The sequence below is a fragment of the Rana temporaria genome, chromosome 13 (genome assembly GCF_905171775.1).
Source record: "Rana temporaria chromosome 13, aRanTem1.1, whole genome shotgun sequence".
Lineage (NCBI taxonomy): Eukaryota > Metazoa > Chordata > Amphibia > Anura > Ranidae > Rana > Rana temporaria.
In genome coordinates, this window is record NC_053501.1 from 97,295,181 (window position 1) to 97,427,786 (window position 132,606).

At 44.0% G+C, this 132,606-nt stretch overlaps 2 protein-coding genes across 2 annotated transcripts; both read right to left on the reverse strand.

Annotated features, from left to right (window-relative positions):
- Positions 1 to 7,154: 7,154 nt before the first annotated feature.
- On the reverse strand, positions 7,155 to 82,142 carry LOC120920577 (embryonic protein UVS.2-like). Its single transcript, XM_040332728.1, has 19 exons — positions 82,031 to 82,142; positions 81,377 to 81,552; positions 81,215 to 81,296; positions 80,989 to 81,116; positions 79,537 to 79,652; positions 78,373 to 78,598; positions 76,093 to 76,211; positions 73,575 to 73,785; positions 20,766 to 20,831; positions 14,827 to 14,961; positions 14,622 to 14,739; positions 13,904 to 14,079; positions 13,742 to 13,823; positions 13,516 to 13,643; positions 12,017 to 12,132; positions 11,150 to 11,375; positions 10,027 to 10,145; positions 7,547 to 7,757; positions 7,155 to 7,361 (listed from the first exon to the last, which is right to left on the reverse strand). The coding sequence occupies exons 1-19, from the start codon at positions 82,114 to 82,116 to the stop codon at positions 7,354 to 7,356; spliced, it is 2,529 nt and encodes an 842-aa protein (XP_040188662.1). The 5' UTR covers positions 82,117 to 82,142; the 3' UTR covers positions 7,155 to 7,353.
- On the reverse strand, positions 82,139 to 86,979 carry LOC120920087 (astacin-like metalloendopeptidase). The gene is made up of 5 exons (XM_040332000.1): positions 86,825 to 86,979; positions 86,331 to 86,358; positions 83,433 to 83,498; positions 82,232 to 82,370; positions 82,139 to 82,148 (listed from the first exon to the last, which is right to left on the reverse strand). Exons 1-5 carry the CDS (start codon positions 86,903 to 86,905, stop codon positions 82,139 to 82,141), a joined length of 324 nt encoding a protein of 107 aa, XP_040187934.1. The 5' UTR covers positions 86,906 to 86,979.
- Between the last annotated feature and the right edge of the window lie 45,627 nt (positions 86,980 to 132,606).

The following is a 132,606-nucleotide window of genomic DNA, read 5'->3' on the forward strand; positions in this document are numbered from 1 at the left end:
GTAGGGGGTCCCCCTACAATCCATACCAGACCCGTATCCAAAGCACGCTACCCGGCCAGCCAGGAAGGGAGTGGGGACGAGCTAGCACCCCCCCCCCCCCCTCCTGAGCCGTACCAGGCTGCATGCCCTCAACATGGGGGGGTTGGGTGCTCTGGGGCAGGGGGGCGCACTGCGGCCCCCCACCTCAGAGCACCCTGTCCCCATGTTGATGAGGACAGGGCCCCTTCCCGACAACCCTGGCCGTTGGTTGTCGGGGTATGCGGGCGGGAGGCTTATCGGAATCTGGGAGCCCCCTTTAATAAGGGGGCCCCCAGATACCGGCCCCCCACCCTAAGTGAATGAGTATGGGGTACATCGTACCCCTACCCATTCACCTGCAAGAAAAGTGGTAAAAACACAAATAAACCACACAGTGTATTAAAATATTTTATTTTTCTGCTCCAGAGGCCGCCCCCTGTCTTCTTTATTAGCTCTTTTACCAGGGGGGGCTTCTTCTTTGACGTCTTCGGGTGGGTGGGGGCCGCCGTCTGGTTCTCTTCCACCGCCGGGGGGGGGTGGCTTTTAAAAAAGCCCCCACCCCCCCGGCGGGTTTCCTCCGGCGTCTTCGGCGGGGCTCTTCTTCTTCCGCTATCCCGACGGGTCTTCTCCGCTATCCGGGGGGTCTTCTCCGCTATCCGGGGTTCTCCTTCTGTCTTCGCCGCTCTCCGTTGTTGACTCGGCGCACCCCGGTTCTTCGTCTCGCTGTCCGGTGTCTTCTTCCGTGCTGTACGTCTTCTTCTCCTTCCGTGCTGTGATGAGTTCTTCTTCCGCGCTGTGACGTCATGTTCTTCACGTCTCTCCTTCTCCCGATGTTGACACGTCGCCTTTCCTCTCTGCAATGACGGGTGCGCGGGTGCATCGGACCTATATAGGCCTCACAGTCCCATCATGCTCTGTACCTACCCATGTGATACCTACCCACGTAGAATTGGCGGGAATCCAAGTCGGATCTCCCGTCGCTTCTATGACGGCTCTGTCTCCATCGCGGCAAGCCAGCTCGGCGCTGGCTCCCGCGATGGGGCTCGTAGGTGCTCAATCTCGCCGAGAAAGAGAGCGAGATTGACACAAAATCGGGTTCACCTACTGTATTTGGGTGTGGCCTCTCATTGTGAGTAGGGGGAGCAAAGGAAACCATTATGTCACCACGTGCACCGTTATGGGAACTAGGCCCATAACTGTTACCTGATTGTGAGGGAGAAGAATCTGCGTGAAAGGAATTATCATGTGACCCATCACCGTGACGGCTGCATTTTTGATGCTTGCGTCCTTTAGGCTGTGTGGAAGGAAACTGTGAAGGAGGAGAAAGACATGGATGAACATATCGATGGTTCAAGGACATTCAAATATTTATTCACATTATAGGTATTAATTGAGTTACGATTACTGCTCATGCCATGCCATTTTAGGCCTTGCCTTCTTGAAAGTTTTTTATTTTTTCACATTGAAATGTTTTATCTTTGAAAATATGGCATGCGTCTTCAGAGAAGTCATCTGGCTCTGTATTTTCAAAATGTTTGTGTCTAAATCAGTTATACGTTTACGTTATTCCAAAATTGAACACAAAGTCCAAAAGTGTTAATCCCATCTTTGAGGTAGTCTTCGAAAAGATCTAACATGCCAAAACAACGAAGATTTTTTTCTCTAAGTTGTGGGATAAATTGGAAAAAAACTAAAGAAATCTCAGAATTCCTTTGACTGGAAATCCTGATGTAATTGGGACATAAATGTGTCGCATTCGTTTTCTTGATAGGTCGCTATCGCGGAGGAGGGGAAGGATAAAAAAAATGGATATTATGTAGGTTTGACTAATTAGTGCCAACAGCTGAGGCACTTTAAGTCACGACACCTGCTGCACTTTTGTGCATCATACATAAAGCAGGATCGGTTGGAGGAGTTCTGTCTCCCCTTTCTGCTGCAGACAGCTGAGACAAGATAAGGGTGAAGGTGAAGGGTGTGATGCAGCTGCGGGAGAGGTGTGGTGGACACACAAAATTGCCTGGTTGGACACATGTGATTTAGGGAGTCATCGATACATGTGGGACATTATCTGGGATTTTCCTGGCTGTTTTTGAGCTGATTGGTGAAATATTGTTCTGCTGTGGTAACGCTTGGCAATGAACAGCAGAACTAATGAATTTTTGCTTTTTTTAACATATGTTCTGTGTTTTATACTTTCTCTGAAAACTTAGAAGACATCACAAGTGAGCCGATTTACCTTGGATAGGTTTTTGGTATATTTTTAGAAGAAGCTGTCCCTGTCTCTGGCAATCATGTTTTTCTTATGCTGGCTTCAAAAAGAAACACATGTGACCCTTGTGGCCAAAGACTCAAGTCATGAAGCTACATGACCAACAGAAGAAGTGGGAAGAGCAAGGCAAGAGCACTCTTCTAGAAGAAATCCTGTGTGCTTGCCTGTGTGACAAACTGCTGTGTTTTGAAGACTCATACCATTGTGGTAAGCTTTCAACCACCTCCCTAGAGCAAATGAATGAAATGAAGGTAAACACACTTGTGGCCTGGTTGTGAATGGCTGTGGAACCTTTACTGATACTGGATTCCAGATGCAACCACAATTAAGTCTGGCCAAGTGTACCCTGGGTGGGGATGAGTTGTTGGAAAATGCATGTGGAAAGAGTGGGGAGATTTTGGAGTTGGTGCAATCATTGTTTTGACTTTCTCCTTACAATGCTACAGACCAATTTGACACCCAGCATAATGAAAGTCAACTGGACAGATGGAAACTTTACAGAAGAGCTATTGTTGTTGAAAATAATTTTAATTTAATGACAAGTTTAGAGGTTATCTGAATATCATGTATGCTTAAAGCGGGGGTTCACCCTATCAACGAAAAAAAAAAAAAAAACATTTTTTCTTTTACCATAAAATCAGGCATTGTAGCGCGAGCTACAGTATGCCTGTCCCAATTTTTTTACCCCCGTACTCACCTTGTACGCTTAGATCGAAGATACCGGGGAATGGGTGTGCCTATGGAGACGGAGGATGATTGACGGCCGGCTCTGGCGCGTCACGCTTCTCCGGAAATAGCCGAAATAGGCTTGGCTCTTCACGACGCGTGCGCATAGCCTGTGCGCAGGCGCCGTGAAGAGCCGAGACCTACTCCGGCTGTCTTCGGGGAGAGTGACGTGCCACGGCCGGCCGTCAATCATCCTCCCTCTCCATAGGCACGCCCATTCCCCGCGGGAGCCGAAATCTACGATGTCCGATTACAAGGTGAGTCCGGGGTTAAAAAAATCGGGACAGGCATACTGTAGCTCGCGCTACAATGCCTGTCTCGATGGTAAAATCGTGTCGGGGGGGGTGAACTACCGCTTTAAAGGAGAACTATAGTGGATTTTGAGAAAAAAGGAAAGGGTTATGGGACTTTAAATGAGGCAAGGATGTGTGTCTGAAAGGAAAACTAGAATAACAAAAAAATTGATTAAATGTCACAATCCTAACAGGAAAATCTCTGTTGCCATGAGAGACTACTATGTAATCAATCCAATAAATTAAATACCAATAATGAATATGAAATTATATAGTATGTATCATATTAAATGGTACACGGATCATGCAAACAATGGCCCCGGATGAGCTGTCTCCCCCGAGGTAGAGGCGGTGGTTAGGACCCCCACAAAAAAGGGCTCTCAAAGCTGACAAAAGGGAGTCCGAGAATCACTCACTTCTTTCTCTCCTTCCAACAGAACCTGATTTGTGTTCCCTGTTTGTCCACCTCCCAGTCTGGCAATGCAGTGTGGCTGTTGGTGTTCCTGCTGGGCTGATGTTTCCCGCCACCCTTTCTCGGACTCCCATCAGCCTATTCCCAACTATGGGACCATTTTGGGCTTTGCCACTGGTAATGTATACAATCCCCTACTCTGCTCTCCTATTGAAAGCATGATTTAACCCATTTGAGACTTTAGTTACCTAATTGTCCATGTATTTACAATTCTAGTTGACATTTACGCACCCCACTCCTGATGACTGGCTTTAAACACAAAGAAAAGCGTCGAGTCCATGCTCAAGGATGCCAAGTCAAGTTTGTCCAACAATGAATTTTTATCAACTTTACTGTGTATATATTTCTATAGGATAATCATGTTTACTATATCTGTATGTCTATTGTATTGTATGTATATTTATTGATTGTGATTGCTTTACTAATCATGTATATCTAAAATGAAAATTAAATATGTCAATGTTATTATTACGATTTGAATTATGCCTTTGTTTGCATGATCTGTGTACCATTTAATATGATGCACACTATATAATTTCATAATCATTATTGGTATTTCATTTATTGGATTGATTACACAGCAGTCTCTCATGGCAACAGAGATTTTCCTGTTAGGATTGTGACATTTAATACATTTTTTTGTTATCCTAGATTTTTTCAGACACACATCCGTGCCTCATTTAAAGTCCCATGACCCCTTTCCTTTTTTCTCCGTATCCAGGGATGGAGGCTTGGTTTGTGTTATTTGAGGGTTCCATTGGGTCATTTGCTTTTTATAGTTGATTTTGGTCTATGGTATTCCAATTACTTTTATATCAATATTTTTTTCATTTGTATGAAATCTTTGGTCTTGGGTAATTTCTCAGAAATAGGGGACACAAAAACCTATGCTGATCCTGTATAACATTAATTACAGTGACCCTGCATTTTACCCACATTTGGAAAAGTAAGAAATATAGCAGACATGGAATGCATCATGTATTCACCTCTCCAGTACTCTCCACTGCATGATCCTATACCAGTGTCAATAAAAGACTCCTCCAGGCATGATGTAACAAGTTGCAATCACCCTGTCTCACCTAATAGGTTATTCAGAACCTGAAGGACCAGTGAACTAGTAAAATGCAATGTCAGCTTATCAAGTCTGGGGAGGACCCCCTCTTCCTGTAAAAAACACTGGTTCTTCATGAATGTATGTTTGTAGGCAGGTTTACTCTCTCCTCTGTAGGTGGTGCTGCAATGCTGATCGCTGTACAGAGGGAATGGAGGATGAGAGGAACTTTGTTCCTCTGAGCCTCCTTAGATATCACCAAGGGAGCAGTGCTCTAATTGCAACACAAGAGCACTGCAACACTAGGTGACCTCTGTGGCAATCTTTGGTGAGGACAGTGCTAAAAAATTGCACTTCCCCTCTGTAGTTGGCATGTTTTTGCAAAATGGATAGGCAAGTGACAGGATCCATGTTGGCTAGGGACAGAGCATCTAGTCCTAGAGAAAGGTTCTTTAGAAGGAGAGACAGAATATTGATACCTTCGCTGGCTTTTCTGGCTCTGGACTTTAGAGCTGGTGATAAGGATCGGCCATTGGTTTGCTCAGTGCAGCTTATACCGCACCCTGCCAAACAGCCAACCCTCTTCAACCCGAAGCTGTTCTGGTAATGTAAACCTCATCGAGGTGACACTATATGCACTGGGATTATTCCTCTGTGCCAATAACATGGCTGAGAGTTGTTGTACCTGTGACGCCTTTGTCAGTGAGATACTGTTACCAACTTGCTTGAGACTGTTAGGCAAATACATTGCCACTGTTCTGACGCCACCTGTTATTTTTTACTTCCACTAAACCAAATAATAACTGTGCCATTCTCTAAATAATAAAGGTAGATTGCTTTCCCCATCCCTGTGTTCCACTTTGCATAGTGTGACATCCCTATCCTTCTTGTGAGATTGCTGGGGAGTGATAAGTACCCTAGATCTTGCAAGAAGACACTCCATTCCAGTGCAGGAACATCTTCTTGCAATATTTTGGCTGCTCTGCATTCCCCAGGATCTTGGTAGGAGGAATATGACACCACCCTTGTCTAGGTAAAGTAATTACATCATCTGCCTTTTTTTCTTTATAGGTCCATTTTTGAACTAATATTAGGCAGTGCCGCCAGAAGTGTAACTAGAAATTTCAAGGCACCGGTGCAAGAAATCATGAAGGGGCCCTTCCCTCTGATCCTGTGGCCCTTTACTCCAATTGTGGGACCATTTATTATGGTCCCACAGCTCGCCACCTCCTTGCTGTCTTGGGGTCTCCCCCCCAGTGGTCGAACACCTTGAGATCAGTCGCAAGTATAACCTTTGTGACCCTGGTAGTTCCACCACTGGTGCCATTAGTCTTATTTTTTTTTTTTTTACCATTTTACTTTCATATTTTTTAGGACCCCCATTGGAGGGCTTTGGTCAAATATCTCACTTTTGAGAAATGGACTGAGGACAAATTCATCAACCCCTTTCTCCGAATCCTCAGCTGCACAGAATGAACAGGAATAGCTTGTACAGAGTTTGCCATTCATTCATAAACTGAGGCATAGTAAACACAGTTTACTATGGCTCAGCTATGAATGAAGAATAAAAACAAAAAAGCATGAGTGAGTGATCGATATCTATACATTAAGTCAAGACTCCATCCTGGCGGATCCCTGGCAGCGCTGCAGGAAGGGGGGGGGGGCAATGGGGTCAAGGAGAGAGCACACAGGAGCCAATGGCAGCTGGACAGCAATATGGAGATGGTAGGAGTAGCATGTGGAGGAACAAATGTCCTCCATTTCCCTTCTGCAGCTGCTGAATGTATGCTGGAGGGAGAGGAGGAGTAGCAGGAATCCATTAGCTACATGGAGGAATAGCTCCATTTTATGCCACCGGCCCGCTGCTCTCTTATCCAGGCATACAGGGAGGCAATGTGGACCCCTTGGGATTCCCATGGAAAAGGGTCACCATGGCTACCTCTGCAACCCCTGTAGGTACGCCCCTGGGCAGTGCATTTTACAGGGGAAGGTGATGAAACGAATAAATGGACTTAATTTTACTGCAATGCTCACTTTAAGTCACATTGAGGAATAAGGAACTACGTCACTCGAAAATAATAACAGAGATGGATTAATGCTTTAATAAATTGTATTTTTAAAAAGGAAAACATCAGATCAGACTGTCATATATAGCACAAAAGAAATTGACAACCAACCCCTCAAAATAATAAGTAGGGAAAGGGAAAGATAAAGAAATAAGAATTATCACTATAGAATAAATGTAAACCACCATGAAACCAGAGGACGCCAAAATTAGCTCCCTTATTCCTAACCAAGCCAATCAAAATACCAATCAAATGGGAAAACAATTATGCATTGTTATTTTGTATTTTTAAATGTAATTGCAAACACTAGCATGATCCAATGTACATTTAATCATTATATATGTGTTTACAAATGTGTAAACTTTTCTAAACGTGTTCCATCAAATTCCCATTGTGTCCTGTAGTGATGTCGGCTTCCTTCCAGAACCGGTAGATGTTTTTTGACATCTGTTGCTTATCTATTGAACTGTAAGCAGAGAGAAGTAAATGTCCGTAAATATTAAAACCATATTTAAATAATACCTAGACCTTATTCTTTCATACTTTCTCATTAATGACTGCTTTTGCTTTACAGAAAAATATGTGACCTCTATTATCTTATAACGTCCATTGCTGATATTAGATATAAGCAGATAGAACTGAGCTACTTACAGAAGGTGTAAGAGACTTGGAAGCCCTTTGCCTGGGTAGACTTGTCACTGTGGAATACGAGAACCATAGAGTTGCCTTTGGAGTAATACACAGGGATGGTGCGATCCCCACAGAATGGACCCATTTGTGTACCATCCATGAAGAGTGTCAGATAGTCGTACATACACATAATGGCAGACTCTAAATGGAAGTCACTTATGGTCAGAGCAATCTGAAAAAGAAATACAATTATCACTAACATGACAATGTTGTGTTCATACAACAAACAAATCATTTTTTATAGAATAAAAGCGAGTATTTTGTTTCTTACAATTCATTGATGTTACAGTCTACCTGAAATAATATTTGACATTAAAGCCACATTAAACCCAAGAGCAAACATTTATTATGTTGCAGTTTACCAATTTGTACATGTAATGGCTGCTTTTGTTTTCTTTTTTAGGCTTTCTTCAATGTTCATTTAGTTATCCAGCCAGCAAGTCTGTTGTTTTTCAAAAGCACAAGCTATCCAGCAGAATGTATCATTTTACATGGATAGGCCAAATCATTCAACACTGGCAGGGGAGCTTAAAATGACCAACTTTATTTATTCACGTAAAACCTTTATCCCAAAAGGAAAAAAAACTGCTGTATTTAAATCTTAATACATTTAATACATTTAACGCCCCCCCAAAACAAAAATGCCAGATCACCAAGTGAAAACAGGGAAAAGCCAAGAAAACGGATGCAGCCACTGCATCTAATGATTGCTAATGTGAAAAAAACGTTTTTTTGTTTTGAGAGATTTATGTCGCTTTAGGGGTGATACTGCACATAAAAGGCAGTGCTTAGGAATCTCGTTGGAAAAAGGAAGTATTTTCTATTCCTGCGGTGTAATGGTCATCAAAAAAAATTAATTACGGACAAGGAAGGAAATTTCCGGACAAGGAAGGAAAAATCCAGAGCTGGGAGATTTTCTGTGCTCCTCCTACATTACTGGCTGATTTCTTTGTCATTCACCGGTCTACAATAGACTCAAGAAACTGATCAGCCCCCTTCCTCTCCCCTGTGCTCCTGTTAGGCCTCATACACACGACCGTTTTCCGTGACAGAATCCATCAAGAAACATGGTGGCAGAGCTTTTTTTGCCGAGGAAAACGGTCGTGAGTATGTTTTTCATTGAGAAAACTGTAGAGGAACTCGACGAGAAAAAAAGAGAGTTCTCTTTTTCCTGGACGGGAGTCTCAATTTCCTTGTCGTGTTCCTCGTCGGGCTGGTTTTAGACGAGAAACACGTTCGTGTGTATGCTAAGAAACCAGCGCATGCTCAGAATAAAGTATGAGACGGGAGCGCACCTTCGGTAAAAGTAGCGTTTGTAATGGAGATAGCACATTTTTCACGCTGTAACAGTCTGAAAAGTGCAAATCGTCTCTTACCAAACTTTTACTTAACACGCAGTAACATGATTATCAAAAGCAGCCCCAAGGGCTGTGCCAGTGGAATCGAACTTCCCCATGCCGTTGTATGTGTTGTACGTCACCGCGTTTGAGAACAAGGAGATTTGGTCTTGACAGTGTGTATGCAAAGCAAGCTTGTCAAGTTTCTTGACAAGCCTAACAAGGAACTCGTCGAGGAAAACGATGTGTCTTTTCCGACGAGTTCCTTGGTCGTGTGTACGAGGCCTTACTCTCAATCAGGATGGTAGAAATGAGTCCAGTGCTGCAAAGTCAAGTAAATCTTTATAAACCACTTACAAATGTCACACCACCAGTTCTCAGCCAGCTTCACAAATTACCACCAACACTTCCTGTCATCACTGGGAAAAGAGCCAGAACGTCTTGGTGGTAGATAGTCTTATGCCGCGTACACACGATCGGTTTGTCTGATGAAAACGGTCTGATGGACCGTTTTCATCAGACTAACCGATCGTGAGTGGGCCCCATCGGTTATTTATCCATTGGTTAAAAAACTAGGAACTTGTTTTAAAATTATCTGATGGTTAACTAACCGATAGAAAAAACGATCGTCTGTGGGTACATCCATCGGTTAAAAATCCACGCATGCTCAGAATCAAGTCGACGCATGCTCGGAAGCATTGAACTTAATTTTTTTCAGCACGTCGTTGTGTTTTACGTCACCGCGTTCTGACACGATCGTTTTTTTAACCGATGGTGTGTAGGCACGACTGATGAAAGTCAGCTTCATCGGATATCTGATGAAAAAATCCATCAGACAGTTTTCATCGGATTAACCGATCGTGTGTACAGGGCATTAGAGAAATCTACATTAGATTTGCCATCAGCCATGTATTGTAATGCCCTAAACAATACATTCAGTTTCTATTTAATCAGGTAGGCCCTGGTGAACACTGGTAAATTCAAAGGGGGTTGTACATTCAGATTGTAATGTGTCTGTCCAACATTATATTTTATTTGTGTGATAATTTTAGAGAATGAGGAAGTCAAGTAATTAGGGAGAATTATGAAGGCATCTTGTTTTACCTTATTTCCAACAGGAGCTGTGATGGTGAAGTTACAATTCATGTTTGGACTGTAGTTCCCTGGGTATCCCGGAGATGTGAAGCTGCCTTGAGAGTTAAAGAAGGTTCCTCCACACTGAACTGTAAGAATATCGATATAATCAATATAGTAAGGAGATTTATAATAGTATATGACATCATTTTATGTTTATGTGTATACTGTATATACATAGTTCATCTTCCCTTTTCAGAGTTTCAAGTTCCTCTTAGGCTAGGACCCCACTCTCCAACCCTCAATGAAAAGCTCAGATGTAGAGATGGCCTACACAGGCACCAAATGCTGCTTCAGGGCAGGAATGGGAGAGAGTCACACGTTCTGCCTTACCCAGAAGTGTTTCACAGAGCACTGGTGAGAAAACAGGAGTGTCCTATGAAAATAAATAACTGTAGTGGAGGTGGGTGGGCTACCATACAAACCTATTATTTTGTCCTAAATGGGATAAGTACAGATGCTGTAAAATCTATCCATCTTGTTCCCCCACTGTACTGCTTGGGTTACAAGCATCTTTAGTCTAGAAGGGAATAAATAAGTTGAAATGCTTATCTTATTTATCCCTCCCACAGGCTTCCTCCATGCTGTACTACTGGCCAATGAAGCTGCTTTTTTTTGCCGTTCTCCTGGCTGTAGAATCTCAGATGTCATCAAAATTAACACAGAATCAGCAGTCATGCATTGTACATGACTGGAGAATTTTGAATGACATTGTCAACAGCAAAAAAGTCCATAGGAATTTAACAACCTCTTAGTTTCGCAGAAGGGCAGACAGCAGTGATATACCACAAGAAAGAAGAATTTATACAGTATCTGATCCAAAATAAGCCATAGAGGTAATTGTTATCACTCTTAAAGTTGACCAACATACACATTGAACATTATATCAACAATTGTATAGTGTGAGGTCCTGACTGACTGGTAATTTTAATTGTATATACTAAAAAACTTCATGGATTACCTCAAAGGTTACAAACAGAGGTTAGAGGACATCAAACTGTTGTGCCAATAGTCCCTCATTGGGAGGGATCTCCTCTGTATCTATGATTCTTTCTCTAATCACTTTCTTTACCAATAAAATAAATCAGCATACCTGAGCTATATGAAGCTTGGAAGCCGTCCCCAGCAACAGCCCCGTCACTGACAAACTGGACCAACATCTGGCTTGTGGAAGCGATGATTGGAGGGATAGTTTGACTTCCGCATATTTTATCCAACAACACAGGAGAGTTCTTAGAGGGACCGTCATAGATCCTCATGTAGTCTGAGTCACAGTTAGGAGTGGATTGGATATTAAAGTTACTGAACTTCAATGTAGCCTTAAAAGTGACACAAGGAAAATGTATTATCTACAGTAAACCCCAAGCGTCCCATACTTGTAACTGCAAACTGGGTTAATTTGTAATTGCAATATGATGCAATCGATTACTATATTAATGCTTGAAAATTCCTTCAGAAAAAAAACAAAAAACACACAAGAATATGTAGGATTCTAATTTCTGTTAAAAGCTCTTGCAGCTATAGACAATTCTAGCTAAGATGTCTCTTGAAACATGTGTTGCCAAAATAGGCTTCCAGCAATGAAGTGGTAATGATAGTCTGAAGACTATAAAGTGGCCATAATGAAGGGAAGTATTATTCCAACATATGGAGCAATTGGTGGTTGAAGCAGAGTATGAGGTTCAGAGACATTTATATCTTAAATGACCTTCTCTATACCTTTGTTTCAGGCAAAAAGTCAAGCCACCGCAATGGCTTCACTTCAATGTACAAAAGTGTGATGTTCAGGTAGGGAGTATTTGGACCTATTGCGTGGCTCTAAACTAGTCGAGTCTCTTTTTTTATGAATGTAAAATGTAGATGGTGTACAAAACAATGTTCAGATGGCAGTTCATTTTCACAGCCAGGTTGCTAGACATTTAGGGTCACATTTTGCATGTCTACATTTCTGTCTCCTCACCTTCCCTGATGGAACTCTGATCAACCAAACGCAGTCACCATTATTAGGATAAGCAGAGGGATAGTTGTCGGAAGTGAAAATTCCTGTCTTATTATTAAGCAAAGTCGCACAGACACCTGAGAAGGGAGAAATAGACGTATAAATTGTATATCATTACTATGACCCACCAAAGAAAAATAACCCAAAATGAATTTGAGATGCATGGGGATGCCACATATGTGTACATTATTTATTGTGTACATCCATAGAAGGGCCCAGAGAAAAAAGTGCACATTTAGTTTTTTTGTTAAACGGTAAAAATTCACTTAACCACTTTGGGGACCGCCCAGTGTATATATACGTCGGGACTTTAAAGATGTATATCTCTGTTATGGCAGAAGCTGTTGCCATAACCCAGGTATCCATTTCTTCAGTGAGCAGTCCGGTTTACGATAATGGTGGTCTCTGCGGCAGATTTGCCACAAGATCACCATTATCAGTGGTGAGAAAGGGGCCCCCCTCCCTCCGCTCTCCCGTGCCCTCTACCTCTTACCAAGGCCGTCGGTAGCGGTGGAGGCAACCGGATTTTCCCACGCTAGTGGTATGGAGATGAGTGAGGGGAAGATGACCCCCAGTCATCTCCATACCATAGCAGGGCGGAAGCAACGTCAAAACGTCCCTTCCGCCCAGAGCTCTTAAAGGGAAATTTTTCAAATAACAATTTTTTTTTATTGCATTTTAGTGTAAATATGAGATCTGAGGTCTTTTTGACACCAGATTTCATATTTAAGGACCTGTCATGTTTTTTACTATTACAAGGGATGTTACCTTGTAATTAGATTAAAAGTGACCCAAATTATTATTTTTTTTTAAATAAGATTTTTTTTAAAGCGCCCCGTCCCGCCAAGCTCGCGCACAGCAGCGAACGCATACGCGAGCAGCGCCCACATATAACAACGGTGTTCAAACCTCACATGTGAGGTATCGATGCGATCGTTAGAGCGAGAGCAATAATTCTCACCCTAAACCTTATCTGTAACTCGAAACATGCAACCTGTAGAATTTTTTAAACGTCCCCTATGGAGATTTTTAAGGGCAAAAGTTTGTCACCATTCCACGAACAAGCGCAATTTTGAAGCATGACATGTTGGATATCAATTTACTCTGCTTAACATTATCTTTCACAATAAAAAAAGAAAATTGGGCTAACTTTACAGTTGTCTTATGTTTTTATTTAAAAAAGTGTATTTTTTCCCTAAAACGTGCGCTTGTGAGACCGCTGTGCAAAAACGGTGTGATATAAAGTATTGCAGTGACCACCGTTTTATTCTCTAAGGTGTTAGTAAAAATGTATAATGTTTGGGGGCTCTAAGTAATTTTCTAGCAAAAAAACATGTTTTTAACTTGTAAACACTGACTCTGAAAAAAAAGCTTGGTCCTTAAGTGGTTAAAATGCAATAGAAAAAACGTATAATTTCAAATTTTTCAAACCCATGAAACTGGAATGTACAGAAACTTACTGCATTGATAAAGTCGGTTAATTTTAGTGACATCCAAGACGCTCAGTCCAACTGTCTGCCCAATAGGCACATTGGGGTCAGGCTTGGGGACAATTGTGGGTTTGTTTGAAGTGTTGGTGAATGCATAGCTGGAAAATGTTCAATGGATATAAGATTGATATATTACCTTAAAAATATTTTATAATTGATCAGTGATTTACCAGCTAACACAAAAGTCATGACTTACCCATCATAATGCATCACTGAACCGTAATCATATGGACTGCCCAGGTTATTGGTGTCCGCTTTAGCAAAATTACCCAATTTTCCTGTAACAAGAAAAAAGCAGTGGTAATGTCTCTTCTTTGAAAACATGACTGAATTTGCTTTGTGTAAATGTCTGCAGTACCTTTAGGGATATACTGGAAATTGATGTCAACATAATTGTCACGATCACTTCTTACATGCTCATGGTAGAAGCCCAGGGCATGTTCTAGTTCATGTTGTATAATCCCCCTGTAGATGCAGCCTCCACCCAATGAAACTGTCTGGCTTCCACCAGTTCTTCCAAGATATGAGTAACAGCTAGAAATTGTAAATATATAGATCAAAATAGTTTTTTTAGCTTTAGCCATTTGGGAGCCTAAGACAATAGTTTTAATAAAAACAATGATTGAATCTGAGCTACAATAAGAAAACAATTAATATGTTAAGCTTTTGAACTTTCTAACTCATATCAGCAGTGCCCAGTTCTAATAAGAGGTATGGCGTTTGGGACCATTGTGCTGGCTCCAAGCATTGGATCACTGCTCACTTTTGGACAGACGTATGTTGACACAAAGCCCTATACTATATACTAAATGTTAGCAGCGCCGGGATAAATATCTTATGTCCCTGTGCTATTTCTACTAGGTGCACAAAAAAAGGAGACAACCAAGAAGCACCTCGCTGTTGGCTTGTGACTTTCACATGTATTAGCAAATGTACAGAGGAGTTTGATAGTTTTCTTTTGGAGGAAATTAAAAAGAGCATCCATCATGCACAAATAGGTGCTGTAAAGTCTAAGGTGTTTATGTTTTAGATGCTCCCTACTGTGAAAAACTATGATAGACAATAGACAACCTTACCCGTCACCAGGAGTGATGTTGATGTAATCATCTTCTGTTGTAAGAGGCACAAACCTCACACAAGTCAATGTCTCAAACTCGGCCATGGCGAGCACAATACTGTTCAGGTCACTGGCACCTGGAAACAGAAAAAGAAGGTTGGGTTTATACAAATAACAAATAGCAATGAATATTTAAATGCAAGAGAAAAAAAGAGGGAACTCACTGTAGCGGGAATCTATGGTGTAGGGAACAGGAACACTACCACTATCACTTTTAGGCCAAAGGCAAGAAGGACAGTTCATGGCACTGCGCTCATTCCGTACCAGCACATCTCCTCCATACATGGGTGTTTTGCTATCTGAAAATACAGAAAATGGTTACAGTTAATACACTAAAATTCATTATATTTAACCCCCCTGACGGTAAACCCGAGCGTGACTCGGGGTTGGTTTTACATGTTAGGATCGGCAAACCCGAGTCACGCTCGGGCTGGACGGGCTTACCTTTCGCTGGATCCACAGGCTTGGTTTACTCACCTTGTCCCTGGATCCAGCCATGCCACCCGCTGTGTGAGCGAGCGGGACCTCCTCGCTCGATTCACAGTCCCCGTGTGACGCCGATCTCCGTTCCCTGCGACGTTACGACGCACGGGGACGGAGAACGGCGCCAAATTCAAAAAAGTAAACAAACACATTACATACAGTATACTGTAATCTTATAGATTACAGTACTGTATGTAAAAAATACACACCCCCCTTGTCCCTAGTGGTCTGTCCAGTGTCCTACATGTACTTTTATATAATAAAAAATGTCATTTCTGCCTAAAAACTGTAGATTGTCCAAAAGTGTCCCTTTATGTCAAAAATGGTTTTAGATCAGCTAGAAAACAGCGATAATAAATTATAATCACTTGCAGAAATGTGCGATAGCGATTTGCGGGGAAATTCGTCATAAAAAAAATAAAATAATGACAGCGACAATTCTGCAACTGCAAATTTCAGTGATTTTGAGTTGATTACATTATTGAATAATTTTTATTATAATTATATTATTATTTGTTATAATTATTTATAATTATTTATTATATTATAATTTATAATTTTGTTTTAAAAAAAAAAATCATACCCGGGATGCCTACAAGACTCTTGCTTGGTCAGATTTAAGTGAGTTATTTCTAAAAATTACAGGCCTACAGTATAAAACGCCAATTTCCTTGCAAAATAAATGTACCGCTTTTGGTACGTAATTCCAGACAGAATCATACCGCCAGGGAGGTTAAGCTGCCCATACACAGTGAACTGGCTGAAGTTTACTATGTGGGTGGCTCTGTCAGTCCCTTCTCACCTGACATGCTCTGATTGAAAAATGGACGGGTCCAAAGAGAACATTTTAGAACCAACAACGGTTGCATCTAATCAGATGCAATACAGTACAGTGTTGGGGTATAAAACAGAATAGAATAGGCACAGTGGGAATCTGTGCATCTGGAGGAACCTGTTAGATAGTTTCATGCAGTCCAAAGGCCCAGCTTTACTCAGTTCCGTGACACAGCACAAACCTGTTTGGCAGGGAAGGAGACCTGATTTTGCTATACTGCAGTGAAGTTGGCCTCTTGAATCTTCCCATGCAGGACCCCAGCACAAAGCATTCCCCCCCATGTAGAGCCTTCCCACTATGGAGGGCAGAACTAAGGTCGGGTACACACGAGAGGATTTATCCGCGGAAACGGTCCGGGGGATATCCTCTGGCGGATTTTGATCTCATGGTTGTACTAACCATGAGATCATGACGCGGCGACGTGCGCGACGCTGTCATATAAGGAATTCCACGCATGCGTCGAATCATTACGACGCATGCGGGGGATGGATTCCGACGGATTGATCCGGTGAGTCTGTACAGACCAGCATGGAATGGATTCCAGCGGATCGATTTCTTAGCATGTCAAGAAATTTTGATCCGCTGGAAATCCATCCCCGGGGACAAAAATCCACGGAAACAGATCCGCTGGAGAGTGTGATGAGGCTGAAGCATTATGGGTGGAACTGCATACAGATGTGCGTAGTTCAAAATTAATCATTGGAGTTTGTTATAAACCACCCAATGTTAATGAGGAGGTGGAGACTCAGCTCCTTGCACAGATGGAAAGGGCTGCAAGGTCTGGGACGGTGATAATAATGGGGGATTTTAACTACCCAGAAATTGACTGGATTAATGGCACTTCTGGGACAGTTAAAGGACAAAAATTTAAAAACCTATTGCAGGACAATTTTATGGTGCAGTTTATTGAGGCCCCAACTAGGAATGATGCCCTGTTGGACCTGATAATTTCAAACCATGCAGAGCTTATTACTAATGTTCAGATAAAGGAACACCTGGGTAGCAGTGATCATAACATGATTTCATTTAATGTTAACTATAAGCAAGAAATACATACAGGAAATATTAAAACACTAAATTTTAAGAGAGCAAATTTTCCAAGGATGAGGGCTGCTCTCCAGGACTTGGACTGGGAGGGACTATTGGCACAGATGAACACAGAACAGAAATGGGAATTCTTCAAAAAGACTGTGTGGAACCTCACTGCAAAGTATGTTCCCATGGGCAATAAGTTTAAAAGGCTAAAAATAAAACCTATGTGGCTCACGGTCAAAGTTAAAAAAGCTATAAACAATAAGAAAGTAGCTTTTAAAAAATATAAAAATGAAGGAACACTAGTGTTGTTTAAATGTTACAAAGAATATAACAGGATATGCAAAAAGGAAATCAAGGATGCAAAAATTCAAAACGAACGACAGATTGCAAAAGATAGTAGGACAAACCCCAAAAAATTCTTTAAATATATTAATAGTAAAAAGGTGAATTCTGAGCATGTAGGCCCCTTACAAAATAATCTAGAGTGGGTGACTGGGGACAAAGAGAAGGCAAATTTACTAAATGTTTTCTTCAGCTCTGTGTATACAATGGAGCATGGGGGAGCTCATGTCCAAAATGGGGGTGGGAGTGACACAGCCCCAAATCCACAATGGCTCAAAAGTGATATGGTCCAGAAATATTTAGACAGAATAAAGGTGGATAAAGCACCTGGACCTGATGGCATCCATCCACGGATCCTAGGTGAGTTGAGCTCTGTCATTTCAAAGCCACTGTATCTAATATTTAGGGACTCATTAAAGACAGGAATAGTACCACTGGATTGGCGCAGGGCCAATGTGGTGCCCATATTTAAAAAGGGAACAAAGTCTTTACCAAGTAACTATAGACCTGTTAGTTTAACTTCTATAGTTGGGAAGATACTGGAACGTTTAATAAAAGACCACATGGATGAGTTCTTGCTGGAAAAAAACTATTTAAGCAGCAGACAACATGGATTCATGAAAGACAGAAGTTGTCAGACAAACCTGATTTCCTTTTATGAAGAGGTAAGTAAAACCCTGGACAGAGGCGTGGCTGTGGACGTGATATATTTGGATTTTGCAAAAGCGTTCGATACAGTTCCGCACACACAGCTCATGTGTAAGGTAAGGTCTACAGGATTGAATATATCAGTTTGTAAATGGATAGAAAACTGGCTGAAAGACAGAATTCAGAGAGTCGTGGTTAATGATTCTTACTCTGAATGGTCCAATGTTATCAGTGGTGTACCCCAAGGTTCAGTGCTGGGACCCTTACTTTTCAATATATTTATAAATGATATTGGGTCTGAGATCAAAAGTAACATTTCTGTCTTTGCAGATGACACCAAGCTATGCAGTGGAATAACGTCCTTACAGGATGTCTCCAATTTACAAGCCGACCTCAATGCTCTGTCTGATTGGGCGACTAAGTGGCAGATGAGGTTTAATGTAGATAAATGTAAAGTTATGCACTTGGGGGCTAAGAATATGCATGCATCATACATACTAGGGGGAGTACAACTGGGGGGGTCTGTAGTGGAGAAGGATCTGGGGGTTTTAGTTGATCATAAGCTCAATAATGGCATGCAATGCCAAGCTGCGGTTTCCAAAGCGAGCAAAGTCCTTTCTTGTATTAAGAGAGGTATGGACTCCAGAGACAGAGATATAATTTTGCCCCTGTACAAATCATTAGTAAGACCTCATCTGGAATATGCAGTTCAGTTTTGGGCACCAGTTCTCAAAAAGGATATAGGAGAACTGGAGAAAGTGCAGAGAAGAGCAACCAAACTGATAAGAGGCATGGAGGAGCTCAGCTATGAGGAAAGATTAGAGGAACTAAATTTATTCACTCTTGAGAAGAGGAGAATAAGGGGGGATATGATCAACATGTACAAATATATAAGAGGTCCATACAGTGAACTTGGTGTTGAGTTATTCACTTTACGGTCATCACTGAGGACAAGGGGGCACTCTTTACGTCTAGAGGAAAAGAGATTTCACCTCCAAATACGGAAAGGTTTTTTCACAGTAAGAGCTGTGAAAATGTGGAACAGACTCCCTCCAGAGGTGGTTCTGGCCAGCTCAGTAGATTGCTTTAAGAAAGGTCTGGATTCTTTCCTAAATGTACAGAATATAACTGAGTACTAAGATTTGTAGGTATAGTTGATCCAGGGTAAATCCGATTGCCTCTCGGGGGATCAGGAAGGAATTTTTTCCCCTGCTGTAGCAAATTGGATCATGCTCCGCTGGGGTTTTTTGCCTTCCTCTGGATCAACTGTGGGTATGGAGTTGGGTGTATAGGATTTTACTGTGTTTTTTTATTTTGTTTTTTTGTGGTTGAACTGGATGGACTTGTGTCTTTTTTCAACCTGACTAACTATGTAACTATGTAACTATGTAACTATGTACACACCAGGGAATCTATCCGCTGGAGCCGGTCCGCGGATCAATTCCAGCGGATCGATCCTCTCGTGTGTATGGGGCCTTAGAAATGCCTGAGAAGATGCTAAGCCTAACCCTTTCCCACCTGGGCAACTAAAACAAACAAACTAGCTAATCTGTAAGCACCTGATTACACACAGACCTGTTTGGCAGGGAGGAGACCTGATTTTGCTCTGCTGCAGTGAAGTAACACTGAGGCCTCGTACAAACGACCGAACATGTCCGCTGACACTGGTCCGCGGACATGTCTGACCGTGTGTACGGCCTAGCGGACTGGATTCCTGGGCTAGCGGACAGGTTTCCAGCGGACAAAAGTTTCTTAGCATGCTAAGAAACTTTTTCGCTGGAACCATGTCCGTGGGACATGTCCGATGGTCAGTATGACTCATCGGACATGTCCGCTGGTTATGATGTATAACCAGCGTCCCGAAATCCCGCGCATGCGTCGAATTGATTCGACGCATGTGTGGAAGCATTGACCTTCCGTGTCAGAGAACATCCGTGTCGTCTACGTCACCGCGTTCTCTGTCCGCGTGGATTTTGGTCTGATGGTGTGTACACACATCAGACCAAAACCTCCCAGCAGACATGTCCGATGAAAACGGTCCGCGGACCGTTTTCATCGGACATGTCTGCTCGTCTGTACAAGGCCTTACAAGTCTGATAATCTCATGTCTCTGTCACTCTGCTCTCTCCTCCTTTCACAATGGAGCATTTACTACAATACAGCCAACATACTCCTTGTGCTACTCCTCCCACCTCTACTATGAGCTTTACAATGAAGGTACTTAAATCACTTGTATTTAAAAGAGTACAATTAAGATGTAGTAAGAAATACAGAGCTGCATTCATTGATGATTTTTTTTATCTACCTGGACTTCAGCTTTAAGTGTGGATTTAGAAATATAAATAGCAGCATAAGAATATACAGTCTTACCATAGATATTGATGCTGATTCTCTACTAAATTCACATTCAAAGTGCAATTTCTAAAGTTTGAAAGAAAACCGTCTATTTGTCTTTAATTAATCAACCTCTTTATCTCACAAGTTTCACTGCAATGGTAGACGTGAATAGGAATAACCCATCAGTCTTTTTTAGAAATGGAATAGTGATGTTAAAAACTTATTCAGCAATGACAACGAGATTGTAATCTAAAACAATAGTGCCATATTTCTCCTCGCACACTATTGGCTAGTCCATCAGTGCATCATTTTAAGGATCTTGAAACTCATAACTTTATGCATTATAATTGGTTATTATTTGTTCCCTTGCCTGGATTTAGCACCATCATAATGCAGTAAAATCCTGTGGATTAGAATAAATACCTTTATTAGCTTTCAAAATCTTGCTGAAGATCCCTTGTGGCACTTCGGAGTCTTCACTCTTTGGGGCTGTGTATACAAAATACACATTAGGCATATCTAGAGAAATAATCACAGCTAAAAATTCAAGTGACTTAATTTTGTGTATATATCGAACCCGTTTTTATAAATGTAATTATTAATTCATGTGAATATAGGGTAGCTCTACAAAGCTGTCCCTGATCTGTGAAACTTCTGGTTAGGAAATTATTTAAGACTTTAAAACATACTCTGTTGCCAGGGTCCTAAAATACATGCAGACGGATATTTGTGCATTTAACATATTTTAGGAATGTCATTAAATGTAAAAAAATTCCCTTGTGAAAATAGCCAAAGGCTTGAAACTGCTGCCTGGATGTGATGTCATCAGCCCCAGCAGACTCAGAGCTTTCGCTCAAGTGACACTTTATAGTATTTCTCTTCACTCCTCCCCAGCAGATAAATCAAAGTTCATGTGGGGAGGTGAGGGGAGGGGCGGAGATGCTGGGCCAGCACAGACGGTAATTGGAGGGCTAAGAGAAACAATGAGGGAGGGGGCCGTGCTAGGGAAGTGACTCTCAGAGTAGTCAACATGTTGTTGCAAGTTCAAAGCCACATTGCAGGTGAATAATAATTTATGGAAAAGAAAATACTGCAAACAAGTGTTTAAAATAATTTATTTTTCTAATTATTTTTAATAATTTTATTTTTCTGCAATGTTTTAAATTGGTGAACGGGTCTCTTTAAAGTAAGGCATGTTTAGCATAAAAGCTATACAAATGTGCAATGGTCTTTCTTAGAGGCTTGTTCTAGATGGAGAAGGAAAATAATTTTATAGATTATCTGGCCAGGCTGATTAGGGCCAATGGAGCAGTGCAAACTATTTTTGATTTAGGAATTAGGATTTAGGATTAGGAATGTTATTAAAAAAAGTCTAATGAACTGGGGGAAAAAGCAGAACAAAGAAAACAGCTGAGAGAGAACAGAAAGAAAGCATTTATTATTTCTTAAATAAGAATGTTAAAAAGCTTACCATCTTTGTTCACTTCAAGTAGATTGTACTGAAAAGTAAATGTTTTGTATCAATATCTTATTTCAGATGAAATACAATAATAAGAGATAACAAGTCTTGGCCCCAACTCCTCTACACCCGGCAGAGTCCTCCTCAGCCCTACTGGGAATCTCTCAAAAGTGAGGTAAAATCCTTTCTTAGACAGATGTTACCACAACAGTCATCATTGGAAGATTTTACCGTATTCCCTGTTCTGTTCACATTTATAACATTTTGGATTTCCTCTCACTTTCTGTCCTAGTGGCAATGGCCTGTACAAAAGTCAAATCTCCCTACAGTGGATCCAAACAGTAATAAGAAAGTGTTAAACTCTAAGAAGATTCCTAACCCCCCACCACTTCATCCAAATCTAAGAGGAAACAGTTTTTGCTAGAGTTACACTTCACTACTAACTAATATTGGTAACTTATTGGATGTTATACTTTCCTAAATATGGTTTTGACCTGTCCCCTGTACTGTTCATGTCAGCTCATCATCTCACCTGTATTTGTGCAGATAGAGGTAGACTGGTCACCAGCCCTGTCACACAGCCCAGAAGCAGGAGGAAGACTTTTTCATTCATCTTGTTCAGAATTCTCCTTCACTGTAATGTGAAATATCTTCTCTCTGAAGCTTGGTGTGACACTCATCTTCTCTATCACCTTTTATACAGGTACCAGAGAAGATCTGACCAATCATGAGACAGGAAACCAAATTTCAAGAATGACCTAAGTGGACGTGTATGGGAATTAGAACCATATAATTATTTCATGTGTGACACTATGGTCATTATTATCTTATTATTATCTTGGTGTTCAGCTGCCCAGCTTGTAACTGATTGTCATGGTCTCCTGAATATTGTCTATAATTACCGTACATAAAAAGTCCTTCAACATCACCTGATTTTTACAGCTAAAATCTAAATAAATTGGGACTGGCAATGTAATTTTTTATTTATTTTTGTATTCAAGGTTTTACCCATTCTGAGAATAATTATCACTACAGTGCCATGAGCAATGATGTTTTGTAAAATGCAAAAACCCATATAGCCGGATTCAGGTATAGTTACGACGGCGTATCAGTAGATACACCGTCGTAACTCTGAATCCGCGCCGTCGTAACATTAAGCGTATGCTCAAACTGAGATATGCTTAAATGTTGCTAAGATACGACCTCCTACGCCGTTGTATCTTAGCTGCCTATTTACACTGGCCGCTAGGGGCGTGTATGCTGATTTACGACTAGAATATGTAAATCAGCGAGATACGCCTATTCACGAACGTACGCCCGGCTGTCGCAGTAAAGATACGCCATTTACGTAAGGAGTTTTCAGGCGTAAAGATAAACCACCAAAAAGATGGCGCAGCCAATGTTAAGTATGGACGTCGGGACCGCGTAACATTTTTCACGTTTTACGTCGTTTGCGTAAGTCGTCCGTGAATGGGGCTGGACCTAAGTTACGTTCACTGCGAAACCAATGAGTCTTTGCGGCGTAATTTGGAGCATGCGCACTGGGATACGTCCACGGACGGCGCATGCGCCGTTAGTAAAAAACGTCATTTACGTGGGGTCACAATGAATTTACATACAACATACATACACATTTGAATTAGGCGGGCTTACGCCGGCCCAGTTACACTACGCCGCCGTAAGTTAGAGCACAACTTATTTGTGAATACAGGACCTGCTGCTCTGACTTACGGCGGCGTAGTGTATCTGAGATAGTCTACGCCCGTCTAAATCTATCTGAATCTAGCTAATAGTATACTAACAGAGATAATTTATCTTTTAATTTAAAATTTGATTGTATTAAATTAAAATTTGATTGATTAAAGTGATATTAAAATCAATTTTTTTTCATAAAAAATAAATAAACATAGTTACATAGTAGGTGAGGTTGAAAAAAAGACAGAAGTCTATTAAGTCCAACCTATTTGTGTGATCATATGTCAGTATTACATTGTATATCCCTTTAAGTTGCAGTCATTCAGGTGCTTATCTAATAGTTTTTTGAAACTATCGATGCCCCCTGCAGAAACCCACCGCCTGTGGAAGGGAATTCCACATTCTTGCTGCTCTTACAGTAAAGAACCCTTTAAGGTTTAAGGTTAAACCACTTTTCTTCTAATTGAGTGTCCACGTGTCTTATTAAACTCCCTTCTGCAAAAAGGTTTTATCCCTATTTTGGGGTCACCAGTACGGTATTTGTAAATTGAAATCATATTCCCTCTCAAGCGTCTCTTCTCCAGAGAGAATATGTTCAGTGCTTGTAACCTTTCTTCATAACTAATATCCTCCAGACCCTTTATAAGTTGTGTTGCCCTTCTTTGTACTCACTTCATTTCCAGTACATCCTTCCAGAAGACTGGTGCTCAGAAATCAACAGCATACTCCAGGTGAGGCCCGACCAGAGTCTTGTAGAATGTGACAATTATTGCTTTAATCAAGTTAATCCCCTTTTTAATGCATGCCAATATTCTGTTTGTTAGTTTCCATCCTAGATTCCCCCAGAGTTTCACCCCCTTGTGAGTAGCTTTCATATTCATATTTTTGCCACCCAAATGCATTATTTTACATTTTTCTACATTAAACCTCATTTGCCATGTAGCTGCCCACCCCATTAATTTGCTCAGATCTTTTTGCAAGGTTCCCACATCCTGCGGAGAAGTTATTGCCCTGCTTAACTTAGCGTTGTCCGCAAATACAGAGATCCTCCAGGTCGTTTATGAACAAACTAAAAAGGATTGGTCCCAGCACAGAACCCTGGGGGACCCCATTTATCACCACCCTCTGAACTTTCTATCAGGAATCAAGTACTCACCGAGACCGAACTGCCGAGGGTGGTTCACCTTTACGACCAAGCGCGCCCGCCCACTGAGTTTTGGAACAGGTGGCGGAAGCACGAGGCGGTACCGGTGCCAGTGGAGAAGCGTTGACCGGTGACGGTTGTAGATGACAGGTGCTTCTGGGTGACTGCAGACGGAAACAGGAACAAACGATACTGAAGCCGGATAACCGGTACTGAAAGAGTCCAAGAAACAAACTGGAAAGTCCGGGGTGCAAGCCAAGGTTCGGGGAGCAGAGAAGACAGCAGATCCGGGTCACAAGCCAAGAGGTTCAAGGGCAGGAGAAACAACAACAGAGTCCAGGTCACAAGCCGAGGTCAGGGTCAGAAGAGTTCAATAGAGTGGTGAAGCAATCCGAAGTCAGGTTCCAGGTGAGAGGTGAGTCGGACGGAATTCCAACAGGAAATGGTTTCCAGAGACACAGGTTCAGGAAGTAGCTGACGATAAACCAGCAATCTGTCTACTGACAGGAGCTGGTTTAAATAGGGCAGTCACACTGGTGATTGGCCCCGAGAGGTCACATGCGTATGCGCACACGCCTAAAGTGCCCAGTTAGCCGCCGGGAAGCCAATCTACTACGCTGGTGTGTTAAAGGAGGAAGTACAGCGCTTTGGCCCTGACAGTGCCCCCCCCCAAGGGGCGAACTCCGGACGCCTAAACTGGCCATCAACTCCGGATGCTCCTGGTGAAAAACACGAATTAGCCGAGGGGCATGCACATTTCTTGAAGGTTCCCATGAGTTGTCTTCTGGAGGGTAGCCCCTCCATTTGATCAGGTATTGGAGTTGTCTCCCCTTTTTTCTACAGCTCAAAATGGCCTCGACCTCAAACTCCTCTTCTCCATCAATCTCCACTGGTGGTGCAGGAAGAGCTGCCCTTCCCTGAAAAGGGTCGGGGATGGTAGGTTTTAGGAGGGAGGCATGAAAAACCGGGTGGATTCTATAAGAGTTGGGTAATGAAAGTTCAAAAGCTACTTCGTTGATCTTGCGTTTGATTCTAAACGGGCCAATGAATCTCGGACCTAGCTTCCGGGCAGGAACTGGCAACTTCAAATTAGCCGCGGAGAGCCAGACCTCTTCCCCAATTTCAAAAGAGGGACAGTCCTTCCTTCCCTTATCATAGAATTTCTTATAATCCTCTTGGGCTTGCTGCATTACATCCCTGAGTTTCCGAAAGTTAGACTGTAAGGTGGTTATACGTTCCTGGGCAGCTGGGACAGGTATCTCCGGGAGAGGGTCTGGCAGGAAGGCCGGGTGAAAACCGCAATTAGCCCAAAAGGGTGTTTGGTTGGTGGTAGTGTGAACAGAATTATTGTAGGCAAACTCCGCGGTGGGCAATAGAGATGACCAATCATCTTGGGAGGCAGAACAAAAACATCTGAGGTATTGTTCAAGAGTTTGGTTCGTCCTTTCCGTTTGCCCGTTGCTTTGCGGGTGGTAGGCCGATGACAAACATGTTTTGACTTCCAGGGATCTGAAAAGCTCTCTCCAAAATTTAGAGGTAAATTGGACCCCTCTGTCTGAGACAATGGTTTTGGGGACCCCGTGAAGCCTAACGATTTCTTTGAAGAAAATTTTCGCCGTTTCGGCAGCAGAAGGGGTTCCAACCATGGGTAGAAAATGTGCCATTTTAGACAGGCGATCCACGACTACCAGGATTGTCGTGAAGCCCTCCGATGGAGGTAAATCTACGATGAAATCTAGAGCAATATCAGCCCACGGACGTTCTGGAACTGGCAGAGGCTTAAGTAACCCCCAGGTCTTGGTTTTAGGACCCTTGTTGCGTTGACAGATTGCACATGAAGAAATGTAAGTTTTACAGTCTTGTTTCCATTTTGGCCACCAAAAATAACGGGAAAGTAGTTCAGAGGTCTTCCTTGCCCCAAAATGACCGGCTAACTTACGGTCGTGGAAGGTGCTCAGAACTGATTGCCTGATCTCGGTGGGAACGTAGATCCTGTCTTGAAGCCAAAATAAGCCATCGCGCTCCTTTAGTGACAATGATACTGGGTCCGAGATTTGTCTGGATGCAATTTTGATGGAATTTAACAGATCAGTTTCAGAAACCAAGAGAAAATTCCGGGAAGGCAGGATGGTACTTGGTTCCGCTGTGCAAGGAGTCTCTGGGAACATCCTGGAAAGTGCGTCCGCCTTTCCATTTTTCGAACCAGGCCTATAAGTAATATGGAAATTAAATCGTAAAAAAAAAAGAGCCCATCGAGCTTGTCTAGGTCTCAAACGTTTTGCGGAGCGCAAGTACTCGAGATTTTTATGGTCCGTAAAAATTATAATCGGGTGAATTGCTCCTTCTAACAAGTACCTCCACTCCTCGAGGGCAAATTTGATAGCTAGGAGTTCTCTGTCCCCTACATCATAATTCTTCTCTGGAGTTGTTAGTTTCCTGGAGGCAAAGGCCACGGGATGGAGTAGGGACTTTAACCCTTGCCTTTGTGAAAGAATGGCTCCTAGGGCTGTCTCAGAGGCATCCACTTCCAAAGTAAAGGGCAACTTTGGATCAGGGTGCCGTAAGACAGGTGCTGAAGAAAAAATCTTTTTTAGTTTCTCAAAAGCTTCCTGAGCCTCCTGCGACCAGTGAAAATGGCTGCCTTGGTGGGTAAGTTTGGTGATAGGAATCACGATGGCAGAAAACCCGACGATAAATCGCCGGTAGAAATTGGCGAAGCCAATAAACCGCTGCACTGCCTTCTTATCCACTGGTGTCGGCCAGTCTAAGATGGCTTTGATCTTCTGGGGATCCATGGCGACCCCGCCGGTGGAGATGACAAAACCTAGAAACTGTATCGTCGTTCTTTCAAATTCACATTTTTCGGCTTTCAAAAATAATTTGTGTTTCCTGAGGATAGTAAGAACTTTCTTGACGTGGTGCCTATGAAGCTCAAGAGAAGGGGAAAAAATGAGAATGTCGTCCAGGTATACAACTAAAAAATCGTCCAAATACTCACGAAAGATATCATTGACCAGATGTTGAAAGGTGGCCGGGGCATTGCAGAGCCCGAATGGCATGACGAGATATTCAAAATGACCGAACCGTGACCTGAAGGCGGTCTTCCATTCATCCCCGACTCGGATTCTAACAAGATTGTAGGCACCCCTCAGATCCAATTTGGAAAACACCTGGGCATCTCGAAATCTCTGAAAAAGCTCTGGTATGAGAGGCAACGGGTACCTATTTTTGATGGTGATCCGGTTAAGTTCTCTGTAGTCGATACAGGGTCGTAACGAGCCGTCTTTCTTTTGAACGAAAAAGATACCTGCCCCCGCTGGAGAAGAAGAAGGTCGGATAAAGTTCTTTTGTAAGTTTTCGTCGATGTATTCCTTAAGAGCCGCAAGCTCGGTTTCAGATAACGGGAAGATGCGGCCGAAAGGTATTTCAGAGCCAGGTAAGAGATCAATCGGGCAATCATAAGGCCGATGGGGAGGGAGAGAGTCAGCCTGCTGTTTATCAAAAACGTCTTTAAATTCATGGTAAACAGAGGGGACGTGAGGTGGAAGTTCAGGTGAGGTTACCACAGTTGAACAGGTGGCTACCGTGGGTGCGCAGCAGTTTTGGGCACAAAAGGAAGATGTAAAGTTGACCTCTTTCTTCAGCCAATCGATGCAAGGTTGATGTGTTTGCAACCAGGGAAGTCCTAAAATAATAGGAAAAAGCGGTGAAGGAATGAGATCTAGTCGTAGAAATTCCTGATGACCTGAATCGGTAATGGCTAGAAGAGGCACAGTTTCCTGTGAGACTAGTCCCGATTTAGGAAGAGAGCCATCGGCCAAATGTATTTGCATGCGTTGATCCTTATTGCGAAGGGGTATATGGAGTTTAAGGGCTAAATTGGAGTCCAGAAAATTACTGCATGCACCTGAATCAAGGATGGCCGGGAGGCGGATGGTCTTTTCCGGTAGCTGTAAAGAGACGAAGAGTACAAGATGAGTTTGAGAACTATTTGAGACATGAAGGTTGAAAACGGGTTGAATCGGGAACTTACTCGGTCTTATGGGGCAGGTGCGAAGAAAATGACCGGTGGCACCGCAATACAGACACAAGTTATTCTGGCGTCTACGCAGTCTTTCCTCACTGGTGAGAGGAGTTCGAACCAGTCCGAGTTGCATGGGTTCCGGGTCTGGAAGACTGCCGTGTTGAGGAGCCACAGGAGGGGATGCAGCTGGAACTACCCTGGGTGGAACCCAAGCAGGGCGTGAAGTCTGGAAGCGCTCAGTGCGTCGTTCTCGTAAACGTCGGTCCAGCTGGGTGGCGGACTGGATCAAGGCCTCTAACGAAGCGGGAGCCTCGGTTCTTGCCAACTCATCCTTGAGAGTTTCTGAGAGTCCCTGGCGGAATTGGTATTTTAGTGCTGCGTCATTCCAGCCGGTGTCAGCTGACCATTTGCGGAATTCCGCGGTATAATCCTCTACCGGACGCCTCCCCTGGGTTAGATTATGGAGGACGGTCTCAGCAGAAGCCATACGCTGCGGGTCATCATATAACTGAGCCATATGATCAAAGAAAGAGTCCAGTGAATCTAGGATCGGACTTCGTTTTTCCATTAGGCTGTGCGCCCAAGCCTGGGGTTCTTCGGACAAGAGGGAAATAACAAATCCAACTTTCACGGCCTCGGAGAAAAAAGTTCTAGGCTGGAGGTCTAAGTATAAAGTACACGCGTTTTTGAACGCCCGGTATTTTCGGCGTTCGCCAGAAAAACGCTCCGGAGGAGGGACCCGAGGTTCCGGGTGGATCAATCCGACAGCTGAACTGGGAATGGACTGTGATGAGGAAGTCCCGACAGCAGATGCAGCAGGTGGGGGTGCTACCCCAGGAGACCCAGTTAACAGTTGTAGACGGCCATCGACTTGGACATATCCCTCCTGAAGTTTCTGCACCGCCTCGGTAAGCGCGGACACCTGCTGGCAAAGTGTCTCGAAAGGTGAACGCACCCTGTCGGTCTCGGACATTTTTTTGTTTCCGGCTGGTTTATACTATCAGGAATCAAGTACTCACCGAGACCGAACTGCCGAGGGTGGTTCACCTTTACGACCAAGCGCGCCCGCCCACTGAGTTTTGGAACAGGTGGCGGAAGCACGAGGCGGTACCGGTGCCAGTGGAGAAGCGTTGACCGGTGACGGTTGTAGATGACAGGTGCTTCTGGGTGACTGCAGACGGAAACAGGAACAAACGATACTGAAGCCGGATAACCGGTACTGAAAGAGTCCAAGAAACAAACTGGAAAGTCCGGGGTGCAAGCCAAGGTTCGGGGAGCAGAGAAGACAGCAGATCCGGGTCACAAGCCAAGAGGTTCAAGGGCAGGAGAAACAACAACAGAGTCCAGGTCACAAGCCGAGGTCGGGGTCAGAAGAGTTCAATAGAGTGGTGAAGCAATCCGAAGTCAGGTTCCAGGTGAGAGGTGAGTCGGACGGAATTCCAACAGGAAATGGTTTCCAGAGACACAGGTTCAGGAAGTAGCTGACGATAAACCAGCAATCTGTCTACTGACAGGAGCTGGTTTAAATAGGGCAGTCACACTGGTGATTGGCCCCGAGAGGTCACATGCGTATGCGCACACGCCTAAAGTGCCCAGTTAGCCGCCGGGAAGCCAATCTACTACGCTGGTGTGTTAAAGGAGGAAGTACAGCGCTTTGGCCCTGACACTTTCCCTTTTACCCATTTTTCAATCCTTTTACTCACTCTATGGTCCATTACTTCGTAGAGTAAACATTTATGGGGAACAGTGTCAAATGCTTTTGCAAAATCCAGATGCACCACATCTACGGGCCTTCCTTTACCTAGATGGCAGCTCACCTCCTCATAGAAGGTTAATAGATTGGTTTAGCAAGAATGATTCTTCATGAATCCATGCTGATTACTGCTTAGCAAGAATGATTCTTCATGAATCCATGCTGATTACTGCTAATGATACTGTTTTCATTACTAAAATCTTGTATATAGTCCCTTATCATCCCCTCCAAGAACTTGCATACTATTGATGTCAGGCTAACTTGTCTATAATTCCCAGGGATTTATTTTGACCCTTTTTTAAATAATGGTGCTATATTGGCTTTTCTCCAATCAGCTGGTACCATTCCAGTCAGTAGACTGTCAGACATGTCATACTTACCTGCTCTGTGCAGTGGTTTTGCACAGAGGAGCCCAAATCATCCTACAGGTAGAGAGGAGACCCAAACAGCCTCATATTGTAGTAATACATTTTTCAGTAAAGCAATCTTAAAACCAATGAATATTGCATTATCAAGCGAAGAAGGAGAATGGGCATATAGCCAAGCAGAGAAAGTCCCAGAACTAGTGGATCCAAGCCAATGGCTCCTGTTGCTGCTAATAAAGCAATAATGATGCTCGACATTTCATTTTAGTTTTGTAGATATATTAAATTAAATTCCAAATATAGCTATATTTTTTTCATTTATGTATTAATTTTTTTTATTCTTATCCACATTTAAATAAGAAAAAAGGTTTAATGGCATTAAACGACAACATAAAAGTCCAAAACAAGACAATACAAAAAAGCTTACATCCACATAGATATCCAAAGGCAGTAATTACAGAAACATTTACACAGATAGATATCCGTGTCCACATACTCATATCAAATACAATGCTGGTGTAGCGCCCCCTTACTTTCAGTATGGGCACTACACTAAAATTAGTGGGGGAATGGGAGAGTTATTTTGCTCCCATTCATAATTTGTTAAATTTTGGGCTGCTGTCATTCCAGAACTGTCCTGTAGGTCAGCCTGCGCTCCAGGGATGCGATCCCATCCCTGGGCGACAGTTGGCGCTACAGGGGTTCTGGCAAAGCCACTTTTCCCCAGCAGCCAATTAGAGGAGTTTTCCCTCTCGGAGCATGCTGGGGGAGAGTATATCTGTGGCGCACATCGCGGGACCCACCACTATGGCCTACCTGGCCTGGGGTCACGCGCTACGCAGAGTTCCAGACTCTGGGCCCGCCTGGAGTGACTGATGCTACTAAGGGGCCCCAGTGACTTACTAGGTCCCCCTTCTACTGAGGAGATCCCAGGCTGTGTGCCGCGCGGTGGGGGATCGGCTTGAGGAGAACCCGGAGGCAGGTTATCCAAGAGGGCTTGAACGAACCATCGGGGATCTGGTGACCGGAGCATTGACAGGTACACTTTCACTGTCAACCGGTGACCCTGACATAATCTACTGGGAGGATTTGCTCGATCCATTTAGCTCATCTAAGTACTAGGCCTGTGGCAGAGGTCCCTAGAGCCAGGTCTGTGGCAGAGACCTGTTCCTCCCAGCAACCTAAAGTGACACTTCGGCTGCCAGACTCGTGGCAGGAGTCTATGCGGGGGCACTTCACCCACTCTGGCTAGAGTGGCGACGAACTGTATCTACTACTACTGAGAGCAGGATTGCTCTTGTCCATATCCAGGCCTGATACTGCAAAGTTATCTTGCTTCATCAACCTTTTCTCTCTACCTCATGTTGATGTTGGGCCGAAAATAAAGCATTCAGAAAAACCTTTATTTGATGACTGGATATTCGCTTACTAATCTACTCATCAACTTCACCCCTAGACAACGGTAAAAGGTAACTTAATACGCCGATCCCAAAACAACCAGCGGCTCCTGCGGGGGTAGCGATACACTGGTATTGTGCAAACTTGACTCCATCCAACCTAAGGTGCAACAAGGGCACATATAATCGTCCTAATTTAAATGAACATCAGAACTCTATGGTCTATTTGGACACAGGAACAACCTCTGATAAACAAGTTCCTGTGGGCTGAAACCAGGGATGTCTAACCACAGTCCCCAACCTTTTCTATCTTACCGGGTCAACCTCGTCATGTAAAAATATGGTGTTCTAGAAGCAGAGCATTTCCCACAGCAGGAAACCCTTGTGTGTAGGGGGATCAGGGGATTTCCACAGTATTAGAATGAATCTGTGGGCGTGGAAAAGGGACCTTCCCACTGCTATCCTAGAGTATTCAGCCTCAATGATTTCCTCTAAAACATTTAAGAGAAAGCATTTGGGGTCCAGTGGGATGTTTACCTTAAATACCATGTTTGATGTATCTAAAACCAACCCCTAATAGTGACGAAGTTTGGGGCAATGCCATAATAGATGGATTATGTCACAGTGGTCCCTTCTGCATCTTTGGTAAGATGGCTCCGTACTGTATCCCATCTTTAAAGCTTCAGGGGAGTGTAGTGAGAGAGTAGGAGAATGCAAATTTGAGAGAGCTTCTGGGCCAAAGAGCAGGTTACCACAGCCTGAAACGCCACTTACTATTGATCACCTCATCGGACCTAGGTCTCTCTCCCAAAGCAAAGTCGCTTTGCCAAGGTGGCCTTTGTGGAACAACAAACATTGCTATAACATTGTGAAATAAGGCCCTTAGAGCTTTCAGCCATTTTGATTAAGTTGAAAATAGGGGGGGGGGGGGTATATACCATTCCTGCATTGCCCCCTGTGCCCTGACTGCATATCAAGATTGTATGTACAAAAACTACGTATGAGCGGGTAGAGAGTATACGTCTTGCAGGGAAGCAGGTAAAGGTAACAGAAAAATATCCTTAAAAACCTGAGACATAGTAACTATCCCACTTGCCTTCCACCGAGTGCCATGCTCTAACTTGGCTAGTACTGAATAGTTATCGTTACGCCGTATCGGGCTATACTTTGTATATCTAGTGACATGTTGTAGGTACTTAACCTTGTTTCATGTTTTTTGAATAAGACCGTATGTCGGTAGGCACTTATTTGGTTTAGCAAAACTAAGGGCCTCAAGACCCTCTGAGATTGATTCTCTCTGGACATGGGCCAGCATAATACGGGTCATGGAGGGAATGTGATCTCCAACAGATTGTGTAGAGGCAAATTCAAATTAAATGCTGCAGTTGTGCAGCTATATAATAGAGCCATGTGGTTAGGAAGGTATAGGCCCCCTATCCTTAGGCCGTTGTAAATGTTACAATTTGATTTGTGGTGTGCACTTTCCCTATAGCAGAGTTCTAAAGATGGAATTTACTATTCTAAATGTTTTTAAGGGGACAACCGTATGGTAGTTGTTTCTGTAGACTTCCCCAATCATTGGAAGGCAGTGAGGTGTGCATTATCCACATATACTAATATGTTAATATAAGAGTCTGATAACAAGTTTGGACTTACCGCACAGTGCAGGAGAGTGAACACTGTGATATGCTCCATAGGGGAGTTGTGTAATGGGTAGAGAAGCTGGGGCATCAGAATCATTTTAATGAGATTTGTCTTACCTGCAATTGACAATGGCAATTTATTCCAAATTTTATTTTATCAAAGAATTTGTTTAGCAGGAGGGAGATGTTTAGTGAACCATAGTCTAAGGGAAAGGACGTCACATAGAATCCCAAATACTTAAATGTATCTGTTATAGGTATAACAAGCGGGGGCAATTGGTTGTGTAGAATCACCATCCAGTAGGAGCAGTGCTGATTTGGTCCAATTGATCATCAGTTCGGAATATCAGTCTAGAACAGTGTCCGTGATACTCTTTTTATTTGCACTAACAAACACTTTCTCAGGAAAAGCTTTCAGGATATGTCTTCTTCTTCAAGGTCCAAGCAGTACTGCTTTTTTTTTTCACGAACAGTACTCAATTTTCTCTGTCACAATTGCTCTAATATGGGTTGAATCACCTCAAGTATATTTATATACATTTGTTATACTTATAGGTTTTTAAGCCCAAATTTACTATCAATTAATTAATTTAACCCCTTCCCGCCGAGCGTACGCATACCGTATATGCTGCCTCATCTTTCAGGGGTTATACCCAGATGTTGCCTGCAATTGCAGGCATCAGCCCAGTACTGTTTTTTAGAGTGGGCGGTTGGCTCTTAAGGGATAACAACTGATGCATCTTAAAGCCGCTCGGCTGTTTTACTGGAGGAGCGAGAGACCCGGTCCACTTCCGCTGGCTAGAGAGAGACTGGCACAAAGCTGGAAACGGCTTTGTTTCAGTCTTTTCTCACGCAAGCAATGTCACTTCCTGTTTACTCGGCTGCCAATGATGCCAGTTTTTAAAAAAGTGACAGTATTCAGAATTTCCGTTTTTGGCGATCTGAATACTTTGAAATGCAAACAAGAGATTTGGGGTCTTTTAGACCCCCGATCCATCAATAAATAGTACCTTTCACCACCTATTACTGTCACAAGGGATGTTTAAATTGTTTGTGACAGCAATAAAAGTGATCAAATACATTTTTTTAAGTAACAAAAAATAAATAAATAAAGCGCCGCCATCCCCGCGAGCTCGCGCATCACATAAGTCGAACCCACATATGTAAACAGTGTTCAAATCACACATGTGAGGTATTGCCATGATTGTCAGAGCGAGAGCAATAATTCTAACTCCTCTGTAACTCCAACCTGGTAGCCATTATTTTTTTTTTAAAGTGCCACCTATGGAGATTTTTAGGTATCGTGGTTTGTCACCATTCCACGAGTGTGCGCAATTTTAACCACTTGCCGTCGCCGCACCGTCATAATACGTCCACAAGGTGGCTCTCCTGGGCGAGATCACGTATTATGACGTCCGGCGCGTGAACGGCGATGGGGCGCGCGCGCGCGCCCCGCCGCCGTTCCCGATGATCAGATTCGATGCAGAACTGATCAATCACCAGGTCCAGGCCAATAAAATCTGGCCTGGACCTGGCGATCGCTCCAACCAATGGTTGTCTTCCCCTGGCAATGTTTTGTAAACATTGGCAGGGGAAGTACTGCTCTCTCCCTCGTGTCGGTCTTTCCGTTCCAGACCGAGAGGGAGAGAGCATCTGAAACGTGAGTTGCACAACACTACTCTAACACCAGGTCACATAGGCACACATTTAACCCCCTGATCACCCCCCGATCACCCCCCAAATTAACCCATTCACTGCCTGTCACTGTGTCACCCAGTACAGCAATCAGATTTTTTTTTGATCGCTGTACTAGTGTCATTAGTGACAAAAATAAGTGTTAGGATAATCAGACTTAGGCTCTAAATAGTCTAGGGACCCCCCCTAACCCCCCCCAATAAAGGTTTAACCCCATCATTACCCCCTGTCACCAGTGATCACAGTATAAGTGTCACCGGTGACGCAGTTTAGCTAGTTAATTTTTTATTGCATCAAGGCACCCGCCATATTTTTTGCAATAAAATTTTAACCCCCTGATCGCCCGGCGGGTGATCAAAGTTTGGTTTTAGCGCCAGATAGGGTCTGCGTCGCCCCAGGCAGCGGCCAATAGCGCTAACACCCACGCACGCACCATACGCATCCCTTTAGTGGTATAGTATCTGATCGGATCGATACTTGATCTGATCAGATCTATACTAGCGTCCCCTGCAGTTTAGGGTTCCCAAAAACGCATGGTTAGCGGGATCAGCCCAGATACCTGCTAGCACCTGCGTTTAGCCCCTTCGCCCAGTCCAGCCCACCGAAGTGCAGTATCGATCGATCGATCGATCACTGACACAAAACACAAAAACACATAACTGCAGCGTTCGCAGAGTCAGGCCTGATCTCTGCGATCGCTAACAGTTTTTTTGGTAGCGCTTGACTCGGTCACTAACAGGTCAGGTGCTTTTTTGCCTGTGAATCTCACCACTGTACCCCTAAATTTAGAGCCCAAAATGGCAAATCGATGGTACAGTGATGAAGAGGCCTACTTGTTTATGAGCCTGACGGATAGTGATGAGGAGGTCACGCATCTGTCAAATTCTTGCTCAGAATACGATCCTGTAGACGACAGTGGCTCCCTGACAGATAGCTCTGACGACGGAGTGGTCCCTGCTAGGGTCAGGCGTACCAGACCCCGATCTTCTGCTGTCGCTGAGGTGCAAGAACCGCAGGGCTCTCGTATGGAGGAGAGAAGTACTAGCGCCGCTATTCCTTCTGGTGAACTGGCAAGCACCAGCGGCCTAGTACATCCTGGTCATATATCCAGCACTGCAGTAACACTTGGTGACGTGGCGAGTCCCATAAGTGCAGTTCAAGCTGGAGAGGTGGCAAGCACGAGTAGTGTCCCGCTGCCACCAAGAAGAAGAAGACGACAAAGACAGGCCCGTCCCCATAGTGCCCTTCCTGCTGCATTCGCCAATCCTGATTGGGTACCCACCACTTCTGCAGCACCCGTACTTCCCCCATTCACTGGCCAACCCGGAATTCAGGTGAATACAGTTGATTTTACGCCACTGGATTTTTATTCGCTGTATTTCACGGAAGATCTCTATAGATCTATTGTGGACCAAAGCAATTTGTACGCTGGTCAATTCTTCGCCGCTAATCCCCAGCTGTCCCTTGCCAGAGATTGGAAGCCAATTACGGTTTCCGAATTTAAGATCTTTCTGGGCCTTTCCCTCATCATGGGCATTACTAAAAAGAGTGAGCTGCGGATGTATTGGTCCACGCACCCAGTTCACCATATGCCCATTTTCTCTGCCTCCATGACCAGGACACGATACGAGCAGATCTTGCGGTTCATGCATTTTAGTGACAATGAACTCTGTCGTCCTCGGGGAGACCCTGAATTCGATCGGCTCTACAAAATTCGGCCCCTCGTAAACCACCTCAACGAACGGTTTGCAGCCTTGTATAATCCCAATCAAGTTGTCTGCGTTGATGAGTCCCTGATTAAGTTTTCTGGCCGCTTGTCATTCAAACAATTCCTTCCCAGCAAGCGTGCCAGATACGGGGTCAAGTTGTATAAGCTCTGTGACAGGGCAACAGGCTATACATCTAGCTTTATGGTTTACGAGGGAAAAGACAGTCACGTAGAGCCGGAGAATTGCCCTGATTACATAGGGAGCGCTGGTAAGATAGTGTGGGAATTGGTGTCACCCTTATTCGGAAAGAGGTACCACTTGTACGTGGACAATTATTACACAAGCGTGCCACTTTTTAGTCACCTTTTTGATTATGGAATTGGCGCATGTGGCACCGTGCGACCTAATCGCCGGGGCATCCCCCAACGGCTTGTAGAATCCCGTCTTAGTCGGGGGGAGAGAGCCTGCTTACGGTGTAATAATTTGTTAGCAGTGAAGTGGAGGGATTCACGGAATGTTTTCGTTCTGTCCACGCTTCACGCAGACACGGCAGTCCAAATTCCTACGGCGACTGGTGTTGTGGAGAAACCCCTCTGTATCCACGAGTACAACCTTAACATGGGAGGGGTGGACCTCAATGACCAGTTGTTGGCGCCGTACCTAATTGCCCGGAGGTCCAAACGCTGGTACAAAAAAGTGTCAGTGTATTTGTTTCAATTGGCTTTGCTGAACGCTCATGTGCTATACAGAGCTTCAGGACGGACTGGATCCTTCCTAAAATTCCAGGAAGAGATCGTCGAAGCCCTTCTGTTTCCAGATGGTGCTGTGCCCCACCTTCCCAACGCAAATGCAGTGAGCCGGCTGTATGAGAGGCATTTTCCTTTTGTCCTCCCTGGTACCCCTACCCAAAGATCCCGCCAAAAAAGATGTCGTGTCTGCAGCAAACTCGGATTTAGGCGTGACACCCGCTTTTATTGTCCCGACTGTCCTGACCAACCTGGTCTCTGCATTGGTGCATGTTTCAAACGCTACCACACACTAGTTGAGTTTTAGCGTAGGGTACAGCACCACACAGTCCTAGGCACACCAACACAGGGTCTCGGAATATGTGATGGCCATCACATTTTGAGAGACCATAATCTGCAAGGTTCAGTTTACAGTTTTCTTACAGTTTTTATAAAAGTGAAAAAAAGTGGAAAAAAATATAAAAAAACTCACACAAAAACACAAAAAAAATATAAAATAAAAAATCCAAAAATAGTTGTTGTTTTTTTCTCCTCTCTTTATTGTTCTCTTATGTTCACTCTCTACTGTCCACTCACTATTGTTCTATATCTATTCTCTCTATTTTTACAATGTTTTATTGTATTTGCTTTGCAGGTATGGTATGTTATACTGTAATGTTTGTTTTATTGTTAACTATCATTTGTTTAGCAGGTACGCCATTCAGTTGCATCGCGGATTTATTTAGCGTGACAGCAACAGCGTTTGCTCCCACGATTTATAAAGCTGTGACTCCAACGCTGTAGGAGGTGATTTCACCACCACGGTTAAAAAAAAAGCATATATGCCGAAGCATGGGGGCAGCAGGGGCGGAGGAGCGATTTTGCTCCTAATGCCGCGTACATACGGTCGAAATTCCGACGGAGGCTTGCCCGTGGAAAAGTTCGACCGTGTGTATGCGGCATAACTTTTTATGCGGGAGGATGCCCCCATGCTTCGGCATGTATATTTTTTAGGCACAGGTTGCGTTAAAAAATGTTTTATTTTTTACTGTATTTATTTTTTTGGTATTTGCTTTGCAGGTATGGTATGGTAAGATCTTAATGTTAAAATGTAATGTTACTTTGTTATAATGTTAACCATCATTTGCTTAGCAGGTACGCCATTCAGTTGCAGCACGGATTTATTTAGCGTGACAGCAACAGCGTTTGCTCCCACGATACATAAAGCCGCGACTCCAACACTGTGGGAGGTGATTTCACCACCACAGTTAAAAAAAGAGCATATATGCCGAAGCATGGGGGCATTAGGGGCGGAGGAGCGATTTTGCTCCTAATGCCGCGTACATACGGTCGAAATTCCGTCGGAAGCTTGCCCGTGGAAAAGTCCGACCGTGTGTATGCGCCATAACTTTTTATGCGGCGTACATACGTGTGTGAGCGGCATAACTTTTTTGCGGGAGGATGCCCCCATGCTTCGGCATATATAAATGGTGCATGTATGCCCATCATTAGAAGTGGGTGGATGAAGGGAGGTATTCTAATGGTGGGCATACCCACCGATCAATCTTTTTTTCGTTCAGCCAACAGGCTGCATGAAAAAAAAAAAAGATTACAATACATGTCCAACAAGAACCATCAACGTATGGTATGTTGCTGGACTTTGAATGGTTATACCAGAATGATGCCTGCGGGTTTAGGTATCATCTTGGTATCATTCTTTTCAGCCAGCGGTCGGCTTTCATGTAAAAGCAGTCCTAGCGGCTAATTAGCCTCTAAACTGCTTTTACAAGCAGTGGGAGGGTATGTCCCCTCCCCGGATATAAACTGCGCCATTGGGAAAGTGGGAAAACATTTTATCACACCGATCTTGGTGTGGTCAGATGCTTTAAGGGCAGAGGAGAGATCTAGGGTCTAATAGACCCCAATTTTTTCAAAAAAGAGTACCTGTCACTAACTATTGCTATCATAGGGGATATTTACATGCCCTAAGATGGCAATAAAAATTATAAAAATAATAAAAAAAAGTAAGGAACAGTTTAAAATAAAATTAAAAAAGCAAATTAAATAATAATAAAAAAAAAAAAAAAAAAAAAGCACCCCTGTCCCCCCCTGCTCTTGCGCAAAGGCGAACGCAAGCGTCGGTTTGGCGTCATATGTAAACAGCAATTGTACCATGCATGTGAGGTATCACCGCGAAGGTCAGATCGAGGGCAGTCATTTTAGCAGTAGACCTACTCTGTAAATCTAATGTGGTAACCCGTAGAGGCTTTTAAAGGCTTTTAAAAATGTATGTAGTTTGTCGCCACTGCGCATTTGTGCGCAATTTTAAAGCATGTCATGTTTGGTATCTATGTACTCGGCCTAAGATCATCTTTTTTATTTCATCAAACATTTGGGCAATATAGTGTGTTTTAGTGCATTAAAATAAAAAAATATGTATTTTTGCCCAAAAAAATGCATTTGAAAAATCGTTGCGCAAATACTGCGTGGTAAAAAAAAATGCAACACCCACCATTTTAATCTGTAGGGCCTTTGCTTTAAAATAATATATAATGTTTGGGGGTTCAACTTAACTTTCTTGCAAAAAAATTATATGTTTTTATGTAAACAAACAGTGTCAGAAAGGGCTTTTTCTTCAAGTGGTTAGAAGAGTGGGTAATGTGTGACATAAGCTTCTAAATGTTGTTCATAAAATGCCAGGACAGTTCAAAACCCCCCCAAATGACCCCATTTTGGAAAGTAGACACCCCAAGCTATTTGCTGAGAGGCATCTCGAGTCCATGGAATATTTTATATTTTGACACAAGTTGTAGGAAAGAGAATTATTATTATTTTATTTTATTTTTTTTGCACAAAGTTGTCACTAAATGATATATTGCTCAAACATGCCATGGGCATATGTGGAATTACACCCCAAAATACATTCTGCTGCTTCTTCTGAGTACGGGGATACCACATGTGTGAGACTTTTTGGGAGCCTAGCCGCGTACGGGACCCCAAAAACCAATCACCACCTTCAGGCTTTCTAAGGGTGTAAATTTTTGATTTCACTCCTCACTACCTATCACAGTTTCGGAGGCCATGGAATGCCCAGATGGCACAAAACCCCCCTAAATGACCCCATTTTGGAAAGTAGACACCCCAAGCTATTTGCTGAGAGGTCTGTTGAGTATTTTGCAGATCTTGCTTTTTGTCACAAAGATTTGAAAATTGAAAAAAGAAAAAAAATATATATATATATATATCTTTCTTCATTTTCAAAAATAAATGAGCGCTGTAAAATACTCACCATGCCTCTCAGCAAATAGCTTGGGGTGTCTACTTTCCAAAATGGGGTCATTTGGGGGGGTTGTCTGCCATCTGGGAATTCCATGTCCTCCGAAACTGTGATAGGCAGCGAGGAGTGAAATCAAAAATTTGCGCCCTTAGAAATCCTGAAGGCGGTGCTTGGTTTTCGGGGCCCCGTACGCGGCTAGGCTCCCGAAAAGTCCCACACATGTGGTATCCCCGTACTCAGGAGAAGCAGCAGAATGTATTTTGGGGTGCAATTCCACATATAACCATGGCATGTGTGAGCAATATATCATTTAGTGACAACTTTGTGCAAAAAAAAAAAAAAAAAAAAAAGTTTGTCATATTCCAGCAACTGGTGGCAAGATATAAAATATTCCATTAACTCAAAATGCCTCTCAGAAAATAGCTTGGGGTGTCTACTTTCCAAAATGGGGTCATTTGGGGGGGTTGTGTGCCATCTTGGCCTTTTATGGCCTTCAATACTGTGATAGGTAGTGATCGGTAGTGAGGAGTGAAATCAAAAATGTATGCCCTTAGAAATCCTGAAGGCCGTGCTTGGTTTTCGGGGTCCCGTACGCGGCTAGGCTCCCAAAAAGTCCCACACATGTGGTATCCCCGTACTCAGGAGAAGCTGCAGAATGTATTTTGGGGTGTAATTCCACATATGCCCATGGCATGTGTGAGCAATATATCATTTAGTGACAACTTTGTGCAAAAAAAAAAAAAATTGTCATATTCCCGCAACTTGTGGCAAAATATTAAATATTCCATGGACTCAACATGCCTCTCAGCAAATAGCCTGGGGTGTCTACTTTCCAAAATGGGGTCATTTGGGGGGGGTTTGTGCTATTTGGGCATTTTATGGCCTTCAAAACTGTGATAGGTAGTGAGGAGTGAAATAAAAAATTTGCGCCCTTAGAAATCCTGAAGGCGATGCTTGGTTTTCGGGGTCCCGTACGCGGCTAGACTCGCAAAAAGTCCCACACATGTGGTATGCCCGTACTCAGGAGAAGCAGCAGAATGTATTTTGGGGTGCAATTCCACATATAACCATGGCATGTATGAGCAATATATCATTTAGTTACAACTTTTTGTAATTTCTTTTTTCTTTTCTTTTTTTTTGTCATTATTCAATCACTTGGTACAAAAAAAAAAAATATTCAGTGGGCTCAATATGCCCCTCAGCAGATTCCTTGGGGTGTCTACTTTCCAAAATGGGGTCATTTGGGGGGATTTTGTGCTATTTGGGCATTTTATGGCCTTCAAAACTGTCTTAGGTAGTGAGAAGTGAAATCAAAAATTTGCGCCCTTAGAAATCCTGAAGGCGGTGCTTGATTTTCGGGGCCCCGTACGTGGTTGGGCTCCCAAAAAGTCTCACACATGTGGTATCCCCGTACTCAGGAGAAGCAGGAGAATGTATTTTGGGGTGCAATTCCACATATAACTATGGCATGTGTGAGCAATATATCATTTAGTGACAACTTTTTGTAATTTCTTTTTTTTTTTTTTTTTTTTGTCATTATTCAATCACTTGTTACAAAAAAAAAAAATATTCAATGGACTCAACATGCCTTTCAGCAGGTTCCTTGGGGTGTCTACTTTCCAAAATGGGGTCATTTGGGGGGGTTTTGTACTTCCCTGCTATTTTAGCACCTCAAGAATTGAGATAGGCAGTCATAAAATAAAAGCTGTGTAAATTCCAGAAAATGTACCCTAGTTTGTAGATGCTATAACTTTTGCGCAAACCAATAAATATACGCTTATTGGCATTTTTTTTACTAAAGACATGTGGCTGAATACATTTTGGCCAAAATGTATGACTAAAATTGAGTTTGTTCGATTTTTCTTATAACAAAAAGTAGAAAATATCATTTTTTCTCAAAATTTTCGCTCTTTTTCCGTTTATATCGCAAACATTAAAAATCGCAGAGGCAATCAAATACCATCAAAAGAAAGCTCTATTTGTGGGAAAAAAAGGACGCAAATTTTGTTTGGGTACAACATTGTATGGCCGCGCAATTACCAGTTAAAGCAGCGCAGTGGAAAATTGTAAAAACACCTCTGGTCTTAAGGCTGACAAATGGTCCGGTGGGAAAGTGGTTAAAGCATGACATGTTGGGTATCTATTTACTTGGCGTAACATCATCCTTCACATGATACAAAACAATTGGGGGCGTGGCTTGGCGAGCAGCGTGGATGGACGCTGAGTAGAGGAGCTCCGGTCCCAGGGTTGGAACAGACGCCGAAAGCAGCCGTTTTCCTGCGGAGTATGAGTACCCGACTGAGAAAGGGAACCCCCAATAGACAGCTGAGGTCGATGGGCACGCCGCAAAGGAAGATTACACCCGCAAACCTGCACAAGTACCGCTTTACAGGTGGACACCTGAAATCTAAGATGGCGCCGGTGAACAGAGTGGATGAAGGAGAGGACATTGAGGACGATGAGGTCTCACTCCCAGCATCCGAGCACTCTAATAGAGGTAACACACCGCCCGACTGCCCTCTTAATTATGCAAGAATGATGGAGATTGCAGCTGATATTAAAAACTCCTTTTCAGTTGCAATAACGGACATAAAAACTGAACTGCTCAGGCTGACAGAGCAAATGGCGGTGACAGAGAGAGGGTAAACGACGAGACTGCGCTCTCACCAGGCTAGATGACATTACAGGGGTACACTCCCAACAATTAATCGATGCCAACTGACAGATCGAAGATTTGGACAATCGCGGACGTCGCAATAATATCAGGGTAAGGGGGGTCCCCGAATCGGTGCCCCCCGACCAGATAAGGCCGGCGCTGTCCTCCATTTTCAACAAATTCCTAAATAGGCCTGAAGCATCGCCCATAGAATACGATAGAGCGCTGCGTCCCAGAGCCCCAGACAACGCACCACCCAGGGATATAATATGCTAAATCCCAAATTACACCCTGAAAGAAGAAATCTTACAAAAGGCCAGAGCGAGCGACCAAATCATTTTCAATGAGGTGGATGTCCAACTATTTCAGGACTTGTCGCCCATCACACTTAAAAATAGAAGAGCATTAAAACCTTTGCTGGAAGTATTGAAATCCAAAGGAATCAGTTATCGGTGTAAGTTTCCATTCGCTCTTCAGGCCACTTATAACGGGAAGCAACACCTACTTAAAATCCCTGATGAGATACAGCAATTCTGCTAGAGTATACAGATCGCCCCGGTAGATCTCCCGGACTGGTACGCGGAATTCATGATCCCACCAGCTTTCATCCATCAACCTTTTCTGCAGGATCCATCGCCATCCAAATCTCCCTATCAAACCGGCAAAACACTTAAGAACTTCTACAAAGGAAACCAGGCCTCGCCAGCAGCCAAGGGTCCCAGAATGAGAGAGGCTAGATGAGCCGCAGATCCATGCGTGTGGTTCACTTATCATGGAGCACACTATTCAACGCGCTCTTTTTTTTTTTCTCCTTTTTTTTTCTCTTGCACCTTTTTTTTTCTTTTTTTTCTCTTCCTTTTTTGGCCTGTCGCTGCGACAGCGGAGAAGAAAACCCCCTCACATCGCACTTAAATATCTTTTTCTTAATTTTTTTCTATTTTCTCGCATAAGTGAATTAAGATGCATGTGTGTTTAATTATCCTCACCATATATGTATTTTAGCCACAGCGTCTCTTAACTGACACGTGAGACCAGCCCCCCCCCCTCCTGTATGGTCATGTTCCGGAGAAAACCTCTACTATGCATTCCTTGGTTATCATCACTCGTGCACAACTGTATAAGGTACTGTGGATCTCTTTCCCCTTCCCCTCACTTTATTTTTCCCACTTTATTTTTCTCCCCCCTGTTTTTCCATATTTTTTGTCTTTTTTTTTAGTTTTGTACCTCATTTTTCAAATGCATGCGTATGAAACTTGCCTACAGTTGCAGTATGGATATTTCTCCACAAGAGGGCGCCTAAACCCCATCAAAGAACTATGCACTATATATACTGCTCAATATTATTAATACATGATGACACAACTTTCTTGACTAATAGGGTTGACGGTCCCTAGAGCCATTTGTCCACACCTTCATTAGACATACTGTGAGCCTATATCAGACCGATACCCACGCCTTGCTGTTAAACAGCCCCCCAGCAACTGTGAGGTGTAAACTACCGTTCCCCTCACTTACACAGTTCTCGGCAGAACTTGAGAGGCTATTCTACCTGTAGAGTTTAATTCTATTTTTGTAAGGCTGGGTGCGAATTACTTTGCTCTGCATGTGGGTTGTGACACCCCTCTCATTGTAATATGAAGAGTCACCGACAGGGGGGCTGCAGCACATATGCAGAGGACTAGGTTTATGGTATATGGCAGCTTGGTGGTGGGCTAAAGCTTTATTGATCCCCACGATGGTAGGCTGGGTATTTTCTAATATATGAGGAGAGGGGGGCTCTTCCTCATCCCTGTACACACCTAGAGACGCTGTTATTTGTGCATTTCTACAATAGAGTTTTTGTTAATGTAGATATATTGCATCCTTAGGTGAGGAGATATTGGCTTATTACAGGTACATATCCTGGATTTACAGCTTGCACTAACTCTCCCAACTGTCTTATGGTGCAGACAAAGTGCTATGTTATTTTATGCATATTTTGATGTTACTTCGCTGTTGCGATTTTGGTTTACTAAAGTTTAGTACTATTAATGCTAACCACACTAGGTCACCACTGAGTGCCTACCACTAAGTTAGCTGATTCATACCACAGGTGCTCATCTCTCCATTGGGGATTGGCTATGACAAACACACACATTCGCTCAAACCCCTGTTCCAACCCGGGACTACACTGCCAAATCTTTTTTTTAACTTCCTTTATTTTGTTTAAGGAAGCATCCATTTCCTCCATCCACAAAAAATACCTCCCGCACACCCACCCGAGTCATATTGACATCTTTTGTTTTACTTTCTAACAAAACCTGTCTATCGGCCCTACAACTTGAGAATCAAAATCAGGGCCAAGACTCAAGAACGGTGTCTGTCAGCTCTCACACACTGATTTCATTCAATACCCCTCCAACCTATTTAGTGTGGGTGTCCTTTACAGACATCTCCTAACTTAATCCCTCCTCCCCCCCTTTTTTTTTCTGCTGCACACTATTGACTCCTGATAGTAGATTGACAATGGCATACTCTTTTTTGGGCAAAGCTCCCACACTAATATCACACAACATAAATGGACTCAATATACCTGAAAAACGCAACAAATTTCTTAAAGAGATTAGGAAAACTAAACCTTTACTGATTTTCTTGCAGGAAACCCACTTCACGGGTCAGACTATCCCTAAAATAACAGATAATCTATACACAGTAGCCTACCACGCAACAAACCCCAATGCTAAGACAAAAGGGGTTTCAATATTGATTAACAAACATGCTCCATTTATCTTCAAACAAAGCTTGACAGACAAAGAAGGAAGATACATTTTTTTGAAAGGCACCTGGGAAGGTACACCCATTACACTTGCTAATGTATACTTTCCTAACAAAAATCATATCACCTTTTGTGGAAAGATCATTAGCGAATTGAAGTGGTTTGCTGAGGGATGCATACTATTGGGAAGGGATTTCAACGTTCCCCTCTCCCCTCTGCAAGATACCTCGACTGGACACACTCACGTTACTTACAAAATCCTAAAGAAGCTAAAATCTTTGCTTCTATCATTGTCGTTAGAAGACTTGTGGAGATCAAGCCACCCCACTGAAAAAGATTATTCCTATTACTCTGCCCCACATCAAAGGTACTCTAGGCTAGACCTAATCTTTATCACTCAACGGGATCTGCCCAAAATGATTAGAGCAGAGATAGGTATTATCTCTCTGTCAGACCATGCCCCAGTAGCACTGTCTTTGAAGACTGGGCTACCCAAGGGAAAAAGCTTCAACTGGCGATTGAACGCTGCTCTATTGACTGACCAGACGATACACGACAACATCCACGACTCTATTAGGACCTTTTTCTCTGATAATAAAGATTCGGATACAAACCCGCTGAACAATTGGGAGGCACACAAGACAGTGATTAGAGGTGACCTGATTAGATGGGGGAGCTACAAGGAAGAAAGAAAAAGATAAAGAAATAGCATCACTTTCAAATAAGATAGCTCACTAAGGCCCCATACACACGAGAGGATTTATCCGCGGATACGGTCCAGCGGACCGTATCCGCGGATAAATCCTCTCGAGGATTTCAGCAGATTTCTATGCGATGGCGTGTACACACCATCGCATTGAAATCCGCGCCGAAATCCTCTGGCGATGACGTGTCGCGCCGTCGCCGCGATTATGACGCGGCGATGGGCGCGACGCTGTCATATAAGGAATTCCACGCATGCGTCAAATCATTACGACGCGGCTTTCATGGGTGCGCAGGCGGCCCTGCCAGATGAGGACGTGACGCACGTGAACGTGAGGGTGGGAGGTGCCGGAGCACTCTATGGCGTGTGGTAGCGGGAGCGGAGAGCCGACGAAATCAGCTTCGGACCGGTGGATGCCAGCGTGAGAGGCTGACACCCCCGGTGACCGAGTCGGAGACTCAGCCCTGCCCTGGCCGGCCTAACTAAGGATCCTCCAAACAGACGGGACCCAGAGGGATACCATGTGACCTGGACGAAGCCACGTGATTGGCTAGCACCGCGCAGTGAGCAGCTGGGGAACGGAGGACGCGGCGCCACGAACGAGGATGATCCAGGAAAGACAACGGAGTATCAGCAGCATCGGCAGCGGCAGCAATAGGTCGACAAGGAGGTCCTGAGGTTGGGTGAGACGCTCTGTGGAGCCGAGCAGGGTCGGGTGCCATCCCGCATCCCCCCCCCCTACTCCCCGAAGCCCCCCCCCACTCCCCCCGGTCTTGTGTTCTTGTGCTGGGACTATCTGTTGATGCCGCAGTTTAGGAGATAATGGGGAATCTCTAACAAGTGCCGCAGCTCAGGAGATAATGGGGAATTTCTAACAAGTGTCCTACCAAGTGTGCAACGAGCTAATACTGATCATGTTAGAGTAAAAACTCTGCCACAGTCATATAACATGGAGCCAGCAGGACTTTTGTCATTATCATTAATGCGGTGGTCATGAGCGGTTACCAGTAATCACTAGCCCGGGGCATGTACTGGACGGATGTCACGTATAGGGTTAATTAGGGCTAAATTATTGGGTAGTGCCGCGGAGAAAAGCATGCTGTAGAAATTTTATGTGTGACCTACTAATATGCGTTAAGTCGACAAGTTTACCTAAAGATATGGGACTTAAGTTACAACGATTCCAGGGAAGAGACTTGTGGCAGAAATCTTATATGTAGTGGAGCGGGCTGGACCCTTTTCTTTTTCTATCTCACCAGTAAGGTGGGTATACTTAAATTACTTGTGACTTGAGTAGTAGTCCGACCAGGGAAGTTATACTGGTCAGAGTCCCATTTTATTTATTTTTTTACATACGTATAAGAAGATTGTATATATACAATAACTTATAAAGTAGCAGGACTCCCCTTATATGTAAAAGAGTCGCATTGATCAACTAATGCGGGACACACAGAGAGACTAGCGCGGCAACGTACCGTGCGCTAAGGTACCAGTGCGTCAAGAGACTCTGAATTGAGATATATCACCAGGTGCCTATAGGAGATACCACATCTTATCAGATTAAGCCCCTGGGTAACTTTTCTCCGCAAGGTGGCCGTATAAATTATAACACACAGAACTATACGCAGTGTACAACCCAGTGAAGACAAGTCTCAATAGTTTAAAGAGTTGCTTTCACTCAAAGCACAGACACACATACAAAACCTCACTGGATGCTTGGGAAATCCAACCCTGAGAAAGGCTACCCTGAGTAAGGAGGACATACCAGAGAAAATACCGCAGCTTAAGCCCTAAAAATACACGGTGGACAGCCCTCACATAGAAAGATAAAGCTACAGCTGGCTTGACCACTGTGGTAATAGAGCTGGGTACCCCCACTCCGGGTCTTTTTGTTTGTTTCCTCCACTCTGTGCTTCTTTCCGGGGACCCCTCTACTGTATTCTCTCTCCTTTTGGGTGCTCCCGGCCGTCTCCTCCGTCTCTCTTATCTCCTCTTTCCCCGCTGCGCCCTATCTCCTCCCTTGAAGGGAGAAGAGAGAATAGCGAGAGTGGAATAGATATTCCCACACAGAGGAGCTCAGGCAAGGCTAAGTAAAAATATATCGTAGACTGTAAAAAATCCTTATTCAAACTGGGGAAGAGAATTAGACCCTCCAATAAAATGAATAGATCGACGAGAAGTGTTACCTTAAAACCCACTAAGAATAACTCGGGGAATAGCTCCATACAGCAATATATGACTCAAGAGGGGAGCCTTAAAAGCCCGGGTCTTGCAAAAAAGACTGAAAAGAAGAAGAATGAATTAAAAAAGGGAGCAAGTAGTGCGGAGAGCTCTAAAAGTGAAACTACAATAGAAAGCGAGCAAGATCATAATAACACGGAAGTGTTGGTCCCGGACTTACAGGACACACAGCCTCCCACAAAGGCAGAAATGAATGCTATGCTATTAAGGATGGAAAATGTCATAAAGACAGAGATCAATAAGGTGAGAGTGGACCTCGGAGGACTCAGAGAAAGAGTAGTAGAGACAGAAAGGAGATTAGAGGAACAGGATCAAGAAATAAACACCCTGAAAGGGCAGGTTAGGGCCCTGACCGAGAGCCAGAGAGTAGCGGCCTACAGGATAGAGGACCAGGAGAATCGCAACAGGCGACAGAACCTTAGAGTCAGAGCGATAGTAGAGGAAAAGGAGGAAGACCTCATGGAGATCATGAATACAATTTTTTGCCCTTTACTTGAGAGACCAGCAGAAACGAAGCCCCTCAAAATTGAAAGAGTGCATCGAGTGGGGAATCCCCAGATGATAGATAGATACGGGCCAAGAGATGTTGTTGTCCGGTTCAAGAATTTTGTTGATAAAGCAGAAATCTGGAGAAGACTTAGGGGGAAACCCCCCCTGAGATATAGAGAGACTGACTTACAAATATTCTCTGACCTATCTAAGGAAACGCTGGCAAGGAGAAGACATTTGAAACCACTCTTAGAGCTGATGCGGGCACAAAATATAAAGTACCAATGGGGCTTCCCGGCATGCCTAATAGGCATGAAGGGAGGTAAAACGGCTCGACTAAGATTTCCAGAAGAACTGAATGATTTCTGCTCTAAAATGCAGCTAGAACCCCCCGACTTGTCGACTTGGGTGGATTAGTGGGGCTCTGAATTGCCTGGATCTCCGGGATCATGGACCGGGGGGGGGGGAGTCAAGGGAGTGCCCGAGCACCACCACAATTAGAGGAGTTGAGGGTGAAGGCGAGGAATTGCCCTTCCAAGGCTCATAGGCCAAGAATAGGCCAGGGGGGAGGAGGGAGGGATGGGGAAGGAGGGAGGGAGGGGGGATGGGATGGAGGAGGGAGGGGGTGGGAATGGGGAGAGCAGGGGGGCGGGGGGAGGCAGGGGGACCATCTGACCGACTCCACAAAAAAGTATTCCAAACGCTTTAAAAAAAAAAAAAAAGTTATATGACAGATGTCAAGTTTCTCTCATATAACGTAAAAGGGCTAAATTCTCATATTAAGAGACATAAAATTCTCTGTGAATTAACACAGTATAAAACAGATATTGCCTACCTTCAAGAGACCCATATTACCTTGGAGTCTAATATAAAGCTCTACTCATCAGAATACCCGATATGGTATTACGGGGATACAATCTCATCGAGATCCCGAGGGGTCGCTATTGGATTCGATCGTAGAATCCGGTTCACATTGGTGGATAGACAAACAGACCCGTAGGGGAGGTTCCTGTTCTTGAAAATAAAACTAGGAGGAGAGGTTTATACCCTGGCTAATGTGTACACCCCCAATGTGAACTCGGTTAAATATATTAGTAAAATCATGAGAAAATTAAAAGAATTTGAAGAGGGCCATGTAGTCTTGATGGGAGATTTCAATTTCTGCATGAGCCCAAGCCTCGATAGTACGTCCTGTGTACAGGGGACAAATCGTGAGCAACTAAAGATACTGATAAAACAAATGACACAAAATCAAATGGTGGATATATGGCGGATCCCCAATCCGAGGGCCCGCGATTACACGTTTTTCTCACCTGTGCATGGGACGTACTCGAGGATCGACTATGTCCTCATCAACCACAGACTTCTGGAGAGTGTTATAGAAGCTAGGTGCGAGATCATGACGTTATCGGACCACGCCCCTATAACCTTAAAAATAAAAACTTCTATACAAAAAGACACACCACCAGAATGGAGATTGGATGAGAGTCTGTTGGGGGATGAGGAGGTAGTGGAGAGGATACAGAAAGAATTGGAAAGTTACTTTCAGGAGAACGATAAGGAGGGTATTTCAAGAGCATCCCTTTGGGATGCCCATAAAGCATATATAAGAGGAATTTTTATTGTAGAAGGGGCAAGGAAAAATAAAATAAGAACAAGTAAATTAAAAACATTAAGGGAGGAGATATATCGGCTGGAACAGGAACATAAATCACAGGGGCAAAAGAGGGAAATACTTCATAAGTTGTGTATAAGAAGGGATGAATATAGAGCTCTGGCGGAACAAGAAACTAAGAAATATACAGACCGGATAGAGAGAGAAAGATATGTCTGGGGAAACAAACCTAGTAAAAACTTGGCCAGAATGGTAAGAAAAAAGAAAACTAGGAATTTTATAGAAAAAATCAGGAACAGGAATGGTGACTTAGTACACGCGACAAATAAAATAGCAGAAGTATTCCGGAGTTATTATGAAGAACTTTACGGTATCCAACAAAAGATCAGATGTCCAAGCGAAAAAATAGATAAGAATAGGGAAATATTACAGCTAGCTAATCTTCCAAAATTAGAAGAAGGGGAAGTAGAAGAGATGGAAGGTTTAATAACGGAGCAGGAAATAAGTGAGGCCTTAAAAAACACTCCTAAGGGGAAAAGTCCCAGGCCAGATGGCTTTACATCTGCCTACCTACAAAAGTTCAGCACCATCTTAATCCCCAGACTTTGCCAATACTTTAATGGTCTTGGAATAGACTATGAAATGAGTAGAGAAGCTTTATCAGCAACGATTACAGTGATTAAAAAAGAGGGAAAGGATAATACGACTTGCTCAGGTTATCGACCGATCTCACTCCTGAACACAGATACGAAACTATATGCAAAAATTTTAGCGGAACGAATGAAGGGAGTGATGACTGCCATTGTCCACCCAGACCAGGTAGGCTTTATACCTGGGAGGGAGGGAAAAGACAATGGCGTGAGGGCGCTCCTCCTCCTTGAGCAGATTAAAGAAAGTGGGACCCCCGGTCTATTCCTGTCGGTTGATGCTGAGAAAGCATTCGACAGGGTAGACTGGGGATTCCTGATACAAACTTTAGAATTTATAGGAATAGGCCCAGGGATGATAAGGAGGATCAAAACCCTATATCACCACCCGTGTGCAAGGATCAAAATTAACGGATCTTTTTCCGCACCTTTTGAGATGAAAAATGGGACTAGGCAGGGATGCCCCCTGTCCCCCCTCCTCTTTGTCCTATCATTGGAGCCCCTCCTGGCAATGGTCCGACAAAACCCAGAAATCTATGGAGTAGAAGTAGGTGAAGACGAGCACAAACTGTCAGCCTTCGCAGACGACTTATTATTTTACATAAGCAGTCCAAGAATCACTCTCCCGAAGTTAATAGATACCTTAAAACAATATGGCGAGGTCTCAAATTTCAAAATGAATACAACAAAAACGGAGATTCTGAATATTAATATTCACAAAGAAGAAGAACTATATTTGCGGAAGAAATATAATTTCTCCTGGCAAAGAGAGATAAAGTATTTGGGTATAAAAATGGCAAATACCTTGAAAAAAATATATAGAATAAACTTTGTTCCCCTTCTTGACGAAATTAAAAGAGAAATTAAAACCATATACAATAGACCAATTTCGTGGTTTGGGAGGATACATGTGGTAAAAATGGTGCTTATCCCCAAAATTTTGTATAAATTCCAAATGGTCCCAATTTATTTGCCTCCGTCCTATATTAAAATAATTAACTCTCTTCTAATGAAATACATTTGGAACAATAAAAAACACAGAATCTCTGTACAAACTCTAAAACGGACCAAGAAAAAAGGCGGTCTGGCTGTACCTGACATTAGATTATACTACAATGCTTCGGTCCTCACACGGGTTATAGAATGGACTAAAGAGTCACAGGATAAAAGGTGGATATGTATTGAATGCACTTTAGCGAGGGCACAGTTAGGGAGATTAATCTGGAACCCCCCACATTATAGAACCCTACACACGTCAACACACGCAATTACACATAACGCTTTAAGGATTTGGGATCGACTACACAAACAATTAAAGACTAAATTTAATTCACCCCTTATAGATTTGAAAGAAAATGAATACTTTGCACCTAGGACTAAAGAGGTAGGTGGTAGATGGATTAAAAATAGAACACAGTTAAAAGACATAATATCAAAGGGTAAAATTATGACCATTCACGAAATTAGGATTGAAATTGAGGCACTCAGCGAGTGGAGATACCTTCAGTTGGTGTCATTTGTTAAGTGCCTCCCACACCCACTGAGGTCACGAGAGGAATACACTACACTGGAACATATGTGCAGTACCGAAAGCTCAAAAGGAAATATTTCCAAAGTTTATAAATATCTGCAGAAAATAGACGAGTCGGATACGCTAAACTATATACAAAAATGGGAGAGAGACTTAAGGGTTCCAAGGGGGAAGACGACCATAGGGAGAATCCTTAATTTGACTCATACCTCGGCGGTTGATGTAAAAACCGCTGAGATGAACTTCAAATGTCTGACAGGATGGTACGCTACCCCCGATAAAATTGCTAAATTCAGAGAGGGGGAGTCAGAGGAATGTTGGAGAGGATGTGAGGCAAGAGGAACGATGGCCCACCTGTGGTGGGACTGTATAAAAATTAAAACGTTCTGGGGAAAAGTTTTGGCTTTGATAAAATAAATAACTAAAAAAGAAGTGGAAGACAACCCGTGGGTAGTCCTCTTTCATGGGGGAGATATGCCAGTGAACGAATATAGGGGATCACTGATCCCGCATTTGCTGAACTTGGCGAAACGTTTGATACCCCTAAAATGGAGAAACCCGGTAAGCCCGCAAATATGGGAGTGGATTGACTCGGTAGAGGGTACTTATAGGAGGGAGAAAGTAAAATATGGCGTGGAAAAGAACAAGGCAGGAAATAAGGACATTTGGGAAACATGGATTGAATTTAAAAAGTCTTGGAAGTACGCAGAAAATATGAGAGTGGAATAAGAATGCAGCAGTACAGGAAACAAAAATACTAGGTGGAGTCGGGAGATGGTCTGGGAGGGGTGGGAGGGGTAGTCGGGGGGGGGAAGGGATAAGGGAGGGATGCTGCGCCACGTTACCACGTAATGATAGCTTGTTGGACCTTGTATCCATGAGGAACGCTCTAGCCCGTCTAAAATGTTAAAGGGCTGAAAGGAGTTATAAGTGGAGGGGAAAAAAAAAAAAATTATATGTAAAAGCAGAATAACAAATATAGAATCAAGTAAAAAAAAGAAAAAAAACTACCACAAATGATGCTAAACCCGAAATAGAGACGGAATTATGAATAAAATCATGAGCAAGTCTCTTGCTGTGGTTATGTCTGACGTGGCAAAAAAAAAAAAAAAAAGAAAAAAAAAAATCATTACGACGCGTGTGGGGAATCCCTTTGGACGGATGGATCCAGTGAGTCTGTACAGACGAGCGGATCCATCCGTGGGATCCGATTCCAGCGGATAGATATTCTGTGCATGTCGACAAATATTTATCTGCTGGAATTCGGAAATATCCGTGGATAAATATCCGCCGGAGTGTACACACCATAGAATCTATCCGCTGAAACCCATTCGATGGGATTTATCTGCGGATAGATTCTATGGTGTGTACGGGGCCTTAGAGTTGCAACATAAAAAAACATCTTTCAGGTTGAGGAAGAACTCATCGCTAACAGAAAGGCCCTGTCACAAATACTAAATCTACAAACACAAAAGTCCCTTCTATTAAAAAAAACATATTTTACGAACATGGCGACAAAATCGGTAAATATCTTGCAAGGGCCCTCAAAGACGCTTCTTCTACAAACACTGTTCACGCCATGTGAACAACCAAGGCATCCTTGAACACGACTCAGAACGTATTGCAAGACTTTTCCATGAATTCTACTCTAAATTATATAACCTCCCCCCACAACACAAACCAGCGCATGTCACAACATCTAGGACTGAGAATATCGAAGAATTTCTGAGAAATAGTAAACTCCCCTCTATATCTACAGAAAACACTAAACTCTTGGATAACCCTATAACACTAACTGAATTACAAGACGCAGTGAACTCGACGGGTTTACTGCGCATTACTACAAAACCTATCTACAAATTCTTTCAACCCCTCTAGTTAAAGCTATGAACTACTTAGCCAAAAATGAACAAACTTCCACGTCTCTGCTAACAGCACATATTGCTGTAATCCCCAAACCAGACAAGGACCATACCAACTGTGCAAACTTCAGGCCTATCTCGTTATTGAACATAGATATTAAACTCATAGCAAAGATTCTTGCAAATAGACTAAAACCACTTCTCTCACAGGTGATTGGTCCAGAACAGGTGGGCTTCATGCCAGGACGGGAAGCTAGAGATAATATCTCAAAAGCCCTGAGTCTGACTCATTATGCTAAACAGACAGGAATACAAGGCCTTCTCCTGTCTACTGACGCGGAGAAGGCCTTTGACAGGGTCTCCTGGGACTACATGATGGCCACCTGTAAACATATAGGAATGGGGGGAAATATGATCAACTGGATAAAAGCTTTATATACCAATCCACAGGCCCTGGTTAAGGTAAATAACACCTTCTCAGATCCCAAACAAAATCACTAACGGCACAAGACAGGGGTGCCCCTTATCCCCTCTTTTGTTTATTTTGACACTAGAACCCTTAATTAGAACTATTTATATCTCACAAGACGTAAGAGGTTTCAAGGTACTTGGCAGAGAATACAAAATTGCCGCTTACGCGGACGACCTCTTATTTTTTGTCTCAAAACCACATATCTCCATGCCCAACCTTGTAAAAATTTTCAACTCATTCGGATATATCTCTAATTTCAAAATTAATCATAGTAAGTCAGAAGCAATAAATGTAACTCTTAACGCGAAAGAATATGATCTACTCAAACAGAACCATAATTTTAAATGGGAACAAAAAAGTCTCAAGTACCTAGGAATTAGATTGACCCCGACAATTGAAGGTATTTTTGCAGCTAATTTTACACCTCTCTTACAGTCTATCACCAAAGACTTACAAAGATGGTCACCTAAACTTTTCACTTGGTTTGGCAGGGCCTCAATACTCAAAATGACGATACTACCAAGACTGCTATACTACTTTAACGCCTTACCAATCAAGATACATTCCTCATTGTTTGCTAAGCTCCGCAAAGCTCAACTAAAATCCCTGTGGATGGGCAAAAAGTCTAGACTCAGCTTCTCCCAGCTCACACTACCCAAAAACAAGGGGGGAATTGGCCTCCCGGACTTTAGAAAGTATTATGTGGCTTCCCATATCACCAGAATTATCGATTGGCATTGCCATCAGTCAATTAAGGACTGGGTTCGACTAGAAAAAACACAACATACCAAATCAATTGCTTTCTACCCTTGGTCAGCTAACTCTAAATCGACGGGCAAAATTACCCATCCGTTAATAGCAGCGACACTAGCAGTGTGGCATAGCTCAGGTACACAATTTAGCACACATTCCGGGACCACTGACCCCAATAACAGATAACCCAGACTTCACCCCAGGTTTAGACATAAGGATACCCGAATCCTCATTACCTACAACAAAAACTTTTAGCCATTCACTGTTTCTCAGGAGATAAACTCAAAACTCTTGACATACTGAGATCAGAGATGGGAGAGGCGTTCCCAGGTTTTTGGTTTTACTTACAAACACGGAACTTCTTGACTAACACTAAATACAAGACAGAGTACCATAAGACACCCACACAATTAGAGCAAATATGCCTTGCTGGCTCCCCGATCCTTAAGACAACATCTCTGGCCCACTCCTGACTGATTCAACGACAGACGCAAACTTTTGACAAGCACAAAAATCACTGGGAAAAAGACCTAAATATTACACTCAGTGATGACCAATGGGGGAAAGACTGCGTATTTGCACATAAATGTTCCCTAAGCTCAAGATTTCAAGAAATTTCGTACAAAATTCTCACCCATTGGTACATTACTCCTCTAAAAGTTAAAAATTGGTCACCGACCGCATCAGACAGATGTTGGCGATGCAGAGAAGCAGTCGGCTCCTTTTTACATATCTAGTGGTCCTGCCCCCTGATATCTGACTTCTGGACCCAAATCATACACCATGTTAAACTAATTACAGACACAAGCATTCAACTTGACACTGCAGCTTGCCTTATACATGTCAATCACCTATCAATTAGTAGATACAACAAATCACTCACTAGGCACTTACTGACGGCAGCCAAGACTTTGATTCCCCTGTTTTGGAAGTCCACTATCTGCCCTTCGATCAAGGATTGGTTGGTTAGAGTACAATACATATACAAAATGGACGAGATGGTTGCTATGAAAATAGAAGATTCAACAAACTTTCACAAAATATGGCAACCTTGGGTTATGTTTCAATATACCAATGATTATCAGTCGTTGAAGATCTGAACCTCCTGGAATGGTATATCTCTGTTGATTCAAAAATTTTGTCTGAATTAAGTAATATATGTCACTGCTTTTATCCTCTTACCTAAATATATTAGAGATTAGTAGTGCCTTGCAGCCCCCTCTCCCCCCCCTTTTGTTTGTCCCCTACTTTCCTTGAATAAATGACTGTCATATATTCATTAAGTTTACCTGTTGTTAGACTTCAATCCAGTACTTTACTGTGTATACAAAATATATTGATATGTAACTGTACTCTGGATTCCCTGTTACAATACTTTATGTACGATGTTGATTGCAACTTATGCATTAATAAACTTTGATTGTGAAAAAAAAAAAACAATTGAGCTAAATTTACTGTTTAGTTTATTTTCAGTTCATGAACGTGTCTTTTTTCCTAACAAATTGCATTTGAAAGACCACTGCGCAAATATATTGTGAGTGAGTGAGTGAATTACTTATATAGCGCTACAAATGTGAACTGAATCGAATTGTGATATAAAATATTGAAACAATCGCCATTTTATTCTCTAGATTCTCTGCTAAAAATATATATAATGTTTGGGGGTTCTAAGTAATTTTCTAGCAAATCATACAGATTTAAACTTGCAAGCAACAAATGTCAGAAATAGGCTTAGTCACGAAAGGGATTTATTATCATTGCATAGAGATAAAATTATATAAAATTATGGTGTGTACATAGATGAGGTTGATCCATCACAATTCCATCAATCGTTTTTTTGGTTTCATCTATTTAGGTATTTCCTAACTTAAATTTAGTATGCCATGTTTTTTTCATATGCCGCATAGATCACACAACGATCGGCAGCATCTGGTAGGATGATTAATGGTTAATACCCACACTGCTGGACAGGAATTTACATCCCGGAGGTTGCTGATAGTTTGTCTGAAGAAGGACAGAAGTTGCTCTCCGAAATGTATCTCCAATGATTCTCTGCAATTAATCACAAGCAGCAAGAGATTTGCACTGCGATTCTGTGTAGAGGCGTCCTTTCCAATCAGCTTCTCCCCGGTGGTTGGCAGTTGCCAGGTGAAGTCGGCTTTTTGGTTATGGGACTTTCTCTACTCGGTCATATGCCCATTCTCCTTCTTGACTTGTAAGTGCAATGTTTACAGGTTTGAAGATTGCTTTACTGAATAAAATACACTATATTACCAAAAGTATTAGGACCCCTGCCTTTACAAAGCGCAAAAACTTTAATGGCATCCCAGTCTTAGTCCACTGAGTTCAATATTGCGCTGGCCTACCCTTTGCAGCTTTAAGAGCTTCAACTCTTCTGGGAAAGCTGTCCATAAAGTTTAGGAGTGTGTCTATGGAAATGTTTGACCATTCTTCCAGAAGCACATTTGTGAGGTCAGGCACTGATGTGGACAAGAAGGCCTGGCTCACATTCTCTGCTCCAATTCATCCAAAAGTGGTTCTATCGGGTTGAGGTCAGGACTTTGTGCAAGCCTAATGCCGCGTACACACGATCATTATTCGGCATGTAGAAAAAACGTATTTTTTCCAACTTCATCATTAAAATGACATTACCCATACACCATCGTTTTAATAAAATGCTCTAGCAAAGCGCGGTGACGTACAACACGTACGACGGCACTATAAATGGCAAGTTCCATGCAGATGACGGCACCCTTGGGGCTGCTCTAGCTAATTCCGTGTTAGTAAAAGACGATTCACGCTTTTCTGTCTGTTACAGCGTGATGAATGTGCTTACTCCATTATGAACGGTAGTTTTACCAGAACAAGCGCTCCCCTGTCATAACTTGCTTCTGAGCATGCTCTGGTTTTTAACATCATTTTAGCCCACACACGATCATTTTTTACGACCGAAAAACGACATTGTTTAAAACGTCGTTAAAAATGCAGCATGCTCGAAAAAATCATTTGTCATTTTTCAGAACCCGAAAAATTATGTGAAGCCCACACCTGGTCATTTTAAATGACATTTTTTTAAAACAACGTTTTTTTCATGCCGAAAAATTATCGTGTGTACGCGGCATAAGACTAAGGCCATGTACACACGATAGGTTAACCAGAGGACAACAGTCTGAAGGTTGTCCTAGGTTAACCTATGAAGCTGACTGATGGTCCGTCTTGCGTACACACCATCAGTTAAAAAAACGATCGTGTCAGAAGGCGGTGACGTAAAACACAACGACATGCTGAAAAAAACGAAGTTCAATGCTTCCAAGCATGCGTCGACTTGATTCTGAGCATGAGAGAGAAAATAACCGCTCAGTAGTCTTCAAAGAACCTCCTCACTGGGTGCCGGCAATGCAATAGTGATGTAAAAATACGAAGGAAACTTGGACAGCCGCACTCCAAAAATGTTCTTTTAATTAAAATTGATCACAAAATAAACATGCCACAGCAAAAAAATTGGAACAAAAGCCAACGTTTCACACTGTAGCTTCAGTGCTTAGTCATAGCTGGTACACACATCAAATGATTGTTGAAAATATATATGCTTCACCTCACTGGTCACATGATCAGCGAAATGATGATTGGAGGCCTAGTGGACGAGCAATAAACTGGTGAACTAGTGTCTCCTGTGAACTCAGGTGAATCAAGACATGTGATTGAAAAACCTTTTCCTACCCACATACCATCTACAAATCTATATGTATTGTTTGTTTGGATGTTGTGATAAAACAAAGTGAAAAATGTGACAATAAATGTGAATTATATCTTAATGTGTTGTGTGGAGTGACTAAATATAAAGCTAAATGAGTAAATAAATAAAGTCAAAAAATTTATATGTAACGAATATATTAGTGTGTAATGAAAAAAAAAGAAAAGAATATTGATATGGTGATAAATGCTATGCGTAATGTGTGATGCGGTGAGGTGTGGATATATGTGTTGTGGTATCCATGAACCACTGTTTATATGTGTTGTTTGTGAATAGGGTGATAAATATCAAACCGGACCAAAACAAAAAAATAGTAATGAGAACCAAGATGTGAACATCATGCATAGGGTGACCAGAAAACGAGTGTTCTCATGTATATAAAGATTTTTGTTAAACAAAATCCCTAATCTCCGGATCGTGTATATTGTAGTGCTAAAAGATATGTTAAATATAGTGTGAATAATAATAAAAAATGCTAATAATAAATGAAAGTGAAGATTAAAATTAATTTACATTTCAATCTTGTTTTTTTGTTATTATTTTTCACTTTTTGTTTTTTCATTATTAATTATTGTTATTTGTTTTTAGTTCTAGTTCTTCTGAATTATTGAGTTCTGAGCTTCAGATTATAAATATTACGCCTGAACTACGAACTTCTTGATTAATGAAAGGATTAGAGTAATCTGCGGAAAGTCTGCATAATTATAAACCCACATTAAATCTAAAAATTGAATAAATCTCAACAAAAATTGTGGGGCGTCTCGTCATAGATCGGGGTAATCAATCATGACTGATACACCGGGACATATTAAAGGACGGAGTATAGTGATGTTACTGCAGCTACGATGTTATGTTATACTAAACTATGTTATACTGATGTGATGAAACTGCCACGATATTGTGTCCAAAATGCTGGATAGTGAACATGTATCAAAATCTAGTATAAAAACAGATATAAAAAATGTATTAATGATAACATGGAATTGGAATACTATTAATATGGCTATTTAAAAGCAAATATCCTAGTTAGATGGAGGGAATGCAAATGTCTTCTCAATAAAATGAACAGTAATACTAAACTGTATTAATAGCGCAGTCTATCGCATGAGCGATATTGATTGCAAAAAGAAGGGGCTTTACACTTCCTATCAATGTTTCATGGTTGTTATAATTGTAGTGCTGAGAAATGTTGCATGCAGACAAATATAGCAACTAATGGGTTAACCGGGAAGGGCTGGCCAGAAAGAGCTAGCGTCTTGCTAGTTGGAAACACCATGCAATGTCTGGTTAAATTGTTTGTGTAGGGTGTATTTCCCAATCACATGTGTCCATTCAATGTGTTGCTATACATGCATTTGGTTACCATGGAACACTATAGCTGCAAGATATGGTTTATATTTTTAATCTCATCTTTATTCCTATTTATGATGTTCTTTATGTCATTTAGTTTCAAACTAAACATTCTTTGATATGGATGTTTAGTTATTGTTATATGCGCAGTCATTTTTCCAATGCTCAGTTTATGGCTAGTTTGACATTATGGTGTCCTTTTATGAAAGTGCGGTAAAATACCGCTTTTCAGTTCTCAGGCGAGATCGCTCTCCTCTGAGTGCCTATTTATGAAACTTTGTAGATCGGTTCTCATGTTGAGATGAGGAGCGATCTACAAACGGCTGGAAACTCCTGATAACTGCTTCTCTCACTGTAATCTTGCAGGATTACAGTATGAGGAAGTGAAAAATACAAAGGTTGAACACGAATCAGAACACATTATATACCATATATTAATAAAATAATAAAGTTACATTCCCACCAAGCAAAATACATTAACCTAATAATTAAAAAACATTGTTTTTATCAATATTTAAAGTGGAGGTTCACCCTCAAAAAAAATTCTGACATCACACGGAGTCGAGCCATCCTACTGACAGAATGCCGGTGTTTTTTTTTTTTCCTCAGCACATACCTCGTTATCAGGATTTTCACCTCACAGCAATCCCGCGGGAGTGGGCGTTCCCAAGCACTGCCTGTGATTGACAGGCTTCCGAACGGCGCATACTGTGCGTCACAGGTTGCTGAAAAAACCCGAACGTCGGTGCGGCTCTATACGGCGCCTGTGCACCGCCGTTCAGGTTCTGTCGGCAACCTGTGATGCGCAGTATGCGCCGTTCGGAAGCCTGTCAATCACAGGCATTCTGTCGGTAGGATGGCTCGACTCCGTGTGATGTCAGAATTTTTTTTAAAGGGTGAACCTCCACTTTAAAGCTCATACATGTGCCTATTTAAATGTGAATGGTGTATAGTATATGAATGGAATCCACATATCTAATGCAGCTATACACCATTCATATAAATGAAAAATACATTTATAATCATTAAATATTTTTTTTAATAAAGTATACAAATATAAACCCGTATAACTGTAATAGAACAGTCCATGTGTAAAACATATTTTTGGGTTTACAATTTTTTTTTTACTAATAAATTAGAAATGATATAAAAATGACTTTAATAATAGCATTTTAATGCAGGTAGAATTATATATATATATATATATATATATATATATATATATATATAAAAAAAATAATAATATATATATACATATAGTGGGGAAGATGTGTTCTGACTGTATGGCTGCTTGTGTGTGAAGCATGGAAGTCAAAAGACTTCCTTCTTCCTCCACAATACTCAGCCAGCTTCCCGCTTCTCTCTCTGATTCTCTACCTCAGAGATGGTGAATCAGAAAGTGAGAATTCTGTCACAGATCGCCAGTGAGGTGCTGAGATCGCACCTTCATAAACTGTCCGTTTCTGTGACAGTGAGTTACAGATTCTCACTGTGCTGAGGTAATTACCTCAGCTTCATAAACTGTTCATGACCTGAGATCAGCGGTGAGAATCGGGATCGCCGCTGATCTCACTTTCATAAAAGGACACCTATATCCTTTGGGTTTATGGACACATGTGATTGGGAAATACACCCTACACACAACAATTTAACCAGACATTGCATGGTGTTTCCAACTAGCAAGACGCTAGCTCTTTCTGGCCAGCCCTTCCCGGTTAACCCATTAGTCGCTATATTTGTCTGCATGCAACATTTCTCAGCACTACAATTATAACAACCATGAAACATTGATAGGAAGTGTATACCCCCTTCTTTTTTGCAATCAATATCGCTCATGCGATAGACTGCACTATTAATACAGTTTAGTATTACTGTTCACTTTATTGAGAAGACATTTGCATTCCCTCCGTCTAACTAGGATATTTGCTTCTAAATAGCCATATTAATAGTATTCCCTAATCCAATTGCAATTGTTATCATTAATAATTTTTTTATATCTGTTTTATACTAGATTTTGATACATGTTCACTATCCAGCATTTTGGAAATGATATTGTGGCAGTTTCATCACATCAGTATAACGTAGTATAGTATAACATAACATTGTAGCTGCAGTAACATCACTATACCCCGTCCTTTAATATGTCCCGGTGTATCAGTCATGATTGATTACCTGGATCTATGACGAGACGCCCCACAATTTTTGTTGAGATTTATTCCTTTTTTAGTTTTAATGTGGGTTTATAATTATGCAGACTTTCCGCAGATCACTCTATTCCTTTCACTAATCAAGAAGTTTGTAGTTCAGGCGTAATATTTGTGATCTGAAGCTCAGAACACAATAAGTCAGAAGAACTAGAACTAAAAACAAATAACAATAATTAATAATGAAAAAACAAAAAGTGAAAAATAATAATAACAAACAATAACAAAAAACAAGAAACCAAGATTGAAATGCAAATTAATTGTAATCTTCACTTTCATTTATCATTAGCATTTTTTATTATTATTCACACTATATTTAACATATCTTTTAGCACTACAATATACACGATCCGGAGATCTTTATATACATGAGAACACTCGTTTTCTGGTCACCCTATGCATGATGTTCACATCTTGGTTCTCATTACTATTTTTTTGTTTGTTTTGTTTTGGTCCGTTTTGATATTTATCACCCTATTCACAAACAACACATATAAACAGTGGTTCATGGATACCACAACACATATATCTACACCTCACCGCATCACACATTATGCATAGCATTTATCACCATATCACTATTCTTTTATTTATTTTTTTTTCATTACACACTAATATATTCGTTACATATACATTTTTTGACCTTATTTATTTACTCATTTAGCTTTTTATTTAGTCACTCCACACAACACATTAAGATATAATTCACATTTATTGTCACATTTTTCAATTTTTCACTTTGTTTTATCACAACATCCAAACAAACAATACATATAGATTTGTAGATGGTGTGTGGATAGGAAAAGGTTTTTCAATCACATGTCTTGATTCACCTGAGTTCACAGGAGACACTAGTTTACCAGTTTATTGCTCGTCCACTAGGCCTCCAATCATCATCTCGCTGATCATGTGACCAGTGAGGTGAAGCATATATATTTTCAACAATCATTTGATGGGTGTACCAGCTATGACTAAGCACTGAAGCTACAGTGCGAAGCGTTAGTTCCATTTTTTTTACTGTGGCATGTTTATTTTGTGATCGATTTTAATTAAAAGAACATTTTAGGAGTGCGGCTGTCCAAGTTCCCTTTGATTCTGAGCATGCACAGATTTTTAACCGTAGCTTTTGCATACTAACGATCGGTTTTGACCTATCGGTTACCAATCCATAGGTTAAATTTTAAAGCAAGTTCTCATTCTTTTAACCTAAGGTTAAATAAACTATGGGGCCTACACACGATCGGTTTGGACTGATGAAACCGTCCTTCAGACCTCTGGCTATTCTATTGTGTGTACGAGGCCTTAGACTGTGATGCCATTAAAGTTCATATGCATTTTAAGGCAGGCGTCCTACTTTTCGTAATACAGGTGAAACTCGAAAAATGTTATTATCGTGCAAAAGTTCATTTATTTCACTAATGCAACTTAAAAGGTGAAACTAATATATGAGAGAGACTCATTACATGCAAAGCAAGATAGTTCAAGCAGTGATTTGTCATAATTGTGATGATTATGGCTTACAGCTCATGAAAACCCCAAATCCACAATCTCTTTTTTTTTTTTTTTTTTATTTAATTCTCTTTATTACATTTTTTCATCATATGTAAAAACAGGTTACATTCTTAATATTCCTTTTACAAAATATTGCACATTCCCCGCATGTCATAACCTTATAGTTTTGCCTCATTAATTTATTTTGTCTACCACCCCCCTCCCTCCCATGTTCACCCATTTGATAAACATCCTTTTACACAGAGTAACCTATCCTAAGCAACCACAGTTTCCAAATTTTAACAAATTTCTTAATATTTCTTCTCTTAGCATAAACTGCTTTTTCTTTCTATACTGTTGTTGTCACTGCATTAGTCCACTCACTTATTGTTGCGGGGTTTACTACTTGTCATCTTTGGGCGATTAGTTTTCTTGCCTGAAAGAGGCACTGTATCACTAGAGATGTACAGAACTGTTCGCCAGCAAATAATTTGCGGTGATTTTTGCGCGTTCGCATATGCGCTGTTCGATCCGCCTCCTATTAATTATCATTGAGCAAACTTTGACCCTCTACCTCACAGTCAGCAGACACATTCCAGCCAATCAGCAGCATACCCTCCCTCCCTGACCCTCCCACCTCTAGGGCAGCATCCAATTTAGATTCATTCTGAACCTGCATTCTTAGTGAGAGGAGGGATAGTGTTGCTGCTGCTGAATTGATAGGGAAAGCATAGCTAGGCTAGTGTTTTCAGTGTCCACTCCACTCCAGTCCTGAAAGACTCATCTGATCTCTGCTGTAAGGACAGCACCCCAAAAAGCCCTTTTTAGGGCTAGTATATCAGTCAGCTTTTTTTTTCTCTGTAATCTAATTGCAGTTGCCTGCTAGGAAGGCAGTGTGTGTGTGTCAGGATCACAGCGTACACTGTGCCCAGTGCCACCCACCACTCATCTATCTTGGTGGCACAGTAGATAACATTTAAAAAAAATATATATATTACTGCAATGTAATTGTAGTCAGTTGCCTGGCTGCCAGCGTGTGTCAGGGTACAGCGTACACTGTGCCCAGTGCCACCCACCACTCATCTATCTTGGTGGCACAGTACATAACATTTAAAAAAATATATATATATATTACTGCAATATAATTGTAGTCAGTTGCCTGGCTGCCAGCGTGTGTCAGGGGTACAGCGTACCCAGTGCCACCCACCACTCATCTATCTTGGTGGCACAGTACATAACATTTAAAAATATATATATATATTACTGCAATATAATTGTAGTCAGTTGCCTGGCTGCCAGCGTGTGTCAGGGGTACAGCGTGCCCAGTGCCACCCACCACTCATCTATCTTGGTGGCACAGTACATAACATTTAAAAAAAAAAAAAAATTGACTGCAATAGAATAGTAGTCAGTTGCCAGCGTGTGTCAGGCTCATAGTTTAAACTGTGCCCACTTGCCCAGTGCCACCACTCATATATCTGGTGGCATAGTATATTAAATTCTGTCACGCCGTCTTGGGGTTGACTTGCCTGAAAGCAGAGAGTCACACCGGACCAGCACTCCTGTCCGCCCTGAACACACAGGTGGATCAGTGGCTGACTCTGCACCAACTGGCGATCGGCAAAGTGGTGTGTGACAACGGAAGGAATTTGTTGGCGGCATTGAATTTGGGCAAGTTGACACATTTGCCGTGCAAGGCACATGTGATGAATCTGATTGTACAATGCTTTGTGCATAAGTACCCAGACTTACAGGACATCTTCAAGCAGGCCAGGAAGGTGTGTGGCCATTTCAGGCGTTCCTACACGGCCATGGCGCACTTTTCAGATATCCAGCGGCAAAACAACATGCCAGTGAGGCGATTGATTTGCGACAGCCCGACACGTTGGAATTCAACACTCCAAATGTTTGACCGCCTGCTCCAACAAGAAAAAGCCATCAATGAGTATTTGTATGACCGGGGTGCTAGGACAGCCTCTGCACAGCTGGGAATTTTTTTGCCACGTTACTGGACGCTCATGCGCAATGCCTGTAGGCTCATGCGTCCTTTTGAGGAGGTGACAAACCTAGTCAGTCGCACTGAAGGCAGCATCAGCGACATCATCCCATTTGTTTTCTTCCTGGAACGTGCCCTGCGAAGAGTGCTGGATCAGACCGTAGATGAGCGAGAGGAAGAGGAAGAGTTGTGGTCACCATCACCACCAGAAACAGCCTTATCAGCATCACTTGCTGGACCTGCAGAAACGCTGGAAGAGGAGTGTGAGGAAGAGGAGTCAAAGGAGGAATGTGGCTTTGAGGAGGAGGAAGACCAACCACAACAGGCATCCCAGGGTGCTCGTTGTCACCTATCTGGTACCCGTGGTGTTGTACGTGGCTGGGAGGAAGAACAGACCTTCAGTGAGTTCAGTGAGGACGAGGAACGGGACATTTCTTCTTTTTTGGCAATTAAACCATCATTGCCGTGTCCTGGGTGTATAGGAATTGTTTTGTCCACCAGTCTCCCTTTTCTTTCCTCCCTATTGGGAAGTGTTGGAAAATTGTTGAGACTATTTTTTTTTATTGTAGCCCCCTTCTTTTTCTCTGCCCCTTCTTTCCTCTCTTATTTCTTATCCCTCCCCCCCTCTTTTCTTCTCCCTCCCCGCCCCTAGCAGCCCCCTTTAGGGGTGGTTTAATTTTTGAGGAAAAATTACCTCTATCAATAAAATTATTAATTCAATTCCCTTAAATATATGGCCAATCCAGTGGAGGGTCCCCTGTTGGTATGGGGGACCTTCGTCTTTTGACCTTCATTTTAAACCCCAACTTATAATATAGGCGCCTGTTGTTTGTGCAGACATTTGGAAGCACAGATGCATCAGTATTGATGCGGACACGGGTGCCGCTGTCATACCGCGCTAGGTCGTGTATGACGAAGTGTGGTTCTGGGTCATATGACCGCGCCTTCTGTGCGGACACTAGGAGGCATCGATGATGCGGAGGCGAGCGCCGTGGTCGCGCCGCATTTGGTTGAATGCGACGTGTTGGGGTCATGTGACGCATGGCGCAGTGATGCAATTGCAATGCGCGATTTTTCGTGTGTGACGCGTCCTATGCTGCAGGGAAGGAGACGCAATGGCGGCTCCTTCCCTTTCATCACGCCTGCTATCCCACCATCTAATTATATAGGATTTATACACATATTATTTTGCCGCCATTTGAGCTGCTGAGGGGGAGGATCTTTAGCTAAGGGGCCAATTACTTCCACCCAGGTGAGTATTTAAGGACGTCAGGGGGGGGGGGGGGGGTTTGCAGCATCCTCATTTATCCCATCTCCTGAAGGAGTGGGAGTATATATATGGCATTTGTCTTGTTTATGTATTTTTGCTTTTTTGGACCCCCTTTTGGAATTGTGGTTTATTCAAACTCTCAGCAAATGGGGCTTGTCCTTTAGGATTGGTGAGTGTATCCTTTGTCCTTGTCTCCTTCTTTTTTTATTTTGTTCCTTATTTTTATAAGTGACAAATTACTGATACATTGTTTGTTTATTTATATATATATATATATATATATATATATATATATATATATATATATATATATATATATATATATATATATATATATATATATATATATATATATATATACTTGGCCATTCTAGCTGGGATTGCCTGTGTTGTTGCTGACCAAAAAGTGGAATATATCACTTCTTGTCCACCCCCTATGGTTTGGAGCTTTGAGAGGTGAAGGATCTCCTCCGGGCACTCGATGTGTCATCCGGTCTGACCACGGCGGTTTCTTTGGGGCACCCACGGCTCTTGGGGGAATCTAGGCACTCCTTATCTAGGAGAGGGTGAGTTCATGGTGGAGGTTTTTTCTTCCCTCTTGGGTCAATGAACCTGTCACTGCTCTTTCCCTCTCATGCCCAAATGTGTCTGCATTATATGTGCCCTTGTGTCTATACCTGATCATGTAATTTACTTTGTTTTTCTATTTTCATGTTTTAGAAGAGTTATACTGTACAATTTTCCCTGAAGAAGGATGTAATTTTAAAAAACATTTGAAACTCGTTGGAAAGAATCATCTCTGCCCTTAGCCTTGTCCTGGGGCATGGGTGACTTACAGTACTTTTCTAGAACAATGTTTTTATATTGTATTTTGATATTGTGATATTTAGTATGTCAATCATTTTGTAATACATTTTAGTATTTTTTATGACCTTAGTTGTCACTTACCATTTTTGTTACCCCGAAAATCCCAACTACTATTCAATTTTTTTTCAAGGAACGGGACATGAGTAGCTCGGCATCCAACCTTGTGCAAATGGGGTCGTTTATGCTGTCGTGCCTGTTGAGGGACCCTTGTATAAAAAGGCTGAAGGAGAACGACCTGTACTGGGTGGCCACGCTACTAGACCCCCAGTATAAGCAGAAAGTGCCTGAAATGTTACCAAATTACCGGAAGTCAGAAAGGATGCAGCAGTTCCAAAATAAATTAAAAAGTATGCTTTACACAGCGTATAAGGGTGATGTCACAGCACAACAGGAATCTAACAGTGGAAGAGGTGAAAGTAATCCTCCTCCTAACATGACCACGCAGGCAAGGACAGGACGCTTTACAGATGTGTTGTTGATGGAGGACATGCAGAGCTTTTTCAGCCCTACGCGTCGCCACAGCCCTTCGGGGTCCACCCTCAGAGAATGACTTGAACGACAGGTAGCAGACTACCTCGCCTTAACTGCAGATATCGACACTCTGAGGAGCGATAAACCCCTTGACTACTGGGTGTGCAGGCTTGACCTGTGGCCTGAGCTATCCCAATTTGCGATAGAACTTCTGGCCTGCCCCGCTTCAAGTGTCCTTTCAGAAAGGACCTATAGTGCAGCAGGAGGTATTGTCACTGAGAGGAAAAGTTGCCTAGGTCAAAAAAGTCTAAAATACCTCACCTTTATTAAGATGAATGAGGCATGGATCCCGAAGGGACTGACAGTGGGCGATACATTTGACTAAAGGCCTGATGAGATGAGGTGCCTTGGGCTACAAATGTTCCACACGCTGCTGTATTTTATCTCTGCATGCCGGATGACTTGCGTGACTTATCCGCCACCAACTAGGGTTCAAACCTCAATGTTTTAGTGCACTTTCTGCCTGGAAACATCAATTTTTCTGGCCGCTGCTACAGCAGCAGCTGCAACAATACCTACTTTTTCAGGCATGTGTACATGCCTAATTTTTCTGGCCACTGGTGCTGCACTGTGGCTGCAAAAACAAAACCAAAAAATAAGGCACATACATGTGTCAATTCCCCTTCGTGATCGTTACCTTGTTGTGGTGAAGGGGCTTGCGTATCACAATGAAGCGACCACCTCTGAGTGTGTTGGCAATGTTGGCACACTTCAGATGATAAGGTCGTTGCTTCATTGTGATCAGACCAAAAGCGATCGGCTGGATAATTTTGCATAGAAAAAACATTAATTTTTTTTGTGATCATCTAAGGAGATCATTAAAGCCTACTAGGCCAACTATGGTCCCACACTGCAGAATCATTGTTTTCTGGGTCACTTAGCTGTCACTGAACTACCTCAGCACGACCATAGGCTTTGAAAAACCCCCATCACCTGCAAACAGTTTAACGCACTGCAAACACCTGCAAACAGTCCATTTGCACAACCGCAAACTCCCCATTTACACAAGGTTGGATACCAAGCTAGCCATATCCCGTTCCGGATGGAGCGGAGATCACCGTCGCAGGATCTTCTCATCGCTGGAGATCACCCGCAGCCGTCGCAGGATCAGGACAACGTTGGAGCAGGAAGCCGGGAACGAGTGGATTATCACCGCTGGAGTTTTTTCCTTTTTTTTTTTTTTTATTAATTACGGACTTTATTCTACGGGGGGTGTGTGTGTTTTTTTTTACAAGACTTTACACTTGCTTCGTGAAATGGTAGGGGTACAGTGTACCCCATTACCATTTCACACAGGGGGGGGGGGTCAGGATCTGGGGGTCCCCTTTGTTAAAGGGGTCTTCCAGATTCTGATAAGCCTCTGTAGGTGGTGCTGCGTTGCTAATCACTGTACAGAGGGAATAGAGGATGAGAGGGACTTTGTTCCTCTGAGCCTCCTTAGGTGTCACCAAGAGAGCAGTGCTCTAATTGGGCACTGCAACACTAGTTGACCTCTGTGGCAATCTTTGGTGAGGACAATGCTAAAAAATTTCACTTCCCCTCTACAGTTGGCATGTATTTACAAAATGGAAAGGCAAGGTAAAGGATCCATGTTGGCTAGGGACAGAGCATCTAGTCCTAGAGAAAGGTTCCTGAGGAGGAGGGACAAAATAGGAACACCTTCACTGGCTTTGCTAGCTCTGGACTTTAGAGCTGGTGATAAGGATCGGCCATTGGTCTGCTCAGTGCAGCTTATACCGCACCCTGCCAAACAGCCAAGCCTCTTCAACCCGAAGCTGTTCTGGTAATGTAAACCTCATCAAGGTGACACTGGGACTGTTCTGCTGAGCAAATAACATGGTTAAGAGTTTTTATACTTTTGACGCCTCTGTCAGTGAGATGCTGTTACCAATTTGCTTGAGACTGTTAACTACTTGCCGACCTGCTGCCATCATTATACATGTGGCAGGTCGGCACGATCTCACGAACCATCGTTGCTGTATGCCGGTTCCTTTAAGCGGGATATCGGGCACGATTGCGCTGCCCCAGGCACGCACATGTACCTGCTGCACTGCAGGGGTGCAGATGCTCGTGACTGGTGGTCAGAATGACAGGGACTTGTGTGTGTGTGTAAACACACATATCCCAATTATGTGAGGAGAGAGAGATTGTGAGTTCCTACGGGCTGGGAACCACGATCTCCTATAGTCAGTCCCATTCCCCACAGTTAGAACACACAGATAAAACCAGTTAAAGTCAAAATACCAATCAAATGAGAAAACAATTATGCATTGTTATTTTGTATTTTTAAATGTAATTGCAAACAATAGCATGATCCAATGTACATTTAATCATTATATATATGTTTACAAATGTGTGAACTTTTCTATACGTGTTCCATCAAATTCCCATTGTGTCCTGTAGTGATGTCAGCTTCCTTCCAGAACCGGTAGATTTTCTCTTTGTGCCATCTGTTGCTCTTCTACTGGACTGTAATGAAAGAGAAGTAAATGTCAGTAAATATTAAAACCATATTTAAATATTACCTAGACTTTATTCTTTCATACTTTCTCATTAATCTATAACGTAAAAAAAACATAATATAAATACATTTACATGGATTTGTATGCACAGTATCAATGGTGTATACTCAAAAAGAATCTGCCCATACATTAAAAGATTATTATTTGAACATTGTTGGTTGCTTGTTGGTCTTTATTTTGATACGCTGAATTTCATTAACAGATTTCAATTTCACTAGAGGTCATGTGAATATCATGTCTGCTTAAAGGATGACTATAGTGGATTTTGTATATTTTTTGTATTTTATCTTCTTTTTTATTGTTTTTTTAATTGTAGGAAATCTTTATTTTACATATAAACATTCAATATACTGTATGCTGTTTTTAATTTTCAGTGCTTGCTGGGTCATCTAATAGGAAAGTCTAGCATCAGTTCTGTACTTCATAGTTGTAATTGAAGATGATTCAGCTTTGTGTCTAACCGGAGATTCTGCTATTAAATCTTTTCTTACACCACAGTAGTGTTAAATTGTTTTATGCAATATGTTTTTTTCACTAAGATGGCTGCTTTTGCTTTACAGAAAAATATGTGACCTTTATTATCTTATGATGTCCATTGCTGATATTATATATACGCAGATAGAACTGAGCTACTTACAGAAGGTGTAAGAGACTTGGAAGCCCTTTGCCTGGGTAGACTTGTCACTGTGGAATACGAGAACCATAGAGTTGCCTTTGGAGTAATACACAGGGATGGTGCGATCCCCACAGAATGGACCCATTTGTGTACCATCCATGGAGAGTGTTAGATAGTCATACATACACATAATGGAAGACTCTAAATGGAAGTCACTTATGGTCAGAGCAATCTGAAAAAGAAATACAATTATCATTAACATGACAGTGTTGTGTTCATACAACAAACAAATATTTTTTTTAGCATGAAAGTGAGTGAATATTTTGTTTCTTACAATTCATTGATGTTACAGTCTACCTTAAATAATATTTGACATTAAAGCCATATTAAACCCAAGAGCAAACATTTATTATATTGCAGTTTACCAATTCTTACATGTGATGGCTGCTTTTGTTTTCTTTTGTAGGCTTTCTTCTATGTTCATTTAGTAAACCAGCCAGCATATCTGTTGTTTTGCAAAAGCACAAGCTATCCAGCAGAATGTATCAGTTTACATGGATAAGCCAAATCATTCAACACTGGCAGGGGTGCTTAAAATGACCATTTTTTTTTATTCATGTAAAACCTTTATCCCAAAAGGAGGAAAAAAAAGGCTGTAACTGATTATAAAAGGTGAGCTGGAATTTATATTCAACTTGTAGGGCCCCGTACACACGACCAAACTTGTATGCTGAAACTGGTCCGCGGGCCAGTTTCAGCATACATGTTCGGTCATGTGTAGGCGCGAGCGGGCAGAATTCCAGCAAACATTTGCCCGCCGGGTCTTTTCCCAGCGGGCAAATATTCCTGGACTTGTTTTAAAACCGTCCGCTGGAATCCTGCCCGCTCGGACATGTATGGTCGTCAGTACAGACCTACCGTACATGTCCGAGCGCCCGCCGTCCCTCGCATGCGTTGAATGACTTTGACGCATGCGTGGAAGCATTTAAAAGGCAGGCCCGCCCACGTCGCCACGGCGACGGCGCGGACACGCCCCCCGCGTATTGTTTACGCGCGGACTTCTGTACGATGGTTAGTACAGCCATCGTACAGAAGTCCCCGAGCAGACAAGTACGGTGAAAACGGTCCGACGGACCGGTTTCATCATACATGTTTGCCCGTGTGTACCCGGCCTTAGTGTATTTAAATCTTCTAATACATTTAAGGCCCCCCCCCCAAACTGACAATGCTAATGATTGCTGCGCCTCTTGTTCTCATTCATCCAGAGTAGAGTCTCACTAATACAGGAGGCGTGTTACTGGTCAGATCACCAGGTGAAAACAGGGAAACGCCAAAGAAAACGGATGCAACCACCACATCTAATGATTGCTAATGTGAAAATATTTGATTTTTGTTTTTAAGAGTTTTATGTCACTTTAGGGGTGATACTGCACATAAAAGACAGTGCTTATGAATCTTGTTGGAAAAAGGAAGTCCTTTCTATTCCTGCGGTGTAATGGTCACCAATCTACAATTTCCAGACAAGGAAGGAAACATCCAGAGCTGGGATATCTTCTGTGCTCCTCCTACATTACTGGCTGATATCTTTGTCATTCACCGTTCTACAATAGACTCAAGAAACTGATCAGCCCCCTCCCTTCCTCTCCCCTGTGCTCCTCTGAGGCCACATACACATTTTTTTTAATGTCATTTAAAATGATCATGTGTCTGTGGGCTCCAGAGCATTTTTCATGACGTAAAAAAAATGGGCATTAAAAATTTAGAACATGCTCTATTTTTTCAGGCTTTAACGACGTGAAAAAAACACGCATGCTCAGAAGCAAATTATGAGACGGGAGCGCTCGTTCGGGTAAAACTAGCATCCGTTATGGAGATAGCACATTAGTCACGCTGTAACACACTGAAAAGCACGAATCGTCTCTCACCAAACTTTTAATAACACAAAATCAGCAAAAGCAGCCCCAAGGGTGGCGCCATCCGAATGGAACTTCCCCTTTATAGTGCCGTCGTACGTCGCCACGCTTTGCTAGAGCATTTTTTTTCACGATTGTGTGTGTAGGCAAGGCAGGCTTGACAAGAATCGGGTTTAAAAAATAATCTTTTTCTACACCATTAAAAATGGTCGTGTGTATGGGACATTACCCTCAATCAGGATGGCAGAAATGAGTCCAGTGCTGCAAAGTCAAGTAAATCTTTATAAACAGCTTACAAATGGCACACCACCAGTTCTCAGCCAGCTTCACAAATTACCACCAACACTTCCTGTCATCACTGGGAAAAGATCCAGAACGTCTTGGTGGTAGATAGTCTTAGAGCAATATACATTAAATTTGCCATCAGCCATGTATTGTAATGCCCTAAACAATACATTCAGTTTCCATTCAATCAGGTAGGCCCTGGTGAACACTGGTAAATTCAAAGGGGGTTGTACATTCAGATTGTAATGTGTCTGTACAACATAACATTTTATTTATGTGACAATTTTAGAGAATGAGGAAGTCCAATAATTAGGGAGAATTATGAAGGCATCTTGTTTTACCTTATTTCCAACAGGAGCTGTGATGGTGAAGTTACAATCCATGTTTGGACTGTAGTTCCCTGGGTATCCTGGAGATGTGAAGCTGCCTTGAGAGTTAAAGAAGGATCCTCCACACTTCACTGTAAGAATATCGATATAATCAATATAGTAAGGAGATTTATAATAGTATATGACATCATTTTATGTTTATGTGTATACTGTATATCAGTGGTCTCAAAGTACCGGCCCGTGGGCCATTTGCGGCCCGCGGACCAGTTATAAATGGCCCCCAGGCAGGATGGAAGTGAGGGGAGCAAAAAAAAAAAAAAATTTTTTTTTTTTTTTTTTTTTTTTTTTTTTTGAGCTGGCCCCATCTGGTGGTGAGCCGTTGGTATTACAAGTTATTACCACCAGATGTGAGCTGGCGCCATCTGGTGGTGGCCGTTGGTATTACAAGTTAAGCATTACAAGTTAAACAGCAATTCTAATGTCATTTTACACTATTTTCACTGCCATCTTCTTCCCTCTAATTAGAACCCCCAAACATTATATATATTTTTTATCCTAACACCCTAGAGAATAAAATAGCAATCGTTGCAATACTTTCTGTTTCGCCGTATTTGCGCAGCGGTCTTACAAGCGCACTTTTTTTGGAAAAAAGTACACTTTTTTTAATTAAAAAATAAGACAACAGTAAAGTTATCCCCATTTTTTTAAATATTATGAAAGATAATGTTACGCCGAGTCAATTCATACCCAACATGTCACGCTTCAAAATTGTGTCCGCTTGTGGAATGCCGACAAACTTTTTTACCCTGTAAAATCTTCATAGGCGACGTTTTAAAAAATCTACAGGTTGCATGTTTTAAGTTACAGAGGAGCTAGAATTATTGCTCTCACTCTACCAATCGCGGCGATACCTCACATGTGTGGTTTGAACACCGTTTACATATGCGGGCGCTGCTCACGTATGTGTTCGCTTCTGCGCGCAAGCTCGTCGGGACAGGGTGCGTTTTCTGGCTGCTAACTTTTTTAGCTGGCTCGGAGATTCCAAGCAAATTTGTCAAACCCTGACTTACACCAGTGCTGGTGGTAATAATGCGCTCGCTGACACCAGTGCTGGGGGGTTAATAATGTGTTCGCTGACACCAGTACTGTTGTTTTTGAAGTTTGAAAGTTTGCATGCGGCCCCCCATGGCATATGAAAACTTGTCTTGTGGCCCTCAGGTAATTTGAGTTTGAGACCCCTGCTGTATATACATAGTTCATCCTCCCTTTTCGAAGTTCCAAGTTCCTCTTAGGCTAGGACCCCACTCTCCAACCCTCAATGAAGAGCTCAGATGTAGAGATGGCCTACACAGGCACCAAATGCTGCTTCAGGGCAGGAATGGGAGAGAGTCACACGTTCTGCCTTACCCAGAAGAGTTTCACAGAGCACTAGTTAGAAAACAGGAGTGTCCTATGAAAATAAATAACTGTAGTGGAGGTGGGTGGGCTACCATACAAACCTAATATTTTGTCCTAAATGGTATAAGTACAGATGCTGTAAAATCTATCCATATTGTTCCCCCCACTGCACTGCTTGGGTTACAAGCATCTTTAGTCTAGAAGGTGATACATAAGTTGAAATGCTTATCTTATTTATCCCTCCCACAGGCTTCCTCCATGCTGTACTACTGGTCCCTGAAGCTGCTTCTTTTTGCCATTCTCCTGGCTTTAGACTCTCAGATGTCATCAAATACAACACAGGGTCAGCAGTTATGCATTGTACATGAACTTGTTGAGGGCTCGCCCACATACTGGGACATTGGAGAGCATAGATGACCACCGGCTGCCAGGGTAATTTTTTTAACTTTGCCAATCTGCCCTAAGCAAAGCAAGCATTTAACCAATGCAGTGCTGGGGAAACGAAAGTCTGGTCACTGCACTCCACACTGGAGAATTTTGGATGATATTGTCAACCGCAAAGAAGTCCATAGGAATTTAACAACTTCTTAGTTTCGCAGAAGGGCAGACAGCAGTGATATACCACAAGAAAGAAGAATTTATACAGTATCTGATCCAAAATAAGCCATAGAGGTAATTGTTATCACTCTTAAAGTTGACCAACATACACATTGAACAATCTAACTGGAAAATGTAATTGTATATACTAAGAAACTGCATGGATTACCTCAAAGGTTGCAAACAGAGGTTATATGGCATCAAACTGTTGTGCCAATAGTTCCTCCTTGGGAGGGATCTCCTCTGTATCTATGATTTTTCAGTATCTTTCTTTACCAATAAAATAAATCAGCATACCTGAGCTATATGAAGCTTGGAAGCCGACCCCAGCAACAGCCCCGTCACTGACAAACTGGACCAGCATCTGACTTGTGGAAGCGATGATTGGAGGGATGGTTTGACTTCCGCATATTTTATCCAACAACACAGGAGAGTTCTTAGAGGGACCGTCATAGATCCTCATGTAGTCTGAGTCACAGTTAGGAGTGGATTGGATATTAAAGGTACTGAACTTCAATGAAGCCTAAAAAGTGACACAAGGAAAATGTATTATCTACAGTAAACCCCAAACTTCCCATACTTGTAACTGCAAACTGGGTTAATATGTAATTCCAATATGATGCAATCAATTGCTATATTAATGCTTGAACAGTCCTTCAGAGAAAAAAAAAACACAAGAATATGTAGGATTCTAATTTCTGTTAAAAGATCTTGCAGCTATAGACATTTCTATCTACGATATTTCTTGAAACATGTGTGTATTTTCCATTGATTTTCCAGTTAACAGAACTCTTCTGCTCCCTCTGATTATTTGTTGCTTGTGGTTTGTTTAGGGAAACCAATAAGCTTAAACAAGACACATTTGGGGGGGGGAAGAATTTTTTAACAGAAGTCTTTCGTTTTTTGCTATATTGAGTTAAGTCAAAGAAACCTGAGACTGTGGATATTGCAATACTGTTACTATTGGTAACATACTTGTAAGAACCAGAGCCACAAATTAATCCAAAACCCCCTTTGTTCCTGCTAAACCCCCATTCCTACAATGACCTCACCATCAGATGTGGGGTAAAAGAAATCTGGCACATTTGCTTCCAGCAATGAAGTGGGCCATAATGAAGGGAAGTATTATTCCAACATATGGAGCAATTGGTGGTTGAAGCAGAGTATGAGGTTTAGAGGCATTTACATCTTAAACGACCTTCTCTATACCCCCGTCTCTGCCATAAAGTCAAACCACCGCAATGGCTCCACTTCAATGTACAAAGGTACAAAAGTGTGATGTTCAGGTAGGGAGTATTTGGACCTATTGCGTGGCTCTATACTAGTAGTCAAGTCTCTATTTTTATGAATGTAAAATGTAGGTGGTGTACAAAACAATCTTCAGATGGCAGTTCATTTTCACAGCTAGGTTGCTAGACATTTAGGGTCACATTTTGCATCTCTACATTTCTGTCTCCTCACCTTCCCTGATGGAACTCTGATCAACCAAACGCAGTCACCATTATTAGGATAAGCAGAGGGATAGTTGTCAGAAGTCAAAATTCCTGTCTTATTATTAAGCAAAGTCGCACAGACACCTGAGAAGGGAGAAATAGACATATAAATTATATTTAGTTATTGGAGGATTAGACTGATAATAATAATATTAATAATATATTGGTGGGAAACAGGGGAAGGGGTATTGACCTTCTATTAGATTAAAACTGCTGGAATTTTGAACTTAAAATCAAATGAACCTTGAGTTTAACCCCTTTTCATCGAAGATAAAAGATCCTTATTGCCTCAATGCCGTGTCACATCTTGTGTATTATACTTTGTTTGTTCAGGGCAAATTGAGCCTTCATTTCATGGTAAAAACTACATTTCCTGATATTTAACTTTTTTTCAATGAAAACTGGCCAAATTGTAAGCAATATCATTTTTTTTTTAATCTAGCTATATCGTTCTTAAATGACAATAAATAAATAACCCAAATTGAATTTGAGATGCATAGGGATACCACATATGTGTACATTATTTATTGTGTACACCCATAGTAGGGGCCAGACACAAAAGTGCACATTTTGGGCTAGATTCACATAGATCAGCAGATCTTTAGATCTGCGTGATCTATTTGATTTAAGATACGCTGCCGCAAGTTTGAGAGGCAAGTGGGTAATTCACAAACCACTTACCTCCATTCTTGCGGCGGCGGATCGTAAATCCCCCGGCGGAATTCAAATTCCGCGGCTAGGGGGAGTGTACTATTTAAATCAGGCGCGTCCCTGCGCCGATTTAAATGAGCATGCGCAGTCCGTGAATTTTCCCGGCGTGCATTGCTCCCACTGACGTCGCTAGGACGTCAGTGGTTTCGACGCTTACGTAAACGACGTCCATCCGTATTCCAGAACGACTTACGCAAACGATGTAAAAAAATTCAAAATCGATGCGGGAACGACGGCTATACTTAACATTGGCTGCGCCTCGTAGAAGCAGGGGTAAGTATACGCCGGGAAAGCCGCTACGGAAACGTCGTAACAACACTGCGTCGGGTCCGCGTACTTTCGTGAATTGGCGTATCTCGCTGATTTACATATTTCTCATCGTAAATCAGCGGGAACGCCCCCTGCGCCATTTTTAAATTGCAGATAAGATCCGACGGTGTAACACAGTTACACCTGTCGGATCTTAGTCATATCTATGCGTAACTGATTCTATGAATCAGGCGCATAAATACGACCAGTGTAAGACACAGATACGACGGCGTATCAGGAGATACACCGTCGTATCTCTCTCTCTCTGAATCTGGCCCTTTGTGGGTTTTTTTTTTGTCAAAATTTTTCAAAACTGTAAAAATTCACTTAAAATGCAATCATAAAAAAGTATAATTTCTAATGTTTTTAACCCATGAAATTGGAATGTACAGAAACTTACTGCATTGATAAAGTCGGTTAATTTTAGTGACATCCAAGACGCTCAGTCCAATTGTCTGCCCAATAGGCACATTGGGGTCAGGCTTGGGGACGATTGTGGGTTTGTTTGAAGTGTTGGTGAATGCATAGCTGGAAAATGTTGAATAGAGAAAAAATCGACATATTACCATTAAAATATTCTATAGTTTATCGGTAATTCACCAGCTAACACAAAAGCCATGACTTACGCATCATAATGCATCACTGAACCGTAATCATATGGACTGCCCAGGTTATTGGTGTCCGCTTTAGCAAAATTACCCAATTTTCCTGTAACAACAAAAAAGCAGTGGTAATGTCTCTTCTTTGAAAACTTGACTGAATTTGCTTTGTGTAAATGTCTGCAGTACCTTTAGGGATATACTGGAAATTGATGTCAACATAATTGTCACGATCACTTCTTACATGCTCATGGTAGAAGCCCAGGGCATGTTCTAGTTCATGTTGTATAATCCCCCTGTAGATGCAGCCTCCACCCAATGAAACTGTCTGGCTTCCACCAGTTCTTCCAAGATATGAGTAACAGCTAGAAATTGTAGATATACAGTTCAAAGGAGTTATGCTTTAATACCATGTGGGAGCCTAAGACAATAGTTTTAATAGAAACAATGATTGAATCTGAACTACAGAAAGAAAGCAATCAATATCTGTTTGTGCTGGTTTTATTTTCATTGTAAAATTTTAAGTGGAATCCATTGAGTCTGTTGACACTAAGCCCCACTCCCTCTAGGTCACTTCCATTTTTCTACTATATACTGAATGTTAGCAGCGCCGGGATAAATATCTTATGTCCCTGTGCTATTTCTGCTAGGTACACCAAAAAAATTAGACAACCAAGAAGCACCTTGTTGTTGGCTTGTGACTGTCACATGTATTTTCATTTTTTTTGGAGGAAATTCAAAAGAGAATCCATCATGCACAAATAGGTGCCGTAAAGTCTAAGGTGTTTATGTTTTAGATGCTCCCTACTGTGAAAAACTATGATAAACAATAGACAACCTTACCCATCACCAGGAGTGATGTTGATGTAATCATCTTCTGTTGTAAGAGGCACAAACCTCACACAAGTCAATGTCTCAAACTCGGCCATGGCGAGCACAATACTGTTTAGGTCACTGGTACCTGGAAACAAAAACAGAAGGTTGGGTTTCTACAAATAACAAATAGCAATGAATATTTAAATGTAAGAGAAAAAAATAGGGAACTCACTGTAGCGGGAATCTATGGTGTAGGGAACAGGAACACTACCACTATCACTTTTAGGCCAAAGGCAAGAAGGACAGTTCATGGCACTGCGCTCATTTCGTACCAGCACATCTCCTCCATACATGGGTGTTTTGCTATCTGAAAATACAGAAAATGGTTACAGTTAATACACTAAAATTCATTATATTTAAGCTGCCCATACACAGTGAACTGGCTGAAGTTTACTATGTGGGTGGCTCTGTCAGTCCCTTCTCACCTGACATTCTCTGATTGAAAAATGGACGGGTCCAAAGAGAACATTTTAGAACCAACAACGGTTGCATCTAATCAGATGCAATACAGTATAGTGTTGGGGTATAAAACAGAATAGAATAGGCACAGTGAAAATCTGTGCATCTGGAGGAACCTGTTAGATATTTTCATGCAGTCCAAAGGCCCAGCTTTACTCAGTTCCGTGACACAGCACAGCCCTGTTTGGCAGGGAAGGAGACCTGATTTTGCTATACTACAGTGAAGTAACACTTACAAGTCTGATAATCTCATGTCTCTGTCACTCTGCTCTCTCCTCCTATTACAATGGAGCATTTACTACAATACAGCTAACATACTCCTTGTGCTTCTTCTTCCACCTCTAGTCTGATCTCTACAATGAAGGTACTTACATCACTTGTATTTAAAAGAGTACAATTAAGATGTAGTAAGGAATACAGAGCTGCATTCATTGATGATTTTTTTTTATCTACCTGGAGTTCAGCTTTAAGTGTGGATTTAGAAATATAAATAGCAACAGAAAAATATACAGTTTTACCATAGATATTGATGCCGATTCTCTACTAAATTCACATTCAAAGTGCAATTTCTAAAGTTTGAAAGAAAACCGTCTATTTGTCTTTAATTAATTAATCTCTTTATCTCACAAGCTTCACTGCAATGGTAGACGTGAATAGGAATAACCCATCAGTCTTTTTTAGAAATGGAATAGTGAAGTTAAAAACGTATTCAGCAATGACAACGAGATTGTAATCTAAAACAATAGTGCCATATTTCTCCTTGCACACTATTGGCTAGTCCATCAGTGCATTATTTTAAGGATCTTGAAACTCATAACTTTATGCATTATAATTGGTTATTGTCTGTTCCCTTGCCTGGATTTAGCACCATCATAATGCAGTAAAGAATCCTGTGGATTAGAATAATTACCTTTATTAGCTTTCAAAATCTTGCTGAAGATCCCTTGTGGCACTTCGGAGTCTTCACTCTTTGGGGCTGTGTATACAAAATACACATTAGGCACATCTACTGAAATAATCGCATCTAAAAATTCAAGTGACTTAATTTTGTGTATATATCGAACCCGTTTTTATCAATTTAATTATTAATTCATGTGAATATAGGGTAGCTCTACAAAGCTGTCCCTGATCTGTGAAACTTCTGGTTAGGAAATTATTTAAGACTTTAAAACATACTCTGTTGCCAGGGTCCTAAAATACATGCAGACGGATATTTGTGCATTTAACATATTTTAGGAATGTCATTAAATGTAAAAAATCTCCCTTGTGAAAATAGCCAAAGGCTTGAAACTGCTGCCTGGATGTGATGTCATCAGCCCCAGCAGACTCAGAGCTTTCGCTCAAGTGACACTTTATAGTATTCCTCTTCACTCCTCCCCAGCAGATAAATCAAAGTTCATGTGGGGAGGTGAGGGGAGGGGCGGAGATGCTGGGCCAGCACAGACGGTAATTGGAGGGCTAAGAGAAACAATGAGGGAGGGGGCCGTGTTAGATTTTAAATGTATTAATATTTTTATGTATTAAATGTATCTAAAGCATTTGGGTTAAACATGGTAGCTTTTAAGGACAAGGTCAATATAGGATGACAGAACAGCTGTTATAGCATAGGCCACATCTATTCTTGAAAGTCCTACGTCAAGAAGGTGGGAAGAGATGTTACTTAAATATACACAAATGGGTCTATACATTTGTGACAGAAGCTTGCCACCATCCTTGGAGCTAATCTATATATGAATTATCCTAAGTTTGGCTTTTAAATCAGTATATAAGAACACATGGGTAGTATAGTGAGTTAGGATCTCCAGGGTCACCCAGCCCGACGGAAGCCTCAGGGTCATCGGACTCTGCAGGAGAGATGGGGGGAGGGGGGACCCTCTCCCAAGAAAGATCAAATCATCTTAACTAGGGTTGTCCCGATACCGATACCAGTATCGGTATCGGGACCGATACCGAGTATTTGCGGGAGTACTTGTACCTGCGCAAATACCCCCGATACCTAAATAGAATACTTCCCCCCCGCCGCTGCCGCTGCATCGCGCTGCCGCATCGAAAGCCACCGCATCGCACCGAAGCATTTGAAAGCCGCCGCATGGGTTAAACGGCGTGCGGGAACATCACAGCTTTCATTTGAATAGCTGTAGTGTTCCCGTGCGTATAGACACTCCCCCTTGCTCGGGATTGGATGGGTGATTGTGATCTGTCCAATCCAGAGCAAGGGGGAGTGTCTATACGCACGGGCAAAACAGCTATTCAAATGAATGCTGTGATTTTCTCCATGCGGCGGTGGCGGCTTTCGGCGGCAAAGGTATGGGGGAAATGGCTGGAGGGACATGGCTGCATATGTGAGGGACATGGCTAGAGGGACATGGCTGCATATGTGAGGGACATGGCTAGAGGGACATGGCTGTATATGTGAGGGACATGGCTAGAGGGACATGGCTGCATATGTGAGGGACATGGCTGCATATGTGAGGGACATGGCTGCATATGTGAGGGACATGGCTAGAGGGACATGGCTGCATATGTGAGGGACATGGCTAGAGGGGCATGGCTGCATATGTGAGGGACATGGCTAGAGGGACATGGCTGCATATGTGAGGGACATGGCTAGAGGGACATGGCTGCATATGTGAGGGACATGGCTAGAGGGACATTGCTGCATATGTGAGGGACATGGCTAGAGGGACATGGCTGCATATGTGAGGGACATGGCTAGAGGGACATGGCTGCATATGTGAGGGACATGGCTAGAGGGACATGGCTGCATATGTGAGGGACATGGCTAGAGGGACATTGCTGCATATGTGAGGGACATGGCTAGAGGCACATTGCTGCATATGTGAGGGACATGGCTAGAGGGACATGGCTACATATGTGAGGGACATGGCTAGAGGGACATGGCTGCATATGTGGGGGACATGGCTGCATTTGGGGACACATTTAAAAAAAGTATCGGTATTCGGTATCGGCGACTACTTGAAAAAAAGTATCGGTACTTGTACTCGGTCCTAAAAAAGTGGTATCGGGACAACCCTAATCTTAACATCTATTTCCTCCTTCTGTAACTTTCTGTGATGCTTACCTGCCATGATGTCTGTAACAACGTAACAACGTAAGCATTAAACTGTCTTGCTGTCATATCGTTGGAAGAATAAAACATTGTATAATGAAGTAAACCTATGTCTGAATATTTTGGAACCAAGAACACGCCTGGAGAAGGGAGAGGTTTTGACACATCGCATGACACGTGTTAGAGGCATATGTCCACTCTGTGTCTTCTGTGTATCTCTGTTCTATCTCTGTCATCTCTCATCCTCCCCCTGCCCCCCGGCATCTTACAGGCCGTGCTAGGGAAGTGACTCTCAGAGTAGTCAACATTTTGTTGCAAGTTCAAAGCCACATTGCAGGTGAATAATAAATCATTTATGCAAAAGAAAATACTGCAAACAAGTGTTTAAAATAATTTATTTTTCTAAAGTTTTATCTGCAATGTTTTAAATTGGTGAACGGGTCTCTTTAAAGTAAGGCATGTTTACCATAAGAGCTATACAAATGTGGAATGGTCTTTCTTAGAGGCTTGTTCTAGATGGAGAAGGAAAATAATTTTATAGATTATCTGGCCAGGCTAATTAGGGCCAATGGAGGAGTGCGAACAATTTTTGATTTAGGAATTAGGATTTAGGATTAAGAATGTTATTAAAAAAAGTCTAAATGAACTGGGGGGAAAAGCAGAACAAACAAAAACAGATGATAGAGAACAGAAAGAAAGCAAAAATTATTCCTTAAATAAGAATGTTAACAAGCTTACCATCTTTGTTCACTCCAAGTAGATTGTACTGAAAAGTAAATGTTTTGTATCAATATCTTATTTCAAATGAAATACAATAATAAGAGATAACAAGTCTTGACCCCAACTCTTCTACACCCGGCAGAGCCCTCCTCAGCCCTACTGGGAATCTCTTAAAAATGTCCTTTCTTAGACAGATGTTACCACAACAGTCATTATTGAAAGATTTTACTGTATTCCCTGTTCCGTTCACAATTATAACACTTTCCCTCACTTTCTGTCTTAGTGGCAATGGCCTGTACAAAAGTCAAATCTCCCTACAGTGGATCCAAACAGTAATAAGAAAGGGTTAAACTATAAGAGGATTCCTAACCCCCCACCACTTTATCCAAATCTAAGGGGAAAGAATTTTGGCTAGAGTTACACTTCACTACTAACTAATATTGGTAACTTATTGGATGTTTTACTTTCTTTGACCTGTCCAATGTACTGTTAATGTCAGCTCATCATCTCACCTGTATTTGTGCAGATAGAGGTAGACTGGTCACCAGCCCCGTCACACAGCCCAGAAGCAGGAGGAAGACTTTTTCATTCATCTTGTTCAGAATTCTCCTTCACTGTAATGTGAAATATCTTCTCTCTGAAGCTTGGTGTGACACTCATCTTCTCTATCACCTTTTATACAGGTACCAGAGAAGATCTGACCAATCATGAGACAGGAAACCAAATTTCAAGAATGACCTAAGTGGACGTGTATGGGAATTAGAAATGTATAATTATTTCATGTGTGACACTATGGTCATTATTATCTTATTATTGTCTTGGTGTTCCGCTGCCCAGCTTGTAACTGATTGTCATGGTCTCCTGATTATAGTCTATAATTACATAAAAAGTTCTTGTGTAAGTAATATCATCATCAACTAATTTTTCCAGCTAAAATCTAAATAAATTGGGACTGGCAATGTAATTTTTTATTTATTTTTGTATTCAAGGTTTTACCTATGAGATAATTATCACTACAGTGCCATGAGCAATGATGTTTTGTAAAATGCAAAAACCCATATAGCCGGATTCAGGTACAGTTACGACGGCGTATCAGTAGATACGCCGTCGTAACTCCGAATCCGCGCCGTCGTAACATTAATCGGATGCTCAAACTGACATACACTTAAATGTTGCTTAGATACGACCTCCTACGTCATTGTATCTTAGCTGCCTATTTACGCTGGCCGCTAGGGGCGTGTACGCTGATTTACGCCTAGAATATGTAAATCAGCGAGATACGCCTATTCACGAACGTACGCCCGGCTGTCACAGTAAAGATACGCCGTTTACGTAAGGCGTTTTCAGGGCGTAAAGATAAACCAACAAAAAGATGGCGCAGCCAATGTTAAGTATGGACGTCGGGACCGCGTTGAATTTTTCACGTTTTACATTGTTTGCTTAAGTCGTCCGTGAATGGGGCTGGACGTAAGTTACGTTCATGTCGAAATCAATGAGTCTTTGCGGCGTAATTTGGAGCATGCGCACTGGGATACGTCCATGGACGGCGCATGCGCAGTTAGTAAAAAACGTCATTTACGTGGGGTCACAGTGAATTTACATACAACACGCCCACATCTTACACATTTGAATTAGGCGGGCTTACGCCAGCCCAGTTACACTACGCCGCCGTAAGTTAGAGCACAACTTCTTTGTGAATACAGAAACTGCTGCTCTGACTTACGGCGCCGTAGTGTATCTGAGATACGCTACGCCCGCCTAAATCTATCTGAATCTAGCTAATAGTATACTAACAGAGATAAATAAATTTCAAATGAAAAGATAAATTATTTCATGTATTAAATTAAAATTTGATTGCTTAAAGTGATATTAAAATCAATTTTTTTTCATAAAAAATAAATAAACATAGTTACATAGTAGGTCAGGTTGAAAAGAAGACACAAGTCTATTAAGTCCAACCTATTTGTGTGATCATATGTCAGTATTACATTGTATATCCCTTTAAGTTGCAGTCATTCAGGTGCTTATCTAATAGTTTTTTGAAACTATCGATGCCCCCTGCAGAAACCCACCGCCTGTGGAAGGGAATTCCACATCCTTGCCACTTTTACAGTAAAGAACCCTTTAAGGTTTAAGGTTAAACCACTTTTCTTCTAATGTTATTGAGTGTCCACGTGTCTTATTAAACTCCCTTCTGCAAAAAGGTTTTATCCCTATTTTGGGGTCACCAGTACAGTATTTGTAAATTGAAATCATATTCCCTCTCAAGCGTCTCTTCTCCAGAGAGAATATGTTCAGTGCTTGTAACCTTTCTTCCTAACTAATATCCTCCAGACCCTTTATAGGTTTTGTTGCCCTTTTTTGTACTCACTCCATTTCCAGTACATCCTTCCAGAGGACTGGTGCCCAGAACTGTTCACCATACTCCAGTTGAGGCCCGACCAGAGTCTTGTAGAATGTGACAATTATTGCTTTAATCAAGTTAATCCCCTTTTTAATGCATGCCAATTATCTGTTTGTTAGTTTCCATCCTAGATTCCCCCAGAGTTTCACCCCCTAGTGGGTAGCTTTCATATTCATATTTTTGCCACCCAAATGCATTATTTTAAATTTTTCTACATTAAACCTCATTTGCCATGTAGTTGCCCACCCCATTAATCTGCTCAGATCTTTTTGCAAGGTTCCCACATCCTGCGGAGAAGTTATTGCCCTGCTTAACCTAGTGTTGTTCCGCAAATACAGAGATCCTCCAGGTTGTTTATGAACAAACTAAAAAGGATTGGTCCCAGCACAGACCCCATTTCCCAATTTATCACCACCCTCTGAACTTTCCCTTTTACCCATTTTTCAATCCATTTACTCACTCTATGGTCCATTACTTTGTAGAGTAAACATTTATGGGGAACTGTGTCAAATGCTTTTGCAAAATCCAGATACACTACATCTACGGGCCTTCCTTTACCTAGATGGCAGCTCACCTCCTCATACAAGGTTAACAGATTGGTTTAGCAAGAATGATTCTTCATGAATCCATGCTGATTACTGCTAATGATACCGTTTTCATTACTAAAATCTTGTATATAGTACCTTATCATCCCCTCCAAGAACTTGCATACTATTGATGTCAGGCTAACTTGTCTGTAATTCCCAGTGATTTATTTTGACCCTTTTTTAAATATTGGTACTACATTGTCTTTTCTCCAATCAGCTGGTACCATTCCAGTCAGTAGACTGTCAGACATGTTATACTTACCTGCTCTGTGCAGTGGTTTTGCATAGAGGAGCCCAAATCATCCTAAAGTAATGCCGCGTACACACCATCACTTTATGTGATGAAAAAAAATGACGTTTTTAAAAACGTCACTTTAATTGACTGTGTGTATGGGAAAACGTCGTTTTATGTCTTGTAAAAAACGACCAAAAAAAATTGAAGCATGCTTCAATTTTATGTGTCGTTTTTCAAAAGTGCACTTTTTACTTCACAGAAATTGACCGTGTGTAGCAAAAAACGTCGTTTTCTAAGACGTTTTTTCATCCACGCATGCCCAGAAACAAGCTTCAATGGAAAAACGTGGTGGAACGTAACCTCACTTTGCAAGATCATTGTGAGAAAACGATGGTGTGTAGGCAACTTCGTCTTTGAAAATTGAAGTTTCAAAAACGTCGTTTTTTACTTCACAGAAAGTGTCGTTTTTTTTCATCACATAAAGTGATGGTGTGTACGGGGCATTAGAGAGGAGACCCAAACAGCCTCATATTGTAGTAATACATTTTTCAGTAAAGCAATCTTAAAACCAATGAATATTGCATTATTAAGCCAAGAAGGAGAATGGGCATATAGCCAAGCAGAGAAAGTCCCAGAACTAGTGGATCCAAGCCAATGGCTCCTGTTGCTGCTAATAAAGCAATAATGATGCTCGACATTCTATTTTAGTTTTGTAGATATATTAAATTAAATTCCAAATATAGCTATATTTTTTTTCATTTATGTATTAGATTTTTTTTATTCTTATCCACATTTAAATAAGGAAAAGGTTTATTGCATTAAACGGCAACATAAAAGTCCAAAACAAGACAATACAAAAAAGCTTACATCCACATAGATATCCAAAGGCAGTAATTACAGGAACATTGACACAGATAGATGTCCGTGTCCAGATACTCATATCAAATACAATGCTGGTGTAGCGCCCCCTTACTTTCAGTATGGGCACTACGCTAAAGTTAGTGGGGGAATGGGAGAGTTATTTTGCTCCCATTCATAATTTGTTAAATTTTGGGCTGCTGTCATTCCAGAACTGTCCTGTAGGTCAGTCTGCGCTCCAGGGATGCGATCCCATCCCTGGGTGACAGTTGGCGCTAGAGGGTTTCTGGCAAAGCCACTTTTCCCCAGCAGCCAATTAGAGGAGTTTTCCCTCGCGGAGCATGCTGGGGGAGAGTATATCTGTGGCGGACGCCATTTTTGTTGGTTCTTCGCGGGTTCCTGGTTCCAGGTGCGGCACCCACCTTCAGGGTGTGCGCACATCGCGGGCCCCACCACTATGGCCTACCTGACCTGGGGTCACGCGCTACGTGGAGTTCCAGACTCTGGCCCCTCCTGGCCTGGAGTGACTGATGCTACTAAGGGGCCCCAGTGACTTACTGGGTCCCCCTTCTACTGAGGAGATCCCAGGCTGTGTGCCACATGGTGGGGGATCGGCTTGAGGAGAACCCAGGGAAGGTTATCCAAGAGGGCTTGAACGAACCATCGGGGATCTGGTGACCGGAGCATTGACAGGTACACTTCCACTGTCAACCGGTGACCCTGACTTAATCTACTGGGAGGATTCGCTCGATCCATTCAGCTCATCTAAGTACTAGGCCTGTGGCAGAGGTCCCTAGAGCCAGGTCTGTGGCAGAGACCTGTTCCTCCCAGCAACCTAAAGTGACACTTCGGCTGCCAGACTCATGGCAGGAGTCTGTCCGGGGGCACTTCACCCACTCTGGCTAGAGTGGCGATGAACTGTATCTACTACTACTGAGAGCAGGATTGCTCTTGTCCATATCCAAGCCTGATACTGCAAAGTTCTCTTGCTTTTCTCTCTACCTCATGTTGATGTTGGTCATGTTGGGCCGAGAATAAAGCATTCAGAAAAACCTTTATTTGATGACTGGACATTCGCTTACTAATCTACTCATCAACTTCACCCCTAGACAACGGTAAGAGGTAACTTAATACGCCGGTCCCAAAACAACCAGCGGCTCCTGCGGGGGTAGCGCTACACTGGTATTGTGCAAACTTGACTCCATCCAACCTAAGGTGCAACAAGGGCACATATAATCATCCTAATTTAAATGAACATCAGAACTCTATGGTCTATTTGGACACAGGAACAACCTCTGATAAACAAGTTCCTGTGGGCTGAAGCCAGGGATGTCTAACCACAGTCCCAAACCTTTTCTATCTTACCGGGGCAACTTTGTCATGTAAAAATATGGTGTTCTAGAAGCAGAGCATTTCCCACAGCAGAAAACCCTTGTGTGTAGGGGGGTCAGGGGATTTCCACAGTATTAGAATGACACTGTGGGCGTGGAAAAGGGACCTTCCCACTGCTATCCTAGAGTATTCAGCTTCAATGATTTCCTCTAAAACATTTAAGAGAAAGCATTTGGGGTCCAGTGGGATGTTTACCTTAAATACCATGTTTAATGTATCTAAAACCAACCCCTAATAGTGATGAAGTTTTGGGCAATGCCTTAATAGATGGATTATGTCACAGTGGTCCCTTCTGCATCTTTGGTAAGATGGTTCCGTACTGTATCCCATCTTATAAAGCTTCAGGGGAGTGTAGTGAGAGAGTAGGAGAATGTAAATTTGAGAGAGCTTCTGGGCCAAAGAGCAGGTTACCACAGCCTGAAACGCCACTTACTATTGATCACCTCATCGAACCTAGGTCTCTCTCCCAAAGCAAAGTCGCTTTGCTAGGGTGGAACAACAAACATGCTATAACATTGTGAAATAAGGCCCTTAGAGCTTTCAGCCATTTTGATGAAGTTGAAAATAGGGGGGGGGGGGTAGATGCCATTCCTGCATGGCCCCCTGTGCCCTGACTGCATATCAAGATTGTATGTACAAAAACTACGTATGGGCGGGGAGTATACGTCTTGCAGGGAAGCAGGTAAAGGTAACAAAAACATCCTTAAAAACCTGAGACATAGTAACTATCCCACTTGCCTTCCACCGAGCGCCATGCTCTAACTTGGCTAGTACTGAATAGTTCTCGTTACGCCGTATCGGGCTATACTTTGTATATCTAGTGACATGTTGTAGGTACTTAACCTTGTTTCATGTTTTTTTAATAAGACTGTATGTCGGTAGGAGCTTATTTGGTTTAGCAAAACTAAGGGCCTCAAGACTCTCTGAGATTGATTCTCTCTGGACATGGGCCAGCATAATACGGGTCATGGAGGCAATGTGATCTCCAACAGATTGTGTAGAGGCAAATTCAGGGCCAATTAAATGCTGCAGTTGTAGTTGGTAGTTGTTTCTGTGGACTTCCCCAGTCTTTGGAAGGCAGTGAGGTGTGCATTATCCACATATACTAATATGTTAAGATAAGAGTCTGATAACAAGTTTGGACTTACCACACAGTGCAGGAGAGTAAACATTGTGATATGCTCCGTAGGGGATTTGTGTATTGGGTAGAGAAGCTGGGGCATCAGAATCATTTTAATGAGATTTGTCTTACCTGCAATTGACAATGGCAATTTATTCCAAATGTTATTTTATCAAAGAATTTGTTTAGCAGGAGGGAGATGTTTAGTGAACCATAATCTAAGGCAAAGGACGTCACATAGAATCCCAAATACTTAAATTTATCTGTTATAGGTATAACAAGCGGGGGCAATTGGTTGTGTAGAATCACCATCCAGTAGGAGCAGTGCTGATTTGGTCCAATTGATCATCAGTTCGGAATATCAGTCTAGAACAGTGTCCGTGATACTCTTTTTATTTGCACTAACAAACAATTTCCCAGGAAAAGCTTTCAGGATATGTCCTCTTCTTCAAGGTCCAAGCAGTACTGCTTGGACCTTGAAGAAAGGGACATACCCCGAAAACTTGTCCTGAAAAATCATGTTAGTGCAAATATAAAACTATCACGAACAGTACTCAATTTTCTCTGTCACAATTGCACTAATATGGGTAGAATCACCTTAAGTATATTTATATACATTTGTTATACTTATAGGTTTTTAAGCCCAAATTTACTATCAATTAATTAATTTAACCCCTTCCCGCTGAGCGTACGCATACTGTATATGCTGCCTCGTCTTTCAGGGGTTATACCCAGATGTTGCCTGCAATTGCAGGCATCAGCCCAGTACTGTTTTTTAGAGTGGGCAGTTGGCTCTTCAGGGATAACAACTGATGCATCTTAAAGCCGCTCGGCTGTTTTACTGGAGGAGCGAGAGACTCGGTCCACTTACGCCGGCTAGAGAGAGACTGGCACAAAGCCGGAAACGGCTATGTTTCAGTCTTTTCTCTGTAAACACGCATAACAAAAAATAAATAAATAAAGCGCCGCCGTCCCCGCGAGCTCGCGCATCACACATAAGTCGCACCCACATATGTAATCAGTGTTCAAATCACACATGTGAGGTATTGCCATGATTGTCAAAACGAGAGCAATAATTCTAACTTCTCTGTAACTCCAACCTGGTAGCCATTATTTTTTTTTTAAAGTGCCACCTATGGAGATTTTTAGGTATCGTAGTTTGTCGTCATTCCACGAGTGTGCGCAATTTTAAAGCATGACATGTTGGGTATCTATTTACTTGGCGTAACATCATCCTTCACATGATACAAAACAATTGAGCTAAATTTACTGTTTAGTTTATTTTCAGTTCCTGAACGTGTCTTTTTTCCTAACAAATTGCATTTGAAAGACCACTGCGCAAATATATTGTGAGTGAGTGAGTGAATTACTTATATAGCGCTACAAATGCGAACTGAATCGAATTGTGATATAAAATATTGAAACATTCGCAATTTTATTCTCTAGATTCTCTGCTAAAAATATATATACAATGTTCGGGGGTTCTTTTTTTTTTTTTTTTTCTTCCGCTCAGACATAACTTTCTTGGTGACTTTCTCATGGAAGATGGACCCCCATCGTCTCCGTAGAAGTTTAGCATCATATGCGGAGAATTATTTACTTTTTCTATATTTGCATGCTAAACAGTTGTGTTTTTTTTTATTTTAAAAATAAATAAGTATACTTCAAAAACAATACAGGGATACCTTAATTGAGCCGACCTGACCCCCCCCCCCCCCACCATCTCGTGACTCCACTACCCCATCTTTACTAATTTGGCCCTATAGCGGCTTAACCTTTCTATAAATCTCTCATGTTTTCCGCGAAGCTCCGGGTTCTTTTGAATTCCTTCCAGGTTACCCATTTGTCCCTGTGAACTACATTTTCCTCATCCACACCATTCTTCCATTCCTCCCTCCTATATGTATCCTCCACGGAAACCATCCACTCCCAGACTTGTGGGCTTTCCGCTTCCCTCCACTTCCTAGGTATCAGTCGTTTGGCTGCATTGAGTAGATGGGGGGTCAGGGATCTTTTATATTCTTTTAAGGACTCTTCCCCCCCATGGAACAGGACCACCCATGGGTCTTCTTTTATCTCTTTCTTAGTTATGACCTTGATCAGTAACAGGATTTTTTTCCAATAGTTTTTTATTTTCGGGCAGTCCCACCACAGGGGAGCCATCGTCCCCCTTACTTCGCATCCTCTCCAACATTCCGCTGACTGCCCTTCTCTATAATAGCTAGTTTTGTCAGGGGTAGCATACCAGCCCTTTATGCATTTGAAATTCATTTCGGCGGTCCTTACATCTACTGCCGAGGTATGGGTCAGGTTAATAATTCTTGCTGCAGACGTTTTCCCTCTAGGTACCTCCAATTCTCTTTCCCATTTTAAGACATATTTTGGTATCTCTGACTCCCCTCCTTTCAGCAGAAACCTATAAATTTTGGATATGTTGCCTTTTGAACTTTCGGTTATACAGAGTTGTTCAATCAATGTATACTCCTTACATGAGCGCAAGGGTAACGGTAGGCGCTTAATATAGAGAGAAAGCTGTAGATATCGCCATTCATTTAACGACATAGATTCTATCTCGTGAAGTGTCAGAATTTTATCCTTTTGAATTATATCCCTAACTAGGGATGAGCTCCGCGTTCGATTCGAACATATGTTCGACTCGAACATCGGTCGTTCGATCGTTCGTCGAAACTCGAACAAAACGGGTCGTTCGCGCCAAATTCGAGTGACGCAAAACGTCCCATAATTCACTGGGGCGTTGAGCGCTGATGATTGGCCAAGCATGCTGTATGTCCCGCATGCTTGGCCAATCACAGCGCTCAAAAAACGAAGAGCCATAATTGGCCAAAGCCAGGGTGGCTTTGGCCAATTATGGCTCAGGGGGATTAGTACACGCCCCCCACTAAAAAAAGGCAGCCTGCACGGCTGCCTAGTGTAGTGTGTTGGCGGTTCTAGAGAAGATCAGTCAGTCAGACAGAGAGAGATAGAGAGATAGAGACACAGTGTCTTAACTAGATAGATAGATAGATAGATAGATAGATAGATAGATAGATAGATAGATAGATAGATAGATAGATAGATAGATAGATAGATAGATAGATAGATAGATAGATAGATAGATAGATAGATAGATAGATAGATAGATAGATAGATAGATAGATAGATAGATAGATAGATAGATAGATAGATAGATAGATAGATAGATAGATAGATAGATAGATAGATAGATAGATAGATAGATAGATAGATAGATAGATAGATTAGGAAGTGTAGTCAGTATAGTTAAAAGTACAGTTTGTAGAGAATATATTCACATCCTTAGGCGTTGTCAATATATTTATAAACTGTACAGCTCAGCTAGTTTATCTATCAGGCAGGAGATTGTTCTACATGCAGCGCTCTAACGTGTTGTATTGCCTGCATTAGGGATTTACTTTAAATATAATTATTCTGTGTTATTTAACGTGTGCTAGTTAATTGCACACACAGACGCATTACCTGTTACTGCACGTGTGCAATTTATTTGCACAGAAGCGCAGTCGCTGTTAATGCAACTGGGCTATTGAATTGCACAGAAACGCAGTCGCTATTACTGCGTGTGTGCTGTTTAATAGCAACTAAAGGCAGTTGGTGTCACTGCGTGCGTGCTGTTAAATCGCATTTGACCGCAGTCGCTATTACTGCGTGCGTGCTGTTTAATAGCAACTAAAGGCAGTTGGTGTCACTGCGTGCGTGCTGTTAAATCGCATTTGACCGCAGTCGCTATTACTGCGTGCGTGCTGTTTAATAGCAACTAAAGGCAGTTGGTGTCACTGCGTGCGTGCTGTTAAATCGCATTTGACCGCAGTCGCTATTACTGCGTGCGTGCTGTTTAATAGCAACTAAAGGCAGTTGGTGTCACTGCGTGCGTGCTGTTAAATCGCATTTGACCGCAGTCGCTATTACTGCGTGCGTGCTGTTTAATAGCAACTAAAGGCAGTTGGTGTCACTGCGTGCGTGCTGTTAAATCGCATTTGACCGCAGTCGCTATTACTGCGTGCGTGCTGTTTAATAGCAACTAAAGGCAGTTGGTGTCACTGCGTGCGTGCTGTTAAATCGCATTTGACCGCAGTCGCTATTACTGCGTGCGTGCTGTTTAATAGCAACTAAAGGCAGTTGGTGTCACTGCGTGCGTGCTGTTAAATCGCATTTGACCGCAGTCGCTATTACTGCGTGCGTGCTGTTTAATAGCAACTAAAGGCAGTTGGTGTCACTGCGTGCGTGCTGTTAAATCGCATTTGACCGCAGTCGCTATTACTGCGTGCGTGCTGTTTAATAGCAACTAAAGGCAGTTGGTGTCACTGCGGCTATTTTGTTACTTTACACTTGAGCCAAGTCGCTCTTACTGTGTGGTTGCTGTTTAATACCATCTGAAAGCAGTTGGTGTGACAGCGACTATTTTGTTACTTTACACTTGAACCAAGTCGCTCTTACTGTGTGATTGCTGTTTAATACCATCTGAACGCAGTCGGTGTGACAGCGACTATTTTGTTACTTTACACTTGAGCCAAGTCGCTCTTACTGTGTGGTTGCTGTTTAATACCATCTGAAAGCAGTTGGTGTGACAGCGACTATTTTGTTACTTTACACTTGAACCAAGTCGCTCTTACTGTGTGATTGCTGTTTAATACCATCTGAACGCAGTCGGTGTGACAGCGACTATTTTGTTACTTTACACTTGAGCCAAGTCGCTCTTACTGTGTGGTTGCTGTTTAATACCATCTGAACGCAGTTGGTGTGACAGCGACTATTTTGTTACTTTACACTTGAGCCAAGTCGCTCTTACTGTGTGGTTGCTGTTTAATACCATCTGAACGCAGTCGGTGTGACAGCGACTACTTTGTTACTTTACACTTGAGCCAAGTCGCTCTTACTGTGTGGTTGCTGTTTAATACCATCTGAACGCAGTTGGTGTGACAGCGACTATTTTGTTACTTCACACTTGAGCCAAGTCGCTCTTACTGTGTGGTTGCTGTTTAATACCATCTGAACGCAGTCGGTGTGACAGCGACTATTTTGTTACTTCACACTTGAGCCAAGTCGCTCTTACTGTGTGGTTGCTGTTTAATACCATCTGAACGCAGTTGGTGTGACAGCGACTATTTTGTTACTTTACACTTGAACCAAGTCGCTCTTACTGTGTGATTGCTGTTTAATACCATCTGAACGCAGTCGGTGTGACAGCGACTACTTTGCTACTTTACACTTGAGCCAAGTCGCTCTTACTGTGTGGTTGCTGTTTAATACCATCTGAACGCAGTTGGTGTGACAGCGACTATTTTGTTACTTTACACTTGAACCAAGTCGCTCTTACTGTGTGATTGCTGTTTAATACCATCTGAACGCAGTCGGTGTGACAGCGACTACTTTGTTACTTTACACTTGAGCCAAGTCGCTCTTACTGTGTGGTTGCTGTTTAATACCATCTGAACGCAGTTGGTGTGACAGCGACTATTTTGTTACTTTACACTTGAACCAAGTCGCTCTTACTGTGTGATTGCTGTTTAATACCATCTGAACGCAGTCGGTGTGACAGCGACTACTTTGTTACTTTACACTTGAGCCAAGTCGCTCTTACTGTGTGGTTGCTGTTTAATACCATCTGAACGCAGTTGGTGTGACAGCGACTACTTTGTTACTTTACACTTGAACCAAGTCGCTCTTACTGTGTGATTGCTGTTTAATACCATCTGAACGCAGTCGGTGTGACAGCGACTACTTTGTTACTTTACACTTGAGCCAAGTCGCTCTTACTGTGTGGTTGCTGTTTAATACCATCTGAACGCAGTTGGTGTGACAGCGACTATTTTGTTACTTTACACTTGAACCAAGTCGCTCTTACTGTGTGATTGCTGTTTAATACCATCTGAACGCAGTCGGTGTGACAGCGACTACTTTGTTACTTTACACTTGAGCCAAGTCGCTCTTACTGTGTGATTGCTGTTTAATACCATCTGAAAGCAGTTGGTGTGACAGCGACTATTTTGTTACTTTACACTTGAACCAAGTCGCTCTTACTGTGTGATTGCTGTTTAATACCATCTGAACGCAGTCGGTGTGACAGCGACTATTTTGTTACTTTACACTTGAGCCAAGTCGCTCTTACTGTGTGGTTGCTGTTTAATACCATCTGAAAGCAGTTGGTGTGACAGCGACTATTTTGTTACTTTACACTTGAGCCAAGTCGCTCTTACTATGTGGTTGCTGTTTAATACCATCTGAACGCAGTTGGTGTGACAGCGACTATTTTGTTACTTTACACTTGAGCCAAGTCGCTCTTACTGTGTGGTTGCTGTTTAATACCATCTGAACGCAGTCGGTGTGACAGCGACTACTTTGTTACTTTACACTTGAGCCAAGTCGCTCTTACTGTGTGGTTGCTGTTTAATACCATCTGAACGCAGTTGGTGTGACAGCGACTATTTTGTTACTTCACACTTGAGCCAAGTCGCTCTTACTGTGTGGTTGCTGTTTAATACCATCTGAACGCAGTCGGTGTGACAGCGACTATTTTGTTACTTCACACTTGAGCCAAGTCGCTCTTACTGTGTGGTTGCTGTTTAATACCATCTGAACGCAGTTGGTGTGACAGCGACTATTTTGTTACTTTACACTTGAACCAAGTCGCTCTTACTGTGTGATTGCTGTTTAATACCATCTGAACGCAGTCGGTGTGACAGCGACTACTTTGTTACTTTACACTTGAGCCAAGTCGCTCTTACTGTGTGGTTGCTGTTTAATACCATCTGAACGCAGTTGGTGTGACAGCGACTATTTTGTTACTTTACACTTGAACCAAGTCGCTCTTACTGTGTGATTGCTGTTTAATACCATCTGAACGCAGTCGGTGTGACAGCGACTACTTTGTTACTTTACACTTGAGCCAAGTCGCTCTTACTGTGTGGTTGCTGTTTAATACCATCTGAACGCAGTTGGTGTGACAGCGACTATTTTGTTACTTTACACTTGAACCAAGTCGCTCTTACTGTGTGATTGCTGTTTAATACCATCTGAACGCAGTCGGTGTGACAGCGACTACTTTGTTACTTTACACTTGAGCCAAGTCGCTCTTACTGTGTGGTTGCTGTTTAATACCATCTGAACGCAGTTGGTGTGACAGCGACTATTTTGTTACTTTACACTTGAACCAAGTCGCTCTTACTGTGTGATTGCTGTTTAATACCATCTGAACGCAGTCGGTGTGACAGCGACTATTTTGTTACTTTACACTTGAGCCAAGTCGCTCTTACTGTGTGGTTGCTGTTTAATACCATCTGAACGCAGTTGGTGTGACAGCGACTATTTTGTTACTTTACACTTGAACCAAGTCGCTCTTACTGTGTGATTGCTGTTTAATACCATCTGAACGCAGTCGGTGTGACAGTGACTATTTTGTTACATAACACCTGAACGCATAACTATGGCTGGAAGGACAAAGAGAGGCAGAGAGTCACGAGGGCAAGCAGGCTCTGCATCTAGAGGTAACGCTGGTGATGGATGTGGTGCATCCTCTTCAGCACGTGGCCGTGGCCGCTCGTCCTTCTTTTCGGGAGCTGGCCGTGTTGAGCCTCAACATGCTGAGAAATTAGTTGAGTGGATGACCAAGCCGTCCTCATCCTCCTCATCCTCTCTCACACAGACTGATTATAGTTTGTCTGGCAAAGCAGCTGCCAAGGCGTCCTCTACCCTCTGCACAATGGGATCACACAATCCTTCCCTAGTCCCACCGTGTCCTCCTGAGGAGTCCCCCGAACTGTTTCAACACAGTGTTGGGTACATGCTAGCTGAAGATGCACAGCGTTTTGAAGACTCCGATGACGGAACACTGATAGAGGAAGGCATTGATGTGAGCCCAGGGAGAGGGGGTGGCCGAGAGGGACAACAATCTGGGAGTGATGTTCCCCCAGCTGGAGCATACTGCCAGGTTGTCGCCAGTGATGATGAGGAGGGAGGGGATGATGAGGTCATTGACTCTACCTGGGTGCCTGGTAGGAGAGAGGAGGAGGAGGAAGAGGACGAGGCACAGGCACATCTTCAAAGAGGCAGGAAGCCCTCCAGGGGTCAGCTTAAGGGCAGTACACCAACTGCATTACGTGGCGCTGCTGTGTCTCAACGGTACAGCAAAAGTTCTTTGGTGTGGGCCTTTTTTGAAACCTGTCCATCAGATGCTACCTTTGCTGTTTGCAACATATGTCTCAAGCGTATCTCGCGTGGCCAAAACATCACCCGCTTGGGCACCACATGCTTGTCCAGACATATGTCGACCTGCCATGCAGCTCGTTGGCAGGCATACCAGAAAGACCCACACCAAAGACCAAAGCGGTCCTCCCCTTGCCCTTCTGTGACCTCAAACCCCACTAGACCCCTAGTCCTCTCTGCAGCCTGCACCGAAGGTGTAGAAATAGGTGTGTCACAACGTAGTAGTGGTAGTACATCCGGCCAATCTACTGATATTACCAGACAAATTTCCCTGCCCCAGCTGCTGCAGCGCCGAAAGAAGTACGCTCCCAGCCATCCACATGCCCAGCGGTTGAATGCTAGCTTAGCAAAATTGCTAGCACTTCAACTGCTACCTTTTCAGTTGGTAGATTCTGCCCCCTTCCGTGAGTTTGTGGAATGTGCAGTACCTCAGTGGCAAGTACCCAAACGCCACTTTTTTTCACGGAAGGCGATTCCGGCTCTCTACCGGCATGTGGAAGGCAATGTCCATACCTCGCTGGACAGGGCGGTCAGTGGTAAGGTGCATCTTACCGCTGACTCATGGTCCAGCAGGCATGGACAGGGACGTTACCTGTCTTTTACGGCCCATTGGGTGACTCTGCTGGCAGCTGGGAAGGACGCAGGTCAAGGCACAGTAGTTTTGGAGGTTGTTCCACCACCACGCCTCCAAAACACTACAACTGCTTGTGACACACCTCTCTCCTCCACCCCCTCCTCTTCTTCTTCCTCTGTGGCCTCTTCCTGTGGTGATGTTGGCTCAGAACCAGCCGTGCTCCGTAGGCGTACGACGGGCTACGCAGGAATGCAGGCCAAGAGATGCCATGCGGTCCTAGAGCTGGTGTGCTTGGGAGACAGGAGCCACACTGGGGAAGAGGTTCTTTCAGCTCTGCAGGGGCAGGCTCAGAGGTGGTTGACGCCACGCCAGCTGAAGCCTGGAATGGTGGTCAGCGATAATGGCACCAACCTCCTCTCTGCCCTGCGACGTGGAAAACTCACCCATGTGCCCTGTTTTGCGCATGTTCTCAATTTGGTGGTGCAGCGGTTCTTGGGCAGGTACCCTGGCTTACAGGATGTCCTGAGGCAGGCCAGGAAAGTCTGTGTGCATTTCCGGAGGTCATATAATGCCACTGCTCGGCTGACAGACCTCCAGAGGGAATACAACCTGCCCAAGAACCGCCTAATCTGTGACATGCCCACCAGATGGAACTCTACGTTGGCCATGCTGCAGCGGCTGCACACGCAGCAGAGGGCCATCAATGAGTACCTGTGCCAATATGGCAGCAGAACTGGCTCAGGGGAGCTTGGGTTTTTTTCACCACGCCAGTGGGCCTTGATCAGGGATGCATGCACTGTCCTGTCACCATTTGAGGAGGCCACGAGGATGGTGAGCAGTGACAGTGCATGCATCAGTGAGACTGTCCCGCTTATTCACATGTTGGAGCACACCCTACGTGGAATAATGGACAGGGCCCTTGAGGCAGAACAGAGGGAGGAAGAGGAGGACTTCCTTACCTCTCAAGGCCCCCTTTATCCAGACACTGTTCCTGCTTGCCCACCTGGAACACAGGAAGAGGAGGAGGAGGATGAGGAAGAGGAGGAGGAGGAGGAGGATTGTATCAGCAGCATGGAGGTGGAGCCTAGCACTCAGCATCAACAGCAGCAGTCTTCAAGGGATCATTTACAGTCCCAAGGAACACGTGGACTTTTACGTGGCTGGGATGAGGTGGCTGAGGATCCTGTCGTCCTCAGTGACCCAGAGGACTGTGCCCCGAATGCCTCTGCAAACCTACGCTGCATGGCCTCCCTGATTCTGCAAAGCCTGCGTAAGGATCCTCGTGTACGTGCTATCAAGGAGAGGGATCATTACTGGCTGGCAACTCTCCTTGATCCACGCTACAAGAGTAAGGTAACGGATCTTATGTTGCCATCGCAGAGGGAGCAGAAAATGAAACTACTGCGGGAGGCCTTGCAGAAGGGTCTGTGCAATGCGTTCCCAGAACCGGGGGGATTACCAAAACCTGGCCCTGGACAACGTCTTGCTGAGGCTTCGGTGAGTCAGAGAAGGAGCGGTGGAGAAGGTGGCCGTCTGAGCGATGCGTTCAGACAATTTTTTTGTCCGCAGCCCCAAGGTCTGACCGGTTCCAGCAACCATCGCCAGCGTCTGGTTTACATGGTCCGGGAATACCTAGCGGCAAGATCCGACTTGGACACCTTCCCCACGAAAAATCCTCTGGCTTACTGGGTCTTGAGGATGGATCACTGGCCAGAGCTTGCACAGTACGCAATTGAGCTACTGGCTTGCCCTGCATCCAGTGTTCTTTCAGAACGTACATTCAGTGCTGCTGGAGGCTTTGTGACCGATCACAGGGTACGCCTCTCCACCGACTCTGTTGATCGACTGACCTTCATCAAAATGAATCAGGCTTGGATCAACACCGGCTACCAAGCACCTGATGCTGATGTTACTGAATAAGAATTTTGTGTTGAAATATCAGATCCCTTTGAGACTGCTGATGCTGAGTGACTGTCCTGTTGTGCTGCTGATGGAATATCCTTCTCCTCCTCACTTTTCATGCTGTTAGCTAGTAAGAAATTTTGTTTTTCTGTGCTCCGCCACCAGTGCCTAAGGCCTAATTTTTCTGCCCCTGTTTAACAGGGGCGCCTAATAACAATTTTTGATGCAATACTTTGCACGTGGCCTAAGGCCTAATTTTTGTGCCCCTGTGTAACGGGCGTCTAATAACAATTTTTGATGCAATACTTTGCATGTGGCCTAAGGCACAATTTTTGTGCCCCTGTGTAACAGGGGCGTCTAATAACAATTTTTGATGCAATACTTTGCACGTGGCTCCTTGTTGCGCTCCAATTACAGATATTGGGAGGGGTTGCAGTGTTATGTTGCGCCTAATAACAATTTTGGATGCAATACTTTGCACGTGGCCTAAGGCCTAATTTTTCTGTCCCTGTGTAACAGGGGTGTCTAATAACAATTTTTGATGCAATACTTTGCATGTGGCCTAAGGCCTAAGGCACAATTTTTGTGCCCCTGTGTAACAGGGGCGTCTAATAACAATTTTTGATGCAATACTTTGCACGTGGCCTAAGGCACAATTTTTGTGCCCCTGTGTAACAGGGGCGCCTAATAACAATTTTTGATGCAATACTTTGCACGTGGCTCCTTGTTGCGCTCCAATTACAGATATTGGGAGGGGTTGCAGTGTTATGTTGCGCCTACGGACACATTTTTATGCCCCTGTGTAACAAGGGCGCCTAATAACAATTTTTGATGCAATACTTTGCACGTGGCTCCTTGTTGCGCTCCAATTACAGATATTGGGAGGGGTTGCAGTGTTATGTTGCGCCTACGGACACATTTTTATGCCCCTGTGTAACAAGGGCGCCTAATAATTTTTGATGCAATACTTTGCACGTGGCTCCTTGTTGCGCTCCAATTACAGATATTGGGAGGGGTTGCAGTGTTATGTTGTGCCTACGGACACATTTTTATGCCCCTGTGTAACAAGGGCGCCTAATAACAATTTTTGATGCAATACTTTGCACGTGGCTCCTTGTTGCGCTCCAATTACAGATATTGGGAGGGGTTGCAGTGTTATGTTGCGCCTACGGACACATTTTTATGCCCCTTTGTAACAAGGGCGCCTAATAACAATTTTTGATGCAATACTTTGCACGTGGCTCTTTGTTGCGCTACAATTACAGTATGTTTGAGGGGTGCCCTTTTTTCTACAATTTTGCTTTCCCAAAAAGATAATGCCACCCCCCCACCACCCCTAAAATAATCAAGATATTGTTCCCAGACAGCACGTGCGCAACCAGTATTAAATTACTTTGTTCTTATAATAATTTAATGTTGTGCAGGGACATTTCTAAACATGTGCCACTACTAGAGACACACAGCAGGTGTGATATTTGAAGGAATTTTTCATTTTTTTTTTTCACTTTAAACATCATTAAAATCGCTGCTCCGCAAAAACGTCCGTTTTTAAAATATTTTTTTCGATTGATACATGTTCCCTGGGGCAAGACCCGGGTTCTGAAAGACGTTTACCAACATTAAATTGAATATTGGTCTTTAAAATGATCGTTTTTGAATTCGAACGTTCGAGTCCCATAGACTTCAATGGGGTTCTAAATGTTCGCGCGAACCCGCGGTCTGTTCGAACGTTCTGATGCGAACCGAACCCGGGTATGTTCGGCTCATCCCTATCCCTAACCTGGGTTCTATTTCTAATCCAATTACCACCCACCCCTTTTGTCCCTGGTGCAAAGTTTTCATTATCTTTAAGATCTATTAGTGGGGAATTAAATTTCGATTTCAATTGTTTGTGTAATCTATCCCAAATCCGTAGTGCGTTGCGTGTTATTTTGTGCGTGGACGTGTGTAAGGTTCTATATTGTGGTGGATTCCAAATTATTCTCCCTAATTGTGCCCTTGCAAGTGCGCATTCAATGTTAATCCATCTTTTGTCGTGGTTCTCTATAGCCCACTCAATTACCCGAGAAAGAACCGTAGCATAGTGATATTTTCATGATGTCCGGGACCGACAATCCTCCCATTTTCTTATTCTGTCTTAGCACTTGAGCGGAGATCCTGTGCTTTTTATTTTTCCAAATGTAGTTCATCAGCAAGGAGTTTAGTATTTTAATGTAGGTCTGTGGCAATGCTACTGGGACCATTTGAAATTTGTAAAGGATTTTTGGAACTAAGACCATTTTTACAACATTGATCCTTCTGAACCATGAAATTGGTCTATTATAGATGTTTTTAATTTCTCGTTTAATTTCATCTAACAGGGGAATATAGTTTACTCTATACATTTTCTTTAAGGAGTTTGCTAGTTTTTTTTTTTTAAATCAAGAAAAAGGTTAATTGAAGCAAAATAGTCAAACAATACTTTAGGATGCATACAAAAATAGTATAAGTACATTCAGGAGAATTGAGAGCCATTTAAGAAAAAATGCTTAATGTTATATATTGATAATTGACAAAACCACATCAAACATGGGAGGAATGTACACCCCCATGGTTACAACCAGGATGCGCCGAAGGCTATCGCAGCTATAATCATGATACTGTCAACTTTACATACAACCCAGCTATCCAGGAATACCCTAGGGCCTCCTCATATTAACTTTGCATCCTGCATAACAATAGCATATGATAGTACAGTTTTATTTGCAACTGGCATATAAACACATGAACCACATCCTGTATTAGCCCCTACCACACCACATCCTGCTATAAAGGTCTTAATCAAATAGATCCATGTCTACCCTAAAACCACTTGGCCCACATCCACCCATCCAATATCCCCTTATCCCTGAAATAGTCTCTCCATGATCAATTGAGTTGGTCCCAGCCCCGGTACATCCAGCCAGGGTTGCCACAGTAAATATAATTTTTTAAGAGCATTCCTATGTTGGTATGTGATTTTTTCCCTTATTAGTAAACTATTTACCATCTTTACCCATTGTCCCTCTGATGGCACTCTGGGGGTAATCCAATATCTAGCGATGGCTTTTCGTGCAACATAAAGCAGCCGCAGTACAGCTGGCCGTTAGGAGAAAGCGACAGCACCTCAAGGGCACCTAGTAGACATATCACTGGGTCATGAGGCAACGGAAAGCCATATGCCTGAGATATAGTATCAATAACATAGTTCCAGTATCTGAAAAGTTTAGGAAATTTCCACATCATGTGCAATAAGTCGCCCTCCTGCACACTGCATTTTGGACATATTGGGGAGTCTCGCATGCCCCATTTATGTAGGCGAGTGGGGGTTCTGTAAACTCTGTGAAGGAGGAACAAATGAGAAAGTCTATGTTGCGCCGATACTGAGACCAGTGGGGCAGAAGTTAAGCACAGCTCCCATGTATCCCCATCAATGGGGCCTAGATCGGTTACCCACCCCTTCCTACATGGTAGTGCGGACGCATCATGGGTAACATTAATCAGTCTAGAATAGACTTGTGAAATCATGCCCTTTTTGTCTTTATTAAAAAGCACATCATTATGGAGGGGGTGTCTCACTAACGATATAGGGGAGAGCCTGACTTCCCTCTGAACTGCATGTCTTAGTTGTAGATATTTGTAGAACTGTGTTCTATCCAGCCCAAACTCGTCCTGCAGGTTTACGAAGGACTTGAGGATTGGGCCAACTAACAGTTGTGTGATGTACTGTATTCCTGCGTTTGCCCAAGGCCTGAAGCCCTCTAGTTTAAAAAGTTCCCTGTAGTAGGAGTTTTTCCAAATGGGGGTGAAGGGGCATACCCCCCTGACACTAAGACTGGACCGGATATATTTCCATAGTGTATTAAGTAACACCCCAGTAGGTAGAGTCTGGTCCAGGTGTGTAAACCCTGCCTCCAAATAAGACACTGCCGGGAGCACTGATCCTGGTGGGAGTAATGGGGTTCGTACTGGGTCCCCCAGATCTACCTCCCCCAGTTTCCCAGATGTTGGATTTGTGATGCTATAAAGTAGTAGCGGGCATGAGGTACAGCTAAACCGCCTTGGTCCTTGGCTAATTGTAATGTAGTAAGTTTTATGCGTGCTATCTTACCGCCCCAAATCAAATCTCTAAACTGGGCATCAATCTGTGCAAACCATCTATGCAGAATCCAAACCGGGGTATTATGAAAAACATACAGAAGCTGGGGGGCCCACACCATTTTTATAAGGTTCGCTCTGCCTGTAACTGATAGGGGAAGTTTTTTCCAGGACGCACATTTCTGTCTGAATTTATGCAACAGTGGTGCCAGATTCAGAGAGAGATACTGGGCAGGGTCAGGAGTAACCTGTATTCCCAAGTATTTAAATTTGTTCACTACCACTATGTCCTTGGCACAGTCAGGCAGTCGGTCTGTCAAGGGGTCCAAGGGCATAAGCACCGATTTGTTCCAGTTGATGCTGAAGCCTGATAAATCACCGAAGTCCGCGATCAAAGTCATCGCATTCCTCAGAGACTCCTGGGTGTCTCCTAAATACAATAGCGTGTCATCTACAAATAGAGAGATGACATCCCGCCTGGCACCCTTGATAAAGCCTGTAATGTCAGGTGAAGCTCTCATGTGTATTGCCAGGGGCTCTAGGGCTAGGGCAAACAGCAGGGGCGACAAAGGGCACCCCTGCCGTGTGCCCCGAAAAAGTCGGAAAGAGTCAGAGACCTCACCGTTAATTCTCATTCTTGCTGTCGGAGAGCTGTATAATAATTGTACCCATTTCAGGAAAGAAGGTCCAACCCCAAATCTATGCAGTGTCTCCCAAAGATACGGCCATTCAACGCTATCAAATGCCTTGGCCGCATCAAAAGAGAATATAGCCCTGTTGCCTGGATTGTCCACCGGAACCTGTATATTTAGGAATAGCCTACGCAAGTTTTGTGCTTTGGACCTCGTAGGAATGAAGCCGGACTGATCCCTATGTACTACATGGTGAATGCACTTAGAGAGTCTAGTGGCCAAGACTCTGGCCAGTAGTTTAATGTCAAATGTCAAGAGAGAAATAGGCCTATAGGAGTCCGGGGAGAGAGGATCCTTCCCAGGCTTCAACAGGACCACAATCAGGGCCTCATTCATAGACGGGGGTAGTACTCCAGTCTCGAAGGCCGTATTATACATTTTTAATAGAATGGGGATGATCTGTTCTGAGTATCTGCTATAAACCTCAGAGGGAAGGCCGTCAGCCCCTGGCGCTCGCCCATTATGTGCCTGCGCCAGTGCCTCCAGGAGTTCCTCACTGGTAAGGGGAGCATTAAGCATGGTTACCTCTGACATGGGAAGTTTCGGCAGCTGGTATTTATCTAGAAATGAGTGTAATTGCTCATTAGTGGGACTAACCTTTGACGAATAAACGTTTTGGAAAAATTCCTTAAAGCAACCTATAATGGAATGTGTGGAATGACACAGCACCCCCCCCGCATCTGCAACCACCGCAATATGGGAAGGAGGTTGCTGTGATCTAGCCAGGATTGCCAGCATATGGCCTGTGTTTTCTCCCTCTTCAAAATGTTTCTGTTGCAGAAAGAACCTTTTATTTTCAGCTAGTTGAAACGAGAGATCTTTCCTTTTTGTGTTATCATTAGAGGGGTCTGCCACATAATCTGCCTCAGAACGGCTCGCTTCCTCTAACACTTGTGTCTCCCATTCCTTGGTGTCCGTTTTAATATGGTTGATAATTCTGATAAATTGACCTCGCATATAGGCTTTAGCCGCATCCCACACAACCTGGATTTCTACCGTACATCGTGGCTAGTGAAACTCAGTCACAGAGTTGGTTAGGGCCGGAAACAACCCTCTTGGGGGCAACAGTGGTAGCGCACCACAGTGTTTTAAAGCTTCTCAACAGCAAAACTCTGGGCCTTAGTAACCAAAGTGAACAGGAACCGCCTTACAGCTGGCAACTTGGAAAAGGCAAATGTAATACACCAGATCAGAGGCTTAAGCTTCCTCAATCAGCCGGTCGTCTACCCCTAGCCTCTCTGATTGACTGTTCTTCACGATCTAACCATTGTGCAGCAGTGGCAGGGGAATCAAAAAATTGTACTGATCCAAAGACCTCTACCCGAAGGCGGGCCGGATACAACATGGCGTATTTCAGATCAAGGTCCCTCAAGCGACGCTTCACATCCAGGAACTTGCCTCTTTTCTTCTGTAATTCAGCAGAAAAGTCCAGGAATAGAGAGACTTTAGCATTGTCAACCTTTAGGGCAGTCGGGTTAATTCTGGCATTGTATAGCGTGGCATCCCTATCCCGGTAATGCAGAAATTTAAACAAGAATGGTCTCGGTGGTGCTCCTGGCTGTGGGGGTCTAGATGGCACCATGTGTGGCCGTTCAACAGAAAACATAGGAGAGAATGCCTCCCGCCCGAATGCAGCAATCAACCATTTCTCAATGAACTCCACAGGATTCTTCCCTTCCATTTTTTCAGGCAGGCCTATAGCCCTTAAGTTATTTCTCCTCATCCTGTTCTCTAATTCCTCCAACCGAGAAGAGTGTTGGTCTATTAAATGATTGTTATAAGCAAGGTCCCTCTGCATAGGCCCCATGTCATCCTCAATGGTGCTCACCCGTTCCTCTAGAGCGGAGGGGTCCTTTCTCTCATTTTTGGGGCATCCTGTCTGAGAAATAAGATTTCAGACTTCATCCCTTTTACTTCCGTGGTCAGTACTGCTAGGGATACATTGCATGATGTTACTGCAGTAAATATGTCCCGCAACGTGGGTTCCCCCTCTATAGCAGGACTCTCTGGGCCCTGGGGCCTAGCTGGGGCCGGGTTTGGAGTACTCACTGTGTCCCATAGTAGGCCGGCCTGCACCGATTCTTCCAGGGGTACTGTATCGTCCGCTTCGGGCCCTCCGCCCGGTGAGTCCTCCGGAGTACTGGAGGATGCTACGGGCTCTTTCAACAGTGGCTTAGAGAACAGCTTTTCGGCCGCCTCGCGGTGCTTCTCCTTTGCAGTTGCGGCCTGCATACGCGCCATTTTGGACCATGAGTTCTGCGGGCTTATTCACCAGCTGGCGTTTACCGGACGACATTGTGGGACAATTTCGCCGGGACAGGCATGTACGTGTTCCCCGAGTGGCAAGGAATCCTCCGGAGTGCTTAGGGGTGATCAAAGTTGTCTTCCGCAGGATTTTTGAGAGGATTTTCGGCGGAGCTCACTTCAGACACGTCCGGCTACATCCGCTGCCTGGCCACGCCCCCAAGGAGTTTGCTAGTTTAATACCCAAATAGTTTATCTCTTTCTGCCATGAGAAATTAAACATCTTTTGAAGGTGTCGTTCTTCTTCTTTAAGAATGTTAACATTTAGGATCTCCGTCTTAGGCCCCGTACACACGACCGGATCTATCTGCTGAAACTGGTCCGACGGACCAGTTTCAGTGGACAGATCCGGTCGTGTGTAGGCCCGACCGGACAATTGTCCGGCGTATCGGACAGTTTCCAGCGGACAAAAATTTCTTAGCCTGCTAAGAAATCTGTCCGCTGGAAACCTGTCCGTCGGACGTGTTCGGTCGTCTGTACAGACTCACCGGACACGTCCGACCGACCACCATCCCTCGCATGCGTCGTACTGATTCGACACATGCGTGCAAGCATTGAACTTCCAGGGCCGCGCACGTCGCCGCGACAGCGTGGCCACGTCACGACACGTCACCGCATTTGTTTTCCACTGGGATTTTGGTCTGATGGTGTGTACAGCCATCAGACCAAAATCCGGCAGCGGACATGTCCGATGGAAACGGTCCGGCGGACCGTTTTCATCGGATAATCCGTCCGTGTGTACGAGGCCTTAGAGACATTCATTTTGAAGTTCGAAACCTCGCCATACTGTTTTAAGTTCACCATTAAATTGGGGAGTGTAGTTCTGGGGCTGCTTATGAAAAATAAGATATTGTCCGCAAAAGCGGACAATTTATGCTCCTCTTCTCCTACTCTAACTCCCATGATACCGGGATTGTTTCGTACCATTGCCAGAAATGGTTCCAGCGTTAAAACAAAAGGGAGAGGGGACAGGGGGCACCCCTGCCTGGTCCCATTCCACATCTCGAGGGGTGCAGATAGAGTTCCGTTGATTTTAATCCTAGCGCAAGGGTGATAGTACAGGGTCTTCCATGGATAACAGCACAGTCACGCCGGTTGCAGCGGAACATGGTTTTAGCAGGACACTAACATCATCAGCCATGATTAAGCACTAGCTCAGTGCGAAATGCGTCGGCTGTTCCCCTGTTCCTTTGCTGTGACCTTGTAAAGTGATGTATTTGCTGCTCGTTTGAATAAAAAGACAACCTTTTTGGTTATTGGAGTGCGGATATCCATTTCCTCTCTTCGTATCTCATGCATGGTCAGTGCATTGCCAGCACCCACGGTATCCTGAGTCAGTCTACTCTACATAGCGACCCACCTGGAGCGGTGATCCTCTTTTTTAGCCCCCAGTCTACCCTGTCAAACGCTTTTTCGGCGTCCACTGACAGGAGTAGACCGAGGGGCCCGTTTGCTTTGATTTGCCGAAGGAGCAGGAGTGCTCTGACCCCATTGTCCTTACCCTCCCTGCCGGGTATAAAGCCCACCTGGTCAGGGTGTACCATGGTTGTCATTATCCCCTTCATGCGTTCGGCCAGGATCTTGGCAAACAATTTTGCATCTGCGTTCAATAGAGAAATTGGCCTAAAACCTGAACAGAGCGCATCGTCTTTTCCCTCTTTTTTTATTACAGTAATAGTTGCTGCCAATGCCTCCCGACTCATCTCATAGTCAACCCCCAACCCATTATAGTAGTGGGAAAGTCTAGGTATCAGAATGGTACTAAACTTTTGAAAATATAGGGTCGTAAAGCCATCTGGCCCTGGGCTTTTCCCATTAGCTGAATTTTTTAAGGTATAACTTATTTCCTCCTCCTTTATGGGTTTGTCCATTTCTACAGTTACATGGTCCTCTATCTTGGGCAGATTTGCTTTCTGTAATACTTCCTTTATTTTGGCCTCTTTCTCACCAGGGTTCCAATTCTTTTGTTGTACTGCATATAGGTCTTCGTAGTAGCTTCTAAAAGCTTCAGCTATCTCACTTGTTGCGTAGGCTGGTTCCCCGTTCTTTTTTTTTATCTTTTCAATAAAATTTCTTGTTTTGTTTTTTGTACCATTCTCGCTAGGTTCTTACTGGGTTTATCCCCCCCATATATATCTTTCTCGGACCCTACTGTTTAGAAATTTCTTTGTTTCTATATTCATCTCTTTTTAGAGTCAATTCGTGAAGTGTTTCTCTCTTTTGGCCCTGTGTTTTGTGGTCTTGTTCCAACTTATAAATTTCTTCAGTTAAAGATTTTAATTTCCTAGTTTTTTCTTTCTTTTTCCTTGCCCCCTCCGCAATAAAAATCCCTCTTATATACGCTTTGTGGGCGTCCCATAGGGAAGCCCTAGAGATCCCCTCCGTGTTGTTCTCCCAAAAATAAAGTTCAAGTTCCTTTTGAACTCTTCCCACAACCTCTTCATCTCCCAGTAATCTTTCATCTAATCTCCACTCCGGTGGATTTGTTTTCTGTAAAGATGTATTCATTTTTATGGTTATAGGGGCGTGATCTGAGATCGTCGTAATCTCAATTCCTGTATCAATTACCTTCTCAAGGAGTCAGTGGTCTATAAGGATATAAACTATCCTCGAGTATGTCCCGTGCATAGGAGAGAAAAAAGTGTAGTCGCAGATTTTAGGATGCAAAATGCGCCATATATCTACCATTTGGTTATGTGACATTTGTTGTTTCAGGGCTTTTAACTGCTCACTATTAGTCACCTGTGCCCAGGTTGTACTGTCGAGTGCGGGATTCATGCAAAAGTTGAAGTTCCCAATTAGCACCATGTGCCCCGCTTCAAAATCTTATAATTTTCTAAGGATTTTGCTTACATATTTAGCCGGATTCACGTTGGGGGCATAGACATTTGCCAGGGTGTAATCTACCCCTCCCAATTTTATTTTCAGGAATTGAAATCTCCCTTCGGGATCGGTCAGTCTGTCCCCCAACGTGAATCTAACACCTCTTGCGAATCCTATGGCGACCCCACGTGACCTATTTGATATTGTATCTCCATAAAACCATATAGGGTAATTAGGGGAATACAGCTTTATGTTGGACTCTATTGTTAAGTGGGTCTCTTGTAAGAAAACAACGTCTGCCTTATGTTGCTTCAGTTCACTGAGGACTTTGTGTCTCTTAACCACTTAAGCCCCGGACCAATATGCTGCTAAATGCCCAAAGGCGTTTTTACAATTCGGCACTGCGTCGCTTTAACAGACAATTGCGCGGTCGTGCGACGTGGCTCCCAAACAAAATTGGCGTCCTTTTTTCCCCACAAATAGAGCTTTCTTTTTGTGGTATTTGATCACCTCTGCGTTTTTTTTTTTTGCGCTACAGTGCCTGCCGTCGAGAATGTGTTTTTAGCACGACGGCATCGCGCTGATTCTCGGCGACAGGGTGCCGACATCTCGCACTCACTGGAATAGTAAAAGCACATCCCAGCAAGCGCGTCATAGAAGCGACGGGAGATCCGACTTGGATTCCCGCCAATTCTACACGTGTGCGGCGTTTGGTATGCTCCGAGGGGGAAGTCCCCGCCGGATTTTAACTAAAAATCCGGCATGGGTTCCCCCCTCGGGAGCATACCGGGACCTTAGGTCTGGTATGGGTTGTAAGGAGACCCCCCTACGCCGAAAAAACGGCGTAGGGGGTCCCCCTACAATCCATACCAGACCAGTATCCAAAGCACGCTACCCGGCCGGCCAGGAAAGGAGTGGGGACGAGCGAGCGCCCCCCCCCTCCTGAGCCGTACCAGGCTGCATGCCCTCAACATGGGGGGGTTGGGTGCTCTGGGGCAGGGGGGCGCACTGCGGCCCCCCCCACCCGAGCACCCTGTCCCCATGTTGATGAGGACAGGGCCCCTTCCCGACAACCCTGGCCGTTGGTTGTCGGGGTATGCGGGCGGGAGGCTTATCGGAATCTGGGAGCCCCCTTTAATAAGGGGGCCCCCAGATACCAGCCCCCCCACCCTAAGTGAATGAGTATGGGGTACATCGTACCCCTACCCATTCACCTGCAAGAAAAGTGGTATAAACACAAATAAAAAAACACAGGGTATTAAAATATTTTATTAGTCTGCTCCGGAGGCCGCCCCCTGTCTTCTTTAGCTCTTTTCACCAGGGGGGGCTTCTTCTTTGACGTCTTCGGGTGGGGGCCGCTCTTTTTCGCCGCCGTCTGGTTCTCTTCCACCGCCGGGGGGGGGGTCGCTTTTATAAAAGCGCCCACCCCCCGGCGGGTTTCCATCCGACGTCTTCGGCGGGGGGTGGTGTGCTTCTCAGGGGGGGCTTCTTCTTCCGCTATCCGGGGGGGGTCTTCTCCGCTATCCGGGGGTCTTCTCCACTCTCCGGGGGTCTTCTGCTATGTTCGCCGCTCTCCGCTGTTGACTCGGCGCACCCCGGTTCTTCCTCCCGCTGTCCGGTGCCTTCTCCTTCAGCGCTGAACATCTTTATCTTCTTCTTCTTCCGTGCTGTGACGTCTTCTTCTTCTTCCGGGCTGTGACGTCGTCTTCTTTTTCTCCCGATGTTGATACGCCGGCTCTTCTCGCTGCAATGACAGGTGCGCGGCTTGCATCGGACTTATATAGGCCTCACAGTCCCATCATGCTCCGTACCTACCCATGTGATACCTACCCACGAGTTAACCACAGGGGGCGCTGTAGGAGTTAGGGTTCACCTAGTGTGTGTTTACAACTGTAGGGGGGTGTGGCTGTAGGACTGATGTCATCGATCGAGTCCCCCTATAAAAGGGATCACTCGATCGATACGCCGCCACAGTGAAGCACGGGGAAGCCGTGTTTACACACGGCTCTCCCCGTTCTTCAGCTCCGGTGAGCGATCGCGACGGAGCGGCTCGATCCCCGCCGGAATCCGCCTGCCGCACGCAGCGGGGGGGTCCGATCGTATATATACGCCCTTCTGCCTGTCCGTGCCATTTTGCGGACGTAAATAGTCGTGCGGCGGGTTTTAAGGGGTTAACATGAGAGTTTAGTCCTCTAACATTATACGAAAGAAATCTAATTTCTGTCATCTATAGGTATTTTGAAAATATTGCAGGCTTTCTTGTTTAGTCACCAAGATGGTCCCCTCCCCCTGACACCTTCCCTGCCCCTCCAACCCCCCCATCCCCTCCCTCCCCTTGGCCCACTATTGGCCTAGGAGCCGCTATTGGTATCCTCCTCTCCTTCACCATCGGCTCCTCACTAGTGGTGGTGCTCAAGAATACCCCCCAACTACCCCCCCCATCTCACTGTCTAACCCAGTTTTATTAAATTAAGCTACCCAATCCGGCAGATCGGGAGTTATCAAATCCATTTTATGGCAGAATCCCATCAACTCTTCAGGGTATCTTAGTTGTGCAGTTTCCCCCCCCCCCCTTTATACCAATAAGGCATGCAGGAAAGCCCCATTGATATCTTAAATTTGTGTCTTCTAGCTAAAGTTTCTTTTGAGAGGTCGGGGAATATTTGTAACTCAGTATCTCTATATTTCATGGGGGAGCTCCCCCTCAACCTTCCCCAGATTTCAGCTTTATCCTCATAGTTCCTGAACCGAACTATTACATCTCTTGGTCCATTTCTCTCTATCTGTTTGGGGTTTCCCACCCGGTGTACCCTTTCGATTTTAAGGGGCTTTGCTTCTGCTGTTTTGTCTAATAAGGGATTGAATAGAGTGTTCATGATCATTCTTAAATCTTCTCCTTTTTCTTCCGCTATCGCACGAATTCTGATGTTCTGTCGCCTGTTGAGATTTTCCTGGTCTTCTAACTGGTATGCTAACATTCTTTGGTTGTCAGTCAGAGCCTTGACTTGTGCCTTTACTTTGTTTAATTTGTGATCTTCTTCTTCTATTTTTTTCTCTGTCTCTTCCACTCTATCTAGGAGCCCTCCTAGATCCGTTCTTATCCTATTTATTTCTGTTTTTACAGCGTTTTTCAGCCTTAACAGCATTGCGTTCATCTCTGCCTTCGTTGGCGGGTGTGTGTCCTGGCTTAGCTCTTCTGATCTGCTATGTTCACATTCACTTTCGATAGTTATTTCTCCTTTGGAGCGATCCGAGCTGCCTTCCCAGGTTTTAGTCTCGTTCTTTTTTTCAATTCTTTTGTTCAGTCCGGGGCTTTTAGGGCTTCCTTCATGGGTCATGTACTGCTGTATTGAGCTAGTCCCAGTGGTGTTTTTAGGTACTTTTGAGGCAGCGCCTCTCGTGGACCTGTTCATCTTGTTTTTATTTGTAGGTCTGATTCTCTTCCCCAGTTTGAGGGTATTGGGTTAATTTATCTTGTCCCGCTACTACCAACAACACCTGGTCCTGGAGACCCCTGTGTATGTGTGTGTGTGTGTGTGTTTTTTCCCCCCCCTTCTGTGAGTCAGGCCTAAAGGCTGTCTTTGTCTCAATTCAGAAAGGGAGATCCAGGATACAGAGTAGGTGGAACCCACTGAGGGATACAGAGATACGCCTCGGTAGGTACTCCCTTTTTTTGTAATAGGGTAGTTTATCCTGGGTCCCTCTGGTCAGCACACCGCTTCCAATTCACACTGCGATGCTATGGCTTTTATGGGTAGCAATACTACCGAGGGTACCCCCCCCCCCCCCTATGTGTGGACACCAGTCAGTTAAATGGGGTGTTTATAACCCCTGGCCCTCCTCAGAACTTCTGCTATTTTAAGACTATTTGCTCCGCAGTTTAAGCCACAGTTTAAGCCAGAGATATCCTAAACAATTTTATGACAGTCCTGTACCATATGAACGAAAGGCCTACCCCCCACGATAGGTATTCAATAAAGCGAGAAATTGTGTTCAAGGTGCCAAAAACAGGAGTAGGTACATGTGAACAAAGTTCTAGATCTTAGATGGATACATGTGCTTCACAAATACTTGAGACGAATGGATAAGTATGAGGTCCAAATGGCAAACGATACTGTCCCTTGGATCACTGGGGTCAGAGATATCTGTATATAGAGTTGAGCGGACACCTGGATGTTCGGGTTCGGACCCGAACCCGGACTTTGAAAAAAAAGTTCGGGTTCGGGACCGAACCCGGACTTTGACCCGAATCTGAACCCCATTGAAGTCAATGGGGACCCAGACTTTTGACTACAAAAATGTCTCTAAAAAACTAAGGGAAAGGGCTGGAGGGCTGCAAATGGCAGCAAAATGTCAGGGAGAGCATGGCAAGTACCCTGGAAATAAATGTGGATAGGGAAATAACTTAAAATAACATAACAAAATAAAAATAAAAAATATAATGATTTTGACCTTGGAGGACGAGGTCCATACAGTTTTGTTCAAAATTATTCAACCCCCCCAATGCTGTAAAGGGTTTTAGGGAATTTAGTGTACATTTGTAATTGTATTCAGAATGAAATCCTACAAGGTCTTCATAAAGAACCATATGCAACTAATATGACATCAATTGGTTTTGTAATACAGTAGTAAATGCAAAATTGAAGGCAAAGGGCACTGTTGAAACGCTACCTGGTCGTGGCAGAAAGAATATCCTGACTTCGACTGCTGTGCGCTACCTGAAGCGTAGAGTGGAGAAAAGTCCCCATGTGACTGCTGAGGAACTGAGAAAATATTTGTCAGATGTGGGTACTGAAGTTTCTGCTCAGATAATACGGCGCACACTGCGTAATGAAGGCCTCCATGCCAGAACTCCCAGGCGCACCCCCTTGCTGTCTCCAAAGAATAAGACGAGTCGACTGCAGTATGCCAAAAGTCATGTGGGCAAACCACACAAGTTTTGGGATTGTGTTCTGTGGACTGATGAAACAAAATTAGAACTGTTTGGGCCCATGGATCAACGCTATGTTTGGAGGAGGAAGAACAAGGCCTATGATGAAAAGAACACCTTGCCTACTGTGAAGCATGGCGGGGGGTCAATCATGCTTTGGGGCTGTTTTGCTTCTGCAGGTACAGGAAAGCTTCAGCGTGTGCAAGGTACCATGAATTCTCTTCAGTACCAGGAGATATTGGATGACAATGTGATGCAGCCCGTCACAAACCTGAGGCTTGGGAGACGTTGGACCTTTCAACAGGACAATGATCCCAAGCATACCTCCAAGTCCACTAGAGCATGGTTGCAGATTAAAGGCTGGAACATTTTGGAGTGGCCATCGCAGTCACCAGTAGGGATGAGCTTCGCGTTCGATACGAACGTATGTTCGACTCGAACATCGATCGTTCGTAGAAACTCGAACAAAACGGGTCGTTCGCGCTAAATTCAAATGACGCAAAACGTCCCATAATTCACTGCGGCGTTGAGCGCTGATGATTGGCCAAGCATGCTGTATGTCCCGCATGCTTGGCCAATCACAGCGCGCAAAAAACGAAGAGCCATAACTGGCCAAAGCCAGGGTGGCTTTGGCCAATTATGGCTCAGGGGGATTAGTACACGCCCCACACTATAAAAGGCAGCCTGCACGGCGGCCTCGTGTAGTGTGTTCCGGCTTTTGTTAGAGAAGTCAGTCAGACAGTTAGAGAGAGAGAGAGAGATAGATAGAGACACAGTGGGCCATATTCTCGTAGATCGGCGCATATTTACTCAGGTGTAGCGCATCATAGTTGCGCTACGCCGGCTTAACTTGGAGAGAGCTCTCCCATATTCCCGTACCACATGCGTCCTACGTTGCGCTCGCGGAGCTGAAATGTGTCGGCGTAAGTAGGCGCAAGTGACCGTAGGAGGGATGTGGGCGTGAAGAATGCTAATGAACCGTGACCCCATGCAAATGATGTCCAGACCGAACGGAGCATGCGCCGGACGTGCCCCGCCCTCTGCGCATGCGCAAAACAACAGTAGTCGTAAATCCCTGCTGAGTTGGGCCGGCCCAGTGCATAAAAGCGTCACCACATGCGCCCAACGAGTGCAAAGTGACTCCATTTATTCTGTTGGTGGTGTCCGTGAGATTTTGCTCTTTAGCTTTGCAATGCCTGGACCCAGGAAGGAAAGGAGAAAAAAAAATTTCAGCCAAGATGAGAGGGCCATCATAGTCTCTGCCATGGAGAGATACGATTCAAGACTCCATGGTGCTGACCGTGGCAGCACAAGTAAAACAAAAAAGGAGGAGATCCTTAGGAAAGTGACTGCCCAGGTCAATGCCTTAGGCCATGAGGCAAGGACCCCCCAGGACATTCTTAAAAAAATGAATGACCTGCGTGGTGTGGTCAGGAACAAGATGGCCATCATTGCAAAGCATGCCAGGGGCACAGGAGGGGGGCCACCCTGTTCTACCCGGCTCACTCAAGAGGAGGAAGTGATTGCCCACTGCCTTCGGAGGGAGCAGGTGGAGGGCCTGGAGGGCCATGACTCAAGTGAGCCACCCATGAGGACAGGTAAGTGTGTTTTATCTTCTATCTGGTGTGTTGCATGTGTGGTGGGGGTGGTGGGTTATGTGACAAATGTGTGGGTCCACCAACATGTGAATGTTTTGTGTCATCCACAGGTGAGCAGGATGAAGCGGGGCCATCCAATGCTGCCAGTGGCCGTCACAGACCATCATCCACTGAGCAGTCTGCTTCTGTGACTGACCTCCTGGGAAGCCAACGGGCCTTGGTGGAGGGGAGTGGTCAGTCCTCCGCGCAGGAGGTTGTTGAGGAGGAGGTCCAGGAAGAGGTGGTCCAGGAAGAGGTGGTCCACAGCGAGCAGGAGGTCTTCCTTTTTTTGGAGGAGTCGCATGTGGTGGCAGGACCATCACAAAGCCCCCGCATCTCCAGCCCCTCAGGGTCCTCCAACACCCTCTCCAGTCCCTCGAGTCCCATCCCCCTCATCTCCAGCCCCTCAAGGTCCTCACTCTATGCAAGGGCCCCAGCCACTCCTGTCCCCAGGAGGGCTACCCACAGGACAAGGGGTGCGGCAGAAATGCTGCATGAGAATCTGGCCAGGCAGCAGGACCAGCAAAGCCGTCATATGGGGGAAATCTTGGTGGAGTTGAGGCGCCTGTCCGACAGCTTGGCCTCCTCGGGAGCAGTACCAGATGCTCTCCAAGATGTGGCTGGAAACAGCGCAGCCACAATCACCAGCCTGGGTGAGCTGCAGACTACAACTGCCGAACTTGTGGGGGAGGTCAGGTGCCTGCGAAGGGCTGTTCAGGCCCAGACAGCTACCCAGGAGTCATTGCTCACCCGCATAGCACTAGCTTTGGAGGGCAGACAGGCAGGCAGGGAGGCACCTGGGGATGTTCCTCCACCTGGAGATGTTCCTCCACCTGATGCCCCAGCTCCCCCCAGGCAAGTGAGGGCCAGGAACCTGGGCACCAGGCGTAGCCCGCGCCGGGGCAAGTGATTATTTATTCTTCATTTGCTCTGGTTAAGAGCTTTTTTAATTATTTGCTCTGGTTAAGAGCTTATTTTATTATTTGCTCTGTTTAAGAGCTTATTTTATTATTTGCTCTGGTTAAGAGCTTATTTTATTATTTGCTCTGGTTAAGAGCTTTTTTTTTAATTTTGGGTGCTGCACACAGGCAGTGTTGCAGAGTACAGTGTGAATGGTGTGTGAATGTGGGGTGGTGACATTCCTGCCAGTAAGGGGGGTCACCCTCGGGCGCTGGTGATAAGTTCTCCCCAGGTCCGTATGAATGACGTATGAATGGACAGCAACATCATTGGGGCCTTGACGCGGCGTTGCTGCTCCTTAGTACCGTGCGGTGTACTTCGGTCTAATCCAATGTTCTGTGCATGTGGGGTGTGTGTTAGGGACCACAGTGGTGTGCATGCGTGCATTTTCTGTGTGCCATGTTTAATGTTTGTGTTTAACGTTCAAAGATTCGCTCCACGAGACATCTCCTGACTGCTGTACCATCAGCAGACGGGGTAGCCTCGGTTAGGGAGGGACATGGTGGTTGGGGGGTCAGGTCATCACGTAGGTCAATCTGCAGGCCCTTTCTCACTGCGAAGTTGTGCAGCACGCAACATGCAGCGATGATTTGGCACACGAAGTTGGGGGAATACAGCAGGGTACCCCCAGTCTTATCCAGGCATCGAAAGCGTGACGGGTGCGTGCGTGTGCTTCGTTATATCTTCTCTCTCCTGGTGTTTGCGGATTGCGGAATGGAGTCATGAGATGAGGTCCCAGGGCATAGGCAGAGTCACCTGGAAGGGAAAAGACAGGAGGATGTTAGTCATGCATGTGCCCCTCGTGATGTCTGCATCATGGGGGGGGACAGTCATACCTGACACCCATGTCACTCACCAACCAGCCAACTGTCCCCATACACATTCTGCTCAAATTGTCTTGGGATGTCACTTTGCCTGAATATAAAGCTGTCATGGCTGGATCCGGGGTGTTTTGCACGGACGTGCCATATGAGGCCATGTGCATCCACGATCACTTGGACATTGATGGAATGCCAATGTTTTCTGTTGCGGTATATGTGCTCGGTCTCGTGGGGGGGCTGTATTGCCACATGGGTACAATCAATTGCACCCACAGTGCGTGGGAAACCATCAATTAGGCAGAAATCTGTCATTGCCTTCAGCCGCATGTCCTCCTGGGTGGGTCTGATTATGTGGTGTGACATGCGTCGGAGTATTGCGGGGACAACTTGGTGCACGCATCTACTCATGCTGGTTTGGGATATCCCAACCACGTCTCCACTGGTTCTTTGAAAAGAGCCTGTGGCAAGAAAATGCAATGTTGCCAGGACCTTCACCAGTGGCTGCACTGCATGGGATCGTTGTGTTGGGCTGCTGATGTCATTCTGCAGGGCTCTGGTAATTTCAAGGATGGCATCAGGGCTGAATCTATAACGGTGATACACATCCACATCAGCCATGCCAAAGAGGCTAATGCGCTGTGGGTAGATCCTCTCACGTGCCCTCCTCCGTGCCCTCCTCCTTCTAAGTGCCTCTTCCTCCTCACACACTAGCAGTGCTAAGACCACGCCTGCCCCTGGCATGTTGGCATACGAATGTGTTGTCCGAAAAATTTGGTTGCTCAGCTCGTCCGGGATGGTGCTGCTGTATTTGCTTTTTTCAAGCTAACTTACTCAGGTCTGGAGCAAAGTTAACCGAGCTTTATAAGGGGTAACTTTCAGCCGGACAATCGTCTTACGCGCACAGCGCGTAGCCTAAGCCGATCGCGCGTAGGTTCGGGAATCAGCGCATCTACATCATTTGCATATTTGAATACTAATTCTATGGCAGCCTAGGATGCCATCAGCTGAAATATACGCCTACGCTGCGTAAACTTAAACTAGTTAAGACGGACAGGAGTAGCCTGATTTCTGGCGGATCTGGTTCTGTGACTACGGCGCATAGATAGGACGGCGCATCTTTACACTTACGCCGCGCATCTCCATATACGCCGGTGTAACTTGTTTGAGAATATGGCCCAGTGTCTTTTCTACCAGATAGATAGATAGATAGATAGATAGAGCAGGAAGGCTAGTCAGTATAGTTAAATCTACAGTTTGTAGAGAATATATTCACATCCCTAGGAGTTGTCAATATATTTATAAACTGTATAGCTCAGCTAGATCTGCTATTAGTATCTGTCAGGCAGGAGATTGTTCTTCATGCAGCCCTCTAACGTGTTGTATTGCCTGCATTAGGGATTAGCTTAAACATAGTACTCCGTGTTATTCAACGTGTGCTAGTTAATTGCACATACACGCATTACCTGTTACTGCACGTGTGCAATTTATTTGCTACTTATTTATTTTGTTACATAGCACCTGAACGCAGTCGCTCTTACTGCGTGTGTGCAGTTTACTAACACCTGAACGCAGTTGGTGTGACTGCGACTATTTTGTTACATAGCACCTGAACGCAGTCGCTCTTACTGCGTGTGTGCAGTTTACTAACACCTGAACGCAGTTGGTGTGAATGCGCCCGTTTTGTTACATAGCACCTGAACGCATAAATATGGCTGGAAGGACAAAGAGAGGCAGAGAGTCACGAGGGCAACCAGGCTCTGCATCTAAAGGTAACGCTGGTGGTGGATGTGGTGCATCTTCTTCAGCACGTGGCTGTGGCCGCTCGTCCTTCTTTTCGGGAGCTAGCCGTGTTGAGCCTCAACATGTAGAGAAATTAGTGGAGTGGATGACCAAGCTGTCCTCATCCTCCTCATCCTCTCTCACACAGACTGATCATAGTTTGTCTGGCAAAGCAGCTGCCAAGGGGTCCTCTTCCCTCTGCACAATGGCATCACACGATCCTTCCCTAGTCCCACCGTGTCCTCCTGAGGAGTCCCCTGAACTGTTCCAACACAGTGTTGGGTACATGCTACATGAAGATGCGCAGTGTTTTGAAGACTCCGATGACGGAACACAGATAGAGGAAGGCATTGATGTGAGCCCAGGGAGAGGGGGTGGCCGAGAGGGACAACAATCTGGGAGTGCAGTTCCCCCAGCTGGAGCATACTGCCAGGTTGTCGACAGTGATGATGAGGAGGGAGGGGATGATGAGGTCACTGACTCTACCTGGGTGCCTGATAGGAGAGAGGAGGAGGAAGAGGACGAGGCACAGGCACATCTCCAAAGAGGCAGGATGCCCTCCAGGGGTCAGCTTAAGGGCAGCACTTCAACTGCATTACGTGGCACTGCTGTGTCTCAACGGTACAGCAAAAGTTCTTTGGTGTGGGCCTTTTTTGAAACATGTCCATCAGATCGTACCTTTGCTGTTTGCAACATATGTCTCAAGCGTATCTCGCGTGGCCAAAACATCACCCGCTTGGGCACCACATGCTTGTCCAGACATATGTCGAGCTGCCATGCAGCTCGTTGGCAAGCATACCAGAAAGACCCACACCAAAGACCAAAGCGGACCTCCCCTTGCCCTTCTGTGACCTCCAACCCCACTAGACCCCCAGTCCTCTCTGAAGCCTGCGCTGAAGTTGTAGAAATAGGTGTGTCACAACCTAGTAGTGGTAGTACATGCAGGCAATCTACTGATAGTACCAGACAAATTTCCCTGCCCCAGCTGCTGCAGCGCCGAAAAAAGTACACTCCCAGCCATCCTCATGCCCAGCGGTTGAATGCTAGCTTAGCAAAATTACTAGCACTTCAACTGTTACCTTTTCAGTTGGTAGATTCTGCCCCCTTCCGTGAGTTTGTGGAATGTGCAGTACCTCAGTGGCAAGTACCCAAACGCCACTTTTTCTCACGGAAGGCGATTCCGGCTCTCTACTGGCATGTGGAAGGTGCATCTTACCGCTGACTCCAGCAGGCATGGACAGGGACGTTACCTGTATTTTATGGCCCATTGGGTGACTCTGCTGGCAGCTGGGAAGGACGCAGGGCAAGGTACAGTAGTTTTGGAGGTTGTTCCGCCACCACGCCTCCAAAACACTACTACTGCTTGTGACACACCTCTCTCCTCCACCCCTCCTCTTCTTCTTCCTCTGTGGCCTCTTCCTGTGGTGATGTTTCCTCAGAACCAGCCGTTCTTCCGTAGGCGTACGAGGGGCTACGCAGGAATGCAGGCCAAGAGATGCCATGCGGTGCTAGAGCTGGTGTGCTTGGGAGACTCTGCAGGGGCAGGCTCAGAGGTGGTTGACGCCACGCCAGCTGAAGCCTGGAATGGTGGTCAGCGATAATGGCACCAACCTCCTCTCTGCCCTGCGACAGGGAAAACTCACCCATGTGCCCTGTTGTGCGCATGTTCTCAATTTGGTGGTGCAGCGTTTTTTTGGGCAGGTACCCGGGCTTACAGGATGTCCTGAAGCAGGCCAGGAAAGTCTGTGTGCATTTCCGGAGGTCATATAATGCCACTGCTCGGCTGACAGACCTCCAGAGGGAATACAACCTGCCCAAGAACCGCCTAATCTGTGACATGCCCACCAGATGGAACTCTACGTTGGCCATGCTGCAGCGGCTGCACACGCAGCAGAGGGCCATCAACGAGTACCTGTGCCAATATGGCAGCAGAACTGGCTCAGGGGAGCTTGGGTTTTTTTCACCACGCCAGTGGGCCTTGATCAGGGATGCATGCACTGTCCTGTCACCATTTGAGGAGGCCACGAGGATGGTGAGCAGTGACAGTGCATGCATCAGTGAGACTGTCCCGCTTATTCACATGTTGGAGCACACCCTACGTGGAATAATGGACAGGGCCCTTGAGGCAGAACAGAGGGAGGAAGAGGAGGACTTCCTTACCTCTCAAGGCCCCCTTTATCCAGACACTGTTCCTGCTTGCCCACCTAGAACACAGGAAGAGGAGGAGGAGGATTGTATCAGCAGCATGGAGGTGGAGCCTAGCACACAGCATCAACAGCAGCAGTCTTCAAGGGATCATTTACAGTCCCAAGGAACACGTGGACTTTTACGTGGCTGGGATGAGGTGGCTGCGGATCCTGTCGTCCTCAGTGACCCAGAGGACTCTGCCCCGAATGCCTCTGCAAACCTACGCTGCATGGCCTCCCTGATCCTGCAAAGCCTGCGTAAGGATCCTTGTGTACGTGCTATCAAGGAGAGGGATCATGATTGGCTGGCAACTCTCCTTGATCCACGTTACAAGAGTAAGGTAGCGGACCTTATGTTGCCATCGCAGAGGGAGCAGAAGATGAAACTTCTGCGGGAGGCCTTGCAGAAGGGTCTGTGCAATGCGTTTCCAGAACCGGGGGGATTACCAAAACCTGGCCCTGGACAACGTCTTGCTGAGGCTTCGGTGAGTCAGAGAAGGAGCGGTGGAGAAGGTGGCCGTCTGACCGATGCGTTCAGACAATTTTTTAGTCCGCAGCCCCAAGGTCTGACCGGTTCCAGCAACCATCGCCAGCGTCTGGTTTACATGGTCTGGGAATACCTAGCGGCAAGATCCGACTTGGACACCTTCCCCACGGAAAATCCTCTGGCTTACTGGGTCTTGAGGATGGATCACTGGCCAGAGCTTGCACAGTACACAATTGAGCTACTGGCTTGCCCTGCATCCAGTGTTCTTTCAGAACGCACATTCAGTGCTGCTGGAGGCTTTGTGACCGATCACAGGGTGCGCCTCTCCACCGACTCTGTTGATCGACTGACCTTCATCAAAATGAATCAGGCTTGGATCAACACCAGCTACCAAGCACCTGATGCTGATGTTACTGAATACATTTTTTTTGTTGAAATGTCAGATCCCTTTGAGACTGCTGATGCTGAGTGACTGTCCTGTTATGCTGCTGATGGAATATCCTTCTCCTCCTCACTTTTCTTGCTGATAGCTAGTAAGAAATTTTGTTTTTCTGTGCTCCGCCACCAGTGCCTAAGGCCTAATTTTTCTGCCCCTGTTTAACAGGGGCGCCTAATAAAAAATGTTGATGCAATACTTTGCACGTGGCTCCTTGTTGCACTCCAATTAAAGATATTGGGAGGGGTTGCAGTGTTGTGTTGTGCCTACGGACAAATTTTTGTGCCCCTGTGTAACAGGGGCGCCTAATAACAATTTTTGAGGCAATACTTTGCACGTGGCTCTTTGTTGTGCTCCAATTACAGTATGTTTGAGGGGTGCCCTTTTTTCTACAATTTTGCTTTCACAAAAAAATAATGGCCCCCCCCCACCCAATGTGACTGAAGGTGGAAGCGGCGGTGGAGGAGGAGGTAGCCAACACAGCAGGTTTTGTTTTTTTATTGATTTACTTTTTAAATTAGGGTAAACCCCAAAAGAGTGAGACAGATCTAGGGTTGCTACCTCATCCCTTTAAACCTGAACACAGAGTAATTACACAGGTCGATAAGGCACCAAGTGAGTTTAATTAGCAGCACCTTAATCAGCCAGAGAACCTGTGTAATTAATATGTTTTTGCTTTGAAAGGGATGAGATGGCAACCCTAGAAAGCTCAGAAAAAAACAATGGCTGGGTAAGGCCGGCCCGGTGTCTATTCTGCACAAGGTACGGACAACTCCTCTGGGATCCATGCCTGGTTCATTTTAATGAACGTGAGCTTGTCCACATTGGATCTGGACAGGCGGCTGCGCTTGTCTGTGATAACGCCCCCTGCCGTGCTAAATACATGTTCAGACAATACACTGGCCGCAGGGCAGGCCAGCACCTCCAAGGCGTAAAGGGCAAGCTCAGGCCATGTGCCCAATTTGGAGACCCAGAGGTTTAAGGGGGCATAGCCGTCATTCAGTATGTGTAGGGGTGTGCTCACATACTGCTCCACCATGTTGCTGAAATGCTGCCTCCTGCTAAAACGTTCCATATCAGCTGGTGGTGCTGTTTGTTGTGGCGTGCTGACAAAGCTTTTCCACATTTCGGCCATACTAACCCTGCCTTCTGAGGTGCTGGCGGTGCCCCTGCTGCGTTGGCGACCTCTTCCTCCTCCTCTGCCTTCGCCTTCTGCTTCCACTGTGCCCCCGCTGCCAGGTGGGAATTGCACCAGCAGCGCGTCTACCAGCGTGCGCTTGTACTCGCGCATCTTGTGTTCACGCTCCAGTGAGGGGATTAAGGACGATACATTGTCCTTGTAACAGGGATCCAGCAGCGTGGCCACCCAGTAATCAGCACCTGTCATAATGTGCGAAACACGCCGGTCATTGCGGAGACACTGCAGCATGTAATTGCTCATGTGTGCCAGGCTGCCCAGAGGCAACGAAAAGCTGTCCTGTAATGGCCATGAGCTGGTCTGGATGCCATCCTGCTGTGAACATGGTTCCTCCTCCTCCTCCATGTCTTCCTCCTCCTCATCCTCCACCGTGTCATCCTCCAGAACTGTGCCCTTGCTAGACAATTGTGTACCTGGCCTTTGTTGGTGCACGAACCCACCCTCGGAGCCACTTGTGAATGACTGCCCTGAAAGCCTTGCAAATGATCCCGATTCCTCCTCTTCCTCCTGTGCCACATCCTCTTACATCATCGCCCGTAGCGTTTTTTCAAGGAGGCATAGAAGTGGGATAGTCACGCTGAGAGCGGCGTCATTGGCACTGGCCATGTTGGTGGAGTACTCAAAACAGCGCAACAAGGCACTCAGGTCTCGCATGGAGGCTCAGTTATTGGTGGTAAAGTGGCTCTGTTCCGCAGAGCGACTCACGCGTGCGTGCTGCAGCTGGAACTCCACTATTGCCTGCTGCTGCTCGCACAGTCTGGCCAGCATGTGCAAGGTGGAGTTCCACCTTGTGGGCACATCACATATGAGGCGGTGAGCAGGAAGGCCGAAGTTACGCTGCAGCGCTGCCAGGCGAGCAGCAGCAGGGTGAGAACGCCAAAAGTGCGCACAGATGGCCCGCACTTTCTGCAGCAGCTGTGGCATATCTGGGTAAGTTCTTAGGAAACTCTGCACCACCAAATTCAGCACATGCGCCAGGCAAGGGATGTGCGTCAAACCGGCTAGGCCCAGAGCTGCTACGAGATTTCGCCCATTATCGCACACCACCAGGCCCGGCTTGAGGCTCACTGACGCCAACCACTCATCGGTCTGTTGTTCCATGTCTCTCCATAACTCCTGCGCGGTGTGTGGTTTTTCCCCCAAACAGGAAAGTTTTAAAACTGCCTGCTGGCGTTTACCCATGGCTGTGCTGAAGTTGGTGGTGAATTTGTTACGCTGACTGGATGAGGAGGCGGTAGAGGATGAGGAAGCGGAGTAGAAGGAGTTAGGAACAGGAGGCAAACTGAAGCGCCCTGCAATCCTCGGTGGTGGAAGGACATGCGCCAAACTGCTATCCGCCTCAGGCCCAGCCGCCACTGCATTTACCCAGTGCGCTGTTAGGGAGATATAACGTCCCTGACCGTGCTTACTGGTCCACGTATCCGTAGTTAGGTGGACCTTGGCACAGATGGCGTTGCGCAGTGCACACCTGATTTTGTCCTCCACTTGGTTGTGCAGGGAAGGGATGGCCCGCCTGGAAAAGTAGTGGCGGCTGGGCACGACGTACTGTGGGACAGCCAATGCCATCAGGCTTTTAAAACTCTGCGTCTCCACCAGATGGAATGACAGCATTTCAAAGGCCAGTAATTTTGAAATGCTGGCATTCAGGGCCAGGGCTCGGGGGTGGGTAGAGGGGTACTTCCTCTTACGCTCCAGTGTTTGGGAGATGGAGAGCTGAATGCTTCCATGGGACATTGTGGAGATGTTTGGTGACCCAGGTGGTAGTGTTGCTTGCCGGTCCTCTAATTGAGGGGTGGCAGGTGGCACTGTCACTACAGAGGTGGATGAAGAGGCAGAGAGGCCCGAGACTGATGCAGAAGAGGAAGCAGGAGGAGCCAGAGACCTTTCTTGGTTTTTGGGGTGTCTACTCCACTGCAGCTTGTGCTTTGCACTTAGATGCCTGGTCATGCAGGTTGTGCTCAGGTTGAGAACGTTTATGCCTCGCTTCAGGCTCTGATTGCACAACGTGCAAACCACGCGTGTCTTGTCATCAGCACATTGTGTGAAGAACTGCCACGCTAGGGAACTCCTTGGACCTGGCTTTGGTGTGCTCGGTCCCTTGCTGCGTTGGGCAGTAGCAGGCGTACTGTCTAGGGGACGGACGCTCTGCTTTGGCCCCCTGCTCCCTCTTCTGCTGTGCTGGTGGCTCTGTGCGACCACCGCCTCTTCCTCCGAACTACATGGATCACCTGCATGAGGTTGATTCCATGTCGGGTCGAGGACCTCATCGTCCTGCACATCATCTTACACCCAGTCTTCACCACTGCCCTCCTTGTCGGTCTGCACAATTGCAAAAGCACCAGCAGTTGGCAACTGTGTTTCATCATCATCATGCAAGACGTGATGTGATGGTCCCCCCATGAACTCATCCTGAAATATAAGTGGTTGGGCATCGGTGCACTCGATCTCTTCCCCTTCTGAGGCTGGGCTAGGTGGATGGCCCTGGGAACACATGCTAACAGACTCATCAAAAAGAAGAAGAGACTGCTGCATGCTTTGGGGCTCAGACTGCTTGGGTGAGTATAGGGACCGTTCATCAAGTCTCCAAAAAATCATGGAAAAGGAAGATAGGGAACAACGGATTAAGAAAAAGAAAAAATACAACAGAGACCTCACCGACTATCAGGAAGGAAGTGTCTTTAGTTGGCAAAAAAAACTGTTGGAGGAACAGAATAAATATAACTCTAATGAGATGGACACCACAGTCCCTGTTGAGGGAAGATTTGACCCGCTTGGTTCCCAACGGGCTCCATTGGTGGTTCCTAAAAAGACCGCCGATAAGGGGAAAAAAGTGTTGGTCCAATCTTACCATTCCCCCAAAAGGGGCCAGGGACTGTCCAGGGGTGGGTACCCCCAAAAAGGCCAGGCACGCCCACCCAGTTGGCCTAGAACCGACTATGGACCTAATACATATCAAGGACCACAATATCAGGGCCCTCCACCCAAACCTAGAGGTCATCCCTCTCGGGGTAGGGGTTGGGTTCAGGGACCACAGAGTGGGAGTGGACCTCATGGGGATTACCCCAATTGGTGGCGACCAAATCTAGTAGGTGATTCAGATCACCCATCCCCCTCATACTTAGGGGCGGAGGGGGGTCTGGCTGGGATTACAATATCCCAATATCCAACGCCTTCTTCCCACTGAGTGATAGGGAGGGACCCGATTTTTTCCCCTTTACGGAAGAATCTCAATATTTACCACAAAGAACAACTCTCCCTCCTACGTATCAAACTTACACTAGACCCCCAGTCTCTTCTGGCCAACTTGGCACCAATGGGTCTAATAGCTGGGGTTTTCACAAACCCACCCAAGGATTAAAAAGACAAGGAGAAAGAGAAGAGGAACTAGAGGGGGTAGGAGGAGCAGAGCAATTAAAGCGAGCAAGAACGTAGCAGGGAGGGGGATTTTTAACTTGAGTTCTGCAGTCTTGAGCGACTCTGAGAAATCGATCCTTGATAAAGGTCTCAAGTTTGTCCCCCCCACCAATCTCGACAAATTCCATACATTCATGGATATCCACAAATTTGTGAGAAAATTAAATATTAAAAGGTATATGTTGGGTATTTCACAAACCAATAATACAGTGACTAGCCAATATGTTCATTCTGGGTTAGCCAACGCATCCCTTTTTAACCCTCCAGGGTCCCTGGCACCATCCTTGAAAGTGTTTTGGGACGTGCTCATTAGAGATCTTGACACTATGGAGGTTAAAAAGGCTAGATTAAGTAAATCTCTGCAAGAGGGCCTGGATACCTTATGTAAGAATAAAAATCTCGTCATAAGGCTGGCCGATAAAGGCGGTGGTATTGTAGTCTTAGACAAGGCTGACTACCTACGGGAACTTCATAATATAGTGGATGACACTAACACTTATACTGAATTACCTAGTGATCCTCGAGCCTTGTATATTAAAAACCTTAGACTGCTGACGGATAGAGGTCTGTATGAGGGTATTCTGACTCCCAAGGAGAGACTACATCTGATACCCAAGGCCCCACAGACTCCAACTATTTATTATTTACCCAAATTACATAAGGACCCCATCTGCCCCCCGGGACGCCCCATTGTGAGTGGGATCGATTCCATCACGTCCCGGGTGGGCAGATATATTGATTTTTATTTACAGCCTTTGGTAAAACAGATCCCTTCCTACATAAGGGATTCCAAACATATTATTAATCTGCTTTCTAATCTCGTTCCAACTAGAGATATGTGGATGGTCACGATTGATGTGACATCCCTGTACACCATCATTCCCCATCATTTGGGGTTTGAGGCGGTACAATATTATCTGGAACGTGATTCGGACTTACAGGAGAAACAGGTCCATTTCATTATGTCCCTGTTAAAGTTTGCAGCGGCCTCGAACTACTTTTGGTTCGAGGGGAAGTTCTACAGGCAAGATACGGGTGTAGCCATGGGGGCCAAATATGCTCCCAGCTTGGCTAACCTATTCATGGCCAAGTGGGAGGAGGATGTCATCTTGGGTAACAATGTACCCCAGATTGCCCTTTGGGCAAGGTACATTGATGACATCCTCCTCCTATGGGCTGGTGAGCATGTAGACCTATTGTCCTT

What these genes read in the sequence shown, in the direction of transcription:
- LOC120920577 (XM_040332728.1), bottom strand. Translation starts at nt 82,116, where the DNA reads ATGGCCGAGTTTGAGACATTGACTTGTGTGAGGTTTGTGCCTCTTACA. An exon ending in CACCATAGATTCCCGCTACA is followed by an intron (nt 14,740 to 14,826) that starts GTGAGTTCCCTC and finishes TTCTGTTTCCAG; the next exon opens with GTGCCAGTGACCTGAACAGT. An exon ending in CAGCTCCTGTTGGAAATAAG is followed by an intron (nt 7,758 to 10,026) that starts GTAAAACAAGAT and finishes TTTCTTTTTCAG; the next exon opens with ATTGCTCTGACCATAAGTGA.
- LOC120920087 (XM_040332000.1), bottom strand. Translation starts at nt 86,905, where the DNA reads ATGAATGAAAAAGTCTTCCTCCTGCTTCTGGGCTGTGTGACGGGGCTG. An exon ending in CTCTATCTGCACAAATACAG is followed by an intron (nt 86,359 to 86,824) that starts GTGAGATGATGA and finishes TTTACTTTTCAG; the next exon opens with TACAATCTACTTGGAGTGAA. An exon ending in ACTTGGAGTGAACAAAGATG is followed by an intron (nt 83,499 to 86,330) that starts GTAAGCTTGTTA and finishes TTGTATACACAG; the next exon opens with CCCCAAAGAGTGAAGACTCC.